Source organism: Apteryx mantelli, chromosome 8 (assembly GCF_036417845.1).
Source record: "Apteryx mantelli isolate bAptMan1 chromosome 8, bAptMan1.hap1, whole genome shotgun sequence".
Classification (NCBI taxonomy): Eukaryota; Metazoa; Chordata; class Aves; order Apterygiformes; family Apterygidae; genus Apteryx; species Apteryx mantelli.
In genome coordinates this window covers 4,501,434-4,643,570 of record NC_089985.1, presented here as the reverse complement: position 1 = coordinate 4,643,570, position 142,137 = coordinate 4,501,434, and positions in this window count along the sequence as shown.

The window sequence follows — 142,137 nt, the reverse complement described above, 5'->3', positions numbered from 1 at the left end:
ACAAAAAAGGAGACTGCCTAATCTGTTCGCTGCCTGGCGAACAAGCAGACCGCTTCGTCTCTTCGCTGCCAGGCGAACAAGCAAAAGGCTCTCTCTGTTCGCTGCCTCGCAGAATGAGGAACCACTGTGGATGTTCGCTGTCTCACAAACAAGGAGACTGCCTAATCTGTCCAGTGCCTGGCGAACAAGCAGACTGCTTCGTCTCTTCGCTCCCAGGCGAACAAGAAAACCACTGTGTCTCTTCGCTGCCTCGCAGAACGGGGAACCACTGTGGATGTTCGCTGTCTCAAAAACAAGGAGACTGCCTAATCTGTCCAGTGCCTGGAGAACAAGCAGACTGCTTCGTCTCTTCACTGCCTGGTGAACAAGCAAACCGCTGTGTCTCTTCGCTGCCTCGCAGAATGAGGAAGCACTGTGGATTTTCGCTGTCTCACAAACAAGGAGACTGCCTAATCTGCCAACTGTCTGGCGAACAAGCAAACCGCTTTGTCTCTTGGCTGCCTGGCGAACAAGCAAACCACTGCGTTTCTTCGCTGCCTGGCGAACAAGCAAAAGGCGGTTTCTCTTCGCTGCCTCGCACAATGAGTGAGCACTGTGGATGTTCGCTGTCTCACAAACAAGGAGACTGCCTAATCTGTTTGCTGCCTGGCGAACAAGCAGACCGCTTCGTCTCTTCGCTGCCAGGCGAACAAGCAAAAGGCTCTGTCTCTTCGCTGCCTCGCAGAAGGAGTGACCACCGTGGATGTTCGCTGTCTCACAAACAAGGAGACTGCCTAATCTCTTCGCTGCCAGGCGAACAAGCAAAAGGCTCTCTCTGTTCGCTGCCTCGCAGAATGAGGAACCACTGTGGATGTTCGCTGTCTCACAAACAAGGAGACTGCCTAATCTGTCCACCGCCTGGCAAACAAGCAGACCGCTTTGTCTCTTCGCTGCCTGGCAGAATGAGGAACCACTGTGGATGTTCGCTGTCTCACAAACAAGGAGACTGCCTAATCTGTTTGCTGCCTGGCGAACAAGCAGACTGCTTCGTCTCTTCGCTCCCAGGCGAACAAGAAAACCACTGTGTCTCTTCGCTGCCTCGCAGAATGGGGAACCACTGTGGATGTTGACTGTCTCACAAACAAGGAGACTGCCTAATATTTTCGCTGCCTGGAGAACAAGCAGACTGCTTCGTCTCTTCACTGCCTGGCGAACAAGCAAACCGCTGTGTCTCTTCGCTGCCAGGCGAAGAAGCAAAATGCTCTGTCTCTTCGCTGCCTGGCAGAATGAGGAACCACTGTGGATGTTCGCTGTCTCACAAACAAGGAGACTGCCTAATCTGTTTGCTGCCTGGCGAACAAGCAGACCGCTTCGTCTCTTCGCTGCCAGGTGAACAAGCAAAAGGCTCTCTCTGTTCGCTGCCTCGCAGAATGAGGAACCACTGTGGATATTCGCTGTCTCACAAACAAGGAGACTGCCTAATCTGTCCAGTGCCTGGCGAACAAGCCGACCGCTGCGTCTTTTGGCTGCCTGGCAGAATGAGAAACCACTGTGGATGTTCGCTGTCCCACAAACAAGGAGACTGCCTGATCTGTTCGCTGCCTGGCGAACAAGCAGACCGCTTCGTCTCTTCGCTGACTCGCAAAAAAAAGCACATCACTGCGTCTATTCGCCCACTCACCAAAAAGCCAACCATGGCGAAACATCCCTGCCCCGCAAACAAGCGAACCACTCTCTCTGTTCACTACCTCGCTGTCTGGCAAACCACTGCATCTGTCCGCTGCCTCACGAACAAGCAGACCACTGTGTCTCTTGGCTGCCTCGCAGAATGAGTGACCACTGTGGATGTTCGCTGTCTCACAAACAAGGAGACTGCCTAATCTTTTCGCTGCCTGGCGAACAAGCAGACCGCTTCGTCTCTTCGCTGCCAGGCGAACAAGCAAAAGGCTCTCTCTGTTTGCTGCCTCGCAGAATGAGGAACCACAGTGGATGTTCGCTGTCTCACAAACAAGGAGAATGCCTAATCTGTCCAGTGCCTGGCGAACAAGCAGACTGCTTCGTCTCTTCGCTCCCAGGCGAACAAGAAAAACACTGTGTCTCTTCGCTGCCTCGCAGAATGGGGAACCACAGTGGATGTTCACTGTCTCACAAACAAGGAGACTGCCTAATATTTTCGCTGCCTGGAGAACAAGCAGACTGCTTCGTCTCTTCACTGCCTGGTGAACAAGAAAACCGCTGTGTCTCTTCGCTGCCAGGCGAACAAGCAAAACGCTCTGTCTCTTCGCTGCCTCGCAGAATGAGGAAGCACTGTGGATTTTCGCTGTCTCACAAACAAGGAGACTGCCTAATCTGCCAACTGTCTGGCGAATAAGCAAACCGCTTTGTCTCTTGGCTGCCTGGCGAACAAGCAAACCGCTGTGTCTCTTCGCTGCCTCGCACAATGAGTGACCAGTGTGGATGTTCGCTGTCTCACAAACAAGGAGACTGCCTAATCTGTTTGCTGCCTGTCGAACAAGCAGACCGCTTTGTCTCTTCGCTGCCTGGCGAACAAGGAAACCACTGTGTCTCTTCGCTGCCAGGCGAACAAGCAAAAGGCTCTCTCTGTTCGCTGCCTCGCAGAATGAGGAACCACTGTGGATGTTCGCTGTCTCACAAACAAGGAGACTGCCTAATCTGCCCACTGTCTGGAGAACAAGCAAAAGGCTCTGTCTGTTCACTGTCTCGCAGAATGAGGAACCACTGTGGATGTTTTCTGTGGCACAAACAAGGAGACTGCCTAATCTGCCCACTGTCTGGCGAACAAGCAAACCGCTTTGTCTCTTCGCTGCCAGGCGAACAAGCGTTACGCTCTGTCCTTTCGCTGTCTAGCAGAATGAGGAGCCACTGTGGATGTTCGCTGTCTCACAAACAAGGAGACTGCCTAATCTGTTCGCTGCCTGGCGAACAAGCAAACCACTCTGTCTCTTCGCTGCCTCGCAGAATGAGGACCCCCTGTGGATGTTCGCTGTCTCACAAACAAGGAGACTGCCTAATCTGTTCGCTGCCTGGCGAACAAGCAAACCGCTGCGTTTCTTCGCTGCCTGGCGAACAAGCAGACCGCTGTGTCTCTTCGCTGTCTCGCACAATGAGTGACCACTGTGGATGTTCACTGTCTCACAAACAAGGAGACTGCCTAATCTGTTCGCTGCCTGTCGAAGAAGCAGACCGCTTCGTCTCTTCGCTGCCAGGCGAACAAGCAAAAGGCTCTCTCTGTTCGCTGCCTCGCAGAATGAGTGACCGCTGTGGATGTTCGCTGTCTCACGAACAAGGAGACTGCCTCATCTGTTCACTGCCTGGCGAACAAGCAGACTGCTGCGTCTCTTCGCTGCCTCGCAAAAAAGCACATCACTGCCTCTATTCGCCCAGTCACAAAAAAGCCAACCACGGCGAATGTTCCCTACCTCGCAAAGAAGCGAACCGCTCTCTCTGTTCACTGCCTCGCGATCAAGCAAACCACTGCATCTGTTCGCTGCCTCGCAGAATGAGTGACCACTGTGGATGTTGGCTGTCTCACAAACACGGAGACTGCCTAATCTGTCCACTGCCTGGCGAACAAGCAGACCGCTGCCTCTCCTCGCTGCGTTGCCAACAAGTGAACCGTTGCATGTGTTCAGGGCCTGGAGAACTAACTAAGCGCTGCGTCTCTTCGCTGCTTCGCAGAATAACTAACCACCGTGGATGTTCGCTGTCTCACAAAGCAGCAGACTGCTGCATCTGTTCGCTGCCTCGCCAGCTGGCAAAGTGCTGCATCGGGTCTCTTCCAGGCGAAAAAGCAATCCGTGATGCCACTACGCCATCTAGTGGACAAGCAAACGGCTGCATCTGTTCGCTGCCTCGCAGAATGAGTGACCGCTGTGGATGCTCGCTGTCTCACGAACAAGGAGACTGCCTCATCTGTCCACTGCCTGGCGAACAAGCAGACCGCTGCGTCTCTTCGCTGCCTGGCGAGCAAGCAGACCGCTGTGTCTCTTGGCTGCCTCGTAGAATGAGTGACCACTGTGGATGTTCGCTGTCTCACAAACAAGGAGACTACCTAATCTGTCCACTGCTTGGCGAAGAAGCAGAACGCTGTGCCAATTCGCTGCCTCGCAGAATGAGTGACCACTCTGGATGTTCGCTGTCTCACAAACAAGGAGAGTGCCTAATCTCTTCGCTGCATGGCGAACAAGCAGAACGCTAGGTCTCTTGGCTGCCTCGCAGAATGAGTGACCACTGTGGATGTTCGCTGTCTCACAAACAAGGAGACTGCCTAATCTGTTTGCTGCCTGGCGAACAAGCAGACCGCTTCGTCTCTTCGCTGCCAGGCGAACAAGCAAAAGGCTCTGTCTCTTCGCTGCCTCGCAGAAGGAGTGACGACCGTGGATGTTCGCTGTCTCACAAAAAAGGAGACTGCCTAATCTGTTCGCTGCCTGGCGAACAAGCAGACCGCTTCGTCTCTTCGCTGCCAGGCGAACAAGCAAAAGGCTTTCTCTGTTCGCTGCCTCGCAGAATGAGGAACCACTGTGGATGTTCGCTGTCTCACAAACAAGGAGACTGCCTAATCTGTCCAGTGCCTGGCGAACAAGCAGACTGCTTCGTCTCTTCGCTCCCAGGCGAACAAGAAAACCACTGTGTCTCTTCGCTGCCTCGCAGAACGGGGAACCACTGTGGATGTTCGCTGTCTCAAAAACAAGGAGACTGCCTAATCTGTCCAGTGCCTGGAGAACAAGCAGACTGCTTCGTCTCTTCACTGCCTGGTGAACAAGCAAACCGCTGTGTCTCTTCGCTGCCTCGCAGAATGAGGAAGCACTGTGGATTTTCGCTGTCTCACAAACAAGGAGACTGCCTAATCTGCCAACTGTCTGGCGAACAAGCAAACCGCTTTGTCTCTTGGCTGCCTGGCGAACAAGCAAACCACTGCGTTTCTTCGCTGCCTGGCGAACAAGCAAAAGGCGGTTTCTCTTCGCTGCCTCGCACAATGAGTGAGCACTGTGGATGTTCGCTGTCTCACAAACAAGGAGACTGCCTAATCTGTTTGCTGCCTGGCGAACAAGCAGACCGCTTCGTCTCTTCGCTGCCAGGCGAACAAGCAAAAGGCTCTGTCTCTTCGCTGCCTCGCAGAAGGAGTGACCACCGTGGATGTTCGCTGTCTCACAAACAAGGAGACTGCCTAATCTCTTCGCTGCCAGGCGAACAAGCAAAAGGCTCTCTCTGTTCGCTGCCTCGCAGAATGAGGAACCACTGTGGATGTTCGCTGTCTCACAAACAAGGAGACTGCCTAATCTGTCCACCGCCTGGCAAACAAGCAGACCGCTTTGTCTCTTCGCTGCCTGGCGAACAAGGAAACCACTGTGTCTCTTCGCTGCCAGGCGAACAAGCAAAAGGCTCTCTCTGTTCGCTGCCTCGCAGAATGAGGAACCACTGTGGATGTTTTCTGTGTCACAAACAAGGAGACTGCCTAATCTGTTCGCTGCCTGGCGAACAAGCAGACCGCTTCGTCTCTTCGCTGACTCGCAAAAAAAGCACATCACTGCGTCTATTCGCCCACTCACCAAAAAGCCAACCATGGCGAAACATCCCTGCCCCGCAAACAAGCGAACCACTCTCTCTGTTCACTACCTCGCTGTCTGGCAAACCACTGCATCTGTCCGCTGCCTCACGAACAAGCAGACCACTGTGTCTCTTGGCGGCCTCGCAGAATGTGTGAGCACAGTGGATGTTCGCTGTCTCACAAACAAGGAGACTGCCTAATCTGTTTGCTGCCTGGCGAACAAGCAGACTGCTTCGTCTCTTCGCTCCCAGGCGAACAAGAAAACCACTGTGTCTCTTCGCTGCCTCGCAGAATGGGGAACCACTGTGGATGTTGACTGTCTCACAAACAAGGAGACTGCCTAATCTTTTCGCTGCATGAAGAACAAGCAGACTGCTTCGTCTCTTCACTGCCTGGCGAACAAGCAAACCGCTGTGTCTCTTCGCTGCCAGGCGAAGAAGCAAAACGCTCTGTCTCTTCGCTGCCTGGCAGAATGAGGAACCACTGTGGATGTTCGCTGTCTCACAAACAAGGAGACTGCCTAATCTGTTTGCTGCCTGGCGAACAAGCAGACCGCTTCGTCTCTTCGCTGCCAGGTGAACAAGCAAAAGGCTCTCTCTGTTCGCTGCCTCGCAGAATGAGGAACCACTGTGGATATTCGCTGTCTCACAAACAAGGAGACTGCCTAATCTGTCCAGTGCCTGGCGAACAAGCCGACCGCTGCGTCTTTTGGCTGCCTGGCAGAATGAGAAACCACTGTGGATGTTCGCTGTCTCACAAACAAGGAGACTGCCTGATCTGTTCGCTGCCTGGCGAACAAGCAGACCGCTTCGTCTCTTCGCTGACTCGCAAAAAAAAGCACATCACTGCGTCTATTCGCCTACTCACCAAAAAGCCAACCATGGCGAAACATCCCTGCCCCGCAAACAAGCGAACCACTCTCTCTGTTCACTACCTCGCTGTCTGGCAAACCACTGCATCTGTCCGCTGCCTCACGAACAAGCAGACCACTGTGTCTCTTGGCTGCCTCGCAGAATGAGTGACCACCGTGGATGTTCGCTGTCTCACAAACAAGGAGACTGCCTAATCTTTTCGCTGCCTGGCGAACAAGCAGACCGCTTCGTCTCTTCGCTGCCAGGCGAACAAGCAAAAGGCTCTCTCTGTTTGCTGCCTCGCAGAATGAGGAACCACAGTGGATGTTCGCTGTCTCACAAACAAGGAGAATGCCTAATCTGTCCAGTGCCTGGCGAACAAGCAGACTGCTTCGTCTCTTCGCTCCCAGGCGAACAAGAAAAACACTGTGTCTCTTCGCTGCCTCGCAGAATGGGGAACCACAGTGGATGTTCACTGTCTCACAAACAAGGAGACTGCCTAATCTGCCAACTGTCTGGCGAACAAGCAAACCGCTTTGTCTCTTGGCTGCCTGGCGAACAAGCAAACCGCTGTGTCTCTTCGCTGCCTCGCACAATGAGTGACCAGTGTGGATGTTCGCTGTCTCACAAACAAGGAGACTGCCTAATCTGTTTGCTGCCTGTCGAACAAGCAGACCGCTTCGTCTCTTCGCTGCCAGGTGAACAAGCAAAAGGCTCTCTCTGTTCGCTGCCTCGCAGAAGGAGTGACCACTGTGGATGTTCGCTGTCTCACAAACAAGGAGACTGCCTAATCTGTCCAGTGCCTGGCGAACAAGCAGACCGCTTCGTCTCTTCGCTCCCAGGCGACCAAGAAAAACACTGTGTCTCTTGGCTGCCTCGCAGAATGGGGAACCACTGTGGATGTTCGCTGTCTCACAAACAAGGAGACTGCCTAATCTGTCCACCGCCTGGCAAACAAGCAGACCGCTTTGTCTCTTCGCTGCCTGGCGAACAAGGAAACCACTGTGTCTCTTCGCTGCCAGGCGAACAAGCAAAAGGCTCTCTCTGTTCGCTGCCTCGCAGAATGAGGAACCACTGTGGATGTTCGCTGTCTCACAAACAAGGAGACTGCCTAATCTGCCCACTGTCTGGAGAACAAGCAAAAGGCTCTGTCTGTTCACTGTCTCGCAGAATGAGGAACCACTGTGGATGTTTTCTGTGGCACAAACAAGGAGACTGCCTAATCTGCCCACTGTCTGGCGAACAAGCAAACCGCTTTGTCTCTTCGCTGCCAGGCGAACAAGCGTTACGCTCTGTCCTTTCGCTGTCTAGCAGAATGAGGAGCCACTGTGGATGTTCGCTGTCTCACAAACAAGGAGACTGCCTAATCTGTTCGCTGCCTGGCGAACAAGCAGACCACTCTGTCTCTTCACTGCCTCGCAGAAGGAGTGACCACTGTGGATGTTTTCTGTCTCACAAACAAGGAGACTGCCTAATCTGTTCGCTGCCTGGCGAACAAGCAAACCGCTGCGTTTCTTCGCTGCCTGGCGAACAAGCAAACCACTGTGTCTCTTCGCTGCCTCGCACAATGAGTGACCACTGTGGATGTTCGCTGTCTCACAAACAAGGAGACTGCCTAATCTTTTCGCTGCCTGGCGAACAAGCAGACCGCTTCGTCTCTTCGCTGCCAGGCGAACAAGCAAAAGGCTCTGTCTCTTCGCTGCCTCGCAGAAGGAGTGACGACCGTGGATGTTCGCTGTCTCACAAAAAAGGAGACTGCCTAATCTGTTCGCTGCCTGGCGAACAAGCAGACCGCTTCGTCTCTTCGCTGCCAGGCGAACAAGCAAAAGGCTTTCTCTGTTCGCTGCCTCGCAGAATGAGGAACCACTGTGGATGTTCGCTGTCTCACAAACAAGGAGACTGCCTAATCTGTCCAGTGCCTGGCGAACAAGCAGACTGCTTCGTCTCTTCGCTCCCAGGCGAACAAGAAAACCACTGTGTCTCTTCGCTGCCTCGCAGAACGGGGAACCACTGTGGATGTTCGCTGTCTCAAAAACAAGGAGACTGCCTAATCTGTCCAGTGCCTGGAGAACAAGCAGACTGCTTCGTCTCTTCACTGCCTGGTGAACAAGCAAACCGCTGTGTCTCTTCGCTGCCTCGCAGAATGAGGAAGCACTGTGGATTTTCGCTGTCTCACAAACAAGGAGACTGCCTAATCTGCCAACTGTCTGGCGAACAAGCAAACCGCTTTGTCTCTTGGCTGCCTGGCGAACAAGCAAACCACTGCGTTTCTTCGCTGCCTGGCGAACAAGCAAAAGGCTCTGTCTCTTCGCTGCCTCGCAGAATGAGGAACCACTGTGGATGTTCGCTGTCTCACAAACAAGGAGACTGCCTAATCTGTCCACCGCCTGGCAAACAAGCAGACCGCTTTGTCTCTTCGCTGCCAGGCGAACAAGCAAAAGGCTCTCTCTGTTCGCTGCCTCGCAGAATGAGGAACCACTGTGGATGTTTTCTGTGTCACAAACAAGGAGACTGCCTAATCTGTTCGCTGCCTGGCGAACAAGCAGACCGCTTCGTCTCTTCGCTGACTCGCAAAAAAAGCACATCACTGCGTCTATTCGCCCACTCACCAAAAAGCCAACCATGGCGAAACATCCCTGCCCCGCAAACAAGCGAACCACTCTCTCTGTTCACTACCTCGCTGTCTGGCAAACCACTGCATCTGTCCGCTGCCTCACGAACAAGCAGACCACTGTGTCTCTTGGCGGCCTCGCAGAATGTGTGAGCACAGTGGATGTTCGCTGTCTCACAAACAAGGAGACTGCCTAATCTGTTTGCTGCCTGGCGAACAAGCAGACTGCTTCGTCTCTTCGCTCCCAGGCGAACAAGAAAACCACTGTGTCTCTTCGCTGACTCGCAGAATGGGGAACCACTGTGGATGTTGACTGTCTCACAAACAAGGAGACTGCCTAATCTTTTCGCTGCATGAAGAACAAGCAGACTGCTTCGTCTCTTCACTGCCTGGCGAACAAGCAAACCGCTGTGTCTCTTCGCTGCCAGGCGAAGAAGCAAAACGCTCTGTCTCTTCGCTGCCTGGCAGAATGAGGAACCACTGTGGATGTTCGCTGTCTCACAAACAAGGAGACTGCCTAATCTGTTTGCTGCCTGGCGAACAAGCAGACCGCTTCGTCTCTTCGCTGCCAGGTGAACAAGCAAAAGGCTCTCTCTGTTCGCTGCCTCGCAGAATGAGGAACCACTGTGGATGTTCGCTGTCTCACAAACAAGGAGACTGCCTAATCTGTCCAGTGCCTGGCGAACAAGCCGACCGCTGCGTCTTTTGGCTGCCTGGCAGAATGAGGAGCCACTGTGGATGTTCGCTGTCTCACAAACAAGGAGACTGCCTAATCTGTTCGCTGCCTGGCGAACAAGCAGACCACTCTGTCTCTTCACTGCCTCGCAGAAGGAGTGACCACTGTGGATGTTTTCTGTCTCACAAACAAGGAGACTGCCTAATCTGTTCGCTGCCTGGCGAACAAGCAAACCACTGTGTCTCTTCGCTGCCTCGCACAATGAGTGACCACTGTGGATGTTCGCTGTCTCACAAACAAGGAGACTGCCTAATCTGTTTGCTGCCTGGCGAACAAGCAGACCGCTTCGTCTCTTCGCTGCCAGGCGAACAAGCAAAAGGCTCTGTCTCTTCGCTGCCTCGCAGAAGGAGTGACGACCGTGGATGTTCGCTGTCTCACAAAAAAGGAGACTGCCTAATCTGTTCGCTGCCTGGCGAACAAGCAGACCGCTTCGTCTCTTCGCTGCCAGGCGAACAAGCAAAAGGCTTTCTCTGTTCGCTGCCTCGCAGAATGAGGAAGCACTGTGGATGTTCGCTGTCTCACAAACAAGGAGACTGCCTAATCTGTCCAGTGCCTGGCGAACAAGCAGACTGCTTCGTCTCTTCGCTCCCAGGCGAACAAGAAAACCGCTGTGTCTCTTCGCTGCCTCGCAGAATGAGGAAGCACTGTGGATTTTCGCTGTCTCATAAACAAGGAGACTGCCTAATCTGCCAACTGTCTGGCGAACAAGCAGACTGCTTCGTCTCTTCACTGCCTGGCGAACAAGCAAACCACTGCGTTTCTTCGCTGCCTGGCGAACAAGCAAAAGGCTCTGTCTCTTCGCTGCCTCGCAGAAGGAGTGACCACCGTGGATGTTCGCTGTCTCACAAACAAGGAGACTGCCTAATCTCTTCGCTGCCAGGCGAACAAGCAAAAGGCTCTCTCTGTTCGCTGCCTCGCAGAATGAGGAACCACTGTGGATGTTCGCTGTCTCACAAACAAGGAGACTGCCTAATCTGTCCACCGCCTGGCAAACAAGCAGACCGCTTTGTCTCTTCGCTGCCTGGCGAACAAGGAAACCACTGTGTCTCTTCGCTGCCAGGCGAACAAGCAAAAGGCTCTCTCTGTTCGCTGCCTCGCAGAATGAGGAACCACTGTGGATGTTTTCTGTGTCACAAACAAGGAGACTGCCTAATCTGTTCGCTGCCTGGCGAACAAGCAGACCGCTTCGTCTCTTCGCTGACTCGCAAAAAAAAGCACATCACTGCGTCTATTCGCCCACTCACCAAAAAGCCAACCATGGCGAAACATCCCTGCCCCGCAAACAAGCGAACCACTCTCTCTGTTCACTACCTCGCTGTCTGGCAAACCACTGCATCTGTCCGCTGCCTCACGAACAAGCAGACCACTGTGTCTCTTGGCGGCCTCGCAGAATGTGTGAGCACAGTGGATGTTCGCTGTCTCACAAACAAGGAGACTGCCTAATCTGTTTGCTGCCTGGCGAACAAGCAGACTGCTTCGTCTCTTCGCTCCCAGGCGAACAAGAAAACCACTGTGTCTCTTCGCTGACTCGCAGAACGGGGAACCACTGTGGATGTTGACTGTCTCACAAACAAGGAGACTGCCTAATCTTTTCGCTGCATGAAGAACAAGCAGACTGCTTCGTCTCTTCACTGCCTGGCGAACAAGCAAACCGCTGTGTCTCTTCGCTGCCAGGCGAAGAAGCAAAACGCTCTGTCTCTTCGCTGCCTGGCAGAATGAGGAACCACTGTGGATGTTCGCTGTCTCACAAACAAGGAGACTGCCTAATCTGTCCACCGCCTGGCAAACAAGCAGACCGCTTTGTCTCTTCGCTGCCTGGCGAACAAGGAAACCACTGTGTCTCTTCGCTGCCAGGCGAACAAGCAAAAGGCTCTCTCTGTTCGCTGCCTCGCAGAAGGAGTGACCACTGTGGATGTTCGCTGTCTCACAAACAAGGAGACTGCCTAATCTGTCCAGTGCCTGGCGAACAAGCAGACCGCTTCGTCTCTTCGCTCCCAGGCGACCAAGAAAAACACTGTGTCTCTTGGCTGCCTCGCAGAATGGGGAACCACTGTGGATGTTCGCTGTCTCACAAACAAGGAGACTGCCTAATCTGTCCACCGCCTGGCAAACAAGCAGACCGCTTTGTCTCTTCGCTGCCTGGCGAACAAGGAAACCACTGTGTCTCTTCGCTGCCAGGCGAACAAGCAAAAGGCTCTCTCTCTGTTCGCTGCCTCGCAGAATGAGGAACCACTGTGGATGTTCGCTGTCTCACAAACAAGGAGACTGCCTAATCTGCCCACTGTCTGGAGAACAAGCAAAAGGCTCTGTCTGTTCACTGTCTCGCAGAATGAGGAACCACTGTGGATGTTTTCTGTGGCACAAACAAGGAGACTGCCTAATCTGCCCACTGTCTGGCGAACAAGCAAACCGCTTTGTCTCTTCGCTGCCAGGCGAACAAGCGTTACGCTCTGTCCTTTCGCTGTCTAGCAGAATGAGGAGCCACTGTGGATGTTCGCTGTCTCACAAACAAGGAGACTGCCTAATCTGTTCGCTGCCTGGCGAACAAGCAGACCACTCTGTCTCTTCACTGCCTCGCAGAATGAGTGACCACTGTGGATGTTGGCTGTCTCACAAACACGGAGACTGCCTAATCTGTCCACTGCCTGGCGAGCAAGCAAAACGCTTCGTCTCTTCGCTGCCTGGCGAAAAAGCAAACCGCTGTGTCTTTTCGCTACCTCGCACAATGAGTGACCACTGTGGATGTTGGCTGTCTCACAAACAAGGAGACTGGCTAATCTCTTCGCTGCCTGGCGAACAAGCAGACCGCTGTGTCTCTTCGCTGCCTCGCAGAATGCGTGACCACTGTGGATGTTCGCTGTCTCACAAACAAGGAGACTACCTAATCTGTCCACTGCTTGGCGAAGAAGCAGAACGCTGTGCCAATTCGCTGCCTCGCAGAATGAGTGACCACTCTGGATGTTCGCTGTCTCACAAACAAGGAGAGTGCCTAATCTCTTCGCTGCATGGCGAACAAGCAGAACGCTAGGTCTCTTGGCTGCCTCGCAGAATGAGTGACCACTGTGGATGTTCGCTGTCTCACAAACAAGGAGACTGCCTAATCTGTTCGCTGCCTGGCGAACAAGCCGACCGCTGCGTCTCTTGGCTGCCTGGCAGAATGAGGAACCACTGTGGATGTTCGCTGTCTCACAAACAAGGAGAGTGCCTAATCTGTTCGCTGCCTGGCGAACAAGCAGACCGCTTCGTCTCTTCGCTGACTCGCAAAAAAAAGCACATCACTGCGTCTATTCGCCCACTCACCAAAAAGCCAACCATGGCGAAACATCCCTGCCCCGCAAACAAGCGAACCACTCTCTGTTCACTACCTCGCTGTCTGGCAAACCACTGCATCTGTCCGCTGCCTCACGAACAAGCAGACCACTGTGTCTCTTGGCGGCCTCGCAGAATGTGTGAGCACAGTGGATGTTCGCTGTCTCACAAACAAGGAGACTGCCTAGTCTGTCCAGTGCCTGGCGAACAAGCAGACCGCTTCGTCTCTTCGCTCCCAGGCGACCAAGAAAAACACTGTGTCTCTTGGCTGCCTCGCAGAATGGGGAACCACTGTGGATGTTCGCTGTCTCACAAACAAGGAGACTGCCTAATCTGTCCACCGCCTGGCAAACAAGCAGACCGCTTTGTCTCTTCGCTGCCTGGCGAACAAGGAAACCACTGTGTCTCTTCGCTGCCAGGCGAACAAGCAAAAGGCTCTCTCTGTTCGCTGCCTCGCAGAATGAGGAACCACTGTGGATGTTCGCTGTCTCACAAACAAGGAGACTGCCTAATCTGTCCACCGCCTGGCAAACAAGCAGACCGCTTTGTCTCTTCGCTGCCTGGCGAACAAGGAAACCACTGTGTCTCTTCGCTGCCAGGCGAACAAGCAAAAGGCTCTCTCTGTTCGCTGCCTCGCAGAATGAGGAACCACTGTGGATGTTTTCTGTGTCACAAACAAGGAGACTGCCTAATCTGTTCGCTGCCTGGCGAACAAGCAGACCGCTTCGTCTCTTCGCTGACTCGCAAAAAAAGCACATCACTGCGTCTATTCGCCCACTCACCAAAAAGCCAACCATGGCGAAACATCCCTGCCCCGCAAACAAGCGAACCACTCTCTCTGTTCACTACCTCGCTGTCTGGCAAACCACTGCATCTGTCCGCTGCCTCACGAACAAGCAGACCACTGTGTCTCTTGGCGGCCTCGCAGAATGTGTGAGCACAGTGGATGTTCGCTGTCTCACAAACAAGGAGACTGCCTAATCTGTTTGCTGCCTGGCGAACAAGCAGACTGCTTCGTCTCTTCGCTCCCAGGCGAACAAGAAAACCACTGTGTCTCTTCGCTGCCTCGCAGAATGGGGAACCACTGTGGATGTTGACTGTCTCACAAACAAGGAGACTGCCTAATCTTTTCGCTGCATGAAGAACAAGCAGACTGCTTCGTCTCTTCACTGCCTGGCGAACAAGCAAACCGCTGTGTCTCTTCGCTGCCAGGCGAAGAAGCAAAACGCTCTGTCTCTTCGCTGCCTGGCAGAATGAGGAACCACTGTGGATGTTCGCTGTCTCACAAACAAGGAGACTGCCTAATCTGTTTGCTGCCTGGCGAACAAGCAGACCGCTTCGTCTCTTCGCTGCCAGGTGAACAAGCAAAAGGCTCTCTCTGTTCGCTGCCTCGCAGAATGAGGAACCACTGTGGATATTCGCTGTCTCACAAACAAGGAGACTGCCTAATCTGTCCAGTGCCTGGCGAACAAGCCGACCGCTGCGTCTTTTGGCTGCCTGGCAGAATGAGAAACCACTGTGGATGTTCGCTGTCTCACAAACAAGGAGACTGCCTGATCTGTTCGCTGCCTGGCGAACAAGCAGACCGCTTCGTCTCTTCGCTGACTCGCAAAAAAAAGCACATCACTGCGTCTATTCGCCTACTCACCAAAAAGCCAACCATGGCGAAACATCCCTGCCCCGCAAACAAGCGAACCACTCTCTCTGTTCACTACCTCGCTGTCTGGCAAACCACTGCATCTGTCCGCTGCCTCACGAACAAGCAGACCACTGTGTCTCTTGGCTGCCTCGCAGAATGAGTGACCACCGTGGATGTTCGCTGTCTCACAAACAAGGAGACTGCCTAATATTTTCGCTGCCTGGAGAACAAGCAGACTGCTTCGTCTCTTCACTGCCTGGTGAACAAGCAAACCGCTGTGTCTCTTCGCTGCCAGGCGAACAAGCAAAACGCTCTGTCTCTTCGCTGCCTCGCAGAATGAGGAAGCACTGTGGATTTTCGCTGTCTCACAAACAAGGAGACTGCCTAATCTGCCAACTGTCTGGCGAATAAGCAAACCGCTTTGTCTCTTGGCTGCCTGGCGAACAAGCAAACCGCTGTGTCTCTTCGCTGCCTCGCACAATGAGTGACCAGTGTGGATGTTCGCTGTCTCACAAACAAGGAGACTGCCTAATCTGTTTGCTGCCTGTCGAACAAGCAGACCGCTTCGTCTCTTCGCTGCCAGGTGAACAAGCAAAAGGCTCTCTCTGTTCGCTGCCTCGCAGAAGGAGTGACCACTGTGGATGTTCGCTGTCTCACAAACAAGGAGACTGCCTAATCTGTCCAGTGCCTGGCGAACAAGCAGACCGCTTCGTCTCTTCGCTCCCAGGCGACCAAGAAAAACACTGTGTCTCTTGGCTGCCTCGCAGAATGGGGAACCACTGTGGATGTTCGCTGTCTCACAAACAAGGAGACTGCCTAATCTGTCCACCGCCTGGCAAACAAGCAGACCGCTTTGTCTCTTCGCTGCCTGGCGAACAAGGAAACCACTGTGTCTCTTCGCTGCCAGGCGAACAAGCAAAAGGCTCTCTCTGTTCGCTGCCTCGCAGAATGAGGAACCACTGTGGATGTTCGCTGTCTCACAAACAAGGAGACTGCCTAATCTGCCCACTGTCTGGAGAACAAGCAAAAGGCTCTGTCTGTTCACTGTCTCGCAGAATGAGGAACCACTGTGGATGTTTTCTGTGGCACAAACAAGGAGACTGCCTAATCTGCCCACTGTCTGGCGAACAAGCAAACCGCTTTGTCTCTTCGCTGCCAGGCGAACAAGCGTTATGCTCTGTCCTTTCGCTGTCTAGCAGAATGAGGAGCCACTGTGGATGTTCGCTGTCTCACAAACAAGGAGACTGCCTAATCTGTTCGCTGCCTGGCGAACAAGCAGACCACTCTGTCTCTTCACTGCCTCGCAGAAGGAGTGACCACTGTGGATGTTTTCTGTCTCACAAACAAGGAGACTGCCTAATCTGTTCGCTGCCTGGCGAACAAGCAAACCGCTGCGTTTCTTCGCTGCCTGGCGAACAAGCAAACCACTGTGTCTCTTCGCTGCCTCGCACAATGAGTGACCACTGTGGATGTTCGCTGTCTCACAAACAAGGAGACTGCCTAATCTGTTTGCTGCCTGGCGAACAAGCAGACCGCTTCGTCTCTTCGCTGCCAGGCGAACAAGCAAAAGGCTCTGTCTCTTCGCTGCCTCGCAGAAGGAGTGACGACCGTGGATGTTCGCTGTCTCACAAAAAAGGAGACTGCCTAATCTGTTCGCTGCCTGGCGAACAAGCAGACCGCTTCGTCTCTTCGCTGCCAGGCGAACAAGCAAAAGGCTTTCTCTGTTCGCTGCCTCGCAGAATGAGGAACCACTGTGGATGTTCGCTGTCTCACAAACAAGGAGACTGCCTAATCTGTCCAGTGCCTGGCGAACAAGCAGACTGCTTCGTCTCTTCGCTCCCAGGCGAACAAGAAAACCACTGTGTCTCTTCGCTGCCTCGCAGAACGGGGAACCACTGTGGATGTTCGCTGTCTCAAAAACAAGGAGACTGCCTAATCTGTCCAGTGCCTGGAGAACAAGCAGACTGCTTCGTCTCTTCACTGCCTGGTGAACAAGCAAACCGCTGTGTCTCTTCGCTGCCTCGCAGAATGAGGAAGCACTGTGGATTTTCGCTGTCTCACAAACAAGGAGACTGCCTAATCTGCCAACTGTCTGGCGAACAAGCAAACCGCTTTGTCTCTTGGCTGCCTGGCGAACAAGCAAACCACTGCGTTTCTTCGCTGCCTGGCGAACAAGCAAAAGGCAGTTTCTCTTCGCTGCCTCGCACAATGAGTGAGCACTGTGGATGTTCGCTGTCTCACAAACAAGGAGACTGCCTAATCTGTTTGCTGCCTGGCGAACAAGCAGACCGCTTCGTCTCTTCGCTGCCAGGCGAACAAGCAAAAGGCTCTGTCTCTTCGCTGCCTCGCAGAAGGAGTGACCACCGTGGATGTTCGCTGTCTCACAAACAAGGAGACTGCCTAATCTGTCCACCGCCTGGCAAACAAGCAGACCGCTTTGTCTCTTCGCTGCCTGGCGAACAAGGAAACCACTGTGTCTCTTCGCTGCCAGGCGAACAAGCAAAAGGCTCTCTCTGTTCGCTGCCTCGCAGAATGAGGAACCACTGTGGATGTTTTCTGTGTCACAAACAAGGAGACAGCCTAATCTGTTCGCTGCCTGGCGAACAAGCAGACCGCTTCGTCTCTTCGCTGACTCGCAAAAAAAGCACATCACTGCGTCTATTCGCCCACTCACCAAAAAGCCAACCATGGCGAAACATCCCTGCCCCGCAAACAAGCGAACCACTCTCTCTGTTCACTACCTCGCTGTCTGGCAAACCACTGCATCTGTCCGCTGCCTCACGAACAAGCAGACCACTGTGTCTCTTGGCGGCCTCGCAGAATGTGTGAGCACAGTGGATGTTCGCTGTCTCACAAACAAGGAGACTGCCTAATCTGTTTGCTGCCTGGCGAACAAGCAGACTGCTTCGTCTCTTCGCTCCCAGGCGAACAAGAAAACCACTGTGTCTCTTCGCTGCCTCGCAGAATGGGGAACCACTGTGGATGTTGACTGTCTCACAAACAAGGAGACTGCCTAATCTTTTCGCTGCATGAAGAACAAGCAGACTGCTTCGTCTCTTCACTGCCTGGCGAACAAGCAAACCGCTGTGTCTCTTCGCTGCCAGGCGAAGAAGCAAAACGCTCTGTCTCTTCGCTGCCTGGCAGAATGAGGAACCACTGTGGATGTTCGCTGTCTCACAAACAAGGAGACTGCCTAATCTGTTTGCTGCCTGGCGAACAAGCAGACCGCTTCGTCTCTTCGCTGCCAGGTGAACAAGCAAAAGGCTCTCTCTGTTCGCTGCCTCGCAGAATGAGGAACCACTGTGGATATTCGCTGTCTCACAAACAAGGAGACTGCCTAATCTGTCCAGTGCCTGGCGAACAAGCCGACCGCTGCGTCTTTTGGCTGCCTGGCAGAATGAGAAACCACTGTGGATGTTCGCTGTCTCACAAACAAGGAGACTGCCTGATCTGTTCGCTGCCTGGCGAACAAGCAGACCGCTTCGTCTCTTCGCTGACTCGCAAAAAAAAGCACATCACTGCGTCTATTCGCCTACTCACCAAAAAGCCAACCATGGCGAAACATCCCTGCCCCGCAAACAAGCGAACCACTCTCTCTGTTCACTACCTCGCTGTCTGGCAAACCACTGCATCTGTCCGCTGCCTCACGAACAAGCAGACCACTGTGTCTCTTGGCTGCCTCGCAGAATGAGTGACCACCGTGGATGTTCGCTGTCTCACAAACAAGGAGACTGCCTAATATTTTCGCTGCCTGGAGAACAAGCAGACTGCTTCGTCTCTTCACTGCCTGGTGAACAAGCAAACCGCTGTGTCTCTTCGCTGCCAGGCGAACAAGCAAAACGCTCTGTCTCTTCGCTGCCTCGCAGAATGAGGAAGCACTGTGGATTTTCGCTGTCTCACAAACAAGGAGACTGCCTAATCTGCCAACTGTCTGGCGAATAAGCAAACCGATTTGTCTCTTGGCTGCCTGGCGAACAAGCAAACCGCTGTGTCTCTTCGCTGCCTCGCACAATGAGTGACCAGTGTGGATGTTCGCTGTCTCACAAACAAGGAGACTGCCTAATCTGTTTGCTGCCTGTCGAACAAGCAGACCGCTTCGTCTCTTCGCTGCCAGGTGAACAAGCAAAAGGCTCTCTCTGTTCGCTGCCTCGCAGAAGGAGTGACCACTGTGGATGTTCGCTGTCTCACAAACAAGGAGACTGCCTAATCTGTCCAGTGCCTGGCGAACAAGCAGACCGCTTCGTCTCTTCGCTCCCAGGCGACCAAGAAAAACACTGTGTCTCTTGGCTGCCTCGCAGAATGGGGAACCACTGTGGATGTTCGCTGTCTCACAAACAAGGAGACTGCCTAATCTGTCCACCGCCTGGCAAACAAGCAGACCGCTTTGTCTCTTCGCTGCCTGGCGAACAAGGAAACCACTGTGTCTCTTCGCTGCCAGGCGAACAAGCAAAAGGCTCTCTCTCTGTTCGCTGCCTCGCAGAATGAGGAACCACTGTGGATGTTCGCTGTCTCACAAACAAGGAGACTGCCTAATCTGCCCACTGTCTGGAGAACAAGCAAAAGGCTCTGTCTGTTCACTGTCTCGCAGAATGAGGAACCACTGTGGATGTTTTCTGTGGCACAAACAAGGAGACTGCCTAATCTGCCCACTGTCTGGCGAACAAGCAAACCGCTTTGTCTCTTCGCTGCCAGGCGAACAAGCGTTATGCTCTGTCCTTTCGCTGTCTAGCAGAATGAGGAGCCACTGTGGATGTTCGCTGTCTCACAAACAAGGAGACTGCCTAATCTGTTCGCTGCCTGGCGAACAAGCAGACCACTCTGTCTCTTCACTGCCTCGCAGAAGGAGTGACCACTGTGGATGTTTTCTGTCTCACAAACAAGGAGACTGCCTAATCTGTTCGCTGCCTGGCGAACAAGCAAACCGCTGCGTTTCTTCGCTGCCTGGCGAACAAGCAAACCACTGTGTCTCTTCGCTGCCTCGCACAATGAGTGACCACTGTGGATGTTCGCTGTCTCACAAACAAGGAGACTGCCTAATCTGTTTGCTGCCTGGCGAACAAGCAGACCGCTTCGTCTCTTCGCTGCCAGGCGAACAAGCAAAAGGCTCTGTCTCTTCGCTGCCTCGCAGAAGGAGTGACGACCGTGGATGTTCGCTGTCTCACAAAAAAGGAGACTGCCTAATCTGTTCGCTGCCTGGCGAACAAGCAGACCGCTTCGTCTCTTCGCTGCCAGGCGAACAAGCAAAAGGCTTTCTCTGTTCGCTGCCTCGCAGAATGAGGAACCACTGTGGATGTTCGCTGTCTCACAAACAAGGAGACTGCCTAATCTGTCCAGTGCCTGGCGAACAAGCAGACTGCTTCGTCTCTTCGCTCCCAGGCGAACAAGAAAACCACTGTGTCTCTTCGCTGCCTCGCAGAACGGGGAACCACTGTGGATGTTCGCTGTCTCAAAAACAAGGAGACTGCCTAATCTGTCCAGTGCCTGGAGAACAAGCAGACTGCTTCGTCTCTTCACTGCCTGGTGAACAAGCAAACCGCTGTGTCTCTTCGCTGCCTCGCAGAATGAGGAAGCACTGTGGATTTTCGCTGTCTCACAAACAAGGAGACTGCCTAATCTGCCAACTGTCTGGCGAACAAGCAAACCGCTTTGTCTCTTGGCTGCCTGGCGAACAAGCAAACCACTGCGTTTCTTCGCTGCCTGGCGAACAAGCAAAAGGCAGTTTCTCTTCGCTGCCTCGCACAATGAGTGAGCACTGTGGATGTTCGCTGTCTCACAAACAAGGAGACTGCCTAATCTGTTTGCTGCCTGGCGAACAAGCAGACCGCTTCGTCTCTTCGCTGCCAGGCGAACAAGCAAAAGGCTCTGTCTCTTCGCTGCCTCGCAGAAGGAGTGACCACCGTGGATGTTCGCTGTCTCACAAACAAGGAGACTGCCTAATCTCTTCGCTGCCAGGCGAACAAGCAAAAGGCTCTCTCTGTTCGCTGCCTCGCAGAATGAGGAACCACTGTGGATGTTCGCTGTCTCACAAACAAGGAGACTGCCTAATCTGTCCACCGCCTGGCAAACAAGCAGACCGCTTTGTCTCTTCGCTGCCTGGCGAACAAGGAAACCACTGTGTCTCTTCGCTGCCAGGCGAACAAGCAAAAGGCTCTCTCTGTTCGCTGCCTCGCAGAATGAGGAACCACTGTGGATGTTTTCTGTGTCACAAACAAGGAGACTGCCTAATCTGTTCGCTGCCTGGCGAACAAGCAGACCGCTTCGTCTCTTCGCTGACTCGCAAAAAAAGCACATCACTGCGTCTATTCGCCCACTCACCAAAAAGCCAACCATGGCGAAACATCCCTGCCCCGCAAACAAGCGAACCACTCTCTCTGTTCACTACCTCGCTGTCTGGCAAACCACTGCATCTGTCCGCTGCCTCACGAACAAGCAGACCACTGTGTCTCTTGGCGGCCTCGCAGAATGTGTGAGCACAGTGGATGTTCGCTGTCTCACAAACAAGGAGACTGCCTAATCTGTTTGCTGCCTGGCGAACAAGCAGACTGCTTCGTCTCTTCGCTCCCAGGCGAACAAGAAAACCACTGTGTCTCTTCGCTGCCTCGCAGAATGGGGAACCACTGTGGGTGTTGACTGTCTCACAAACAAGGAGACTGCCTAATCTTTTCGCTGCATGAAGAACAAGCAGACTGCTTCGTCTCTTCACTGCCTGGCGAACAAGCAAACCGCTGTGTCTCTTCGCTGCCAGGCGAAGAAGCAAAACGCTCTGTCTCTTCGCTGCCTGGCAGAATGAGGAACCACTGTGGATGTTCGCTGTCTCACAAACAAGGAGACTGCCTAATCTGTCCACCGCCTGGCAAACAAGCAGACCGCTTTGTCTCTTCGCTGCCTGGCGAACAAGGAAACCACTGTGTCTCTTCGCTGCCAGGCGAACAAGCAAAAGGCTCTCTCTGTTCGCTGCCTCGCAGAAGGAGTGACCACTGTGGATGTTCGCTGTCTCACAAACAAGGAGACTGCCTAATCTGTCCAGTGCCTGGCGAACAAGCAGACCGCTTCGTCTCTTCGCTCCCAGGCGACCAAGAAAAACACTGTGTCTCTTGGCTGCCTCGCAGAATGGGGAACCACTGTGGATGTTCGCTGTCTCACAAACAAGGAGACTGCCTAATCTGTCCACCGCCTGGCAAACAAGCAGACCGCTTTGTCTCTTCGCTGCCTGGCGAACAAGGAAACCACTGTGTCTCTTCGCTGCCAGGCGAACAAGCAAAAGGCTCTCTCTGTTCGCTGCCTCGCAGAATGAGGAACCACTGTGGATGTTCGCTGTCTCACAAACAAGGAGACTGCCTAATCTGCCCACTGTCTGGAGAACAAGCAAAAGGCTCTGTCTGTTCACTGTCTCGCAGAATGAGGAACCACTGTGGATGTTTTCTGTGGCACAAACAAGGAGACTGCCTAATCTGCCCACTGTCTGGCGAACAAGCAAACCGCTTTGTCTCTTCGCTGCCAGGCGAACAAGCGTTACGCTCTGTCCTTTCGCTGTCTAGCAGAATGAGGAGCCACTGTGGATGTTCGCTGTCTCACAAACAAGGAGACTGCCTAATCTGTTCGCTGCCTGGCGAACAAGCAGACCACTCTGTCTCTTCACTGCCTCGCAGAATGAGTGACCACTGTGGATGTTGGCTGTCTCACAAACACGGAGACTGCCTAATCTGTCCACTGCCTGGCGAGCAAGCAAAACGCTTCGTCTCTTCGCTGCCTGGCGAAAAAGCAAACCGCTGTGTCTTTTCGCTACCTCGCACAATGAGTGACCACTGTGGATGTTGGCTGTCTCACAAACAAGGAGACTGGCTAATCTCTTCGCTGCCTGGCGAACAAGCAGACCGCTGTGTCTCTTCGCTGCCTCGCAGAATGCGTGACCACTGTGGATGTTCGCTGTCTCACAAACAAGGAGACTACCTAATCTGTCCACTGCTTGGCGAAGAAGCAGAACGCTGTGCCAATTCGCTGCCTCGCAGAATGAGTGACCACTCTGGATGTTCGCTGTCTCACAAACAAGGAGAGTGCCTAATCTCTTCGCTGCATGGCGAACAAGCAGAACGCTAGGTCTCTTGGCTGCCTCGCAGAATGAGTGACCACTGTGGATGTTCGCTGTCTCACAAACAAGGAGAGTGCCTAATCTGTTCGCTGCCTGGCGAACAAGCCGACCGCTGCGTCTCTTGGCTGCCTGGCAGAATGAGGAACCACTGTGGATGTTCGCTGTCTCACAAACAAGGAGACTGCCTGATCTGTTCGCTGCCTGGCGAACAAGCAGACCGCTTCGTCTCTTCGCTGACTCGCAAAAAAAAGCACATCACTGCGTCTATTCGCCCACTCACCAAAAAGCCAACCATGGCGAAACATCCCTGCCCCGCAAACAAGCGAACCACTCTCTCTGTTCACTACCTCGCTGTCTGGCAAACCACTGCATCTGTCCGCTGCCTCACGAACAAGCAGACCACTGTGTCTCTTGGCGGCCTCGCAGAATGTGTGAGCACAGTGGATGTTCGCTGTCTCACAAACAAGGAGACTGCCTAGTCTGTCCAGTGCCTGGCGAACAAGCAGACTGCTTCGTCTCTTCGCTCCCAGGCGAACAAGAAAACCACTGTGTCTCTTCGCTGCCTCGCAGAATGGGGAACCACTGTGGGTGTTCACTGTCTCACAAACAAGGAGACTGCCTAATCTTTTCGCTGCCTGGAGAACAAGCAGACTGCTTCGTCTCTTCACTGCCTGGCGAGCAAGCAAAACGCTCTCTCTCTTCGCTCTCTCGCAGAATGAGGACCCACTGTGGATGTTCGCTGTCTCACAAACAAGGAGACTGCCTAATCTGTTCGCTGCCTGGCGAACAAGCCGACCGCTGCGTCTCTTCGCTGCCTGGCGAACAAGCAGACTGCCGTTTCTCTTCGCTGCCTCGCAAAAAAGCGAACCGCTCTCTCTGTTCTCTTCCTCGCCATCAAGCAAACCGCTGCATTTCTCCGCTGCCTGGCGAACAAGCAGACCGCTGTGTCTCCTCGCTGCGTTGCCAGCAAGTGAACCGTTGCATGTGTTCAGGGCCTGGAGAACTAACTAAGCGCTGCGTCTCTTCGCTGCTTCGCAGAATAACTAACCACCGTGGATGTTCGCTGTCTCACAAAGCAGCAGACTGCTGCATCTGTTCGCTGCCTCGCCAGCTGGCAAAGTGCTGCATCGGGTCTCTTCCAGGCGAAAAAGCAATCCGTGATGCCACTACGCCATCTAGTGGACAAGCAAACGGCTGCATCTGTTCGCTGCCTCGCAGAATGAGTGACCACTGTGGATGTTGGCTGTCTCACAAACAAGGAGACTGCCTAATCTGTCCACTGCCTGGCGAGCAAGCAAAACGCTGCGTCTCTTCGCTGCCTGGCGAGCAAGCAGACTGACGTTTCTCTTTGCTGCCTCGCAAAAAAGCGAACCGCTCTCTCTGTTCACTGCCTCGCCATCAAGCAAACCACTGCATCTGTTCGCTGCCTCGCAGAATGAGTGACCACTGTGGATGTTGGCTGTCTCACAAACACGGAGACTGCCTAATCTGTCCACTGCCTGGCGAACAAGCAGACCGCTGCGTCTCTTCGCTGCATGGCGAGCAAGCAGACCGCTGTGTCTCTTGGCTGCCTCGCACAATGAGTGACCACTGTGGATGTTGGCTGTCTCACAAACACGGAGACTGCCTAATCTGTCCACTGCCTGGCGAGCAAGCAAAACGCTTCGTCTCTTCGCTGCCTGGCGAAAAAGCAAAGCGCTGTGTCTTTTCGCTACCTCGCGCAATGAGTGACCACTGTGGATGTTGGCTGTCTCACAAACAAGGAGACTGGCTAATCTCTTCGCTGCCTGGCGAACAAGCAGACCGCTTCGTCTCTTCGCTGCCAGGCGAACAAGCAAAAGGCTCTCTCTGTTCGCTGCCTCGCAGAATGAGGAACCACTGTGGATGTTCGCTGTCTCACAAACAAGGAGAATGCCTAATCTGTCCAGTGCCTGGCGAACAAGCAGACTGCTTCGTCTCTTCGCTCCCAGGCGAACAAGAAAACCACTGTGTCTCTTCGCTGCCTCGCAGAATGGGGAACCACTGTGGGTGTTCACTGTCTCACAAACAAGGAGACTGCCTAATCTTTTCGCTGCCTGGAGAACAAGCAGACTGCTTCGTCTCTTCACTGCCTGGCGAACAAGCAGACCGCTGTGTCTCCTCGCTGCGTTGCCAGCAAGTGAACCGTTGCATGTGTTCAGGGCCTGGAGAACTAACTAAGCGCTGCGTCTCTTCGCTGCTTCGCAGAATAACTAACCACCGTGGATGTTCGCTGTCTCACAAAGCAGCAGACTGCTGCGTCTGTTCGCTGCCTCGCCAGCTGGCAAAGTGCTGCATCGGGTCTCTTCCAGGCGAAAAAGCAATCCGTGATGCCACTACGCCATCTAGTGGACAAGCAAACGGCTGCATCTGTTCGCTGCCTCGCACAATGAGTGACCGCTGTGGATGCTCGCTGTCTCACGAACAAGGAGACTGCCTCATCTGTTCACTGCCTGGCGAACAAGCAGACTGCTGCGTCTCTTCGCTGCCTCGCAAAAAAGCACATCACTGCCTCTATTCGCCCAGTCACAAAAAAGCCAACCACGGCGAATGTTCCCTACCTCGCAAAGAAGCGAACCGCTCTCTCTGTTCACTGCCTCACGATCCAGCAAACCACTGCATCTGTTCGCTGCCTCGCAGAATGAGTGACCACTGTGGATGTTGGCTGTCTCACAAACACGGAGACTGCCTAATCTGTCCACTGCCTGGCGAACAAGCAGACCGCTGCCTCTCCTCGCTGCGTTGCCAGCAAGTGAACCGTTGCATGTGTTCAGGGCCTGGAGAACTAACTAAGCGCTGCGTCTCTTCGCTGCCTCTCAGAATAACTAACCACCGTGGATGTTCGCTGTCTCACAAAGCAGCAGACTGCTGCATCTGTTCGCTGCCTCGCCAGCTGGCAAAGTGCTGCATCGGGTCTCTTCCAGGCGAAAAAGCAATCCGTGATGCCACTACGCCATCTAGTGGACAAGCAAACGGCTGCATCTGTTCGCTGCCTTGCAGAATGAGTGACCGCTGTGGATGCTCGCTGTCTCACGAACAAGGAGACTGCCTCATCTGTTCGCTGCCTGGCGAACAAGCCGACCGCTGCGTCTCTTGGCTGCCTGGCAGAATGAGGAACCACTGTGGATGTTCGCTGTCTCTCACACAAGGAGACTGCCTAATCTGTTCGCTGCCTGGAGAACAAGCAGACTGCTTCGTCTCTTCACTGCCTGGCGAGCAAGCAAAACGCTCTGTCTCTTCGCTCTCTCGCAGAATGAGGACCCACTGTGGGTGTTCGCTGTCTCACAAACAAGGAGACTGCCTAATCTGTTCGCTGCCTGGCGAACAAGCAGACTGCCGTTTCTCTTCGCTGCCTCGCAAAAAAGCGAACCGCTCTCTCTGTTCTCTTCCTCGCCATCAAGCAAACCGCTGCATTTCTCCGCTGCCTGGCGAACAAGCAGACCGCTGTGTCTCCTCGCTGCGTTGCCAGCAAGTGAACCGTTGCATGTGTTCAGGGCCTGGAGAACTAACTAAGCGCTGCGTCTCTTCGCTGCTTCGCAGAATAACTAACCACCGTGGATGTTCGCTGTCTCACAAAGCAGCAGACTGCTGCGTCTGTTCGCTGCCTCGCCAGCTGGCAAAGTGCTGCATCGGGTCTCTTCCAGGCGAAAAAGCAATCCGTGATGCCACTACGCCATCTAGTGGACAAGCAAACGGCTGCATCTGTTCGCTGCCTCGCACAATGAGTGACCGCTGTGGATGCTCGCTGTCTCACGAACAAGGAGACTGCCTCATCTGTCCACTGCCTGGCGAACAAGCAGACCGCTGCGTCTCTTCGCTGCCTGGCGAGCAAGCAGACCGCTGTGTCTCTTGGCTGCCTCGTAGAATGAGTGACCACTGTGGATGTTCGCTGTCTCACAAACAAGGAGACTACCTAATCTGTCCACTGCTTGGCGAAGAAGCAGAACGCTGTGCCAATTCGCTGCCTCGCAGAATGAGTGACCACTCTGGATGTTCGCTGTCTCACAAACAAGGAGAGTGCCTAATCTCTTCGCTGCATGGCGAACAAGCAGAACGCTAGGTCTCTTGGCTGCCTCGCAGAATGAGTGACCACTGTGGATGTTCGCTGTCTCACAAACAAGGAGACTGCCTGATCTGTTCGCTGCCTGGCGAACAAGCAGACCGCTTCGTCTCTTCGCTGACTCGCAAAAAAAAGCACATCACTGCGTCTATTCGCCCACTCACCAAAAAGCCAACCATGGCGAAACATCCCTGCCCCGCAAACAAGCGAACCACTCTCTCTGTTCACTACCTCGCTGTCTGGCAAACCACTGCATCTGTCCGCTGCCTCACGAACAAGCAGACCACTGTGTCTCTTGGCGGCCTCGCAGAATGTGTGAGCACAGTGGATGTTCGCTGTCTCACAAACAAGGAGACTGCCTAATCTGTTCGCTGCCTGGCGAACAAGCAGACCGCTTCGTCTCTTCGCTGCCAGGCGAACAAGCAAAAGGCTCTCTCTGTTCGCTGCCTCGCAGAATGAGGAACCACTGTGGATGTTCGCTGTCTCACAAACAAGGAGAATGCCTAATCTGTCCAGTGCCTGGCGAACAAGCAGACTGCTTCGTCTCTTCGCTCCCAGGCGAACAAGAAAACCACTGTGTCTCTTCGCTGCCTCGCAGAATGGGGAACCACTGTGGGTGTTCACTGTCTCACAAACAAGGAGACTGCCTAATCTTTTCGCTGCCTGGAGAACAAGCAGACTGCTTCGTCTCTTCACTGCCTGGCGAACGAGCAAAACGCTCTCTCTCTTCGCTGTCTCGCAGAATGAGGACCCACTGTGGATGTTCGCTGTCTCACAAACAAGGAGACTGCTGCATCTGTTCGCTGCCTCGCCAGCTGGCAAAGTGCTGCATCGGGTCTCTTCCAGGCGAAAAAGCAATCCGTGATGCCACTACGCCATCTAGTGGACAAGCAAACGGCTGCATCTGTTCGCTGCCTCGCACAATGAGTGACCGCTGTGGATGCTCGCTGTCTCACGAACAAGGAGACTGCCTCATCTGTCCATGCCTGGCGAGCAAGCAGACCGCTGTGTCTCTTGGCTGCCTCGGAGAATGAGTGACCACTGTGGATGTTCGCTCTCTCACAAACAAGGACACTACCTAATCTGTCCACTGCTTGGCGAAGAAGCAGAACGCTGTGCCAATTCGCTGCCTCGCAGAATGAGTGACCACTCTGGATGTTCGCTGTCTCACAAACAAGGAGAGTGCCTAATCTCTTCACTGCATGGCGAACAAGCAGAACGCTAGGTCTCTTGGCTGCCTGGCAGAATGAGGAACCACTGTGGATGTTCGCTGTCTCACAAACAAGGAGACTGCCTGATCTGTTCGCTGCCTGGCGAACAAGCAGACCGCTTCGTCTCTTCGCTGCCAGGCGAACAAGCAAAAGGCTCTCTCTGTTCGCTGCCTCGCAGAATGAGGAACCACTGTGGATGTTTTCTGTCTCACAAACAAGGAGACTGCCTAATCTGCCCACTGTCTGGCGAACAAGCAGACCGCTGCGTCTCTTCGCCGCCAGGCGAACAAGCAGACTGCCGTTTCTCTTCGCTGCCTCGCAAAAAAGCGAACCGCTCTCTCTGTTCTCTTCCTCGCCATCAAGCAAACCGCTGCATTTCTCCGCTGCCTGGCGAACAAGCAGACCGCTGTGTCTCCTCGCTGCGTTGCCAGCAAGTGAACCGTTGCATGTGTTCAGGGCCTGGAGAACTAACTAAGCGCTGCGTCTCTTCGCTGCCTCTCAGAATAACTAACCACCGTGGATGTTCGCTGTCTCACAAAGCAGCAGACTGCTGCGTCTGTTCGCTGCCTCGCCAGCTGGCAAAGTGCTGCATCGGGTCTCTTCCAGGCGAAAAAGCAATCCGTGATGCCACTACGCCATCTAGTGGACAAGCAAACGGCTGCATCTGTTCGCTGCCTCGCACAATGAGTGACCGCTGTGGATGCTCGCTGTCTCACGAACAAGGAGACTGCCTCATCTGTTCACTGCCTGGCGAACAAGCAGACTGCTGCGTCTCTTCGCTGCCTCGCAAAAAAGCACATCACTGCCTCTATTCGCCCAGTCACAAAAAAGCCAACCACGGCGAATGTTCCCTACCTCGCAAAGAAGCGAACCGCTCTCTCTGTTCACTGCCTCACGATCCAGCAAACCACTGCATCTGTTCGCTGCCTCGCAGAATGAGTGACCACTGTGGATGTTGGCTGTCTCACAAACACGGAGACTGCCTAATCTGTCCACTGCCTGGCGAACAAGCAGACCGCTGCCTCTCCTCGCTGCGTTGCCAGCAAGTGAACCGTTGCATGTGTTCAGGGCCTGGAGAACTAACTAAGCGCTGCGTCTCTTCGCTGCCTCTCAGAATAACTAACCACCGTGGATGTTCGCTGTCTCACAAAGCAGCAGACTGCTGCATCTGTTCGCTGCCTCGCCAGCTGGCAAAGTGCTGCATCGGGTCTCTTCCAGGCGAAAAAGCAATCCGTGATGCCACTACGCCATCTAGTGGACAAGCAAACGGCTGCATCTGTTCGCTGCCTCGCACAATGAGTGACCGCTGTGGATGCTCGCTGTCTCACGAACAAGGAGACTGCCTAATCTGTTCGCTGCCTGGCGAACAAGCCGACCGCTGCGTCTCTTGGCTGCCTGGCAGAATGAGGAACCACTGTGGATGTTCGCTGTCTCACAAACAAGGAGACTGCCTGATCTGTTCGCTGCCTGGCGAACAAGCAGACCGCTTCGTCTCTTCGCTGACTCGCAAAAAAAAGCACATCACTGCGTCTATTCGCCTACTCACCAAAAAGCCAACCATGGCGAAACATCCCTGCCCCGCAAACAAGCGAACCACTCTCTCTCTGTTCACTACCTCGCTGTCTGGCAAACCACTGCATCTGTCCGCTGCCTCACGAACAAGCAGACCACTGTGTCTCTTGGCGGCCTCGCAGAATGTGTGAGCACAGTGGATGTTCGCTGTCTCACAAACAAGGAGACTGCCTAATCTTTTCGCTGCCTGGAGAACAAGCAGACTGCTTCGTCTCTTCACTGCCTGGCGAGCAAGCAAAACGCTCTCTCTCTTCGCTCTCTCGCAGAATGAGGACCCACTGTGGATGTTCGCTGTCTCACAAACAAGGAGACTGCCTAATCTGTTCGCTGCCTGGCGAACAAGCAGACCGCTGCGTCTCTTCGCTGCCTGGCGAACAAGCAGACTGCCGTTTCTCTTCGCTGCCTCGCAAAAAAGCGAACCGCTCTCTCTGTTCTCTTCCTCGCCATCAAGCAAACCGCTGCATTTCTCCGCTGCCTGGCGAACAAGCAGACCGCTGTGTCTCCTCGCTGCGTTGCCAGCAAGTGAACCGTTGCATGTGTTCAGGGCCTGGAGAACTAACTAAGCGCTGCGTCTCTTCGCTGCCTCTCAGAATAACTAACCACCGTGGATGTTCGCTGTCTCACAAAGCAGCAGACTGCTGCGTCTGTTCGCTGCCTCGCCAGCTGGCAAAGTGCTGCATCGGGTCTCTTCCAGGCGAAAAAGCAATCCGTGATGCCACTACGCCATCTAGTGGACAAGCAAACGGCTGCATCTGTTCGCTGCCTCGCACAATGAGTGACCGCTGTGGATGCTCGCTGTCTCACGAACAAGGAGACTGCCTCATCTGTCCACTGCCTGGCGAACAAGCAGACCGCTGCGTCTCTTCGCTGCCTGGCGAGCAAGCAGACCGCTGTGTCTCTTGGCTGCCTCGTAGAATGAGTGACCACTGTGGATGTTCGCTGTCTCACAAACAAGGAGACTACCTAATCTGTCCACTGCTTGGCGAAGAAGCAGAACGCTGTGCCAATTCGCTGCCTCGCAGAATGAGTGACCACTCTGGATGTTCGCTGTCTCACAAACAAGGAGAGTGCCTAATCTCTTCGCTGCATGGCGAACAAGCAGAACGCTAGGTCTCTTGGCTGCCTCGCAGAATGAGTGACCACTGTGGATGTTCGCTGTCTCACAAACAAGGAGAGTGCCTAATCTGTTCGCTGCCTGGCGAACAAGCCGACCGCTGCGTCTCTTGGCTGCCTGGCAGAATGAGGAACCACTGTGGATGTTCGCTGTCTCACAAACAAGGAGACTGCCTGATCTGTTCGCTGCCTGGCGAACAAGCAGACCGCTTCGTCTCTTCGCTGACTCGCAAAAAAAAGCACATCACTGCGTCTATTCGCCTACTCACCAAAAAGCCAACCATGGCGAAACATCCCTGCCCCGCAAACAAGCGAACCACTCTCTCTGTTCACTACCTCGCTGTCTGGCAAACCACTGCATCTGTCCGCTGCCTCACGAACAAGCAGACCACTGTGTCTCTTGGCGGCCTCGCAGAATGTGTGAGCACAGTGGATGTTCGCTGTCTCACAAACAAGGAGACTGCCTAATCTGTTCGCTGCCTGGCGAACAAGCAGACCGCTTCGTCTCTTCGCTGCCAGGCGAACAAGCAAAAGGCTCTCTCTGTTCGCTGCCTCGCAGAATGAGGAACCACTGTGGATGTTCGCTGTCTCACAAACAAGGAGAATGCCTAATCTGTCCAGTGCCTGGCGAACAAGCAGACTGCTTCGTCTCTTCACTGCCTGGTGAACAAGCAAACCGCTGTGTCTCTTCGCTGCCTCGCAGAATGGGGAACCACTGTGGGTGTTCACTGTCTCACAAACAAGGAGACTGCCTAATCTTTTCGCTGCCTGGAGAACAAGCAGACTGCTTCGTCTCTTCACTGCCTGGCGAACGAGCAAAACGCTCTCTCTCTTCGCTGTCTCGCAGAATGAGGACCCACTGTGGATGTTCGCTGTCTCAAAAAACAAGGAGACTGCTGCATCTGTTCGCTGCCTCGCCAGCTGGCAAAGTGCTGCATCGGGTCTCTTCCAGGCGAAAAAGCAATCCGTGATGCCACTACGCCATCTAGTGGACAAGCAAACGGCTGCATCTGTTCGCTGCCTCGCACAATGAGTGACCGCTGTGGATGCTCGCTGTCTCACGAACAAGGAGACTGCCTCATCTGTCCATGCCTGGCGAGCAAGCAGACCGCTGTGTCTCTTGGCTGCCTCGGAGAATGAGTGACCACTGTGGATGTTCGCTCTCTCACAAACAAGGACACTACCTAATCTGTCCACTGCTTGGCGAAGAAGCAGAACGCTGTGCCAATTCGCTGCCTCGCAGAATGAGTGACCACTCTGGATGTTCGCTGTCTCACAAACAAGGAGAGTGCCTAATCTCTTCACTGCATGGCGAACAAGCAGAACGCTAGGTCTCTTGGCTGCCTGGCAGAATGAGGAACCACTGTGGATGTTCGCTGTCTCACAAACAAGGAGACTGCCTGATCTGTTCGCTGCCTGGCGAACAAGCAGACCGCTTCGTCTCTTCGCTGCCAGGCGAACAAGCAAAAGGCTCTCTCTGTTCGCTGCCTCGCAGAATGAGGAACCACTGTGGATGTTTTCTGTCTCACAAACAAGGAGACTGCCTAATCTGCCCACTGTCTGGCGAACAAGCAGACCGCTGCGTCTCTTCGCCGCCAGGCGAACAAGCAGACTGCCGTTTCTCTTCGCTGCCTCGCAAAAAAGCGAACCGCTCTCTCTGTTCTCTTCCTCGCCATCAAGCAAACCGCTGCATTTCTCCGCTGCCTGGCGAACAAGCAGACCGCTGCCTCTCCTCGCTGCGTTGCCAGCAAGTGAACCGTTGCATGTGTTCAGGGCCTGGAGAACTAACTAAGCGCTGCGTCTCTTCGCTGCCTCTCAGAATAACTAACCACCGTGGATGTTCGCTGTCTCACAAAGCAGCAGACTGCTGCGTCTGTTCGCTGCCTCGCCAGCTGGCAAAGTGCTGCATCGGGTCTCTTCCAGGCGAAAAAGCAATCCGTGATGCCACTACGCCATCTAGTGGACAAGCAAACGGCTGCATCTGTTCGCTGCCTCGCACAATGAGTGACCGCTGTGGATGCTCGCTGTCTCACAAACACGGAGACTGCCTAATCTGTCCACTGCCTGGCGAACAAGCAGACCGCTGCCTCTCCTCGCTGCGTTGCCAGCAAGTGAACCGTTGCATGTGTTCAGGGCCTGGAGAACTAACTAAGCGCTGCGTCTCTTCGCTGCCTCTCAGAATAACTAACCACCGTGGATGTTCGCTGTCTCACAAAGCAGCAGACTGCTGCATCTGTTCGCTGCCTCGCCAGCTGGCAAAGTGCTGCATCGGGTCTCTTCCAGGCGAAAAAGCAATCCGTGATGCCACTACGCCATCTAGTGGACAAGCAAACGGCTGCATCTGTTCGCTGCCTCGCAGAATGAGTGACCGCTGTGGATGCTCGCTGTCTCACGAACAAGGAGACTGCCTCATCTGTCCACTGCCTGGCGAACAAGCAGACCGCTGCGTCTCTTCGCTGCCTGGCGAGCAAGCAGACCGCTGTGTCTCTTGGCTGCCTCGTAGAATGAGTGACCACTGTGGATGTTCGCTGTCTCACAAACAAGGAGACTACCTAATCTGTCCACTGCTTGGCGAAGAAGCAGAACGCTGTGCCAATTCGCTGCCTCGCAGAATGAGTGACCACTCTGGATGTTCGCTGTCTCACAAACAAGGAGAGTGCCTAATCTGTTCGCTGCCTGGCGAACAAGCCGACCGCTGCGTCTCTTGGCTGCCTGGCAGAATGAGGAACCACTGTGGATGTTCGCTGTCTCACAAACAAGGAGACTGCCTGATCTGTTCGCTGCCTGGCGAACAAGCAGACCGCTTCGTCTCTTCGCTGACTCGCAAAAAAAAGCACATCACTGCGTCTATTCGCCCACTCACCAAAAAGCCAACCATGGCGAAACATCCCTGCCCCGCAAAAAAGCGAACCACTCTCTCTGTTCACTACCTCGCTGTCTGGCAAACCACTGCATCTGTCCGCTGCCTCACGAACAAGCAGACCACTGTGTCTCTTGGCGGCCTCGCAGAATGTGTGAGCACAGTGGATGTTCGCTGTCTCACAAACAAGGAGACTGCCTAATCTGTTCGCTGCCTGGCGAACAAGCAGACCGCTTCGTCTCTTCGCTGCCAGGCGAACAAGCAAAAGGCTCTCTCTGTTCGCTGCCTCGCAGAATGAGGAACCACTGTGGATGTTCAGTGTCTCACAAACAAGGAGAATGCCTAATCTGTCCAGTGCCTGGCGAACAAGCAGACTGCTTCGTCTCTTCGCTCCCAGGCGAACAAGAAAACCACTGTGTCTCTTCGCTGCCTCGCAGAATGGGGAACCACTGTGGGTGTTCACTGTCTCACAAACAAGGAGACTGCCTAATCTTTTCGCTGCCTGGAGAACAAGCAGACTGCTTCGTCTCTTCACTTCCTGGCGAGCAAGCAAAACGCTCTCTCTCTTCGCTCTCTCGCAGAATGAGGACCCACTGTGGATGTTCGCTGTCTCACAAACAAGGAGACTGCCTAATCTGTTCGCTGCCTGGCGAACAAGCAGACCGCTGCGTCTCTTCGCTGCCTGGCGAACAAGCAGACTGCCGTTTCTCTTCGCTGCCTCGCAAAAAAGCGAACCGCTCTCTCTGTTCTCTTCCTCGCCATCAAGCAAACCGCTGCATTTCTCCGCTGCCTGGCGAACAAGCAGACCGCTGTGTCTCCTCGCTGCGTTGCCAGCAAGTGAACCGTTGCATGTGTTCAGGGCCTGGAGAACTAACTAAGTGCTGCGTCTCTTCGCTGCCTCTCAGAATAACTAACCACCGTGGATGTTCGCTGTCTCACAAAGCAGCAGACTGCTGCGTCTGTTCGCTGCCTCGCCAGCTGGCAAAGTGCTGCATCGGGTCTCTTCCAGGCGAAAAAGCAATCCGTGATGCCACTACGCCATCTAGTGGACAAGCAAACGGCTGCATCTGTTCGCTGCCTTGCAGAATGAGTGACCGCTGTGGATGCTCGCTGTCTCACGAACAAGGAGACTGCCTAATCTGTTCGCTGCCTGGCGAACAAGCCGACCGCTGCGTCTCTTGGCTGCCTGGCAGAATGAGGAACCACTGTGGATGTTCGCTGTCTCACAAACAAGGAGACTGCCTGATCTGTTCGCTGCCTGGCGAACAAGCAGACCGCTTCGTCTCTTCGCTGACTCGCAAAAAAAAGCACATCACTGCGTCTATTCGCCCACTCACCAAAAAGCCAACCATGGCGAAACATCCCTGCCCCGCAAAAAAGCGAACCACTCTCTCTGTTCACTACCTCGCTGTCTGGCAAACCACTGCATCTGTCCGCTGCCTCACGAACAAGCAGACCACTGTGTCTCTTGGCGGCCTCGCAGAATGTGTGAGCACAGTGGATGTTCGCTGTCTCACAAACAAGGAGACTGCCTAATCTTTTCGCTGCCTGGCGAACAAGCAGACCGCTTCGTCTCTTCGCTGCCAGGCGAACAAGCAAAAGGCTCTCTCTGTTCGCTGCCTCGCAGAATGAGGAACCACTGTGGATGTTCGCTGTCTCACAAACAAGGAGAATGCCTAATCTGTCCAGTGCCTGGCGAACAAGCAGACTGCTTCGTCTCTTCGCTCCCAGGCGAACAAGAAAACCACTGTGTCTCTTCGCTCTCTCGCAGAATGAGGACCCACTGTGGATGTTCGCTGTCTCACAAACAAGGAGACTGCCTAATCTGTTCGCTGCCTGGCGAACAAGCAGACCGCTGCGTCTCTTCGCTGCCTGGCGAACAAGCAGACTGCCGTTTCTCTTCGCTGCCTCGCAAAAAAGCGAACCGCTCTCTCTGTTCTCTTCCTCGCCATCAAGCAAACCGCTGCATTTCTCCGCTGCCTGGCGAACAAGCAGACCGCTGTGTCTCCTCGCTGCGTTGCCAGCAAGTGAACCGTTGCATGTGTTCAGGGCCTGGAGAACTAACTAAGCGCTGCGTCTCTTCGCTGCCTCTCAGAATAACTAACCACCGTGGATGTTCGCTGTCTCACAAAGCAGCAGACTGCTGCGTCTGTTCGCTGCCTCGCCAGCTGGCAAAGTGCTGCATCGGGTCTCTTCCAGGCGAAAAAGCAATCCGTGATGCCACTACGCCATCTAGTGGACAAGCAAACGGCTGCATCTGTTCGCTGCCTCGCAGAATGAGTGACCGCTGTGGAGGCTCGCTGTCTCACGAACAAGGAGACTGCCTCATCTGTTCACTGCCTGGCGAACAAGCAGACTGCTGCGTCTCTTTGCTGCCTCGCAAAAAAGCACATCACTGCCTCTATTCGCCCAGTCACAAAAAAGCCAACCACGGCGAATGTTCCCTACCTCGCAAAGAAGCGAACCGCTCTCTCTGTTCACTGCCTCACGATCCAGCAAACCACTGCATCTGTTCGCTGCCTCGCAGAATGAGTGACCGCTGTGGATGTTGGCTGTCTCACAAACACGGAGACTGCCTAATCTGTCCACTGCCTGGCGAACAAGCAGACCGCTGCCTCTCCTCGCTGCGTTGCCAGCAAGTGAACCGTTGCATGTGTTCAGGGCCTGGAGAACTAACTAAGCGCTGCGTCTCTTCGCTGCCTCTCAGAATAACTAACCACCGTGGATGTTCGCTGTCTCACAAAGCAGCAGACTGCTGCGTCTGTTCGCTGCCTCGCCAGCTGGCAAAGTGCTGCATCGGGTCTCTTCCAGGCGAAAAAGCAATCCGTGATGCCACTACGCCATCTAGTGGACAAGCAAACGGCTGCATCTGTTCGCTGCCTCGCAGAATGAGTGACCGCTGTGGATGCTCGCTGTCTCACGAACAAGGAGACTGCCTCATCTGTCCACTGCCTGGCGAACAAGCAGACCGCTGCGTCTCTTCGCTGCCTGGCGAGCAAGCAGACCGCTGTGTCTCTTGGCTGCCTCGTAGAATGAGTGACCACTGTGGATGTTCGCTGTCTCACAAACAAGGAGACTACCTAATCTGTCCACTGCTTGGCGAAGAAGCAGAACGCTGTGCCAATTCGCTGCCTCGCAGAATGAGTGACCACTCTGGATGTTCGCTGTCTCACAAACAAGGAGAGTGCCTAATCTCTTCGCTGCATGGCGAACAAGCAGAACGCTAGGTCTCTTGGCTGCCTCGCAGAATGAGTGACCACTGTGGATGTTCGCTGTCTCACAAACAAGGAGACTGCCTGATCTGTTCGCTGCCTGGCGAACAAGCAGACCGCTTCGTCTCTTCGCTGACTCGCAAAAAAAAGCACATCACTGCGTCTATTCGCCCACTCACCAAAAAGCCAACCATGGCGAAACATCCCTGCCCCGCAAACAAGCGAACCACTCTCTCTGTTCACTACCTCGCTGTCTGGCAAACCACTGCATCTGTCCGCTGCCTCACGAACAAGCAGACCACTGTGTCTCTTGGCGGCCTCGCAGAATGTGTGAGCACAGTGGATGTTCGCTGTCTCACAAACAAGGAGAATGCCTAATCTGTCCAGTGCCTGGCGAACAAGCAGACTGCTTCGTCTCTTCGCTCCCAGGCGAACAAGAAAACCACTGTGTCTCTTCGCTGCCTCGCAGAATGGGGAACCACTGTGGATGTTGACTGTCTCACAAACAAGGAGACTGCCTAATCTTTTCGCTGCATGAAGAACAAGCAGACTGCTTCGTCTCTTCACTGCCTGGCGAACAAGCAAACCGCTGTGTCTCTTCGCTGCCAGGCGAAGAAGCAAAATGCTCTGTCTCTTCGCTGCCTGGCAGAATGAGGAACCACTGTGGATGTTCGCTGTCTCACAAACAAGGAGACTGCCTAATCTGTCCACTGCTTGGCGAACAAGCAGACCGCTGCCTCTCCTCGCTGCCTGGCGAACAAGCAGACTGCCGTTTCTCTTCGCTGCCTCGCAAAAAAGCGAACCGCTCTCTCTGTTCTCTTCCTCGCCATCAAGCAAACCGCTGCATTTCTCCGCTGCCTGGCGAACAAGCAGACCGCTGCCTCTCCTCGCTGCGTTGCCAGCAAGTGAACCGTTGCATGTGTTCAGGGCCTGGAGAACTAACTAAGCGCTGCGTCTCTTCGCTGCTTCGCAGAATAACTAACCACCGTGGATGTTCGCTGTCTCACAAAGCAGCAGACTGCTGCGTCTGTTCGCTGCCTCGCCAGCTGGCAAAGTGCTGCATCGGGTCTCTTCCAGGCGAAAAAGCAATCCGTGATGCCACTACGCCATCTAGTGGACAAGCAAACGGCTGCATCTGTTCGCTGCCTCGCAGAATGAGTGACCGCTGTGGATGCTCGCTGTCTCACGAACAAGGAGACTGCCTAATCTGTTCGCTGCCTGGCGAACAAGCCGACCGCTGCGTCTCTTGGCTGCCTGGCAGAATGAGGAACCACTGTGGATGTTCGCTGTCTCACAAACAAGGAGACTGCCTGATCTGTTCGCTGCCTGGCGAACAAGCAGACCGCTTCGTCTCTTCGCTGACTCGCAAAAAAAAGCACATCACTGCGTCTATTCGCCTACTCACCAAAAAGCCAACCATGGCGAAACATCCCTGCCCCGCAAACAAGCGAACCACTCTCTCTGTTCACTACCTCGCTGTCTGGCAAACCACTGCATCTGTCCGCTGCCTCACGAACAAGCAGACCACTGTGTCTCTTGGCGGCCTCGCAGAATGTGTGAGCACAGTGGATGTTCGCTGTCTCACAAACAAGGAGACTGCCTAATCTGTTCGCTGCCTGGCGAACAAGCAGACCGCTTCGTCTCTTCGCTGCCAGGCGAACAAGCAAAAGGCTCTCTCTGTTCGCTGCCTCGCAGAATGAGGAACCACTGTGGATGTTCGCTGTCTCACAAACAAGGAGAATGCCTAATCTGTCCAGTGCCTGGCGAACAAGCAGACTGCTTCGTCTCTTCGCTCCCAGGCGAACAAGAAAACCACTGTGTCTCTTCGCTGCCTCGCAGAATGGGGAACCACTGTGGATGTTCACTGTCTCACAAACAAGGAGACTGCCTAATCTTTTCGCTGCCTGGAGAACAAGCAGACTGCTTCGTCTCTTCACTGCCTGGCGAACGAGCAAAACGCTCTCTCTCTTCGCTCTCTCGCAGAATGAGGAAGCACTGTGGATTTTCGCTGTCTCACAAACAAGGAGACTGCCTAATCTGTTCGCTGCCTGGCGAACAAGCAGACCGCTGCGTCTCTTCGCTGCCTGGCGAACAAGCAGACTGCCGTTTCTCTTCGCTGCCTCGCAAAAAAGCGAACCGCTCTCTCTGTTCTCTTCCTCGCCATCAAGCAAACCGCTGCATTTCTCCGCTGCCTGGCGAACAAGCAGACCGCTGCGTCTCTTCGCTGCCTGGCGAGCAAGCAGACCGCTGTGTCTCTTGGCTGCCTCGTAGAATGAGTGACCACTGTGGATGTTCGCTGTCTCACAAACAAGGAGACTACCTAATCTGTCCACTGCTTGGCGAAGAAGCAGAACGCTGTGCCAATTCGCTGCCTCGCAGAATGAGTGACCACTCTGGATGTTCGCTGTCTCACAAACAAGGAGAGTGCCTAATCTCTTCGCTGCATGGCGAACAAGCAGAACGCTAGGTCTCTTGGCTGCCTCGCAGAATGAGTGACCACTGTGGATGTTCGCTGTCTCACAAACAAGGAGACTGCCTAATCTGTTCGCTGCCTGGCGAACAAGCCGACCGCTGCGTCTCTTCGCTGACTCGCAAAAAAAAGCACATCACTGCGTCTATTCGCCCACTCACCAAAAAGCCAACCATGGCGAAACATCCCTGCCCCGCAAACAAGCGAACCACTCTCTCTGTTCACTACCTCGCTGTCTGGCAAACCACTGCATCTGTCCGCTGCCTCACGAACAAGTAGACCACTGTGTCTCTTGGCGGCCTCGCAGAATGTGTGACCACCGTGGATGTTCGCTGTCTCACAAACAAGGAGACTGCCTAATCTGTTCGCTGCCTGGCGAACAAGCAGACCGCTTCGTCTCTTCGCTGCCAGGCGAACAAGCAAAAGGCTCTCTCTGTTCGCTGCCTCGCAGAATGAGGAACCACTGTGGATGTTCGCTGTCTCACAAACAAGGAGAATGCCTAATCTGTCCAGTGCCTGGCGAACAAGCAGACTGCTTCGTCTCTTCGCTCCCAGGCGAACAAGAAAACCACTGTGTCTCTTCGCTCTCTCGCAGAATGAGGACCCACTGTGGATGTTCGCTGTCTCACAAACAAGGAGACTGCCTAATCTGTTCGCTGCCTGGCGAACAAGCAGACCGCTGCGTCTCTTCGCTGCCTGGCGAACAAGCAGACTGCCGTTTCTCTTCGCTGCCTCGCAAAAAAGCGAACCGCTCTCTCTGTTCTCTTCCTCGCCATCAAGCAAACCGCTGCATTTCTCCGCTGCCTGGCGAACAAGCAGACCGCTGCCTCTCCTCGCTGCGTTGCCAGCAAGTGAACCGTTGCATGTGTTCAGGGCCTGGAGAACTAACTAAGCGCTGCGTCTCTTCGCTGCCTCTCAGAATAACTAACCACCGTGGATGTTCGCTGTCTCACAAAGCAGCAGACTGCTGCGTCTGTTCGCTGCCTCGCCAGCTGGCAAAGTGCTGCATCGGGTCTCTTCCAGGCGAAAAAGCAATCCGTGATGCCACTACGCCATCTAGTGGACAAGCAAACGGCTGCATCTGTTCGCTGCCTCGCAGAATGAGTGACCGCTGTGGATGCTCGCTGTCTCACGAACAAGGAGACTGCCTCATCTGTCCACTGCCTGGCGAACAAGCAGACCGCTGCGTCTCTTCGCTGCCTGGCGAGCAAGCAGACCGCTGTGTCTCTTGGCTGCCTCGTAGAATGAGTGACCACTGTGGATGTTCGCTGTCTCACAAACAAGGAGACTACCTAATCTGTCCACTGCTTGGCGAAGAAGCAGAACGCTGTGCCAATTCGCTGCCTCGCAGAATGAGTGACCACTCTGGATGTTCGCTGTCTCACAAACAAGGAGAGTGCCTAATCTCTTCGCTGCCTGGCGAACAAGCAGACTGCCGTTTCTCTTCGCTGCCTCGCAAAAAAGCGAACCGCTCTCTCTGTTCTCTTCCTCGCCATCAAGCAAACCGCTGCATTTCTCCGCTGCCTGGCGAACAAGCAGACCGCTGCCTCTCCTCGCTGCGTTGCCAGCAAGTGAACCGTTGCATGTGTTCAGGGCCTGGAGAACTAACTAAGCGCTGCGTCTCTTCGCTGCCTCTCAGAATAACTAACCACCGTGGATGTTCGCTGTCTCACAAAGCAGCAGACTGCTGCATCTGTTCGCTGCCTCGCCAGCTGGCAAAGTGCTGCATCGGGTCTCTTCCAGGCGAAAAAGCAATCCGTGATGCCACTACGCCATCTACTGGACAAGCAAACGGCTGCATCTGTTCGCTGCCTCGCACAATGAGTGACCGCTGTGGATGCTCGCTGTCTCACGAACAAGGAGACTGCCTCATCTGTTCACTGCCTGGCGAACAAGCAGACTGCTGCGTCTCTTCGCTGCCTCGCAAAAAAGCACATCACTGCCTCTATTCGCCCAGTCACAAAAAAGCCAACCACGGCGAATGTTCCCTACCTCGCAAAGAAGCGAACCGCTCTCTCTGTTCACTGCCTCACGATCCAGCAAACCACTGCATCTGTTCGCTGCCTCGCAGAATGAGTGACCACTGTGGATGTTGGCTGTCTCACAAACACGGAGACTGCCTAATCTGTCCACTGCCTGGCGAACAAGCAGACCGCTGCCTCTCCTCGCTGCGTTGCCAGCAAGTGAACCGTTGCATGTGTTCAGGGCCTGGAGAACTAACTAAGCGCTGCGTCTCTTCGCTGCCTCTCAGAATAACTAACCACCGTGGATGTTCGCTGTCTCACAAAGCAGCAGACTGCTGCATCTGTTCGCTGCCTCGCCAGCTGGCAAAGTGCTGCATCGGGTCTCTTCCAGGCGAAAAAGCAATCCGTGATGCCACTACGCCATCTAGTGGACAAGCAAACGGCTGCATCTGTTCGCTGCCTCGCACAATGAGTGACCGCTGTGGATGCTCGCTGTCTCACGAACAAGGAGACTGCCTCATCTGTCCACTGCCTGGCGAGCAAGCAGACCGCTGTGTCTCTTGGCTGCCTCGTAGAATGAGTGACCACTGTGGATGTTCGCTGTCTCACAAACAAGGAGACTACCTAATCTGTCCACTGCTTGGCGAAGAAGCAGAACGCTGTGCCAATTCGCTGCCTCGCAGAATGAGTGACCACTCTGGATGTTCGCTGTCTCACAAACAAGGAGAGTGCCTAATCTCTTCGCTGCATGGCGAACAAGCAGAACGCTAGGTCTCTTGGCTGCCTCGCAGAATGAGTGACCACTGTGGATGTTCGCTGTCTCACAAACAAGGAGACTGCCTAATCTGTTCGCTGCCTGGCGAACAAGCCGACCGCTGCGTCTCTTGGCTGCCTGGCAGAATGAGGAACCACTGTGGATGTTCGCTGTCTCACAAACAAGGAGACTGCCTGATCTGTTCGCTGCCTGGCGAACAAGCAGACCGCTTCGTCTCTTCGCTGACTCGCAAAAAAAAGCACATCACTGCGTCTATTCGCCCACTCACCAAAAAGCCAACCATGGCGAAACATCCCTGCCCCGCAAACAAGCGAACCACTCTCTCTGTTCACTACCTCGCTGTCTGGCAAACCACTGCATCTGTCCGCTGCCTCACGAACAAGCAGACCACTGTGTCTCTTGGCGGCCTCGCAGAATGTGTGAGCACAGTGGATGTTCGCTGTCTCACAAACAAGGAGACTGCCTAATCTGTTCGCTGCCTGGCGAACAAGCAGACCGCTTCGTCTCTTCGCTGCCAGGCGAACAAGCAAAAGGCTCTCTCTGTTCGCTGCCTCGCAGAATGAGGAACCACTGTGGATGTTCGCTGTCTCACAAACAAGGAGAATGCCTAATCTGTCCAGTGCCTGGCGAACAAGCAGACTGCTTCGTCTCTTCGCTCCCAGGCGAACAAGAAAACCACTGTGTCTCTTCGCTGCCTCGCAGAATGAGTGACCACTGTGGATGTTCGCTGTCTCACAAACAAGGAGACTGCCTAGTCTGTTCGCTACCTGGCGAACAAGCAAACCGCTGCGTTTCTTCGCTGCCTGGCGAACAAGCAAACCGCTGTGTCTCTTCGCTGTCTCGCACAATGAGTGACCACTGTGGATGTTCACTGTCTCACAAACAAGGAGACTGCCTAATCTGTTCGCTGCCTGTCGAAGAAGCAGACCGCTTCGTCTCTTCGCTGCCAGGCGAACAAGCAAAAGGCTCTCTCTGTTCGCTGCCTCGCAGAATGAGTGACCGCTGTGGATGTTCGCTGTCTCACGAACAAGGAGACTGCCTCATCTGTTCACTGCCTGGCGAACAAGCAGACTGCTGCGTCTCTTCGCTGCCTCGCAAAAAAGCACATCACTGCCTCTATTCGCCCAGTCACAAAAAAGCCAACCACGGCGAATGTTCCCTACCTCGCAAAGAAGCGAACCGCTCTCTCTGTTCACTGCCTCGCGATCCAGCAAACCACTGCATCTGTTCGCTGCCTCGCAGAATGAGTGACCACTGTGGATGTTGGCTGTCTCACAAACACGGAGACTGCCTAATCTGTCCACTGCCTGGCGAACAAGCAGACCGCTGCCTCTCCTCGCTGCGTTGCCAGCAAGTGAACCGTTGCATGTGTTCAGGGCCTGGAGAACTAACTAAGCGCTGCGTCTCTTCGCTGCCTCTCAGAATAACTAACCACCGTGGATGTTCGCTGTCTCACAAAGCAGCAGACTGCTGCATCTGTTCGCTGCCTCGCCAGCTGGCAAAGTGCTGCATCGGGTCTCTTCCAGGCGAAAAAGCAATCCGTGATGCCACTACGCCATCTAGTGGACAAGCAAACGGCTGCATCTGTTCGCTGCCTCGCAGAATGAGTGACCACTGTGGATGCTCGCTGTCTCACGAACAAGGAGACTGCCTCATCTGTCCACTGCCTGGCGAACAAGCAGACCGCTGCGTCTCTTCGCTGCCTGGCGAGCAAGCAGACCGCTGTGTCTCTTGGCTGCCTCGTAGAATGAGTGACCACTGTGGATGTTCGCTGTCTCACAAACAAGGAGACTACCTAATCTGTCCACTGCTTGGCGAAGAAGCAGAACGCTGTGCCAATTCGCTGCCTCGCAGAATGAGTGACCACTGTGGATGTTCGCTGTCTCACAAACAAGGAGACTGCCTAATCTGTTCGCTGCCTGGCGAACAAGCCGACCGCTGCGTCTCTTGGCTGCCTGGCAGAATGAGGAACCACTGTGGATGTTCGCTGTCTCACAAACAAGGAGACTGCCTGATCTGTTCGCTGCCTGGCGAACAAGCAGACCGCTTCGTCTCTTCGCTGACTCGCAAAAAAAAGCACATCACTGCGTCTATTCGCCCACTCACCAAAAAGCCAACCATGGCGAAACATCCCTGCCCCGCAAACAAGCGAACCACTCTCTCTGTTCACTACCTCGCTGTCTGGCAAACCACTGCATCTGTCCGCTGCCTCACGAACAAGCAGACCACTGTGTCTCTTGGCGGCCTCGCAGAATGTGTGAGCACAGTGGATGTTCGCTGTCTCACAAACAAGGAGACTACCTAATCTGTCCACTGCTTGGCGAAGAAGCAGAACGCTGTGCCAATTCGCTGCCTCGCAGAATGAGTGACCACTCTGGATGTTCGCTGTCTCACAAACAAGGAGAGTGCCTAATCTCTTCGCTGCATGGCGAACAAGCAGAACGCTAGGTCTCTTGGCTGCCTCGCAGAATGAGTGACCACTGTGGATGTTCGCTGTCTCACAAACAAGGAGAGTGCCTAATCTGTTCGCTGCCTGGCGAACAAGCCGACCGCTGCGTCTCTTGGCTGCCTGGCAGAATGAGGAACCACTGTGGATGTTCGCTGTCTCACAAACAAGGAGACTGCCTAATCTGTTCGCTGCCTGGCGAACAAGCAGACCGCTGCGTCTCTTCGCTGCCTGGCGAACAAGCAGACTGCCGTTTCTCTTCGCTGCCTCGCAAAAAAGCGAACCGCTCTCTCTGTTCTCTTCCTCGCCATCAAGCAAACCGCTGCATTTCTCCGCTGCCTGGCGAACAAGCAGACCGCTGCCTCTCCTCGCTGCGTTGCCAGCAAGTGAACCGTTGCATGTGTTCAGGGCCTGGAGAACTAACTAAGCGCTGCGTCTCTTCGCTGCCTCTCAGAATAACTAACCACCGTGGATGTTCGCTGTCTCACAAAGCAGCAGACTGCTGCGTCTGTTCGCTGCCTCGCCAGCTGGCAAAGTGCTGCATCGGGTCTCTTCCAGGCGAAAAAGCAATCCGTGATGCCACTACGCCATCTAGTGGACAAGCAAACGGCTGCATCTGTTCGCTGCCTCGCACAATGAGTGACCGCTGTGGATGCTCGCTGTCTCACGAACAAGGAGACTGCCTCATCTGTTCACTGCCTGGCGAACAAGCAGACTGCTGCGTCTCTTCGCTGCCTCGCAAAAAAGCACATCACTGCCTCTATTCGCCCAGTCACAAAAAAGCCAACCACGGCGAATGTTCCCTACCTCGCAAAGAAGCGAACCGCTCTCTCTGTTCACTGCCTCACGATCCAGCAAACCACTGCATCTGTTCGCTGCCTCGCAGAATGAGTGACCACTGTGGATGTTGGCTGTCTCACAAACACGGAGACTGCCTAATCTGTCCACTGCCTGGCGAACAAGCAGACCGCTGCCTCTCCTCGCTGCGTTGCCAGCAAGTGAACCGTTGCATGTGTTCAGGGCCTGGAGAACTAACTAAGCGCTGCGTCTCTTCGCTGCCTCTCAGAATAACTAACCACCGTGGATGTTCGCTGTCTCACAAAGCAGCAGACTGCTGCATCTGTTCGCTGCCTCGCCAGCTGGCAAAGTGCTGCATCGGGTCTCTTCCAGGCGAAAAAGCAATCCGTGATGCCACTACGCCATCTAGTGGACAAGCAAACGGCTGCATCTGTTCGCTGCCTCGCACAATGAGTGACCGCTGTGGATGCTCGCTGTCTCACGAACAAGGAGACTGCCTCATCTGTCCACTGCCTGGCGAACAAGCAGACCGCTGCGTCTCTTCGCTGCCTGGCGAGCAAGCAGACCGCTGTGTCTCTTGGCTGCCTCGTAGAATGAGTGACCACTGTGGATGTTCGCTGTCTCACAAACAAGGAGACTACCTAATCTGTCCACTGCTTGGCGAAGAAGCAGAACGCTGTGCCAATTCGCTGCCTCGCAGAATGAGTGACCACTCTGGATGTTCGCTGTCTCACAAACAAGGAGAGTGCCTAATCTCTTCGCTGCATGGCGAACAAGCAGAACGCTAGGTCTCTTGGCTGCCTCGCAGAATGAGTGACCACTGTGGATGTTCGCTGTCTCACAAACAAGGAGACTGCCTGATCTGTTCGCTGCCTGGCGAACAAGCAGACCGCTTCGTCTCTTCGCTGACTCGCAAAAAAAAGCACATCACTGCGTCTATTCGCCCACTCACCAAAAAGCCAACCATGGCGAAACATCCCTGCCCCGCAAACAAGCGAACCACTCTCTCTGTTCACTACCTCGCTGTCTGGCAAACCACTGCATCTGTCCGCTGCCTCACGAACAAGCAGACCACTGTGTCTCTTGGCGGCCTCGCAGAATGTGTGAGCACAGTGGATGTTCGCTGTCTCACAAACAAGGAGACTGCCTAATCTGTTCGCTGCCTGGCGAACAAGCAGACCGCTTCGTCTCTTCGCTGCCAGGCGAACAAGCAAAAGGCTCTCTCTGTTCGCTGCCTCGCAGAATGAGGAACCACTGTGGATGTTCGCTGTCTCACAAACAAGGAGAATGCCTAATCTGTCCAGTGCCTGGCGAACAAGCAGACTGCTTCGTCTCTTCGCTCCCAGGCGAACAAGAAAACCACTGTGTCTCTTCGCTGCCTCGCAGAATGGGGAACCACTGTGGGTGTTCACTGTCTCACAAACAAGGAGACTGCCTAATCTTTTCGCTGCCTGGAGAACAAGCAGACTGCTTCGTCTCTTCACTGCCTGGCGAGCAAGCAAAACGCTCTCTCTCTTCGCTCTCTCGCAGAATGAGGACCCACTGTGGATGTTCGCTGTCTCACAAACAAGGAGACTGCCTAATCTGTTCGCTGCCTGGCGAACAAGCAGACCGCTGCGTCTCTTCGCTGCCTGGCGAACAAGCAGACTGCCGTTTCTCTTCGCTGCCTCGCAAAAAAGCGAACCGCTCTCTCTGTTCTCTTCCTCGCCATCAAGCAAACCGCTGCATTTCTCCGCTGCCTGGCGAACAAGCAGACCGCTGCCTCTCCTCGCTGCGTTGCCAGCAAGTGAACCGTTGCATGTGTTCAGGGCCTGGAGAACTAACTAAGCGCTGCGTCTCTTCGCTGCCTCTCAGAATAACTAACCACCGTGGATGTTCGCTGTCTCACAAAGCAGCAGACTGCTGCGTCTGTTCGCTGCCTCGCCAGCTGGCAAAGTGCTGCATCGGGTCTCTTCCAGGCGAAAAAGCAATCCGTGATGCCACTACGCCATCTAGTGGACAAGCAAACGGCTGCATCTGTTCGCTGCCTCGCACAATGAGTGACCGCTGTGGATGCTCGCTGTCTCACGAACAAGGAGACTGCCTCATCTGTTCACTGCCTGGCGAACAAGCAGACTGCTGCGTCTCTTCGCTGCCTCGCAAAAAAGCACATCACTGCCTCTATTCGCCCAGTCACAAAAAAGCCAACCACGGCGAATGTTCCCTACCTCGCAAAGAAGCGAACCGCTCTCTCTGTTCACTGCCTCGCGATCCAGCAAACCACTGCATCTGTTCGCTGCCTCGCAGAATGAGTGACCACTGTGGATGTTGGCTGTCTCACAAACACGGAGACTGCCTAATCTGTCCACTGCCTGGCGAACAAGCAGACCGCTGCCTCTCCTCGCTGCGTTGCCAGCAAGTGAACCGTTGCATGTGTTTAGGGCCTGGAGAACTAACTAAGCGCTGCGTCTCTTCGCTGCCTCTCAGAATAACTAACCACCGTGGATGTTCGCTGTCTCACAAAGCAGCAGACTGCTGCATCTGTTCGCTGCCTCGCCAGCTGGCAAAGTGCTGCATCGGGTCTCTTCCAGGCGAAAAAGCAATCCGTGATGCCACTACGCCATCTAGTGGACAAGCAAACGGCTGCATCTGTTCGCTGCCTCGCAGAATGAGTGACCGCTGTGGATGCTCGCTGTCTCACGAACAAGGAGACTGCCTCATCTGTCCACTGCCTGGCGAACAAGCAGACCGCTGCGTCTCTTCGCTGCCTGGCGAGCAAGCAGACCGCTGTGTCTCTTGGCTGCCTCGTAGAATGAGTGACCACTGTGGATGTTCGCTGTCTCACAAACAAGGAGACTACCTAATCTGTCCACTGCTTGGCGAAGAAGCAGAACGCTGTGCCAATTCGCTGCCTCGCAGAATGAGTGACCACTCTGGATGTTCGCTGTCTCACAAACAAGGAGAGTGCCTAATCTCTTCGCTGCATGGCGAACAAGCAGAACGCTAGGTCTCTTGGCTGCCTCGCAGAATGAGTGACCACTGTGGATGTTCGCTGTCTCACAAACAAGGAGACTGCCTAATCTGTTCGCTGCCTGGCGAACAAGCCGACCGCTGCGTCTCTTGGCTGCCTGGCAGAATGAGGAACCACTGTGGATGTTCGCTGTCTCACAAACAAGGAGACTGCCTGATCTGTTCGCTGCCTGGCGAACAAGCAGACCGCTTCGTCTCTTCGCTGACTCGCAAAAAAAAGCACATCACTGCGTCTATTCGCCCACTCACCAAAAAGCCAACCATGGCGAAACATCCCTGCCCCGCAAACAAGCGAACCACTCTCTCTGTTCACTACCTCGCTGTCTGGCAAACCACTGCATCTGTCCGCTGCCTCACGAACAAGCAGACCACTGTGTCTCTTGGCGGCCTCGCAGAATGTGTGAGCACAGTGGATGTTCGCTGTCTCACAAACAAGGAGACTGCCTCATCTGTTCGCTGCCTGGCGAACAAGCAGACCGCTTCGTCTCTTCGCTGCCAGGCGAACAAGCAAAAGGCTCTCTCTGTTCGCTGCCTCGCAGAATGAGGAACCACTGTGGATGTTCGCTGTCTCACAAACAAGGAGAATGCCTAATCTGTCCAGTGCCTGGCGAACAAGCAGACTGCTTCGTCTCTTCGCTCCCAGGCGAACAAGAAAACCACTGTGTCTCTTCGCTGCCTCGCAGAATGAGGACCCCCTGTGGATGTTCGCTGTCTCACAAACAAGGAGACTGCCTAGTCTGTTCGCTGCCTGGCGAACAAGCAAACCGCTGCGTTTCTTCGCTGCCTGGCGAACAAGCAAACCGCTGTGTCTCTTCGCTGTCTCGCACAATGAGTGACCACTGTGGATGTTCACTGTCTCACAAACAAGGAGACTGCCTAATCTGTTCACTGCCTGGCGAACAAGCAGACTGCTGCGTCTCTTCGCTGCCTCGCAAAAAAGCACATCACTGCCTCTATTCGCCCAGTCACAAAAAAGCCAACCACGGCGAATGTTCCCTACCTCGCAAAGAAGCGAACCGCTCTCTCTGTTCACTGCCTCGCGATCCAGCAAACCACTGCATCTGTTCGCTGCCTCGCAGAATGAGTGACCACTGTGGATGTTGGCTGTCTCACAAACACGGAGACTGCCTAATCTGTCCACTGCCTGGCGAACAAGCAGACCGCTGCCTCTCCTCGCTGCGTTGCCAACAAGTGAACCGTTGCATGTGTTCAGGGCCTGGAGAACTAACTAAGCGCTGCGTCTCTTCGCTGCTTCGCAGAATAACTAACCACCGTGGATGTTCGCTGTCTCACAAAGCAGCAGACTGCTGCATCTGTTCGCTGCCTCGCCAGCTGGCAAAGTGCTGCATCGGGTCTCTTCCAGGCGAAAAAGCAATCCGTGATGCCACTACGCCATCTAGTGGACAAGCAAACGGCTGCATCTGTTCGCTGCCTCGCAGAATGAGTGACCGCTGTGGATGCTCGCTGTCTCACGAACAAGGAGACTGCCTCATCTGTCCACTGCCTGGCGAACAAGCAGACCGCTGCGTCTCTTCGCTGCCTGGCGAGCAAGCAGACCGCTGTGTCTCTTGGCTGCCTCGTAGAATGAGTGACCACTGTGGATGTTCGCTGTCTCACAAACAAGGAGACTACCTAATCTGTCCACTGCTTGGCGAAGAAGCAGAACGCTGTGCCAATTCGCTGCCTCGCAGAATGAGTGACCACTCTGGATGTTCGCTGTCTCACAAACAAGGAGAGTGCCTAATCTCTTCGCTGCATGGCGAACAAGCAGAACGCTAGGTCTCTTGGCTGCCTCGCAGAATGAGTGACCACTGTGGATGTTCGCTGTCTCACAAACAAGGAGACTGCCTAATCTGTTCGCTGCCTGGCGAACAAGCCGACCGCTGCGTCTCTTGGCTGCCTGGCAGAATGAGGAACCACTGTGGATGTTCGCTGTCTCACAAACAAGGAGACTGCCTGATCTGTTCGCTGCCTGGCGAACAAGCAGACCGCTTCGTCTCTTCGCTGACTCGCAAAAAAAAGCACATCACTGCGTCTATTCGCCCACTCACCAAAAAGCCAACCATGGCGAAACATCCCTGCCCCGCAAACAAGCGAACCACTCTCTCTGTTCACTACCTCGCTGTCTGGCAAACCACTGCATCTGTCCGCTGCCTCACGAACAAGCAGACCACTGTGTCTCTTGGCGGCCTCGCAGAATGTGTGAGCACAGTGGATGTTCGCTGTCTCACAAACAAGGAGACTGCCTAATCTGTTCGCTGCCTGGCGAACAAGCAGACCGCTTCGTCTCTTCGCTGCCAGGCGAACAAGCAAAAGGCTCTCTCTGTTCGCTGCCTCGCAGAATGAGGAACCACTGTGGATGTTCGCTGTCTCACAAACAAGGAGACTGCCTCATCTGTTCACTGCCTGGCGAACAAGCAGACTGCTGCGTCTCTTCGCTGCCTCGCAAAAAAGCACATCACTGCCTCTATTCGCCCAGTCACAAAAAAGCCAACCACGGCGAATGTTCCCTACCTCGCAAAGAAGCGAACCGCTCTCTCTGTTCACTGCCTCGCGATCCAGCAAACCACTGCATCTGTTCGCTGCCTCGCAGAATGAGTGACCACTGTGGATGTTGGCTGTCTCACAAACACGGAGACTGCCTAATCTGTCCACTGCCTGGCGAACAAGCAGACCGCTGCCTCTCCTCGCTGCGTTGCCAGCAAGTGAACCGTTGCATGTGTTCAGGGCCTGGAGAACTAACTAAGCGCTGCGTCTCTTCGCTGCTTCGCAGAATAACTAACCACCGTGGATGTTCGCTGTCTCACAAAGCAGCAGACTGCTGCATCTGTTCGCTGCCTCGCCAGCTGGCAAAGTGCTGCATCGGGTCTCTTCCAGGCGAAAAAGCAATCCGTGATGCCACTACGCCATCTAGTGGACAAGCAAACGGCTGCATCTGTTCGCTGCCTCGCAGAATGAGTGACCACTGTGGATGTTGGCTGTCTCACAAAAAAGGAGAATGCGGAATCTGTTCGCTGCCTGGCGAACAAGCAGACCGCTGCGTCTCTTCGCTGCATGGCGAGCAAGCAGACCGCTGTGTCTCTTGGCTGCCTCGTAGAATGAGTGACCACTGTGGATGTTCGCTGTCTCACAAACAAGGAGACTGCCTAATCTGTCCACTGCTTGGCGAAGAAGCAGAACGCTGTGCCAATTCGCTGCCTCGCAGAATGAGTGACCACTCTGGATGTTCGCTGTCTCACAAACAAGGAGAGTGCCTAATCTCTTCGCTGCATGGCGAACAAGCAGAACGCTAGGTCTCTTGGCTGCCTCGCAGAATGAGTGACCACTGTGGATGTTCGCTGTCTCACAAACAAGGAGACTGCCTAATCTGTTCGCTGCCTGGCGAACAAGCCGACCGCTGCGTCTCTTGGCTGCCTGGCAGAATGAGGAACCACTGTGGATGTTCGCTGTCTCACAAACAAGGAGACTGCCTGATCTGTTCGCTGCCTGGCGAACAAGCAGACCGCTTCGTCTCTTCGCTGACTCGCAAAAAAAAGCACATCACTGCGTCTATTCGCCCACTCACCAAAAAGCCAACCATGGCGAAACATCCCTGCCCCGCAAACAAGCGAACCACTCTCTCTGTTCACTACCTCGCTGTCTGGCAAACCACTGCATCTGTCCGCTGCCTCACGAACAAGCAGACCACTGTGTCTCTTGGCGGCCTCGCAGAATGTGTGAGCACAGTGGATGTTCGCTGTCTCACAAACAAGGAGACTGCCTAATCTGTTCGCTGCCTGGCGAACAAGCAGACCGCTTCGTCTCTTCGCTGCCAGGCGAACAAGCAAAAGGCTCTCTCTGTTCGCTGCCTCGCAGAATGAGGAACCACTGTGGATGTTCGCTGTCTCACAAACAAGGAGAATGCCTAATCTGTCCAGTGCCTGGCGAACAAGCAGACTGCTTCGTCTCTTCGCTCCCAGGCGAACAAGAAAACCACTGTGTCTCTTCGCTGCCTCGCAGAATGGGGAACCACTGTGGGTGTTCACTGTCTCACAAACAAGGAGACTGCCTAATCTTTTCTCTGCCTGGAGAACAAGCAGACTGCTTCGTCTCTTCACTGCCTGGCGAGCAAGCAAAACGCTCTCTCTCTTCGCTCTCTCGCAGAATGAGGACCCACTGTGGATGTTCGCTGTCTCACAAACAAGGAGACTGCCTAATCTGTTCGCTGCCTGGCGAACAAGCAGACCGCTGCGTCTCTTCGCTGCCTGGCGAACAAGCAGACTGCCGTTTCTCTTCGCTGCCTCGCAAAAAAGCGAACCGCTCTCTCTGTTCTCTTCCTCGCCATCAAGCAAACCGCTGCATTTCTCCGCTGCCTGGCGAACAAGCAGACCGCTGCCTCTCCTCGCTGCGTTGCCAGCAAGTGAACCGTTGCATGTGTTCAGGGCCTGGAGAACTAACTAAGCGCTGCGTCTCTTCGCTGCCTCTCAGAATAACTAACCACCGTGGATGTTCGCTGTCTCACAAAGCAGCAGACTGCTGCGTCTGTTCGCTGCCTCGCCAGCTGGCAAAGTGCTGCATCGGGTCTCTTCCAGGCGAAAAAGCAATCCGTGATGCCACTACGCCATCTAGTGGACAAGCAAACGGCTGCATCTGTTCGCTGCCTCGCAGAATGAGTGACCGCTGTGGATGCTCGCTGTCTCACGAACAAGGAGACTGCCTCATCTGTCCACTGCCTGGCGAACAAGCAGACCGCTGCGTCTCTTCGCTGCCTGGCGAGCAAGCAGACCGCTGTGTCTCTTGGCTGCCTCGTAGAATGAGTGACCACTGTGGATGTTCGCTGTCTCACAAACAAGGAGACTACCTAATCTGTCCACTGCTTGGCGAAGAAGCAGAACGCTGTGCCAATTCGCTGCCTCGCAGAATGAGTGACCACTCTGGATGTTCGCTGTCTCACAAACAAGGAGAGTGCCTAATCTCTTCGCTGCATGGCGAACAAGCAGAACGCTAGGTCTCTTGGCTGCCTCGCAGAATGAGTGACCACTGTGGATGTTCGCTGTCTCACAAACAAGGAGACTGCCTAATCTGTTCGCTGCCTGGCGAACAAGCCGACCGCTGCGTCTCTTGGCTGCCTGGCAGAATGAGGAACCACTGTGGATGTTCGCTGTCTCACAAACAAGGAGACTGCCTGATCTGTTCGCTGCCTGGCGAACAAGCAGACCGCTTCGTCTCTTCGCTGACTCGCAAAAAAAAGCACATCACTGCGTCTATTCGCCCACTCACCAAAAAGCCAACCATGGCGAAACATCCCTGCCCCGCAAACAAGCGAACCACTCTCTCTGTTCACTACCTCGCTGTCTGGCAAACCACTGCATCTGTCCGCTGCCTCACGAACAAGCAGACCACTGTGTCTCTTGGCGGCCTCGCAGAATGTGTGAGCACAGTGGATGTTCGCTGTCTCACAAACAAGGAGACTGCCTAATCTGTTCGCTGCCTGGCGAACAAGCAGACCGCTTCGTCTCTTCGCTGCCAGGCGAACAAGCAAAAGGCTCTCTCTGTTCGCTGCCTCGCAGAATGAGGAACCACTGTGGATGTTCGCTGTCTCACAAACAAGGAGAATGCCTAATCTGTCCAGTGCCTGGCGAACAAGCAGACTGCTTCGTCTCTTCGCTCCCAGGCGAACAAGAAAACCACTGTGTCTCTTCGCTGCCTCGCAGAATGAGGACCCCCTGTGGATGTTCGCTGTCTCACAAACAAGGAGACTGCCTAATCTGTTCGCTGCCTGGCGAACAAGCAAACCGCTGCGTTTCTTCGCTGCCTGGCGAACAAGCAGACCGCTGTGTCTCTTCGCTGTCTCGCACAATGAGTGACCACTGTGGATGTTCACTGTCTCACAAACAAGGAGACTGCCTAATCTGTTCGCTGCCTGGCGAACAAGCAGACCGCTTCGTCTCTTCGCTGCCAGGCGAACAAGCAAAAGGCTCTCTCTGTTCGCTGCCTCGCAGAATGAGTGACCGCTGTGGATGTTCGCTGTCTCACGAACAAGGAGACTGCCTCATCTGTTCACTGCCTGGCGAACAAGCAGACTGCTGCGTCTCTTCGCTGCCTCGCAAAAAAGCACATCACTGCCTCTATTCGCCCAGTCACAAAAAAGCCAACCACGGCGAATGTTCCCTACCTCGCAAAGAAGCGAACCGCTCTCTCTGTTCACTGCCTCGCGATCCAGCAAACCACTGCATCTGTTCGCTGCCTCGCAGAATGAGTGACCACTGTGGATGTTGGCTGTCTCACAAACACGGAGACTGCCTAATCTGTCCACTGCCTGGCGAACAAGCAGACCGCTGCCTCTCCTCGCTGCGTTGCCAGCAAGTGAACCGTTGCATGTGTTCAGGGCCTGGAGAACTAACTAAGCGCTGCGTCTCTTCGCTGCTTCGCAGAATAACTAACCACCGTGGATGTTCGCTGTCTCACAAAGCAGCAGACTGCTGCATCTGTTCGCTGCCTCGCCAGCTGGCAAAGTGCTGCATCGGGTCTCTTCCAGGCGAAAAAGCAATCCGTGATGCCACTACGCCATCTAGTGGACAAGCAAACGGCTGCATCTGTTCGCTGCCTCGCAGAATGAGTGACCACTGTGGATGTTGGCTGTCTCACGAACAAGGAGACTGCCTCATCTGTCCACTGCCTGGCGAGCAAGCAAAACGCTTCGTCTCTTCGCTGCCTCGCAGAATGCGTGACCACTGTGGATGTTCGCTGTCTCACAAAAAAGGAGAATGCGGAATCTGTTCGCTGCCTGGCGAACAAGCAGACCGCTGCGTCTCTTCGCTGCATGGCGAGCAAGCAGACCGCTGTGTCTCTTGGCTGCCTCGTAGAATGAGTGACCACTGTGGATGTTCGCTGTCTCACAAACAAGGAGACTACCTAATCTGTCCACTGCTTGGCGAAGAAGCAGAACGCTGTGCCAATTCGCTGCCTCGCAGAATGAGTGACCACTCTGGATGTTCGCTGTCTCACAAACAAGGAGAGTGCCTAATCTCTTCGCTGCATGGCGAACAAGCAGAACGCTAGGTCTCTTGGCTGCCTCGCAGAATGAGTGACCACTGTGGATGTTCGCTGTCTCACAAACAAGGAGACTGCCTAATCTGTTCGCTGCCTGGTGAACAAGCCGACCGCTGCGTCTCTTGGCTGCCTGGCAGAATGAGGAACCACTGTGGATGTTCGCTGTCTCACAAACAAGGAGACTGCCTGATCTGTTCGCTGCCTGGCGAACAAGCAGACCGCTTCGTCTCTTCGCTGACTCGCAAAAAAAAGCACATCACTGCGTCTATTCGCCCACTCACCAAAAAGCCAACCATGGCGAAACATCCCTGCCCCGCAAACAAGCGAACCACTCTCTCTGTTCACTACCTCGCTGTCTGGCAAACCACTGCATCTGTCCGCTGCCTCACGAACAAGCAGACCACTGTGTCTCTTGGCGGCCTCGCAGAATGTGTGAGCACAGTGGATGTTCGCTGTCTCACAAACAAGGAGACTGCCTAATCTGTTCGCTGCCTGGCGAACAAGCAGACCGCTTCGTCTCTTCGCTGCCAGGCGAACAAGCAAAAGGCTCTCTCTGTTCGCTGCCTCGCAGAATGAGGAACCACTGTGGATGTTCGCTGTCTCACAAACAAGGAGAATGCCTAATCTGTCCAGTGCCTGGCGAACAAGCAGACTGCTTCGTCTCTTCGCTCCCAGGCGAACAAGAAAACCACTGTGTCTCTTCGCTGCCTCGCAGAATGAGGACCCCCTGTGGATGTTCGCTGTCTCACAAACAAGGAGACTGCCTAGTCTGTTCGCTGCCTGGCGAACAAGCAAACCGCTGCGTTTCTTCGCTGCCTGGCGAACAAGCAAACCGCTGTGTCTCTTCGCTGTCTCGCACAATGAGTGACCACTGTGGATGTTCACTGTCTCACAAACAAGGAGACTGCCTAATCTGTTCGCTGCCTGGCGAACAAGCAGACCGCTGCGTCTCTTCGCTGCCTGGCGAACAAGCAGACTGCCGTTTCTCTTCGCTGCCTCGCAAAAAAGCGAACCGCTCTCTCTGTTCTCTTCCTCGCCATCAAGCAAACCGCTGCATTTCTCCGCTGCCTGGCGAACAAGCAGACCGCTGCCTCTCCTCGCTGCGTTGCCAGCAAGTGAACCGTTGCATGTGTTCAGGGCCTGGAGAACTAACTAAGCGCTGCGTCTCTTCGCTGCTTCGCAGAATAACTAACCACCGTGGATGTTCGCTGTCTCACAAAGCAGCAGACTGCTGCGTCTGTTCGCTGCCTCGCCAGCTGGCAAAGTGCTGCATCGGGTCTCTTCCAGGCGAAAAAGCAATCCGTGATGCCACTACGCCATCTAGTGGACAAGCAAACGGCTGCATCTGTTCGCTGCCTCGCAGAATGAGTGACCGCTGTGGATGCTCGCTGTCTCACGAACAAGGAGACTGCCTCATCTGTCCACTGCCTGGCGAACAAGCAGACCGCTGCGTCTCTTCGCTGCCTGGCGAGCAAGCAGACCGCTGTGTCTCTTGGCTGCCTCGTAGAATGAGTGACCACTGTGGATGTTCGCTGTCTCACAAACAAGGAGATTACCTAATCTGTCCACTGCTTGGCGAAGAAGCAGAACGCTGTGCCAATTCGCTGCCTCGCAGAATGAGTGACCACTCTGGATGTTCGCTGTCTCACAAACAAGGAGAGTGCCTAATCTCTTCGCTGCATGGCGAACAAGCAGAACGCTAGGTCTCTTGGCTGCCTCGCAGAATGAGTGACCACTGTGGATGTTCGCTGTCTCACAAACAAGGAGACTGCCTAATCTGTTCGCTGCCTGGCGAACAAGCAGACTGCTGCGTCTCTTCGCTGCCTCGCAAAAAAGCACATCACTGCCTCTATTCGCCCAGTCACAAAAAAGCCAACCACGGCGAATGTTCCCTACCTCGCAAAGAAGCGAACCGCTCTCTCTGTTCACTGCCTCGCGATCAAGCAAACCACTGCATCTGTTCGCTGCCTCGCAGAATGAGTGACCACTGTGGATGTTGGCTGTCTCACAAACACGGAGACTGCCTAATCTGTCCACTGCCTGGCGAACAAGCAGACCGCTGCCTCTCCTCGCTGCGTTGCCAACAAGTGAACCGTTGCATGTGTTCAGGGCCTGGAGAACTAACTAAGCGCTGCGTCTCTTCGCTGCTTCGCAGAATAACTAACCACCGTGGATGTTCGCTGTCTCACAAAGCAGCAGACTGCTGCATCTGTTCGCTGCCTCGCCAGCTGGCAAAGTGCTGCATCGGGTCTCTTCCAGGCGAAAAAGCAATCCGTGATGCCACTACGCCATCTAGTGGACAAGCAAACGGCTGCATCTGTTCGCTGCCTCGCAGAATGAGTGACCACTGTGGATGTTGGCTGTCTCACAAAAAAGGAGAATGCGGAATCTGTTCGCTGCCTGGCGAACAAGCAGACCGCTGCGTCTCTTCGCTGCATGGCGAGCAAGCAGACCGCTGTGTCTCTTGGCTGCCTCGTAGAATGAGTGACCACTGTGGATGTTCGCTGTCTCACAAACAAGGAGACTACCTAATCTGTCCACTGCTTGGCGAAGAAGCAGAACGCTGTGCCAATTCGCTGCCTCGCAGAATGAGTGACCACTCTGGATGTTCGCTGTCTCACAAACAAGGAGAGTGCCTAATCTCTTCGCTGCATGGCGAACAAGCAGAACGCTAGGTCTCTTGGCTGCCTCGCAGAATGAGTGACCACTGTGGATGTTCGCTGTCTCACAAACAAGGAGACTGCCTAATCTGTTCGCTGCCTGGCGAACAAGCCGACCGCTGCGTCTCTTGGCTGCCTGGCAGAATGAGGAACCACTGTGGATGTTCGCTGTCTCACAAACAAGGAGACTGCCTGATCTGTTCGCTGCCTGGCGAACAAGCAGACCGCTTCGTCTCTTCGCTGACTCGCAAAAAAAAGCACATCACTGCGTCTATTCGCCCACTCACCAAAAAGCCAACCATGGCGAAACATCCCTGCCCCGCAAACAAGCGAACCACTCTCTCTGTTCACTACCTCGCTGTCTGGCAAACCACTGCATCTGTCCGCTGCCTCACGAACAAGCAGACCACTGTGTCTCTTGGCTGCCTCGCAGAATGAGTGACCACCGTGGATGTTCGCTGTCTCACAAACAAGGAGACTGCCTAATCTTTTCGCTGCCTGGCGAACAAGCAGACCGCTTCGTCTCTTCGCTGCCAGGCGAACAAGCAAAAGGCTCTCTCTGTTTGCTGCCTCGCAGAATGAGGAACCACAGTGGATGTTCGCTGTCTCACAAACAAGGAGACTGCCTAATCTGTTCGCTGCCTGGCGAACAAGCAGACCGCTGCGTCTCTTCGCTGCCTGGCGAACAAGCAGACTGCCGTTTCTCTTCGCTGCCTCGCAAAAAAGCGAACCGCTCTCTCTGTTCTCTTCCTCGCCATCAAGCAAACCGCTGCATTTCTCCGCTGCCTGGCGAACAAGCAGACCGCTGCGTCTCCTCGCTGCGTTGCCAGCAAGTGAACCGTTGCATGTGTTCAGGGCCTGGAGAACTAACTAAGCGCTGCGTCTCTTCGCTGCTTCGCAGAATAACTAACCACCGTGGATGTTCGCTGTCTCACAAAGCAGCAGACTGCTGCGTCTGTTCGCTGCCTCGCCAGCTGGCAAAGTGCTGCATCGGGTCTCTTCCAGGCGAAAAAGCAATCCGTGATGCCACTACGCCATCTAGTGGACAAGCAAACGGCTGCATCTGTTCGCTGCCTCGCAGAATGAGTGACCACTGTGGATGTTGGCTGTCTCACGAACAAGGAGACTGCCTCATCTGTCCACTGCCTGGCGAGCAAGCAAAACGCTTCGTCTCTTCGCTGCCTCGCAGAATGCGTGACCACTGTGGATGTTCGCTGTCTCACAAAAAAGGAGAATGCGGAATCTGTTCGCTGCCTGGCGAACAAGCAGACCGCTGCGTCTCTTCGCTGCATGGCGAGCAAGCAGACCGCTGTGTCTCTTGGCTGCCTCGTAGAATGAGTGACCACTGTGGATGTTCGCTGTCTCACAAACAAGGAGACTACCTAATCTGTCCACTGCTTGGCGAAGAAGCAGAACGCTGTGCCAATTCGCTGCCTCGCAGAATGAGTGACCACTCTGGATGTTCGCTGTCTCACAAACAAGGAGAGTGCCTAATCTCTTCGCTGCATGGCGAACAAGCAGAACGCTAGGTCTCTTGGCTGCCTCGCAGAATGAGTGACCACTGTGGATGTTCGCTGTCTCACAAACAAGGAGACTGCCTAATCTGTTCGCTGCCTGGTGAACAAGCCGACCGCTGCGTCTCTTGGCTGCCTGGCAGAATGAGGAACCACTGTGGATGTTCGCTGTCTCACAAACAAGGAGACTGCCTGATCTGTTCGCTGCCTGGCGAACAAGCAGACCGCTTCGTCTCTTCGCTGACTCGCAAAAAAAAGCACATCACTGCGTCTATTCGCCCACTCACCAAAAAGCCAACCATGGCGAAACATCCCTGCCCCGCAAACAAGCGAACCACTCTCTCTGTTCACTACCTCGCTGTCTGGCAAACCACTGCATCTGTCCGCTGCCTCACGAACAAGCAGACCACTGTGTCTCTTGGCGGCCTCGCAGAATGTGTGAGCACAGTGGATGTTCGCTGTCTCACAAACAAGGAGACTGCCTAATCTGTTCGCTGCCTGGCGAACAAGCAGACCGCTTCGTCTCTTCGCTGCCAGGCGAACAAGCAAAAGGCTCTCTCTGTTCGCTGCCTCGCAGAATGAGGAACCACTGTGGATGTTCGCTGTCTCACAAACAAGGAGAATGCCTAATCTGTCCAGTGCCTGGCGAACAAGCAGACTGCTTCGTCTCTTCGCTCCCAGGCGAACAAGAAAACCACTGTGTCTCTTCGCTGCCTCGCAGAATGAGGACCCCCTGTGGATGTTCGCTGTCTCACAAACAAGGAGACTGCCTAGTCTGTTCGCTGCCTGGCGAACAAGCAAACCGCTGCGTTTCTTCGCTGCCTGGCGAACAAGCAAACCGCTGTGTCTCTTCGCTGTCTCGCACAATGAGTGACCACTGTGGATGTTCACTGTCTCACAAACAAGGAGACTGCCTAATCTGTTCGCTGCCTGGCGAACAAGCAGACCGCTGCGTCTCTTCGCTGCCTGGCGAACAAGCAGACTGCCGTTTCTCTTCGCTGCCTCGCAAAAAAGCGAACCGCTCTCTCTGTTCTCTTCCTCGCCATCAAGCAAACCGCTGCATTTCTCCGCTGCCTGGCGAACAAGCAGACCGCTGCCTCTCCTCGCTGCGTTGCCAGCAAGTGAACCGTTGCATGTGTTCAGGGCCTGGAGAACTAACTAAGCGCTGCGTCTCTTCGCTGCTTCGCAGAATAACTAACCACCGTGGATGTTCGCTGTCTCACAAAGCAGCAGACTGCTGCGTCTGTTCGCTGCCTCGCCAGCTGGCAAAGTGCTGCATCGGGTCTCTTCCAGGCGAAAAAGCAATCCGTGATGCCACTACGCCATCTAGTGGACAAGCAAACGGCTGCATCTGTTCGCTGCCTCGCAGAATGAGTGACCGCTGTGGATGCTCGCTGTCTCACGAACAAGGAGACTGCCTCATCTGTCCACTGCCTGGCGAACAAGCAGACCGCTGCGTCTCTTCGCTGCCTGGCGAGCAAGCAGACCGCTGTGTCTCTTGGCTGCCTCGTAGAATGAGTGACCACTGTGGATGTTCGCTGTCTCACAAACAAGGAGATTACCTAATCTGTCCACTGCTTGGCGAAGAAGCAGAACGCTGTGCCAATTCGCTGCCTCGCAGAATGAGTGACCACTCTGGATGTTCGCTGTCTCACAAACAAGGAGAGTGCCTAATCTCTTCGCTGCATGGCGAACAAGCAGAACGCTAGGTCTCTTGGCTGCCTCGCAGAATGAGTGACCACTGTGGATGTTCGCTGTCTCACAAACAAGGAGACTGCCTAATCTGTTCGCTGCCTGGCGAACAAGCAGACTGCTGCGTCTCTTCGCTGCCTCGCAAAAAAGCACATCACTGCCTCTATTCGCCCAGTCACAAAAAAGCCAACCACGGCGAATGTTCCCTACCTCGCAAAGAAGCGAACCGCTCTCTCTGTTCACTGCCTCGCGATCCAGCAAACCACTGCATCTGTTCGCTGCCTCGCAGAATGAGTGACCACTGTGGATGTTGGCTGTCTCACAAACACGGAGACTGCCTAATCTGTCCACTGCCTGGCGAACAAGCAGACCGCTGCCTCTCCTCGCTGCGTTGCCAACAAGTGAACCGTTGCATGTGTTCAGGGCCTGGAGAACTAACTAAGCGCTGCGTCTCTTCGCTGCTTCGCAGAATAACTAACCACCGTGGATGTTCGCTGTCTCACAAAGCAGCAGACTGCTGCATCTGTTCGCTGCCTCGCCAGCTGGCAAAGTGCTGCATCGGGTCTCTTCCAGGCGAAAAAGCAATCCGTGATGCCACTACGCCATCTAGTGGACAAGCAAACGGCTGCATCTGTTCGCTGCCTCGCAGAATGAGTGACCACTGTGGATGTTGGCTGTCTCACAAAAAAGGAGAATGCGGAATCTGTTCGCTGCCTGGCGAACAAGCAGACCGCTGCGTCTCTTCGCTGCATGGCGAGCAAGCAGACCGCTGTGTCTCTTGGCTGCCTCGTAGAATGAGTGACCACTGTGGATGTTCGCTGTCTCACAAACAAGGAGACTACCTAATCTGTCCACTGCTTGGCGAAGAAGCAGAACGCTGTGCCAATTCGCTGCCTCGCAGAATGAGTGACCACTCTGGATGTTCGCTGTCTCACAAACAAGGAGAGTGCCTAATCTCTTCGCTGCATGGCGAACAAGCAGAACGCTAGGTCTCTTGGCTGCCTCGCAGAATGAGTGACCACTGTGGATGTTCGCTGTCTCACAAACAAGGAGACTGCCTAATCTGTTCGCTGCCTGGCGAACAAGCCGACCGCTGCGTCTCTTGGCTGCCTGGCAGAATGAGGAACCACTGTGGATGTTCGCTGTCTCACAAACAAGGAGACTGCCTGATCTGTTCGCTGCCTGGCGAACAAGCAGACCGCTTCGTCTCTTCGCTGACTCGCAAAAAAAAGCACATCACTGCGTCTATTCGCCCACTCACCAAAAAGCCAACCATGGCGAAACATCCCTGCCCCGCAAACAAGCGAACCACTCTCTCTGTTCACTACCTCGCTGTCTGGCAAACCACTGCATCTGTCCGCTGCCTCACGAACAAGCAGACCACTGTGTCTCTTGGCTGCCTCGCAGAATGAGTGACCACCGTGGATGTTCGCTGTCTCACAAACAAGGAGACTGCCTAATCTTTTCGCTGCCTGGCGAACAAGCAGACCGCTTCGTCTCTTCGCTGCCAGGCGAACAAGCAAAAGGCTCTCTCTGTTTGCTGCCTCGCAGAATGAGGAACCACAGTGGATGTTCGCTGTCTCACAAACAAGGAGACTGCCTAATCTGTTCGCTGCCTGGCGAACAAGCAGACCGCTGCGTCTCTTCGCTGCCTGGCGAACAAGCAGACTGCCGTTTCTCTTCGCTGCCTCGCAAAAAAGCGAACCGCTCTCTCTGTTCTCTTCCTCGCCATCAAGCAAACCGCTGCATTTCTCCGCTGCCTGGCGAACAAGCAGACCGCTGCGTCTCCTCGCTGCGTTGCCAGCAAGTGAACCGTTGCATGTGTTCAGGGCCTGGAGAACTAACTAAGCGCTGCGTCTCTTCGCTGCTTCGCAGAATAACTAACCACCGTGGATGTTCGCTGTCTCACAAAGCAGCAGACTGCTGCGTCTGTTCGCTGCCTCGCCAGCTGGCAAAGTGCTGCATCGGGTCTCTTCCAGGCGAAAAAGCAATCCGTGATGCCACTACGCCATCTAGTGGACAAGCAAACGGCTGCATCTGTTCGCTGCCTCGCAGAATGAGTGACCGCTGTGGATGCTCGCTGTCTCACGAACAAGGAGACTGCCTCATCTGTCCACTGCCTGGCGAACAAGCAGACCGCTGCGTCTCTTCGCTGCCTGGCGAGCAAGCAGACCGCTGTGTCTCTTGGCTGCCTCGTAGAATGAGTGACCACTGTGGATGTTCGCTGTCTCACAAACAAGGAGACTACCTAATCTGTCCACTGCTTGGCGAAGAAGCAGAACGCTGTGCCAATTCGCTGCCTCGCAGAATGAGTGACCACTCTGGATGTTCGCTGTCTCACAAACAAGGAGAGTGCCTAATCTCTTCGCTGCATGGCGAACAAGCAGAACGCTAGGTCTCTTGGCTGCCTCGCAGAATGAGTGACCACTGTGGATGTTCGCTGTCTCACAAACAAGGAGACTGCCTAATCTGTTCGCTGCCTGGCGAACAAGCCGACCGCTGCGTCTCTTGGCTGCCTGGCAGAATGAGGAACCACTGTGGATGTTCGCTGTCTCACAAACAAGGAGACTGCCTGATCTGTTCGCTGCCTGGCGAACAAGCAGACCGCTTCGTCTCTTCGCTGACTCGCAAAAAAAAGCACATCACTGCGTCTATTCGCCCACTCACCAAAAAGCCAACCATGGCGAAACATCCCTGCCCCGCAAACAAGCGAACCACTCTCTCTGTTCACTACCTCGCTGTCTGGCAAACCACTGCATCTGTCCGCTGCCTCACGAACAAGCAGACCACTGTGTCTCTTGGCGGCCTCGCAGAATGTGTGAGCACAGTGGATGTTCGCTGTCTCACAAACAAGGAGACTGCCTAATCTGTTCGCTGCCTGGCGAACAAGCAGACCGCTTCGTCTCTTCGCTGCCAGGCGAACAAGCAAAAGGCTCTCTCTGTTCGCTGCCTCGCAGAATGAGGAACCACTGTGGATGTTCGCTGTCTCACAAACAAGGAGAATGCCTAATCTGTCCAGTGCCTGGCGAACAAGCAGACTGCTTCGTCTCTTCGCTCCCAGGCGAACAAGAAAACCACTGTGTCTCTTCGCTGCCTCGCAGAATGAGGACCCCCTGTGGATGTTCGCTGTCTCACAAACAAGGAGACTGCCTAATCTGTTCGCTGCCTGGCGAACAAGCAGACCGCTGCGTCTCTTCGCTGTCTCGCACAATGAGTGACCACTGTGGATGTTCACTGTCTCACAAACAAGGAGACTGCCTAATCTGTTCGCTGCCTGTCGAAGAAGCAGACCGCTTCGTCTCTTCGCTGCCAGGCGAACAAGCAAAAGGCTCTCTCTGTTCGCTGCCTCGCAGAATGAGTGACCGCTGTGGATGTTCGCTGTCTCACGAACAAGGAGACTGCCTCATCTGTTCACTGCCTGGCGAACAAGCAGACTGCTGCGTCTCTTCGCTGCCTCGCAAAAAAGCACATCACTGCCTCTATTCGCCCAGTCACAAAAAAGCCAACCACGGCGAATGTTCCCTACCTCGCAAAGAAGCGAACCGCTCTCTCTGTTCACTGCCTCGCGATCAAGCAAACCACTGCATCTGTTCGCTGCCTCGCAGAATGAGTGACCACTGTGGATGTTGGCTGTCTCACAAACACGGAGACTGCCTAATCTGTCCACTGCCTGGCGAACAAGCAGACCGCTGCCTCTCCTCGCTGCGTTGCCAACAAGTGAACCGTTGCATGTGTTCAGGGCCTGGAGAACTAACTAAGCGCTGCGTCTCTTCGCTGCTTCGCAGAATAACTAACCACCGTGGATGTTCGCTGTCTCACAAAGCAGCAGACTGCTGCGTCTGTTCGCTGCCTCGCCAGCTGGCAAAGTGCTGCATCGGGTCTCTTCCAGGCGAAAAAGCAATCCGTGATGCCACTACGCCATCTAGTGGACAAGCAAACGGCTGCATCTGTTCGCTGCCTCGCAGAATGAGTGACCACTGTGGATGTTGGCTGTCTCACGAACAAGGAGACTGCCTCATCTGTCCACTGCCTGGCGAGCAAGCAAAACGCTTCGTCTCTTCGCTGCCTCGCAGAATGCGTGACCACTGTGGATGTTCGCTGTCTCACAAAAAAGGAGAATGCGGAATCTGTTCGCTGCCTGGCGAACAAGCAGACCGCTGCGTCTCTTCGCTGCATGGCGAGCAAGCAGACCGCTGTGTCTCTTGGCTGCCTCGTAGAATGAGTGACCACTGTGGATGTTCGCTGTCTCACAAACAAGGAGACTACCTAATCTGTCCACTGCTTGGCGAAGAAGCAGAACGCTGTGCCAATTCGCTGCCTCGCAGAATGAGTGACCACTGTGGATGTTCGCTGTCTCACAAACAAGGAGACTGCCTAATCTGTTCGCTGCCTGGCGAACAAGCCGACCGCTGCGTCTCTTGGCTGCCTGGCAGAATGAGGAACCACTGTGGATGTTCGCTGTCTCACAAACAAGGAGACTGCCTGATCTGTTCGCTGCCTGGCGAACAAGTAGACCGCTTCGTCTCTTCGCTGACTCGCAAAAAAAAGCACATCACTGCGTCTATTCGCCCACTCACCAAAAAGCCAACCATGGCGAAACATCCCTGCCCCGCAAACAAGCGAACCACTCTCTCTGTTCACTACCTCGCTGTCTGGCAAACCACTGCATCTGTCCGCTGCCTCACGAACAAGCAGACCACTGTGTCTCTTGGCGGCCTCGCAGAATGTGTGAGCACAGTGGATGTTCGCTGTCTCACAAACAAGGAGACTGCCTCATCTGTTCGCTGCCTGGCGAACAAGCAGACCGCTTCGTCTCTTCGCTGCCAGGCGAACAAGCAAAAGGCTCTCTCTGTTCGCTGCCTCGCAGAATGAGGAACCACTGTGGATGTTCGCTGTCTCACAAACAAGGAGAATGCCTAATCTGTCCAGTGCCTGGCGAACAAGCAGACTGCTTCGTCTCTTCGCTCCCAGGCGAACAAGAAAACCACTGTGTCTCTTCGCTGCCTCGCAGAATGAGGACCCCCTGTGGATGTTCGCTGTCTCACAAACGAGGAGACTGCCTAATCTGTTCGCTGCCTGGCGAACAAGCAAACCGCTGCGTTTCTTCGCTGCCTGGCGAACAAGCAGACCGCTGTGTCTCTTCGCTGTCTCGCACAATGAGTGACCACTGTGGATGTTCGCTGTCTCACAAACAAGGAGACTGCCTAATCTGTTCGCTGCCTGGCGAACAAGCAGACCGCTTCGTCTCTTCGCTGCCAGGCGAACAAGCAAAAGGCTCTCTCTGTTCGCTGCCTCGCAGAATGAGTGACCGCTGTGGATGTTCGCTGTCTCACGAACAAGGAGACTGCCTCATCTGTTCACTGCCTGGCGAACAAGCAGACTGCTGCGTCTCTTCGCTGCCTCGCAAAAAAGCACATCACTGCCTCTATTCGCCCAGTCACAAAAAAGCCAACCACGGCGAATGTTCCCTACCTCGCAAAGAAGCGAACCGCTCTCTCTGTTCACTGCCTCGCGATCAAGCAAACCACTGCATCTGTTCGCTGCCTCGCAGAATGAGTGACCACTGTGGATGTTGGCTGTCTCACAAACACGGAGACTGCCTAATCTGTCCACTGCCTGGCGAACAAGCAGACCGCTGCGTCTCCTCGCTGCGTTGCCAGCAAGTGAACCGTTGCATGTGTTCAGGGCCTGGAGAACTAACTAAGCGCTGCGTCTCTTCGCTGCTTCGCAGAATAACTAACCACCGTGGATGTTCGCTGTCTCACAAAGCAGCAGACTGCTGCGTCTGTTCGCTGCCTCGCCAGCTGGCAAAGTGCTGCATCGGGTCTCTTCCAGGCGAAAAAGCAATCCGTGATGCCACTACGCCATCTAGTGGACAAGCAAACGGCTGCATCTGTTCGCTGCCTCGCAGAATGAGTGACCACTGTGGATGTTGGCTGTCTCACGAACAAGGAGACTGCCTCATCTGTCCACTGCCTGGCGAGCAAGCAAAACGCTTCGTCTCTTCGCTGCCTCGCAGAATGCGTGACCACTGTGGATGTTCGCTGTCTCACAAAAAAGGAGAATGCGGAATCTGTTCGCTGCCTGGCGAACAAGCAGACCGCTGCGTCTCTTCGCTGCATGGCGAGCAAGCAGACCGCTGTGTCTCTTGGCTGCCTCGTAGAATGAGTGACCACTGTGGATGTTCGCTGTCTCACAAACAAGGAGACTACCTAATCTGTCCACTGCTTGGCGAAGAAGCAGAACGCTGTGCCAATTCGCTGCCTCGCAGAATGAGTGACCACTGTGGATGTTCGCTGTCTCACAAACAAGGAGACTGCCTAATCTGTTCGCTGCCTGGCGAACAAGCCGACCGCTGCGTCTCTTGGCTGCCTGGCAGAATGAGGAACCACTGTGGATGTTCGCTGTCTCACAAACAAGGAGACTGCCTGATCTGTTCGCTGCCTGGCGAACAAGTAGACCGCTTCGTCTCTTCGCTGACTCGCAAAAAAAAGCACATCACTGCGTCTATTCGCCCACTCACCAAAAAGCCAACCATGGCGAAACATCCCTGCCCCGCAAACAAGCGAACCACTCTCTCTGTTCACTACCTCGCTGTCTGGCAAACCACTGCATCTGTCCGCTGCCTCACGAACAAGCAGACCGCTGTGTCTCTTGGCGGCCTCGCAGAATGTGTGAGCACAGTGGATGTTCGCTGTCTCACAAACAAGGAGACTGCCTAATCTGTTCGCTGCCTGGCGAACAAGCAGACCGCTTCGTCTCTTCGCTGCCAGGCGAACAAGCAAAAGGCTCTCTCTGTTCGCTGCCTCGCAGAATGAGGAACCACTGTGGATGTTCGCTGTCTCACAAACAAGGAGAATGCCTAATCTGTCCAGTGCCTGGCGAACAAGCAGACTGCTTCGTCTCTTCGCTCCCAGGCGAACAAGAAAACCACTGTGTCTCTTCGCTGCCTCGCAGAATGAGGACCCCCTGTGGATGTTCGCTGTCTCACAAACGAGGAGACTGCCTAATCTGTTCGCTGCCTGGCGAACAAGCAAACGGCTGCGTTTCTTCGCTGCCTGGCGAACAAGCAGACCGCTGTGTCTCTTCGCTGTCTCGCACAATGAGTGACCACTGTGGATGTTCACTGTCTCACAAACAAGGAGACTGCCTAATCTGTTCGCTGCCTGTCGAAGAAGCAGACCGCTTCGTCTCTTCGCTGCCAGGCGAACAAGCAAAAGGCTCTCTCTGTTCGCTGCCTCGCAGAATGAGTGACCGCTGTGGATGTTCGCTGTCTCACGAACAAGGAGACTGCCTCATCTGTTCACTGCCTGGCGAACAAGCAGACTGCTGCGTCTCTTCGCTGCCTCGCAAAAAAGCACATCACTGCCTCTATTCGCCCAGTCACAAAAAAGCCAACCACGGCGAATGTTCCCTACCTCGCAAAGAAGCGAACCGCTCTCTCTGTTCACTGCCTCGCGATCAAGCAAACCACTGCATCTGTTCGCTGCCTCGCAGAATGAGTGACCACTGTGGATGTTGGCTGTCTCACAAAAAAGGAGAATGCGGAATCTGTTCGCTGCCTGGCGAACAAGCAGACCGCTGCGTCTCTTCGCTGCATGGCGAGCAAGCAGACCGCTGTGTCTCTTGGCTGCCTCGTAGAATGAGTGACCACTGTGGATGTTCGCTGTCTCACAAACAAGGAGACTACCTAATCTGTCCACTGCTTGGCGAAGAAGCAGAACGCTGTGCCAATTCGCTGCCTCGCAGAATGAGTGACCACTCTGGATGTTCGCTGTCTCACAAACAAGGAGAGTGCCTAATCTCTTCGCTGCATGGCGAACAAGCAGAACGCTAGGTCTCTTGGCTGCCTCGCAGAATGAGTGACCACTGTGGATGTTCGCTGTCTCACAAACAAGGAGACTGCCTAATCTGTTCGCTGCCTGGCGAACAAGCCGACCGCTGCGTCTCTTGGCTGCCTGGCAGAATGAGGAACCACTGTGGATGTTCGCTGTCTCACAAACAAGGAGACTGCCTGATCTGTTCGCTGCCTGGCGAACAAGTAGACCGCTTCGTCTCTTCGCTGACTCGCAAAAAAAAGCACATCACTGCGTCTATTCGCCCATTCACCAAAAAGCCAACCATGGCGAAACATCCCTGCCCCGCAAACAAGCGAACCACTCTCTCTGTTCACTACCTCGCTGTCTGGCAAACCACTGCATCTGTCCGCTGCCTCACGAACAAGCAGACCACTGTGTCTCTTGGCGGCCTCGCAGAATGTGTGAGCACAGTGGATGTTCGCTGTCTCACAAACAAGGAGACTGCCTAATCTGTTCGCTGCCTGGCGAACAAGCAGACCGCTTCGTCTCTTCGCTGCCAGGCGAACAAGCAAAAGGCTCTCTCTGTTCGCTGCCTCGCAGAATGAGGAACCACTGTGGATGTTCGCTGTCTCACAAACAAGGAGAATGCCTAATCTGTCCAGTGCCTGGCGAACAAGCAGACTGCTTCGTCTCTTCGCTCCCAGGCGAACAAGAAAACCACTGTGTCTCTTCGCTGCCTCGCAGAATGGGGAACCACTGTGGATGTTCGCTGTCTCACAAACAAGGAGACTGCCTAATCTTTTCGCTGCCTGGAGAACAAGCAGACTGCTTCGTCTCTTCACTGCCTGGCGAACGAGCAAAACGCTCTCTCTCTTCGCTGTCTCGCAGAATGAGGAACCACTGTGGATGTTCGCTGTCTCACAAACAAGGAGACTGCCTAATCTGTTCGCTGCCTGGCGAACAAGCAGACCGCTGCGTCTCTTCGCTGCCTGGCGAACAAGCAGACTGCCGTTTCTCTTCGCTGCCTCGCAAAAAAGCGAACCGCTCTCTCTGTTCTCTTCCTCGCCATCAAGCAAACCGCTGCATTTCTCCGCTGCCTGGCGAACAAGCAGACCGCTGCCTCTCCTCGCTGCGTTGCCAGCAAGTGAACCGTTGCATGTGTTCAGGGCCTGGAGAACTAACTAAGCGCTGCGTCTCTTCGCTGCTTCGCAGAATAACTAACCACCGTGGATGTTCGCTGTCTCACAAAGCAGCAGACTGCTGCGTCTGTTCGCTGCCTCGCCAGCTGGCAAAGTGCTGCATCGGGTCTCTTCCAGGCGAAAAAGCAATCCGTGATGCCACTACGCCATCTAGTGGACAAGCAAACGGCTGCATCTGTTCGCTGCCTCGCAGAATGAGTGACCGCTGTGGATGCTCGCTGTCTCACGAACAAGGAGACTGCCTCATCTGTCCACTGCCTGGCGAACAAGCAGACCGCTGCGTCTCTTCGCTGCCTGGCGAGCAAGCAGACCGCTGTGTCTCTCGGCTGCCTCGTAGAATGAGTGACCACTGTGGATGTTCGCTGTCTCACAAACAAGGAGACTACCTAATCTGTCCACTGCTTGGCGAAGAAGCAGAACGCTGTGCCAATTCGCTGCCTCGCAGAATGAGTGACCACTCTGGATGTTCGCTGTCTCACAAACAAGGAGAGTGCCTAATCTCTTCGCTGCATGGCGAACAAGCAGAACGCTAGGTCTCTTGGCTGCCTCGCAGAATGAGTGACCACTGTGGATGTTCGCTGTCTCACAAACAAGGAGACTGCCTAATCTGTTCGCTGCCTGGCGAACAAGCAGACTGCTGCGTCTCTTCGCTGCCTCGCAAAAAAGCACATCACTGCCTCTATTCGCCCAGTCACAAAAAAGCCAACCACGGCGAATGTTCCCTACCTCGCAAAGAAGCGAACCGCTCTCTCTGTTCACTGCCTCGCGATCCAGCAAACCACTGCATCTGTTCGCTGCCTCGCAGAATGAGTGACCACTGTGGATGTTGGCTGTCTCACAAACACGGAGACTGCCTAATCTGTCCACTGCCTGGCGAACAAGCAGACCGCTGCCTCTCCTCGCTGCGTTGCCAACAAGTGAACCGTTGCATGTGTTCAGGGCCTGGAGAACTAACTAAGCGCTGCGTCTCTTCGCTGCTTCGCAGAATAACTAACCACCGTGGATGTTCGCTGTCTCACAAAGCAGCAGACTGCTGCATCTGTTCGCTGCCTCGCCAGCTGGCAAAGTGCTGCATCGGGTCTCTTCCAGGCGAAAAAGCAATCCGTGATGCCACTACGCCATCTAGTGGACAAGCAAACGGCTGCATCTGTTCGCTGCCTCGCAGAATGAGTGACCACTGTGGATGTTGGCTGTCTCACAAAAAAGGAGAATGCGGAATCTGTTCGCTGCCTGGCGAACAAGCAGACCGCTGCGTCTCTTCGCTGCATGGCGAGCAAGCAGACCGCTGTGTCTCTTGGCTGCCTCGTAGAATGAGTCACCACTGTGGATGTTCGCTGTCTCACAAACAAGGAGACTACCTAATCTGTCCACTGCTTGGCGAAGAAGCAGAACGCTGTGCCAATTCGCTGCCTCGCAGAATGAGTGACCACTCTGGATGTTCGCTGTCTCACAAACAAGGAGAGTGCCTAATCTCTTCGCTGCATGGCGAACAAGCAGAACGCTAGGTCTCTTGGCTGCCTCGCAGAATGAGTGACCACTGTGGATGTTCGCTGTCTCACAAACAAGGAGACTGCCTAATCTGTTCGCTGCCTGGCGAACAAGCCGACCGCTGCGTCTCTTGGCTGCCTGGCAGAATGAGGAACCACTGTGGATGTTCGCTGTCTCACAAACAAGGAGACTGCCTGATCTGTTCGCTGCCTGGCGAACAAGCAGACCGCTTCGTCTCTTCGCTGACTCGCAAAAAAAAGCACATCACTGCGTCTATTCGCCCACTCACCAAAAAGCCAACCATGGCGAAACATCCCTGCCCCGCAAACAAGCGAACCACTCTCTCTGTTCACTACCTCGCTGTCTGGCAAACCACTGCATCTGTCCGCTGCCTCACGAACAAGCAGACCACTGTGTCTCTTGGCTGCCTCGCAGAATGAGTGACCACCGTGGATGTTCGCTGTCTCACAAACAAGGAGACTGCCTAATCTTTTCGCTGCCTGGCGAACAAGCAGACCGCTTCGTCTCTTCGCTGCCAGGCGAACAAGCAAAAGGCTCTCTCTGTTTGCTGCCTCGCAGAATGAGGAACCACAGTGGATGTTCGCTGTCTCACAAACAAGGAGACTGCCTAATCTGTTCGCTGCCTGGCGAACAAGCAGACCGCTGCGTCTCTTCGCTGCCTGGCGAACAAGCAGACTGCCGTTTCTCTTCGCTGCCTCGCAAAAAAGCGAACCGCTCTCTCTGTTCTCTTCCTCGCCATCAAGCAAACCGCTGCATTTCTCCGCTGCCTGGCGAACAAGCAGACCGCTGCGTCTCCTCGCTGCGTTGCCAGCAAGTGAACCGTTGCATGTGTTCAGGGCCTGGAGAACTAACTAAGCGCTGCGTCTCTTCGCTGCTTCGCAGAATAACTAACCACCGTGGATGTTCGCTGTCTCACAAAGCAGCAGACTGCTGCGTCTGTTCGCTGCCTCGCCAGCTGGCAAAGTGCTGCATCGGGTCTCTTCCAGGCGAAAAAGCAATCCGTGATGCCACTACGCCATCTAGTGGACAAGCAAACGGCTGCATCTGTTCGCTGCCTCGCAGAATGAGTGACCGCTGTGGATGCTCGCTGTCTCACGAACAAGGAGACTGCCTCATCTGTCCACTGCCTGGCGAACAAGCAGACCGCTGCGTCTCTTCGCTGCCTGGCGAGCAAGCAGACCGCTGTGTCTCTTGGCTGCCTCGTAGAATGAGTGACCACTGTGGATGTTCGCTGTCTCACAAACAAGGAGACTACCTAATCTGTCCACTGCTTGGCGAAGAAGCAGAACGCTGTGCCAATTCGCTGCCTCGCAGAATGAGTGACCACTCTGGATGTTCGCTGTCTCACAAACAAGGAGAGTGCCTAATCTCTTCGCTGCATGGCGAACAAGCAGAACGCTAGGTCTCTTGGCTGCCTCGCAGAATGAGTGACCACTGTGGATGTTCGCTGTCTCACAAACAAGGAGACTGCCTAATCTGTTCGCTGCCTGGCGAACAAGCCGACCGCTGCGTCTCTTGGCTGCCTGGCAGAATGAGGAACCACTGTGGATGTTCGCTGTCTCACAAACAAGGAGACTGCCTGATCTGTTCGCTGCCTGGCGAACAAGCAGACCGCTTCGTCTCTTCGCTGACTCGCAAAAAAAAGCACATCACTGCGTCTATTCGCCCACTCACCAAAAAGCCAACCATGGCGAAACATCCCTGCCCCGCAAACAAGCGAACCACTCTCTCTGTTCACTACCTCGCTGTCTGGCAAACCACTGCATCTGTCCGCTGCCTCACGAACAAGCAGACCACTGTGTCTCTTGGCGGCCTCGCAGAATGTGTGAGCACAGTGGATGTTCGCTGTCTCACAAACAAGGAGACTGCCTAATCTGTTCGCTGCCTGGCGAACAAGCAGACCGCTTCGTCTCTTCGCTGCCAGGCGAACAAGCAAAAGGCTCTCTCTGTTCGCTGCCTCGCAGAATGAGGAACCACTGTGGATGTTCGCTGTCTCACAAACAAGGAGAATGCCTAATCTGTCCAGTGCCTGGCGAACAAGCAGACTGCTTCGTCTCTTCGCTCCCAGGCGAACAAGAAAACCACTGTGTCTCTTCGCTGCCTCGCAGAATGAGGACCCCCTGTGGATGTTCGCTGTCTCACAAACAAGGAGACTGCCTAATCTGTTCGCTGCCTGGCGAACAAGCAGACCGCTGCGTCTCTTCGCTGTCTCGCACAATGAGTGACCACTGTGGATGTTCACTGTCTCACAAACAAGGAGACTGCCTAATCTGTTCGCTGCCTGTCGAAGAAGCAGACCGCTTCGTCTCTTCGCTGCCAGGCGAACAAGCAAAAGGCTCTCTCTGTTCGCTGCCTCGCAGAATGAGTGACCGCTGTGGATGTTCGCTGTCTCACGAACAAGGAGACTGCCTCATCTGTTCACTGCCTGGCGAACAAGCAGACTGCTGCGTCTCTTCGCTGCCTCGCAAAAAAGCACATCACTGCCTCTATTCGCCCAGTCACAAAAAAGCCAACCACGGCGAATGTTCCCTACCTCGCAAAGAAGCGAACCGCTCTCTCTGTTCACTGCCTCGCGATCAAGCAAACCACTGCATCTGTTCGCTGCCTCGCAGAATGAGTGACCACTGTGGATGTTGGCTGTCTCACAAACACGGAGACTGCCTAATCTGTCCACTGCCTGGCGAACAAGCAGACCGCTGCCTCTCCTCGCTGCGTTGCCAACAAGTGAACCGTTGCATGTGTTCAGGGCCTGGAGAACTAACTAAGCGCTGCGTCTCTTCGCTGCTTCGCAGAATAACTAACCACCGTGGATGTTCGCTGTCTCACAAAGCAGCAGACTGCTGCGTCTGTTTGCTGCCTCGCCAGCTGGCAAAGTGCTGCATCGGGTCTCTTCCAGGCGAAAAAGCAATCCGTGATGCCACTACGCCATCTAGTGGACAAGCAAACGGCTGCATCTGTTCGCTGCCTCGCAGAATGAGTGACCACTGTGGATGTTGGCTGTCTCACGAACAAGGAGACTGCCTCATCTGTCCACTGCCTGGCGAGCAAGCAAAACGCTTCGTCTCTTCGCTGCCTCGCAGAATGCGTGACCACTGTGGATGTTCGCTGTCTCACAAAAAAGGAGAATGCGGAATCTGTTCGCTGCCTGGCGAACAAGCAGACCGCTGCGTCTCTTCGCTGCATGGCGAGCAAGCAGACCGCTGTGTCTCTTGGCTGCCTCGTAGAATGAGTGACCACTGTGGATGTTCGCTGTCTCACAAACAAGGAGACTACCTAATCTGTCCACTGCTTGGCGAAGAAGCAGAACGCTGTGCCAATTCGCTGCCTCGCAGAATGAGTGACCACTGTGGATGTTCGCTGTCTCACAAACAAGGAGACTGCCTAATCTGTTCGCTGCCTGGCGAACAAGCCGACCGCTGCGTCTCTTGGCTGCCTGGCAGAATGAGGAACCACTGTGGATGTTCGCTGTCTCACAAACAAGGAGACTGCCTGATCTGTTCGCTGCCTGGCGAACAAGTAGACCGCTTCGTCTCTTCGCTGACTCGCAAAAAAAAGCACATCACTGCGTCTATTCGCCCACTCACCAAAAAGCCAACCATGGCGAAACATCCCTGCCCCGCAAACAAGCGAACCACTCTCTCTGTTCACTACCTCGCTGTCTGGCAAACCACTGCATCTGTCCGCTGCCTCACGAACAAGCAGACCACTGTGTCTCTTGGCGGCCTCGCAGAATGTGTGAGCACAGTGGATGTTCGCTGTCTCACAAACAAGGAGACTGCCTCATCTGTTCGCTGCCTGGCGAACAAGCAGACCGCTTCGTCTCTTCGCTGCCAGGCGAACAAGCAAAAGGCTCTCTCTGTTCGCTGCCTCGCAGAATGAGGAACCACTGTGGATGTTCGCTGTCTCACAAACAAGGAGAATGCCTAATCTGTCCAGTGCCTGGCGAACAAGCAGACTGCTTCGTCTCTTCGCTCCCAGGCGAACAAGAAAACCACTGTGTCTCTTCGCTGCCTCGCAGAATGAGGACCCCCTGTGGATGTTCGCTGTCTCACAAACGAGGAGACTGCCTAATCTGTTCGCTGCCTGGCGAACAAGCAAACCGCTGCGTTTCTTCGCTGCCTGGCGAACAAGCAGACCGCTGTGTCTCTTCGCTGTCTCGCACAATGAGTGACCACTGTGGATGTTCGCTGTCTCACAAACAAGGAGACTGCCTAATCTGTTCGCTGCCTGGCGAACAAGCAGACCGCTTCGTCTCTTCGCTGCCAGGCGAACAAGCAAAAGGCTCTCTCTGTTCGCTGCCTCGCAGAATGAGTGACCGCTGTGGATGTTCGCTGTCTCACGAACAAGGAGACTGCCTCATCTGTTCACTGCCTGGCGAACAAGCAGACTGCTGCGTCTCTTCGCTGCCTCGCAAAAAAGCACATCACTGCCTCTATTCGCCCAGTCACAAAAAAGCCAACCACGGCGAATGTTCCCTACCTCGCAAAGAAGCGAACCGCTCTCTCTGTTCACTGCCTCGCGATCAAGCAAACCACTGCATCTGTTCGCTGCCTCGCAGAATGAGTGACCACTGTGGATGTTGGCTGTCTCACAAACACGGAGACTGCCTAATCTGTCCACTGCCTGGCGAACAAGCAGACCGCTGCGTCTCCTCGCTGCGTTGCCAGCAAGTGAACCGTTGCATGTGTTCAGGGCCTGGAGAACTAACTAAGCGCTGCGTCTCTTCGCTGCTTCGCAGAATAACTAACCACCGTGGATGTTCGCTGTCTCACAAAGCAGCAGACTGCTGCGTCTGTTCGCTGCCTCGCCAGCTGGCAAAGTGCTGCATCGGGTCTCTTCCAGGCGAAAAAGCAATCCGTGATGCCACTACGCCATCTAGTGGACAAGCAAACGGCTGCATCTGTTCGCTGCCTCGCAGAATGAGTGACCACTGTGGATGTTGGCTGTCTCACGAACAAGGAGACTGCCTCATCTGTCCACTGCCTGGCGAGCAAGCAAAACGCTTCGTCTCTTCGCTGCCTCGCAGAATGCGTGACCACTGTGGATGTTCGCTGTCTCACAAAAAAGGAGAATGCGGAATCTGTTCGCTGCCTGGCGAACAAGCAGACCGCTGCGTCTCTTCGCTGCATGGCGAGCAAGCAGACCGCTGTGTCTCTTGGCTGCCTCGTAGAATGAGTGACCACTGTGGATGTTCGCTGTCTCACAAACAAGGAGACTACCTAATCTGTCCACTGCTTGGCGAAGAAGCAGAACGCTGTGCCAATTCGCTGCCTCGCAGAATGAGTGACCACTGTGGATGTTCGCTGTCTCACAAACAAGGAGACTGCCTAATCTGTTCGCTGCCTGGCGAACAAGCCGACCGCTGCGTCTCTTGGCTGCCTGGCAGAATGAGGAACCACTGTGGATGTTCGCTGTCTCACAAACAAGGAGACTGCCTGATCTGTTCGCTGCCTGGCGAACAAGTAGACCGCTTCGTCTCTTCGCTGACTCGCAAAAAAAAGCACATCACTGCGTCTATTCGCCCACTCACCAAAAAGCCAACCATGGCGAAACATCCCTGCCCCGCAAACAAGCGAACCACTCTCTCTGTTCACTACCTCGCTGTCTGGCAAACCACTGCATCTGTCCGCTGCCTCACGAACAAGCAGACCGCTGTGTCTCTTGGCGGCCTCGCAGAATGTGTGAGCACAGTGGATGTTCGCTGTCTCACAAACAAGGAGACTGCCTAATCTGTTCGCTGCCTGGCGAACAAGCAGACCGCTTCGTCTCTTCGCTGCCAGGCGAACAAGCAAAAGGCTCTCTCTGTTCGCTGCCTCGCAGAATGAGGAACCACTGTGGATGTTCGCTGTCTCACAAACAAGGAGAATGCCTAATCTGTCCAGTGCCTGGCGAACAAGCAGACTGCTTCGTCTCTTCGCTCCCAGGCGAACAAGAAAACCACTGTGTCTCTTCGCTGCCTCGCAGAATGAGGACCCCCTGTGGATGTTCGCTGTCTCACAAACGAGGAGACTGCCTAATCTGTTCGCTGCCTGGCGAACAAGCAAACGGCTGCGTTTCTTCGCTGCCTGGCGAACAAGCAGACCGCTGTGTCTCTTCGCTGTCTCGCACAATGAGTGACCACTGTGGATGTTCACTGTCTCACAAACAAGGAGACTGCCTAATCTGTTCGCTGCCTGTCGAAGAAGCAGACCGCTTCGTCTCTTCGCTGCCAGGCGAACAAGCAAAAGGCTCTCTCTGTTCGCTGCCTCGCAGAATGAGTGACCGCTGTGGATGTTCGCTGTCTCACGAACAAGGAGACTGCCTCATCTGTTCACTGCCTGGCGAACAAGCAGACTGCTGCGTCTCTTCGCTGCCTCGCAAAAAAGCACATCACTGCCTCTATTCGCCCAGTCACAAAAAAGCCAACCACGGCGAATGTTCCCTACCTCGCAAAGAAGCGAACCGCTCTCTCTGTTCACTGCCTCGCGATCAAGCAAACCACTGCATCTGTTCGCTGCCTCGCAGAATGAGTGACCACTGTGGATGTTGGCTGTCTCACAAAAAAGGAGAATGCGGAATCTGTTCGCTGCCTGGCGAACAAGCAGACCGCTGCGTCTCTTCGCTGCATGGCGAGCAAGCAGACCGCTGTGTCTCTTGGCTGCCTCGTAGAATGAGTGACCACTGTGGATGTTCGCTGTCTCACAAACAAGGAGACTACCTAATCTGTCCACTGCTTGGCGAAGAAGCAGAACGCTGTGCCAATTCGCTGCCTCGCAGAATGAGTGACCACTCTGGATGTTCGCTGTCTCACAAACAAGGAGAGTGCCTAATCTCTTCGCTGCATGGCGAACAAGCAGAACGCTAGGTCTCTTGGCTGCCTCGCAGAATGAGTGACCACTGTGGATGTTCGCTGTCTCACAAACAAGGAGACTGCCTAATCTGTTCGCTGCCTGGCGAACAAGCCGACCGCTGCGTCTCTTGGCTGCCTGGCAGAATGAGGAACCACTGTGGATGTTCGCTGTCTCACAAACAAGGAGACTGCCTGATCTGTTCGCTGCCTGGCGAACAAGTAGACCGCTTCGTCTCTTCGCTGACTCGCAAAAAAAAGCACATCACTGCGTCTATTCGCCCATTCACCAAAAAGCCAACCATGGCGAAACATCCCTGCCCCGCAAACAAGCGAACCACTCTCTCTGTTCACTACCTCGCTGTCTGGCAAACCACTGCATCTGTCCGCTGCCTCACGAACAAGCAGACCACTGTGTCTCTTGGCGGCCTCGCAGAATGTGTGAGCACAGTGGATGTTCGCTGTCTCACAAACAAGGAGACTGCCTAATCTGTTCGCTGCCTGGCGAACAAGCAGACCGCTTCGTCTCTTCGCTGCCAGGCGAACAAGCAAAAGGCTCTCTCTGTTCGCTGCCTCGCAGAATGAGGAACCACTGTGGATGTTCGCTGTCTCACAAACAAGGAGAATGCCTAATCTGTCCAGTGCCTGGCGAACAAGCAGACTGCTTCGTCTCTTCGCTCCCAGGCGAACAAGAAAACCACTGTGTCTCTTCGCTGCCTCGCAGAATGGGGAACCACTGTGGATGTTCGCTGTCTCACAAACAAGGAGACTGCCTAATCTTTTCGCTGCCTGGAGAACAAGCAGACTGCTTCGTCTCTTCACTGCCTGGCGAACGAGCAAAACGCTCTCTCTCTTCGCTGTCTCGCAGAATGAGGAACCACTGTGGATGTTCGCTGTCTCACAAACAAGGAGACTGCCTAATCTGTTCGCTGCCTGGCGAACAAGCAGACCGCTGCGTCTCTTCGCTGCCTGGCGAACAAGCAGACTGCCGTTTCTCTTCGCTGCCTCGCAAAAAAGCGAACCGCTCTCTCTGTTCTCTTCCTCGCCATCAAGCAAACCGCTGCATTTCTCCGCTGCCTGGCGAACAAGCAGACCGCTGCCTCTCCTCGCTGCGTTGCCAGCAAGTGAACCGTTGCATGTGTTCAGGGCCTGGAGAACTAACTAAGCGCTGCGTCTCTTCGCTGCTTCGCAGAATAACTAACCACCGTGGATGTTCGCTGTCTCACAAAGCAGCAGACTGCTGCGTCTGTTCGCTGCCTCGCCAGCTGGCAAAGTGCTGCATCGGGTCTCTTCCAGGCGAAAAAGCAATCCGTGATGCCACTACGCCATCTAGTGGACAAGCAAACGGCTGCATCTGTTCGCTGCCTCGCAGAATGAGTGACCGCTGTGGATGCTCGCTGTCTCACGAACAAGGAGACTGCCTCATCTGTCCACTGCCTGGCGAACAAGCAGACCGCTGCGTCTCTTCGCTGCCTGGCGAGCAAGCAGACCGCTGTGTCTCTCGGCTGCCTCGTAGAATGAGTGACCACTGTGGATGTTCGCTGTCTCACAAACAAGGAGACTACCTAATCTGTCCACTGCTTGGCGAAGAAGCAGAACGCTGTGCCAATTCGCTGCCTCGCAGAATGAGTGACCACTCTGGATGTTCGCTGTCTCACAAACAAGGAGAGTGCCTAATCTCTTCGCTGCATGGCGAACAAGCAGAACGCTAGGTCTCTTGGCTGCCTCGCAGAATGAGTGACCACTGTGGATGTTCGCTGTCTCACAAACAAGGAGACTGCCTAATCTGTTCGCTGCCTGGCGAACAAGCAGACTGCTGCGTCTCTTCGCTGCCTCGCAAAAAAGCACATCACTGCCTCTATTCGCCCAGTCACAAAAAAGCCAACCACGGCGAATGTTCCCTACCTCGCAAAGAAGCGAACCGCTCTCTCTGTTCACTGCCTCGCGATCCAGCAAACCACTGCATCTGTTCGCTGCCTCGCAGAATGAGTGACCACTGTGGATGTTGGCTGTCTCACAAACACGGAGACTGCCTAATCTGTCCACTGCCTGGCGAACAAGCAGACCGCTGCCTCTCCTCGCTGCGTTGCCAACAAGTGAACCGTTGCATGTGTTCAGGGCCTGGAGAACTAACTAAGCGCTGCGTCTCTTCGCTGCTTCGCAGAATAACTAACCACCGTGGATGTTCGCTGTCTCACAAAGCAGCAGACTGCTGCATCTGTTCGCTGCCTCGCCAGCTGGCAAAGTGCTGCATCGGGTCTCTTCCAGGCGAAAAAGCAATCCGTGATGCCACTACGCCATCTAGTGGACAAGCAAACGGCTGCATCTGTTCGCTGCCTCGCAGAATGAGTGACCACTGTGGATGTTGGCTGTCTCACAAAAAAGGAGAATGCGGAATCTGTTCGCTGCCTGGCGAACAAGCAGACCGCTGCGTCTCTTCGCTGCATGGCGAGCAAGCAGACCGCTGTGTCTCTTGGCTGCCTCGTAGAATGAGTCACCACTGTGGATGTTCGCTGTCTCACAAACAAGGAGACTACCTAATCTGTCCACTGCTTGGCGAAGAAGCAGAACGCTGTGCCAATTCGCTGCCTCGCAGAATGAGTGACCACTCTGGATGTTCGCTGTCTCACAAACAAGGAGAGTGCCTAATCTCTTCGCTGCATGGCGAACAAGCAGAACGCTAGGTCTCTTGGCTGCCTCGCAGAATGAGTGACCACTGTGGATGTTCGCTGTCTCACAAACAAGGAGACTGCCTAATCTGTTCGCTGCCTGGCGAACAAGCCGACCGCTGCGTCTCTTGGCTGCCTGGCAGAATGAGGAACCACTGTGGATGTTCGCTGTCTCACAAACAAGGAGACTGCCTGATCTGTTCGCTGCCTGGCGAACAAGCAGACCGCTTCGTCTCTTCGCTGACTCGCAAAAAAAAGCACATCACTGCGTCTATTCGCCCACTCACCAAAAAGCCAACCATGGCGAAACATCCCTGCCCCGCAAACAAGCGAACCACTCTCTCTGTTCACTACCTCGCTGTCTGGCAAACCACTGCATCTGTCCGCTGCCTCACGAACAAGCAGACCACTGTGTCTCTTGGCTGCCTCGCAGAATGAGTGACCACCGTGGATGTTCGCTGTCTCACAAACAAGGAGACTGCCTAATCTTTTCGCTGCCTGGCGAACAAGCAGACCGCTTCGTCTCTTCGCTGCCAGGCGAACAAGCAAAAGGCTCTCTCTGTTTGCTGCCTCGCAGAATGAGGAACCACAGTGGATGTTCGCTGTCTCACAAACAAGGAGACTGCCTAATCTGTTCGCTGCCTGGCGAACAAGCAGACCGCTGCGTCTCTTCGCTGCCTGGCGAACAAGCAGACTGCCGTTTCTCTTCGCTGCCTCGCAAAAAAGCGAACCGCTCTCTCTGTTCTCTTCCTCGCCATCAAGCAAACCGCTGCATTTCTCCGCTGCCTGGCGAACAAGCAGACCGCTGCGTCTCCTCGCTGCGTTGCCAGCAAGTGAACCGTTGCATGTGTTCAGGGCCTGGAGAACTAACTAAGCGCTGCGTCTCTTCGCTGCTTCGCAGAATAACTAACCACCGTGGATGTTCGCTGTCTCACAAAGCAGCAGACTGCTGCGTCTGTTCGCTGCCTCGCCAGCTGGCAAAGTGCTGCATCGGGTCTCTTCCAGGCGAAAAAGCAATCCGTGATGCCACTACGCCATCTAGTGGACAAGCAAACGGCTGCATCTGTTCGCTGCCTCGCAGAATGAGTGACCGCTGTGGATGCTCGCTGTCTCACGAACAAGGAGACTGCCTCATCTGTCCACTGCCTGGCGAACAAGCAGACCGCTGCGTCTCTTCGCTGCCTGGCGAGCAAGCAGACCGCTGTGTCTCTTGGCTGCCTCGTAGAATGAGTGACCACTGTGGATGTTCGCTGTCTCACAAACAAGGAGACTACCTAATCTGTCCACTGCTTGGCGAAGAAGCAGAACGCTGTGCCAATTCGCTGCCTCGCAGAATGAGTGACCACTCTGGATGTTCGCTGTCTCACAAACAAGGAGAGTGCCTAATCTCTTCGCTGCATGGCGAACAAGCAGAACGCTAGGTCTCTTGGCTGCCTCGCAGAATGAGTGACCACTGTGGATGTTCGCTGTCTCACAAACAAGGAGACTGCCTAATCTGTTCGCTGCCTGGCGAACAAGCCGACCGCTGCGTCTCTTGGCTGCCTGGCAGAATGAGGAACCACTGTGGATGTTCGCTGTCTCACAAACAAGGAGACTGCCTGATCTGTTCGCTGCCTGGCGAACAAGCAGACCGCTTCGTCTCTTCGCTGACTCGCAAAAAAAAGCACATCACTGCGTCTATTCGCCCACTCACCAAAAAGCCAACCATGGCGAAACATCCCTGCCCCGCAAACAAGCGAACCACTCTCTCTGTTCACTACCTCGCTGTCTGGCAAACCACTGCATCTGTCCGCTGCCTCACGAACAAGCAGACCACTGTGTCTCTTGGCGGCCTCGCAGAATGTGTGAGCACAGTGGATGTTCGCTGTCTCACAAACAAGGAGACTGCCTAATCTGTTCGCTGCCTGGCGAACAAGCAGACCGCTTCGTCTCTTCGCTGCCAGGCGAACAAGCAAAAGGCTCTCTCTGTTCGCTGCCTCGCAGAATGAGGAACCACTGTGGATGTTCGCTGTCTCACAAACAAGGAGAATGCCTAATCTGTCCAGTGCCTGGCGAACAAGCAGACTGCTTCGTCTCTTCGCTCCCAGGCGAACAAGAAAACCACTGTGTCTCTTCGCTGCCTCGCAGAATGAGGACCCCCTGTGGATGTTCGCTGTCTCACAAACAAGGAGACTGCCTAATCTGTTCGCTGCCTGGCGAACAAGCAGACCGCTGCGTCTCTTCGCTGTCTCGCACAATGAGTGACCACTGTGGATGTTCACTGTCTCACAAACAAGGAGACTGCCTAATCTGTTCGCTGCCTGTCGAAGAAGCAGACCGCTTCGTCTCTTCGCTGCCAGGCGAACAAGCAAAAGGCTCTCTCTGTTCGCTGCCTCGCAGAATGAGTGACCGCTGTGGATGTTCGCTGTCTCACGAACAAGGAGACTGCCTCATCTGTTCACTGCCTGGCGAACAAGCAGACTGCTGCGTCTCTTCGCTGCCTCGCAAAAAAGCACATCACTGCCTCTATTCGCCCAGTCACAAAAAAGCCAACCACGGCGAATGTTCCCTACCTCGCAAAGAAGCGAACCGCTCTCTCTGTTCACTGCCTCGCGATCCAGCAAACCACTGCATCTGTTCGCTGCCTCGCAGAATGAGTGACCACTGTGGATGTTGGCTGTCTCACAAACACGGAGACTGCCTAATCTGTCCACTGCCTGGCGAACAAGCAGACCGCTGCGTCTCCTCGCTGCGTTGCCAGCAAGTGAACCGTTGCATGTGTTCAGGGCCTGGAGAACTAACTAAGCGCTGCGTCTCTTCGCTGCTTCGCAGAATAACTAACCACCGTGGATGTTCGCTGTCTCACAAAGCAGCAGACTGCTGCGTCTGTTCGCTGCCTCGCCAGCTGGCAAAGTGCTGCATCGGGTCTCTTCCAGGCGAAAAAGCAATCCGTGATGCCACTACGCCATCTAGTGGACAAGCAAACGGCTGCATCTGTTCGCTGCCTCGCAGAATGAGTGACCACTGTGGATGTTGGCTGTCTCACGAACAAGGAGACTGCCTCATCTGTCCACTGCCTGGCGAGCAAGCAAAACGCTTCGTCTCTTCGCTGCCTCGCAGAATGCGTGACCACTGTGGATGTTCGCTGTCTCACAAAAAAGGAGAATGCGGAATCTGTTCGCTGCCTGGCGAACAAGCAGACCGCTGCGTCTCTTCGCTGCATGGCGAGCAAGCAGACCGCTGTGTCTCTTGGCTGCCTCGTAGAATGAGTGACCACTGTGGATGTTCGCTGTCTCACAAACAAGGAGACTACCTAATCTGTCCACTGCTTGGCGAAGAAGCAGAACGCTGTGCCAATTCGCTGCCTCGCAGAATGAGTGACCACTGTGGATGTTCGCTGTCTCACAAACAAGGAGACTGCCTAATCTGTTCGCTGCCTGGCGAACAAGCCGACCGCTGCGTCTCTTGGCTGCCTGGCAGAATGAGGAACCACTGTGGATGTTCGCTGTCTCACAAACAAGGAGACTGCCTGATCTGTTCGCTGCCTGGCGAACAAGTAGACCGCTTCGTCTCTTCGCTGACTCGCAAAAAAAAGCACATCACTGCGTCTATTCGCCCACTCACCAAAAAGCCAACCATGGCGAAACATCCCTGCCCCGCAAACAAGCGAACCACTCTCTCTGTTCACTACCTCGCTGTCTGGCAAACCACTGCATCTGTCCGCTGCCTCACGAACAAGCAGACCGCTGTGTCTCTTGGCGGCCTCGCAGAATGTGTGAGCACAGTGGATGTTCGCTGTCTCACAAACAAGGAGACTGCCTAATCTGTTCGCTGCCTGGCGAACAAGCAGACCGCTTCGTCTCTTCGCTGCCAGGCGAACAAGCAAAAGGCTCTCTCTGTTCGCTGCCTCGCAGAATGAGGAACCACTGTGGATGTTCGCTGTCTCACAAACAAGGAGAATGCCTAATCTGTCCAGTGCCTGGCGAACAAGCAGACTGCTTCGTCTCTTCGCTCCCAGGCGAACAAGAAAACCACTGTGTCTCTTCGCTGCCTCGCAGAATGAGGACCCCCTGTGGATGTTCGCTGTCTCACAAACGAGGAGACTGCCTAATCTGTTCGCTGCCTGGCGAACAAGCAAACGGCTGCGTTTCTTCGCTGCCTGGCGAACAAGCAGACCGCTGTGTCTCTTCGCTGTCTCGCACAATGAGTGACCACTGTGGATGTTCACTGTCTCACAAACAAGGAGACTGCCTAATCTGTTCGCTGCCTGTCGAAGAAGCAGACCGCTTCGTCTCTTCGCTGCCAGGCGAACAAGCAAAAGGCTCTCTCTGTTCGCTGCCTCGCAGAATGAGTGACCGCTGTGGATGTTCGCTGTCTCACGAACAAGGAGACTGCCTCATCTGTTCACTGCCTGGCGAACAAGCAGACTGCTGCGTCTCTTCGCTGCCTCGCAAAAAAGCACATCACTGCCTCTATTCGCCCAGTCACAAAAAAGCCAACCACGGCGAATGTTCCCTACCTCGCAAAGAAGCGAACCGCTCTCTCTGTTCACTGCCTCGCGATCAAGCAAACCACTGCATCTGTTCGCTGCCTCGCAGAATGAGTGACCACTGTGGATGTTCGCTGTCTCACAAAAAAGGAGAATGCGGAATCTGTTCGCTGCCTGGCGAACAAGCAGACCGCTGCGTCTCTTCGCTGCATGGCGAGCAAGCAGACCGCTGTGTCTCTTGGCTGCCTCGTAGAATGAGTGACCACTGTGGATGTTCGCTGTCTCACAAACAAGGAGACTACCTAATCTGTCCACTGCTTGGCGAAGAAGCAGAACGCTGTGCCAATTCGCTGCCTCGCAGAATGAGTGACCACTCTGGATGTTCGCTGTCTCACAAACAAGGAGAGTGCCTAATCTCTTCGCTGCATGGCGAACAAGCAGAACGCTAGGTCTCTTGGCTGCCTCGCAGAATGAGTGACCACTGTGGATGTTCGCTGTCTCACAAACAAGGAGACTGCCTAATCTGTTCGCTGCCTGGCGAACAAGCCGACCGCTGCGTCTCTTGGCTGCCTGGCAGAATGAGGAACCACTGTGGATGTTCGCTGTCTCACAAACAAGGAGACTGCCTGATCTGTTCGCTGCCTGGCGAACAAGTAGACCGCTTCGTCTCTTCGCTGACTCGCAAAAAAAAGCACATCACTGCGTCTATTCGCCCATTCACCAAAAAGCCAACCATGGCGAAACATCCCTGCCCCGCAAACAAGCGAACCACTCTCTCTGTTCACTACCTCGCTGTCTGGCAAACCACTGCATCTGTCCGCTGCCTCACGAACAAGCAGACCACTGTGTCTCTTGGCGGCCTCGCAGAATGTGTGAGCACAGTGGATGTTCGCTGTCTCACAAACAAGGAGACTGCCTAATCTGTTCGCTGCCTGGCGAACAAGCAGACCGCTTCGTCTCTTCGCTGCCAGGCGAACAAGCAAAAGGCTCTCTCTGTTCGCTGCCTCGCAGAATGAGGAACCACTGTGGATGTTCGCTGTCTCACAAACAAGGAGAATGCCTAATCTGTCCAGTGCCTGGCGAACAAGCAGACTGCTTCGTCTCTTCGCTCCCAGGCGAACAAGAAAACCACTGTGTCTCTTCGCTGCCTCGCAGAATGGGGAACCACTGTGGATGTTCGCTGTCTCACAAACAAGGAGACTGCCTAATCTTTTCGCTGCCTGGAGAACAAGCAGACTGCTTCGTCTCTTCACTGCCTGGCGAACGAGCAAAACGCTCTCTCTCTTCGCTGTCTCGCAGAATGAGGAACCACTGTGGATGTTCGCTGTCTCACAAACAAGGAGACTGCCTAATCTGTTCGCTGCCTGGCGAACAAGCAGACCGCTGCGTCTCTTCGCTGCCTGGCGAACAAGCAGACTGCCGTTTCTCTTCGCTGCCTCGCAAAAAAGCGAACCGCTCTCTCTGTTCTCTTCCTCGCCATCAAGCAAACCGCTGCATTTCTCCGCTGCCTGGCGAACAAGCAGACCGCTGCCTCTCCTCGCTGCGTTGCCAGCAAGTGAACCGTTGCATGTGTTCAGGGCCTGGAGAACTAACTAAGCGCTGCGTCTCTTCGCTGCTTCGCAGAATAACTAACCACCGTGGATGTTCGCTGTCTCACAAAGCAGCAGACTGCTGCGTCTGTTCGCTGCCTCGCCAGCTGGCAAAGTGCTGCATCGGGTCTCTTCCAGGCGAAAAAGCAATCCGTGATGCCACTACGCCATCTAGTGGACAAGCAAACGGCTGCATCTGTTCGCTGCCTCGCAGAATGAGTGACCGCTGTGGATGCTCGCTGTCTCACGAACAAGGAGACTGCCTCATCTGTCCACTGCCTGGCGAACAAGCAGACCGCTGCGTCTCTTCGCTGCCTGGCGAGCAAGCAGACCGCTGTGTCTCTTGGCTGCCTCGTAGAATGAGTGACCACTGTGGATGTTCGCTGTCTCACAAACAAGGAGACTACCTAATCTGTCCACTGCTTGGCGAAGAAGCAGAACGCTGTGCCAATTCGCTGCCTCGCAGAATGAGTGACCACTCTGGATGTTCGCTGTCTCACAAACAAGGAGAGTGCCTAATCTCTTCGCTGCATGGCGAACAAGCAGAACGCTAGGTCTCTTGGCTGCCTCGCAGAATGAGTGACCACTGTGGATGTTCGCTGTCTCACAAACAAGGAGACTGCCTAATCTGTTCGCTGCCTGGCGAACAAGCCGACCGCTGCGTCTCTTGGCTGCCTGGCAGAATGAGGAACCACTGTGGATGTTCGCTGTCTCACAAACAAGGAGACTGCCTGATCTGTTCGCTGCCTGGCGAACAAGCAGACCGCTTCGTCTCTTCGCTGACTCGCAAAAAAAAGCACATCACTGCGTCTATTCGCCCACTCACCAAAAAGCCAACCATGGCGAAACATCCCTGCCCCGCAAACAAGCGAACCACTCTCTCTGTTCACTACCTCGCTGTCTGGCAAACCACTGCATCTGTCCGCTGCCTCACGAACAAGCAGACCACTGTGTCTCTTGGCGGCCTCGCAGAATGTGTGAGCACAGTGGATGTTCGCTGTCTCACAAACAAGGAGACTGCCTAATCTGTTCGCTGCCTGGCGAACAAGCAGACCGCTTCGTCTCTTCGCTGCCAGGCGAACAAGCAAAAGGCTCTCTCTGTTCGCTGCCTCGCAGAATGAGGAACCACTGTGGATGTTCGCTGTCTCACAAACAAGGAGAATGCCTAATCTGTCCAGTGCCTGGCGAACAAGCAGACTGCTTCGTCTCTTCGCTCCCAGGCGAACAAGAAAACCACTGTGTCTCTTCGCTGCCTCGCAGAATGGGGAACCACTGTGGGTGTTCGCTGTCTCACAAACAAGGAGACTGCCTAATCTTTTCGCTGCCTGGAGAACAAGCAGACTGCTTCGTCTCTTCACTGCCTGGCGAACGAGCAAAACGCTCTCTCTCTTCGCTGTCTCGCAGAATGAGGAACCACTGTGGATGTTCGCTGTCTCACAAACAAGGAGACTGCCTAATCTGTTCGCTGCCTGGCGAACAAGCAGACCGCTGCGTCTCTTCGCTGCCTGGCGAACAAGCAGACTGCCGTTTCTCTTCGCTGCCTCGCAAAAAAGCGAACCGCTCTCTCTGTTCTCTTCCTCGCCATCAAGCAAACCGCTGCATTTCTCCGCTGCCTGGCGAACAAGCAGACCGCTGCCTCTCCTCGCTGCGTTGCCAGCAAGTGAACCGTTGCATGTGTTCAGGGCCTGGAGAACTAACTAAGCGCTGCGTCTCTTCGCTGCTTCGCAGAATAACTAACCACCGTGGATGTTCGCTGTCTCACAAAGCAGCAGACTGCTGCGTCTGTTCGCTGCCTCGCCAGCTGGCAAAGTGCTGCATCGGGTCTCTTCCAGGCGAAAAAGCAATCCGTGATGCCACTACGCCATCTAGTGGACAAGCAAACGGCTGCATCTGTTCGCTGCCTCGCAGAATGAGTGACCGCTGTGGATGCTCGCTGTCTCACGAACAAGGAGACTGCCTCATCTGTCCACTGCCTGGCGAACAAGCAGACCGCTGCGTCTCTTCGCTGCCTGGCGAGCAAGCAGACCGCTGTGTCTCTTGGCTGCCTCGTAGAATGAGTGACCACTGTGGATGTTCGCTGTCTCACAAACAAGGAGACTACCTAATCTGTCCACTGCTTGGCGAAGAAGCAGAACGCTGTGCCAATTCGCTGCCTCGCAGAATGAGTGACCACTCTGGATGTTCGCTGTCTCACAAACAAGGAGAGTGCCTAATCTCTTCGCTGCATGGCGAACAAGCAGAACGCTAGGTCTCTTGGCTGCCTCGCAGAATGAGTGACCACTGTGGATGTTCGCTGTCTCACAAACAAGGAGACTGCCTAATCTGTTCGCTGCCTGGCGAACAAGCCGACCGCTGCGTCTCTTGGCTGCCTGGCAGAATGAGGAACCACTGTGGATGTTCGCTGTCTCACAAACAAGGAGACTGCCTGATCTGTTCGCTGCCTGGCGAACAAGCAGACCGCTTCGTCTCTTCGCTGACTCGCAAAAAAAAGCACATCACTGCGTCTATTCGCCCACTCACCAAAAAGCCAACCATGGCGAAACATCCCTGCCCCGCAAACAAGCGAACCACTCTCTCTGTTCACTACCTCGCTGTCTGGCAAACCACTGCATCTGTCCGCTGCCTCACGAACAAGCAGACCACTGTGTCTCTTGGCGGCCTCGCAGAATGTGTGAGCACAGTGGATGTTCGCTGTCTCACAAACAAGGAGACTGCCTAATCTGTTCGCTGCCTGGCGAACAAGCAGACCGCTTCGTCTCTTCGCTGCCAGGCGAACAAGCAAAAGGCTCTCTCTGTTCGCTGCCTCGCAGAATGAGGAACCACTGTGGATGTTCGCTGTCTCACAAACAAGGAGAATGCCTAATCTGTCCAGTGCCTGGCGAACAAGCAGACTGCTTCGTCTCTTCGCTCCCAGGCGAACAAGAAAACCACTGTGTCTCTTCGCTGCCTCGCAGAATGGGGAACCACTGTGGGTGTTCGCTGTCTCACAAACAAGGAGACTGCCTAATCTTTTCGCTGCCTGGAGAACAAGCAGACTGCTTCGTCTCTTCACTGCCTGGCGAACGAGCAAAACGCTCTCTCTCTTCGCTGTCTCGCAGAATGAGGAACCACTGTGGATGTTCGCTGTCTCACAAACAAGGAGACTGCCTAATCTGTTCGCTGCCTGGCGAACAAGCAGACCGCTGCGTCTCTTCGCTGCCTGGCGAACAAGCAGACTGCCGTTTCTCTTCGCTGCCTCGCAAAAAAGCGAACCGCTCTCTCTGTTCTCTTCCTCGCCATCAAGCAAACCGCTGCATTTCTCCGCTGCCTGGCGAACAAGCAGACCGCTGTGTCTCCTCGCTGCGTTGCCAGCAAGTGAACCGTTGCATGTGTTCAGGGCCTGGAGAACTAACTAAGCGCTGCGTCTCTTCGCTGCTTCGCAGAATAACTAACCACCGTGGATGTTCGCTGTCTCACAAAGCAGCAGACTGCTGCGTCTGTTCGCTGCCTCGCCAGCTGGCAAAGTGCTGCATCGGGTCTCTTCCAGGCGAAAAAGCAATCCGTGATGCCACTACGCCATCTAGTGGACAAGCAAACGGCTGCATCTGTTCGCTGCCTCGCAGAATGAGTGACCGCTGTGGATGCTCGCTGTCTCACGAACAAGGAGACTGCCTCATCTGTCCACTGCCTGGCGAACAAGCAGACCGCTGCGTCTCTTCGCTGCCTGGCGAGCAAGCAGACCGCTGTGTCTCTTGGCTGCCTCGTAGAATGAGTGACCACTGTGGATGTTCGCTGTCTCACAAACAAGGAGACTACCTAATCTGTCCACTGCTTGGCGAAGAAGCAGAACGCTGTGCCAATTCGCTGCCTCGCAGAATGAGTGACCACTCTGGATGTTCGCTGTCTCACAAACAAGGAGAGTGCCTAATCTCTTCGCTGCATGGCGAACAAGCAGAACGCTAGGTCTCTTGGCTGCCTCGCAGAATGAGTGACCACTGTGGATGTTCGCTGTCTCACAAACAAGGAGACTGCCTAATCTGTTCGCTGCCTGGCGAACAAGCCGACCGCTGCGTCTCTTGGCTGCCTGGCAGAATGAGGAACCACTGTGGATGTTCGCTGTCTCACAAACAAGGAGACTGCCTGATCTGTTCGCTGCCTGGCGAACAAGCAGACCGCTTCGTCTCTTCGCTGACTCGCAAAAAAAAGCACATCACTGCGTCTATTCGCCCACTCACCAAAAAGCCAACCATGGCGAAACATCCCTGCCCCGCAAACAAGCGAACCACTCTCTCTGTTCACTACCTCGCTGTCTGGCAAACCACTGCATCTGTCCGCTGCCTCACGAACAAGCAGACCACTGTGTCTCTTGGCGGCCTCGCAGAATGTGTGAGCACAGTGGATGTTCGCTGTCTCACAAACAAGGAGACTGCCTAATCTGTTCGCTGCCTGGCGAACAAGCAGACCGCTTCGTCTCTTCGCTGCCAGGCGAACAAGCAAAAGGCTCTCTCTGTTCGCTGCCTCGCAGAATGAGGAACCACTGTGGATGTTCGCTGTCTCACAAACAAGGAGAATGCCTAATCTGTCCAGTGCCTGGCGAACAAGCAGACTGCTTCGTCTCTTCGCTCCCAGGCGAACAAGAAAACCACTGTGTCTCTTCGCTGCCTCGCAGAATGAGGACCCCCTGTGGGTGTTCGCTGTCTCACAAACGAGGAGACTGCCTAATCTGTTCGCTGCCTGGCGAACAAGCAAACCGCTGTGTCTCTTCGCTGTCTCGCACAATGAGTGACCACTGTGGATGTTCACTGTCTCACAAACAAGGAGACTGCCTAATCTGTTCGCTGCCTGTCGAAGAAGCAGACCGCTTCGTCTCTTCGCTGCCAGGCGAACAAGCAAAAGGCTCTCTCTGTTCGCTGCCTCGCAGAATGAGTGACCGCTGTGGATGTTCGCTGTCTCACGAACAAGGAGACTGCCTCATCTGTTCACTGCCTGGCGAACAAGCAGACTGCTGCGTCTCTTCGCTGCCTCGCAAAAAAGCACATCACTGCCTCTATTCGCCCAGTCACAAAAAAGCCAACCACGGCGAATGTTCCCTACCTCGCAAAGAAGCGAACCGCTCTCTCTGTTCACTGCCTCGCGATCAAGCAAACCACTGCATCTGTTCGCTGCCTCGCAGAATGAGTGACCACTGTGGATGTTGGCTGTCTCACAAACACGGAGACTGCCTAATCTGTCCACTGCCTGGCGAACAAGCAGACCGCTGCCTCTCCTCGCTGCGTTGCCAACAAGTGAACCGTTGCATGTGTTCAGGGCCTGGAGAACTAACTAAGCGCTGCGTCTCTTCGCTGCTTCGCAGAATAACTAACCACCGTGGATGTTCGCTGTCTCACAAAGCAGCAGACTGCTGCGTCTGTTCGCTGCCTCGCCAGCTGGCAAAGTGCTGCATCGGGTCTCTTCCAGGCGAAAAAGCAATCCGTGATGCCACTACGCCATCTAGTGGACAAGCAAACGGCTGCATCTGTTCGCTGCCTCGCAGAATGAGTGACCACTGTGGATGTTGGCTGTCTCACGAACAAGGAGACTGCCTCATCTGTCCACTGCCTGGCGAGCAAGCAAAACGCTTCGTCTCTTCGCTGCCTCGCAGAATGCGTGACCACTGTGGATGTTCGCTGTCTCACAAAAAAGGAGAATGCGGAATCTGTTCGCTGCCTGGCGAACAAGCAGACCGCTGCGTCTCTTCGCTGCATGGCGAGCAAGCAGACCGCTGTGTCTCTTGGCTGCCTCGTAGAATGAGTGACCACTGTGGATGTTCGCTGTCTCACAAACAAGGAGACTGCCTAATCTGTCCACTGCTTGGCGAAGAAGCAGAACGCTGTGCCAATTCGCTGCCTCGCAGAATGAGTGACCACTCTGGATGTTCGCTGTCTCACAAACAAGGAGAGTGCCTAATCTCTTCGCTGCATGGCGAACAAGCAGAACGCTAGGTCTCTTGGCTGCCTCGCAGAATGAGTGACCACTGTGGATGTTCGCTGTCTCACAAACAAGGAGACTGCCTAATCTGTTCGCTGCCTGGCGAACAAGCCGACCGCTGCGTCTCTTGGCTGCCTGGCAGAATGAGGAACCACTGTGGATGTTCGCTGTCTCACAAACAAGGAGACTGCCTGATCTGTTCGCTGCCTGGCGAACAAGCAGACCGCTTCGTCTCTTCGCTGACTCGCAAAAAAAAGCACATCACTGCGTCTATTCGCCCACTCACCAAAAAGCCAACCATGGCGAAACATCCCTGCCCCGCAAACAAGCGAACCACTCTCTCTGTTCACTACCTCGCTGTCTGGCAAACCACTGCATCTGTCCGCTGCCTCACGAACAAGCAGACCACTGTGTCTCTTGGCGGCCTCGCAGAATGTGTGAGCACAGTGGATGTTCGCTGTCTCACAAACAAGGAGACTGCCTAATCTGTTCGCTGCCTGGCGAACAAGCAGACCGCTTCGTCTCTTCGCTGCCAGGCGAACAAGCAAAAGGCTCTCTCTGTTCGCTGCCTCGCAGAATGAGGAACCACTGTGGATGTTCGCTGTCTCACAAACAAGGAGAATGCCTAATCTGTCCAGTGCCTGGCGAACAAGCAGACTGCTTCGTCTCTTCGCTCCCAGGCGAACAAGAAAACCACTGTGTCTCTTCGCTGCCTCGCAGAATGAGGACCCCCTGTGGGTGTTCGCTGTCTCACAAACGAGGAGACTGCCTAATCTGTTCGCTGCCTGGCGAACAAGCAAACCGCTGTGTCTCTTCGCTGTCTCGCACAATGAGTGACCACTGTGGATGTTCACTGTCTCACAAACAAGGAGACTGCCTAATCTGTTCGCTGCCTGTCGAAGAAGCAGACCGCTTCGTCTCTTCGCTGCCAGGCGAACAAGCAAAAGGCTCTCTCTGTTCGCTGCCTCGCAGAATGAGTGACCGCTGTGGATGTTCGCTGTCTCACGAACAAGGAGACTGCCTCATCTGTTCACTGCCTGGCGAACAAGCAGACTGCTGCGTCTCTTCGCTGCCTCGCAAAAAAGCACATCACTGCCTCTATTCGCCCAGTCACAAAAAAGCCAACCACGGCGAATGTTCCCTACCTCGCAAAGAAGCGAACCGCTCTCTCTGTTCACTGCCTCGCGATCAAGCAAACCACTGCATCTGTTCGCTGCCTCGCAGAATGAGTGACCACTGTGGATGTTGGCTGTCTCACAAACACGGAGACTGCCTAATCTGTCCACTGCCTGGCGAACAAGCAGACCGCTGCCTCTCCTCGCTGCGTTGCCAACAAGTGAACCGTTGCATGTGTTCAGGGCCTGGAGAACTAACTAAGCGCTGCGTCTCTTCGCTGCTTCGCAGAATAACTAACCACCGTGGATGTTCGCTGTCTCACAAAGCAGCAGACTGCTGCGTCTGTTCGCTGCCTCGCCAGCTGGCAAAGTGCTGCATCGGGTCTCTTCCAGGCGAAAAAGCAATCCGTGATGCCACTACGCCATCTAGTGGACAAGCAAACGGCTGCATCTGTTCGCTGCCTCGCAGAATGAGTGACCACTGTGGATGTTGGCTGTCTCACGAACAAGGAGACTGCCTCATCTGTCCACTGCCTGGCGAGCAAGCAAAACGCTTCGTCTCTTCGCTGCCTCGCAGAATGCGTGACCACTGTGGATGTTCGCTGTCTCACAAAAAAGGAGAATGCGGAATCTGTTCGCTGCCTGGCGAACAAGCAGACCGCTGCGTCTCTTCGCTGCATGGCGAGCAAGCAGACCGCTGTGTCTCTTGGCTGCCTCGTAGAATGAGTGACCACTGTGGATGTTCGCTGTCTCACAAACAAGGAGACTGCCTAATCTGTCCACTGCTTGGCGAAGAAGCAGAACGCTGTGCCAATTCGCTGCCTCGCAGAATGAGTGACCACTCTGGATGTTCGCTGTCTCACAAACAAGGAGAGTGCCTAATCTCTTCGCTGCATGGCGAACAAGCAGAACGCTAGGTCTCTTGGCTGCCTCGCAGAATGAGTGACCACTGTGGATGTTCGCTGTCTCACAAACAAGGAGACTGCCTAATCTGTTCGCTGCCTGGCGAACAAGCCGACCGCTGCGTCTCTTGGCTGCCTGGCAGAATGAGGAACCACTGTGGATGTTCGCTGTCTCACAAACAAGGAGACTGCCTGATCTGTTCGCTGCCTGGCGAACAAGCAGACCGCTTCGTCTCTTCGCTGACTCGCAAAAAAAAGCACATCACTGCGTCTATTCGCCCACTCACCAAAAAGCCAACCATGGCGAAACATCCCTGCCCCGCAAACAAGCGAACCACTCTCTCTGTTCACTACCTCGCTGTCTGGCAAACCACTGCATCTGTCCGCTGCCTCACGAACAAGCAGACCACTGTGTCTCTTGGCGGCCTCGCAGAATGTGTGAGCACAGTGGATGTTCGCTGTCTCACAAACAAGGAGACTGCCTAATCTGTTCGCTGCCTGGCGAACAAGCAGACCGCTTCGTCTCTTCGCTGCCAGGCGAACAAGCAAAAGGCTCTCTCTGTTCGCTGCCTCGCAGAATGAGGAACCACTGTGGATGTTCGCTGTCTCACAAACAAGGAGAATGCCTAATCTGTCCAGTGCCTGGCGAACAAGCAGACTGCTTCGTCTCTTCGCTCCCAGGCGAACAAGAAAACCACTGTGTCTCTTCGCTGCCTCGCAGAATGAGGACCCCCTGTGGGTGTTCGCTGTCTCACAAACGAGGAGACTGCCTAATCTGTTCGCTGCCTGGCGAACAAGCAAACCGCTGTGTCTCTTCGCTGTCTCGCACAATGAGTGACCACTGTGGATGTTCACTGTCTCACAAACAAGGAGACTGCCTAATCTGTTCGCTGCCTGTCGAAGAAGCAGACCGCTTCGTCTCTTCGCTGCCAGGCGAACAAGCAAAAGGCTCTCTCTGTTCGCTGCCTCGCAGAATGAGTGACCGCTGTGGATGTTCGCTGTCTCACGAACAAGGAGACTGCCTCATCTGTTCACTGCCTGGCGAACAAGCAGACTGCTGCGTCTCTTCGCTGCCTCGCAAAAAAGCACATCACTGCCTCTATTCGCCCAGTCACAAAAAAGCCAACCACGGCGAATGTTCCCTACCTCGCAAAGAAGCGAACCGCTCTCTCTGTTCACTGCCTCGCGATCAAGCAAACCACTGCATCTGTTCGCTGCCTCGCAGAATGAGTGACCACTGTGGATGTTGGCTGTCTCACAAACACGGAGACTGCCTAATCTGTCCACTGCCTGGCGAACAAGCAGACCGCTGCCTCTCCTCGCTGCGTTGCCAACAAGTGAACCGTTGCATGTGTTCAGGGCCTGGAGAACTAACTAAGCGCTGCGTCTCTTCGCTGCTTCGCAGAATAACTAACCACCGTGGATGTTCGCTGTCTCACAAAGCAGCAGACTGCTGCGTCTGTTCGCTGCCTCGCCAGCTGGCAAAGTGCTGCATCGGGTCTCTTCCAGGCGAAAAAGCAATCCGTGATGCCACTACGCCATCTAGTGGACAAGCAAACGGCTGCATCTGTTCGCTGCCTCGCAGAATGAGTGACCACTGTGGATGTTGGCTGTCTCACGAACAAGGAGACTGCCTCATCTGTCCACTGCCTGGCGAGCAAGCAAAACGCTTCGTCTCTTCGCTGCCTCGCAGAATGCGTGACCACTGTGGATGTTCGCTGTCTCACAAAAAAGGAGAATGCGGAATCTGTTCGCTGCCTGGCGAACAAGCAGACCGCTGCGTCTCTTCGCTGCATGGCGAGCAAGCAGACCGCTGTGTCTCTTGGCTGCCTCGTAGAATGAGTGACCACTGTGGATGTTCGCTGTCTCACAAACAAGGAGACTGCCTAATCTGTTCGCTGCCTGGCGAACAAGCAGACCGCTTCGTCTCTTCGCTGCCAGGCGAACAAGCAAAAGGCTCTCTCTGTTCGCTGCCTCGCAGAATGAGGAACCACTGTGGATGTTCGCTGTCTCACAAACAAGGAGAATGCCTAATCTGTCCAGTGCCTGGCGAACAAGCAGACTGCTTCGTCTCTTCGCTCCCAGGCGAACAAGAAAACCACTGTGTCTCTTCGCTGCCTCGCAGAATGAGGACCCCCTGTGGGTGTTCGCTGTCTCACAAACGAGGAGACTGCCTAATCTGTTCGCTGCCTGGCGAACAAGCAAACCGCTGTGTCTCTTCGCTGTCTCGCACAATGAGTGACCACTGTGGATGTTCACTGTCTCACAAACAAGGAGACTGCCTAATCTGTTCGCTGCCTGTCGAAGAAGCAGACCGCTTCGTCTCTTCGCTGCCAGGCGAACAAGCAAAAGGCTCTCTCTGTTCGCTGCCTCGCAGAATGAGTGACCGCTGTGGATGTTCGCTGTCTCACGAACAAGGAGACTGCCTCATCTGTTCACTGCCTGGCGAACAAGCAGACTGCTGCGTCTCTTCGCTGCCTCGCAAAAAAGCACATCACTGCCTCTATTCGCCCAGTCACAAAAAAGCCAACCACGGCGAATGTTCCCTACCTCGCAAAGAAGCGAACCGCTCTCTCTGTTCACTGCCTCGCGATCAAGCAAACCACTGCATCTGTTCGCTGCCTCGCAGAATGAGTGACCACTGTGGATGTTGGCTGTCTCACAAACACGGAGACTGCCTAATCTGTCCACTGCCTGGCGAACAAGCAGACCGCTGCCTCTCCTCGCTGCGTTGCCAACAAGTGAACCGTTGCATGTGTTCAGGGCCTGGAGAACTAACTAAGCGCTGCGTCTCTTCGCTGCTTCGCAGAATAACTAACCACCGTGGATGTTCGCTGTCTCACAAAGCAGCAGACTGCTGCGTCTGTTCGCTGCCTCGCCAGCTGGCAAAGTGCTGCATCGGGTCTCTTCCAGGCGAAAAAGCAATCCGTGATGCCACTACGCCATCTAGTGGACAAGCAAACGGCTGCATCTGTTCGCTGCCTCGCAGAATGAGTGACCACTGTGGATGTTGGCTGTCTCACGAACAAGGAGACTGCCTCATCTGTCCACTGCCTGGCGAGCAAGCAAAACGCTTCGTCTCTTCGCTGCCTCGCAGAATGCGTGACCACTGTGGATGTTTGCTGTCTCACAAAAAAGGAGAATGCGGAATCTGTTCGCTGCCTGGCGAACAAGCAGACCGCTGCGTCTCTTCGCTGCATGGCGAGCAAGCAGACCGCTGTGTCTCTTGGCTGCCTCGTAGAATGAGTGACCACTGTGGATGTTCGCTGTCTCACAAACAAGGAGACTGCCTAATCTGTCCACTGCTTGGCGAAGAAGCAGAACGCTGTGCCAATTCGCTGCCTCGCAGAATGAGTGACCACTCTGGATGTTCGCTGTCTCACAAACAAGGAGAGTGCCTAATCTCTTCGCTGCATGGCGAACAAGCAGAACGCTAGGTCTCTTGGCTGCCTCGCAGAATGAGTGACCACTGTGGATGTTCGCTGTCTCACAAACAAGGAGACTGCCTAATCTGTTCGCTGCCTGGCGAACAAGCCGACCGCTGCGTCTCTTGGCTGCCTGGCAGAATGAGGAACCACTGTGGATGTTCGCTGTCTCACAAACAAGGAGACTGCCTGATCTGTTCGCTGCCTGGCGAACAAGCAGACCGCTTCGTCTCTTCGCTGACTCGCAAAAAAAAGCACATCACTGCGTCTATTCGCCCACTCACCAAAAAGCCAACCATGGCGAAACATCCCTGCCCCGCAAACAAGCGAACCACTCTCTCTGTTCACTACCTCGCTGTCTGGCAAACCACTGCATCTGTCCGCTGCCTCACGAACAAGCAGACCACTGTGTCTCTTGGCGGCCTCGCAGAATGTGTGAGCACAGTGGATGTTCGCTGTCTCACAAACAAGGAGACTGCCTAATCTGTTCGCTGCCTGGCGAACAAGCAGACCGCTTCGTCTCTTCGCTGCCAGGCGAACAAGCAAAAGGCTCTCTCTGTTCGCTGCCTCGCAGAATGAGGAACCACTGTGGATGTTCGCTGTCTCACAAACAAGGAGAATGCCTAATCTGTCCAGTGCCTGGCGAACAAGCAGACTGCTTCGTCTCTTCGCTCCCAGGCGAACAAGAAAACCACTGTGTCTCTTCGCTGCCTCGCAGAATGAGGACCCCCTGTGGGTGTTCGCTGTCTCACAAACGAGGAGACTGCCTAATCTGTTCGCTGCCTGGCGAACAAGCAAACCGCTGTGTCTCTTCGCTGTCTCGCACAATGAGTGACCACTGTGGATGTTCACTGTCTCACAAACAAGGAGACTGCCTAATCTGTTCGCTGCCTGTCGAAGAAGCAGACCGCTTCGTCTCTTCGCTGCCAGGCGAACAAGCAAAAGGCTCTCTCTGTTCGCTGCCTCGCAGAATGAGTGACCGCTGTGGATGTTCGCTGTCTCACGAACAAGGAGACTGCCTCATCTGTTCACTGCCTGGCGAACAAGCAGACTGCTGCGTCTCTTCGCTGCCTCGCAAAAAAGCACATCACTGCCTCTATTCGCCCAGTCACAAAAAAGCCAACCACGGCGAATGTTCCCTACCTCGCAAAGAAGCGAACCGCTCTCTCTGTTCACTGCCTCGCGATCAAGCAAACCACTGCATCTGTTCGCTGCCTCGCAGAATGAGTGACCACTGTGGATGTTGGCTGTCTCACAAACACGGAGACTGCCTAATCTGTCCACTGCCTGGCGAACAAGCAGACCGCTGCCTCTCCTCGCTGCGTTGCCAACAAGTGAACCGTTGCATGTGTTCAGGGCCTGGAGAACTAACTAAGCGCTGCGTCTCTTCGCTGCTTCGCAGAATAACTAACCACCGTGGATGTTCGCTGTCTCACAAAGCAGCAGACTGCTGCGTCTGTTCGCTGCCTCGCCAGCTGGCAAAGTGCTGCATCGGGTCTCTTCCAGGCGAAAAAGCAATCCGTGATGCCACTACGCCATCTAGTGGACAAGCAAACGGCTGCATCTGTTCGCTGCCTCGCAGAATGAGTGACCACTGTGGATGTTGGCTGTCTCACGAACAAGGAGACTGCCTCATCTGTCCACTGCCTGGCGAGCAAGCAAAACGCTTCGTCTCTTCGCTGCCTCGCAGAATGCGTGACCACTGTGGATGTTCGCTGTCTCACAAAAAAGGAGAATGCGGAATCTGTTCGCTGCCTGGCGAACAAGCAGACCGCTGCGTCTCTTCGCTGCATGGCGAGCAAGCAGACCGCTGTGTCTCTTGGCTGCCTCGTAGAATGAGTGACCACTGTGGATGTTCGCTGTCTCACAAACAAGGAGACTGCCTAATCTGTTCGCTGCCTGGCGAACAAGCCGACCGCTGCGTCTCTTGGCTGCCTGGCAGAATGAGGAACCACTGTGGATGTTCGCTGTCTCACAAACAAGGAGACTGCCTGATCTGTTCGCTGCCTGGCGAATAAGTAGACCGCTTCGTCTCTTCGCTGACTCGCAAAAAAAAGCACATCACTGCGTCTATTCGCCCACTCACCAAAAAGCCAACCATGGCGAAACATCCCTGCCCCGCAAACAAGCGAACCACTCTCTCTGTTCACTACCTCGCTGTCTGGCAAACCACTGCATCTGTCCGCTGCCTCACGAACAAGCAGACCACTGTGTCTCTTGGCGGCCTCGCAGAATGTGTGAGCACAGTGGATGTTCGCTGTCTCACAAACAAGGAGACTGCCTAATCTGTTCGCTGCCTGGCGAACAAGCAGACCGCTTCGTCTCTTCGCTGCCAGGCGAACAAGCAAAAGGCTCTCTCTGTTCGCTGCCTCGCAGAATGAGGAACCACTGTGGATGTTCGCTGTCTCACAAACAAGGAGAATGCCTAATCTGTCCAGTGCCTGGCGAACAAGCAGACTGCTTCGTCTCTTCGCTCCCAGGCGAACAAGAAAACCACTGTGTCTCTTCGCTGCCTCGCAGAATGGGGAACCACTGTGGGTGTTCGCTGTCTCACAAACAAGGAGACTGCCTAATCTTTTCGCTGCCTGGAGAACAAGCAGACTGCTTCGTCTCTTCACTGCCTGGCGAACGAGCAAAACGCTCTCTCTCTTCGCTGTCTCGCAGAATGAGGAACCACTGTGGGTGTTCGCTGTCTCACAAACAAGGAGACTGCCTAATCTGTTCGCTGCCTGGCGAACAAGCAGACCGCTGCGTCTCTTCGCTGCCTGGCGAACAAGCAGACTGCCGTTTCTCTTCGCTGCCTCGCAAAAAAGCGAACCGCTCTCTCTGTTCTCTTCCTCGCCATCAAGCAAACCGCTGCATTTCTCCGCTGCCTGGCGAACAAGCAGACCGCTGCCTCTCCTCGCTGCGTTGCCAGCAAGTGAACCGTTGCATGTGTTCAGGGCCTGGAGAACTAACTAAGCGCTGCGTCTCTTCGCTGCTTCGCAGAATAACTAACCACCGTGGATGTTCGCTGTCTCACAAAGCAGCAGACTGCTGCGTCTGTTCGCTGCCTCGCCAGCTGGCAAAGTGCTGCATCGGGTCTCTTCCAGGCGAAAAAGCAATCCGTGATGCCACTACGCCATCTAGTGGACAAGCAAACGGCTGCATCTGTTCGCTGCCTCGCAGAATGAGTGACCGCTGTGGATGCTCGCTGTCTCACGAACAAGGAGACTGCCTCATCTGTCCACTGCCTGGCGAACAAGCAGACCGCTGCGTCTCTTCGCTGCCTGGCGAGCAAGCAGACCGCTGTGTCTCTTGGCTGCCTCGTAGAATGAGTGACCACTGTGGATGTTCGCTGTCTCACAAACAAGGAGACTACCTAATCTGTCCACTGCTTGGCGAAGAAGCAGAACGCTGTGCCAATTCGCTGCCTCGCAGAATGAGTGACCACTCTGGATGTTCGCTGTCTCACAAACAAGGAGAGTGCCTAATCTCTTCGCTGCATGGCGAACAAGCAGAACGCTAGGTCTCTTGGCTGCCTCGCAGAATGAGTGACCACTGTGGATGTTCGCTGTCTCACAAACAAGGAGACTGCCTAATCTGTTCGCTGCCTGGCGAACAAGCCGACCGCTGCGTCTCTTGGCTGCCTGGCAGAATGAGGAACCACTGTGGATGTTCGCTGTCTCACAAACAAGGAGACTGCCTGATCTGTTCGCTGCCTGGCGAACAAGCAGACCGCTTCGTCTCTTCGCTGACTCGCAAAAAAAAGCACATCACTGCGTCTATTCGCCCACTCACCAAAAAGCCAACCATGGCGAAACATCCCTGCCCCGCAAACAAGCGAACCACTCTCTCTGTTCACTACCTCGCTGTCTGGCAAACCACTGCATCTGTCCGCTGCCTCACGAACAAGCAGACCACTGTGTCTCTTGGCGGCCTCGCAGAATGTGTGAGCACAGTGGATGTTCGCTGTCTCACAAACAAGGAGACTGCCTAATCTGTTCGCTGCCTGGCGAACAAGCAGACCGCTTCGTCTCTTCGCTGCCAGGCGAACAAGCAAAAGGCTCTCTCTGTTCGCTGCCTCGCAGAATGAGGAACCACTGTGGATGTTCGCTGTCTCACAAACAAGGAGAATGCCTAATCTGTCCAGTGCCTGGCGAACAAGCAGACTGCTTCGTCTCTTCGCTCCCAGGCGAACAAGAAAACCACTGTGTCTCTTCGCTGCCTCGCAGAATGGGGAACCACTGTGGGTGTTCGCTGTCTCACAAACAAGGAGACTGCCTAATCTTTTCGCTGCCTGGAGAACAAGCAGACTGCTTCGTCTCTTCACTGCCTGGCGAACGAGCAAAACGCTCTCTCTCTTCGCTGTCTCGCAGAATGAGGAACCACTGTGGGTGTTCGCTGTCTCACAAACAAGGAGACTGCCTAATCTGTTCGCTGCCTGGCGAACAAGCAGACCGCTGCGTCTCTTCGCTGCCTGGCGAACAAGCAGACTGCCGTTTCTCTTCGCTGCCTCGCAAAAAAGCGAACCGCTCTCTCTGTTCTCTTCCTCGCCATCAAGCAAACCGCTGCATTTCTCCGCTGCCTGGCGAACAAGCAGACCGCTGTGTCTCCTCGCTGCGTTGCCAGCAAGTGAACCGTTGCATGTGTTCAGGGCCTGGAGAACTAACTAAGCGCTGCGTCTCTTCGCTGCTTCGCAGAATAACTAACCACCGTGGATGTTCGCTGTCTCACAAAGCAGCAGACTGCTGCGTCTGTTCGCTGCCTCGCCAGCTGGCAAAGTGCTGCATCGGGTCTCTTCCAGGCGAAAAAGCAATCCGTGATGCCACTACGCCATCTAGTGGACAAGCAAACGGCTGCATCTGTTCGCTGCCTCGCAGAATGAGTGACCGCTGTGGATGCTCGCTGTCTCACGAACAAGGAGACTGCCTCATCTGTCCACTGCCTGGCGAACAAGCAGACCGCTGCGTCTCTTCGCTGCCTGGCGAGCAAGCAGACCGCTGTGTCTCTTGGCTGCCTCGTAGAATGAGTGACCACTGTGGATGTTCGCTGTCTCACAAACAAGGAGACTACCTAATCTGTCCACTGCTTGGCGAAGAAGCAGAACGCTGTGCCAATTCGCTGCCTCGCAGAATGAGTGACCACTCTGGATGTTCGCTGTCTCACAAACAAGGAGAGTGCCTAATCTCTTCGCTGCATGGCGAACAAGCAGAACGCTAGGTCTCTTGGCTGCCTCGCAGAATGAGTGACCACTGTGGATGTTCGCTGTCTCACAAACAAGGAGACTGCCTAATCTGTTCGCTGCCTGGCGAACAAGCCGACCGCTGCGTCTCTTGGCTGCCTGGCAGAATGAGGAACCACTGTGGATGTTCGCTGTCTCACAAACAAGGAGACTGCCTGATCTGTTCGCTGCCTGGCGAACAAGCAGACCGCTTCGTCTCTTCGCTGACTCGCAAAAAAAAGCACATCACTGCGTCTATTCGCCCACTCACCAAAAAGCCAACCATGGCGAAACATCCCTGCCCCGCAAACAAGCGAACCACTCTCTCTGTTCACTACCTCGCTGTCTGGCAAACCACTGCATCTGTCCGCTGCCTCACGAACAAGCAGACCACTGTGTCTCTTGGCGGCCTCGCAGAATGTGTGAGCACAGTGGATGTTCGCTGTCTCACAAACAAGGAGACTGCCTAATCTGTTCGCTGCCTGGCGAACAAGCAGACCGCTTCGTCTCTTCGCTGCCAGGCGAACAAGCAAAAGGCTCTCTCTGTTCGCTGCCTCGCAGAATGAGGAACCACTGTGGATGTTCGCTGTCTCACAAACAAGGAGAATGCCTAATCTGTCCAGTGCCTGGCGAACAAGCAGACTGCTTCGTCTCTTCGCTCCCAGGCGAACAAGAAAACCACTGTGTCTCTTCGCTGCCTCGCAGAATGGGGAACCACTGTGGGTGTTCGCTGTCTCACAAACAAGGAGACTGCCTAATCTTTTCGCTGCCTGGAGAACAAGCAGACTGCTTCGTCTCTTCACTGCCTGGCGAACGAGCAAAACGCTCTCTCTCTTCGCTGTCTCGCAGAATGAGGAACCACTGTGGATGTTCGCTGTCTCACAAACAAGGAGACTGCCTAATCTGTTCGCTGCCTGGCGAACAAGCAGACCGCTGCGTCTCTTCGCTGCCTGGCGAACAAGCAGACTGCCGTTTCTCTTCGCTGCCTCGCAAAAAAGCGAACCGCTCTCTCTGTTCTCTTCCTCGCCATCAAGCAAACCGCTGCATTTCTCCGCTGCCTGGCGAACAAGCAGACCGCTGTGTCTCCTCGCTGCGTTGCCAGCAAGTGAACCGTTGCATGTGTTCAGGGCCTGGAGAACTAACTAAGCGCTGCGTCTCTTCGCTGCTTCGCAGAATAACTAACCACCGTGGATGTTCGCTGTCTCACAAAGCAGCAGACTGCTGCGTCTGTTCGCTGCCTCGCCAGCTGGCAAAGTGCTGCATCGGGTCTCTTCCAGGCGAAAAAGCAATCCGTGATGCCACTACGCCATCTAGTGGACAAGCAAACGGCTGCATCTGTTCGCTGCCTCGCAGAATGAGTGACCGCTGTGGATGCTCGCTGTCTCACGAACAAGGAGACTGCCTCATCTGTCCACTGCCTGGCGAACAAGCAGACCGCTGCGTCTCTTCGCTGCCTGGCGAGCAAGCAGACCGCTGTGTCTCTTGGCTGCCTCGTAGAATGAGTGACCACTGTGGATGTTCGCTGTCTCACAAACAAGGAGACTACCTAATCTGTCCACTGCTTGGCGAAGAAGCAGAACGCTGTGCCAATTCGCTGCCTCGCAGAATGAGTGACCACTCTGGATGTTCGCTGTCTCACAAACAAGGAGAGTGCCTAATCTCTTCGCTGCATGGCGAACAAGCAGAACGCTAGGTCTCTTGGCTGCCTCGCAGAATGAGTGACCACTGTGGATGTTCGCTGTCTCACAAACAAGGAGACTGCCTAATCTGTTCGCTGCCTGGCGAACAAGCCGACCGCTGCGTCTCTTGGCTGCCTGGCAGAATGAGGAACCACTGTGAATGTTCGCTGTCTCACAAACAAGGAGACTGCCTGATCTGTTCGCTGCCTGGCGAACAAGCAGACCGCTTCGTCTCTTCGCTGACTCGCAAAAAAAAGCACATCACTGCGTCTATTCGCCCACTCACCAAAAAGCCAACCATGGCGAAACATCCCTGCCCCGCAAACAAGCGAACCACTCTCTCTGTTCACTACCTCGCTGTCTGGCAAACCACTGCATCTGTCCGCTGCCTCACGAACAAGCAGACCACTGTGTCTCTTGGCGGCCTCGCAGAATGTGTGAGCACAGTGGATGTTCGCTGTCTCACAAACAAGGAGACTGCCTAATCTGTTCGCTGCCTGGCGAACAAGCAGACCGCTTCGTCTCTTCGCTGCCAGGCGAACAAGCAAAAGGCTCTCTCTGTTCGCTGCCTCGCAGAATGAGGAACCACTGTGGATGTTCGCTGTCTCACAAACAAGGAGAATGCCTAATCTGTCCAGTGCCTGGCGAACAAGCAGACTGCTTCGTCTCTTCGCTCCCAGGCGAACAAGAAAACCACTGTGTCTCTTCGCTGCCTCGCAGAATGAGGACCCCCTGTGGGTGTTCGCTGTCTCACAAACGAGGAGACTGCCTAATCTGTTCGCTGCCTGGCGAACAAGCAAACCGCTGTGTCTCTTCGCTGTCTCGCACAATGAGTGACCACTGTGGATGTTCACTGTCTCACAAACAAGGAGACTGCCTAATCTGTTCGCTGCCTGTCGAAGAAGCAGACCGCTTCGTCTCTTCGCTGCCAGGCGAACAAGCAAAAGGCTCTCTCTGTTCGCTGCCTCGCAGAATGAGTGACCGCTGTGGATGTTCGCTGTCTCACGAACAAGGAGACTGCCTCATCTGTTCACTGCCTGGCGAACAAGCAGACTGCTGCGTCTCTTCGCTGCCTCGCAAAAAAGCACATCACTGCCTCTATTCGCCCAGTCACAAAAAAGCCAACCACGGCGAATGTTCCCTACCTCGCAAAGAAGCGAACCGCTCTCTCTGTTCACTGCCTCGCGATCAAGCAAACCACTGCATCTGTTCGCTGCCTCGCAGAATGAGTGACCACTGTGGATGTTGGCTGTCTCACAAACACGGAGACTGCCTAATCTGTCCACTGCCTGGCGAACAAGCAGACCGCTGCCTCTCCTCGCTGCGTTGCCAACAAGTGAACCGTTGCATGTGTTCAGGGCCTGGAGAACTAACTAAGCGCTGCGTCTCTTCGCTGCTTCGCAGAATAACTAACCACCGTGGATGTTCGCTGTCTCACAAAGCAGCAGACTGCTGCGTCTGTTCGCTGCCTCGCCAGCTGGCAAAGTGCTGCATCGGGTCTCTTCCAGGCGAAAAAGCAATCCGTGATGCCACTACGCCATCTAGTGGACAAGCAAACGGCTGCATCTGTTCGCTGCCTCGCAGAATGAGTGACCACTGTGGATGTTGGCTGTCTCACGAACAAGGAGACTGCCTCATCTGTCCACTGCCTGGCGAGCAAGCAAAACGCTTCGTCTCTTCGCTGCCTCGCAGAATGCGTGACCACTGTGGATGTTCGCTGTCTCACAAAAAAGGAGAATGCGGAATCTGTTCGCTGCCTGGCGAACAAGCAGACCGCTGCGTCTCTTCGCTGCATGGCGAGCAAGCAGACCGCTGTGTCTCTTGGCTGCCTCGTAGAATGAGTGACCACTGTGGATGTTCGCTGTCTCACAAACAAGGAGACTGCCTAATCTGTTCGCTGCCTGGCGAACAAGCCGACCGCTGCGTCTCTTGGCTGCCTCGCAGAATGAGTGACCACTCTGGATGTTCGCTGTCTCACAAACAAGGAGACTGCCTGATCTGTTCGCTGCCTGGCGAACAAGTAGACCGCTTCGTCTCTTCGCTGACTCGCAAAAAAAAGCACATCACTGCGTCTATTCGCCCACTCACCAAAAAGCCAACCATGGCGAAACATCCCTGCCCCGCAAACAAGCGAACCACTCTCTCTGTTCACTACCTCGCTGTCTGGCAAACCACTGCATCTGTCCGCTGCCTCACGAACAAGCAGACCACTGTGTCTCTTGGCGGCCTCGCAGAATGTGTGAGCACAGTGGATGTTCGCTGTCTCACAAACAAGGAGACTGCCTAATCTGTTCGCTGCCTGGCGAACAAGCAGACCGCTTCGTCTCTTCGCTGCCAGGCGAACAAGCAAAAGGCTCTCTCTGTTCGCTGCCTCGCAGAATGAGGAACCACTGTGGATGTTCGCTGTCTCACAAACAAGGAGAATGCCTAATCTGTCCAGTGCCTGGCGAACAAGCAGACTGCTTCGTCTCTTCGCTCCCAGGCGAACAAGAAAACCACTGTGTCTCTTCGCTGCCTCGCAGAATGGGGAACCACTGTGGGTGTTCGCTGTCTCACAAACAAGGAGACTGCCTAATCTTTTCGCTGCCTGGAGAACAAGCAGACTGCTTCGTCTCTTCACTGCCTGGCGAACGAGCAAAACGCTCTCTCTCTTCGCTGTCTCGCAGAATGAGGAACCACTGTGGGTGTTCGCTGTCTCACAAACAAGGAGACTGCCTAATCTGTTCGCTGCCTGGCGAACAAGCAGACCGCTGCGTCTCTTCGCTGCCTGGCGAACAAGCAGACTGCCGTTTCTCTTCGCTGCCTCGCAAAAAAGCGAACCGCTCTCTCTGTTCTCTTCCTCGCCATCAAGCAAACCGCTGCATTTCTCCGCTGCCTGGCGAACAAGCAGACCGCTGTGTCTCCTCGCTGCGTTGCCAGCAAGTGAACCGTTGCATGTGTTCAGGGCCTGGAGAACTAACTAAGCGCTGCGTCTCTTCGCTGCTTCGCAGAATAACTAACCACCGTGGATGTTCGCTGTCTCACAAAGCAGCAGACTGCTGCGTCTGTTCGCTGCCTCGCCAGCTGGCAAAGTGCTGCATCGGGTCTCTTCCAGGCGAAAAAGCAATCCGTGATGCCACTACGCCATCTAGTGGACAAGCAAACGGCTGCATCTGTTCGCTGCCTCGCAGAATGAGTGACCGCTGTGGATGCTCGCTGTCTCACGAACAAGGAGACTGCCTCATCTGTCCACTGCCTGGCGAACAAGCAGACCGCTGCGTCTCTTCGCTGCCTGGCGAGCAAGCAGACCGCTGTGTCTCTTGGCTGCCTCGTAGAATGAGTGACCACTGTGGATGTTCGCTGTCTCACAAACAAGGAGACTACCTAATCTGTCCACTGCTTGGCGAAGAAGCAGAACGCTGTGCCAATTCGCTGCCTCGCAGAATGAGTGACCACTCTGGATGTTCGCTGTCTCACAAACAAGGAGAGTGCCTAATCTCTTCGCTGCATGGCGAACAAGCAGAACGCTAGGTCTCTTGGCTGCCTCGCAGAATGAGTGACCACTGTGGATGTTCGCTGTCTCACAAACAAGGAGACTGCCTAATCTGTTCGCTGCCTGGCGAACAAGCCGACCGCTGCGTCTCTTGGCTGCCTGGCAGAATGAGGAACCACTGTGAATGTTCGCTGTCTCACAAACAAGGAGACTGCCTGATCTGTTCGCTGCCTGGCGAACAAGCAGACCGCTTCGTCTCTTCGCTGACTCGCAAAAAAAAGCACATCACTGCGTCTATTCGCCCACTCACCAAAAAGCCAACCATGGCGAAACATCCCTGCCCCGCAAACAAGCGAACCACTCTCTCTGTTCACTACCTCGCTGTCTGGCAAACCACTGCATCTGTCCGCTGCCTCACGAACAAGCAGACCACTGTGTCTCTTGGCGGCCTCGCAGAATGTGTGAGCACAGTGGATGTTCGCTGTCTCACAAACAAGGAGACTGCCTAATCTGTTCGCTGCCTGGCGAACAAGCAGACCGCTTCGTCTCTTCGCTGCCAGGCGAACAAGCAAAAGGCTCTCTCTGTTCGCTGCCTCGCAGAATGAGGAACCACTGTGGATGTTCGCTGTCTCACAAACAAGGAGAATGCCTAATCTGTCCAGTGCCTGGCGAACAAGCAGACTGCTTCGTCTCTTCGCTCCCAGGCGAACAAGAAAACCACTGTGTCTCTTCGCTGCCTCGCAGAATGAGGACCCCCTGTGGATGTTCGCTGTCTCACAAACGAGGAGACTGCCTAATCTGTTCGCTGCCTGGCGAACAAGCAAACCGCTGCGTTTCTTCGCTGCCTGGCGAACAAGCAGACCGCTGTGTCTCTTCGCTGTCTCGCACAATGAGTGACCACTGTGGATGTTCACTGTCTCACAAACAAGGAGACTGTCGAATCTGTTCGCTGCCTGTCGAAGAAGCAGACCGCTTCGTCTCTTCGCTGCCAGGCGAACAAGCAAAAGGCTCTCTCTGTTCGCTGCCTCGCAGAATGAGTGACCGCTGTGGATGTTCGCTGTCTCACGAACAAGGAGACTGCCTCATCTGTTCACTGCCTGGCGAACAAGCAGACTGCTGCGTCTCTTCGCTGCCTCGCAAAAAAGCACATCACTGCCTCTATTCGCCCAGTCACAAAAAAGCCAACCACGGCGAATGTTCCCTACCTCGCAAAGAAGCGAACCGCTCTCTCTGTTCACTGCCTCGCGATCAAGCAAACCACTGCATCTGTTCGCTGCCTCGCAGAATGAGTGACCACTGTGGATGTTGGCTGTCTCACAAACACGGAGACTGCCTAATCTGTCCACTGCCTGGCGAACAAGCAGACCGCTGCCTCTCCTCGCTGCGTTGCCAACAAGTGAACCGTTGCATGTGTTCAGGGCCTGGAGAACTAACTAAGCGCTGCGTCTCTTCGCTGCTTCGCAGAATAACTAACCACCGTGGATGTTCGCTGTCTCACAAAGCAGCAGACTGCTGCATCTGTTCGCTGCCTCGCCAGCTGGCAAAGTGCTGCATCGGGTCTCTTCCAGGCGAAAAAGCAATCCGTGATGCCACTACGCCATCTAGTGGACAAGCAAACGGCTGCATCTGTTCGCTGCCTCGCAGAATGAGTGACCACTGTGGATGTTGGCTGTCTCACGAACAAGGAGACTGCCTCATCTGTCCACTGCCTGGCGAGCAAGCAAAACGCTTCGTCTCTTCGCTGCCTCGCAGAATGCGTGACCACTGTGGATGTTCGCTGTCTCACAAAAAAGGAGAATGCGGAATCTGTTCGCTGCCTGGCGAACAAGCAGACCGCTGCGTCTCTTCGCTGCATGGCGAGCAAGCAGACCGCTGTGTCTCTTGGCTGCCTCGTAGAATGAGTGACCACTGTGGATGTTCGCTGTCTCACAAACAAGGAGACTGCCTAATCTGTCCACTGCTTGGCGAAGAAGCAGAACGCTGTGCCAATTCGCTGCCTCGCAGAATGAGTGACCACTCTGGATGTTCGCTGTCTCACAAACAAGGAGAGTGCCTAATCTCTTCGCTGCATGGCGAACAAGCAGAACGCTAGGTCTCTTGGCTGCCTCGCAGAATGAGTGACCACTGTGGATGTTCGCTGTCTCACAAACAAGGAGACTGCCTAATCTGTTCGCTGCCTGGCGAACAAGCCGACCGCTGCGTCTCTTGGCTGCCTGGCAGAATGAGGAACCACTGTGGATGTTCGCTGTCTCACAAACAAGGAGACTGCCTGATCTGTTCGCTGCCTGGCGAACAAGCAGACCGCTTCGTCTCTTCGCTGACTCGCAAAAAAAAGCACATCACTGCGTCTATTCGCCCACTCACCAAAAAGCCAACCATGGCGAAACATCCCTGCCCCGCAAACAAGCGAACCACTCTCTCTGTTCACTACCTCGCTGTCTGGCAAACCACTGCATCTGTCCGCTGCCTCACGAACAAGCAGACCACTGTGTCTCTTGGCGGCCTCGCAGAATGTGTGAGCACAGTGGATGTTCGCTGTCTCACAAACAAGGAGACTGCCTAATCTGTTCGCTGCCTGGCGAACAAGCAGACCGCTTCGTCTCTTCGCTGCCAGGCGAACAAGCAAAAGGCTCTCTCTGTTCGCTGCCTCGCAGAATGAGGAACCACTGTGGATGTTCGCTGTCTCACAAACAAGGAGAATGCCTAATCTGTCCAGTGCCTGGCGAACAAGCAGACTGCTTCGTCTCTTCGCTCCCAGGCGAACAAGAAAACCACTGTGTCTCTTCGCTGCCTCGCAGAATGGGGAACCACTGTGGGTGTTCGCTGTCTCACAAACAAGGAGACTGCCTAATCTTTTCGCTGCCTGGAGAACAAGCAGACTGCTTCGTCTCTTCACTGCCTGGCGAACGAGCAAAACGCTCTCTCTCTTCGCTGTCTCGCAGAATGAGGAACCACTGTGGATGTTCGCTGTCTCACAAACAAGGAGACTGCCTAATCTGTTCGCTGCCTGGCGAACAAGCAGACCGCTGCGTCTCTTCGCTGCCTGGCGAACAAGCAGACTGCCGTTTCTCTTCGCTGCCTCGCAAAAAAGCGAACCGCTCTCTCTGTTCTCTTCCTCGCCATCAAGCAAACCGCTGCATTTCTCCGCTGCCTGGCGAACAAGCAGACCGCTGCCTCTCCTCGCTGCGTTGCCAGCAAGTGAACCGTTGCATGTGTTCAGGGCCTGGAGAACTAACTAAGCGCTGCGTCTCTTCGCTGCTTCGCAGAATAACTAACCACCGTGGATGTTCGCTGTCTCACAAAGCAGCAGACTGCTGCGTCTGTTCGCTGCCTCGCCAGCTGGCAAAGTGCTGCATCGGGTCTCTTCCAGGCGAAAAAGCAATCCGTGATGCCACTACGCCATCTAGTGGACAAGCAAACGGCTGCATCTGTTCGCTGCCTCGCAGAATGAGTGACCGCTGTGGATGCTCGCTGTCTCACGAACAAGGAGACTGCCTCATCTGTCCACTGCCTGGCGAACAAGCAGACCGCTGCGTCTCTTCGCTGCCTGGCGAGCAAGCAGACCGCTGTGTCTCTTGGCTGCCTCGTAGAATGAGTGACCACTGTGGATGTTCGCTGTCTCACAAACAAGGAGACTACCTAATCTGTCCACTGCTTGGCGAAGAAGCAGAACGCTGTGCCAATTCGCTGCCTCGCAGAATGAGTGACCACTCTGGATGTTCGCTGTCTCACGAACAAGGAGAGTGCCTAATCTCTTCGCTGCATGGCGAACAAGCAGAACGCTAGGTCTCTTGGCTGCCTCGCAGAATGAGTGACCACTGTGGATGTTCGCTGTCTCACAAACAAGGAGACTGCCTAATCTGTTCGCTGCCTGGCGAACAAGCCGACCGCTGCGTCTCTTGGCTGCCTGGCAGAATGAGGAACCACTGTGGATGTTCGCTGTCTCACAAACAAGGAGACTGCCTGATCTGTTCGCTGCCTGGCGAACAAGCAGACCGCTTCGTCTCTTCGCTGACTCGCAAAAAAAAGCACATCACTGCGTCTATTCGCCCACTCACCAAAAAGCCAACCATGGCGAAACATCCCTGCCCCGCAAACAAGCGAACCACTCTCTCTGTTCACTACCTCGCTGTCTGGCAAACCACTGCATCTGTCCGCTGCCTCACGAACAAGCAGACCACTGTGTCTCTTGGCGGCCTCGCAGAATGTGTGAGCACAGTGGATGTTCGCTGTCTCACAAACAAGGAGACTGCCTAATCTGTTCGCTGCCTGGCGAACAAGCAGACCGCTTCGTCTCTTCGCTGCCAGGCGAACAAGCAAAAGGCTCTCTCTGTTCGCTGCCTCGCAGAATGAGGAACCACTGTGGATGTTCGCTGTCTCACAAACAAGGAGAATGCCTAATCTGTCCAGTGCCTGGCGAACAAGCAGACTGCTTCGTCTCTTCGCTCCCAGGCGAACAAGAAAACCACTGTGTCTCTTCGCTGCCTCGCAGAATGAGGACCCCCTGTGGGTGTTCGCTGTCTCACAAACGAGGAGACTGCCTAATCTGTTCGCTGCCTGGCGAACAAGCAAACCGCTGTGTCTCTTCGCTGTCTCGCACAATGAGTGACCACTGTGGATGTTCACTGTCTCACAAACAAGGAGACTGCCTAATCTGTTCGCTGCCTGTCGAAGAAGCAGACCGCTTCGTCTCTTCGCTGCCAGGCGAACAAGCAAAAGGCTCTCTCTGTTCGCTGCCTCGCAGAATGAGTGACCGCTGTGGATGTTCGCTGTCTCACGAACAAGGAGACTGCCTCATCTGTTCACTGCCTGGCGAACAAGCAGACTGCTGCGTCTCTTCGCTGCCTCGCAAAAAAGCACATCACTGCCTCTATTCGCCCAGTCACAAAAAAGCCAACCACGGCGAATGTTCCCTACCTCGCAAAGAAGCGAACCGCTCTCTCTGTTCACTGCCTCGCGATCAAGCAAACCACTGCATCTGTTCGCTGCCTCGCAGAATGAGTGACCACTGTGGATGTTGGCTGTCTCACAAACACGGAGACTGCCTAATCTGTCCACTGCCTGGCGAACAAGCAGACCGCTGCCTCTCCTCGCTGCGTTGCCAACAAGTGAACCGTTGCATGTGTTCAGGGCCTGGAGAACTAACTAAGCGCTGCGTCTCTTCGCTGCTTCGCAGAATAACTAACCACCGTGGATGTTCGCTGTCTCACAAAGCAGCAGACTGCTGCGTCTGTTCGCTGCCTCGCCAGCTGGCAAAGTGCTGCATCGGGTCTCTTCCAGGCGAAAAAGCAATCCGTGATGCCACTACGCCATCTAGTGGACAAGCAAACGGCTGCATCTGTTCGCTGCCTCGCAGAATGAGTGACCGCTGTGGATGTTCGCTGTCTCACGAACAAGGAGACTGCCTCATCTGTTCACTGCCTGGCGAACAAGCAGACTGCTGCGTCTCTTCGCTGCCTCGCAAAAAAGCACATCACTGCCTCTATTCGCCCAGTCACAAAAAAGCCAACCACGGCGAATGTTCCCTACCTCGCAAAGAAGCGAACCGCTCTCTCTGTTCACTGCCTCGCGATCAAGCAAACCACTGCATCTGTTCGCTGCCTCGCAGAATGAGTGACCACTGTGGATGTTGGCTGTCTCACAAACACGGAGACTGCCTAATCTGTCCACTGCCTGGCGAACAAGCAGACCGCTGCCTCTCCTCGCTGCGTTGCCAACAAGTGAACCGTTGCATGTGTTCAGGGCCTGGAGAACTAACTAAGCGCTGCGTCTCTTCGCTGCTTCGCAGAATAACTAACCACCGTGGATGTTCGCTGTCTCACAAAGCAGCAGACTGCTGCGTCTGTTCGCTGCCTCGCCAGCTGGCAAAGTGCTGCATCGGGTCTCTTCCAGGCGAAAAAGCAATCCGTGATGCCACTACGCCATCTAGTGGACAAGCAAACGGCTGCATCTGTTCGCTGCCTCGCAGAATGAGTGACCACTGTGGATGTTGGCTGTCTCACGAACAAGGAGACTGCCTCATCTGTCCACTGCCTGGCGAGCAAGCAAAACGCTTCGTCTCTTCGCTGCCTCGCAGAATGCGTGACCACTGTGGATGTTCGCTGTCTCACAAAAAAGGAGAATGCGGAATCTGTTCGCTGCCTGGCGAACAAGCAGACCGCTGCGTCTCTTCGCTGCATGGCGAGCAAGCAGACCGCTGTGTCTCTTGGCTGCCTCGTAGAATGAGTGACCACTGTGGATGTTCGCTGTCTCACAAACAAGGAGACTGCCTAATCTGTTCGCTGCCTGGCGAACAAGCCGACCGCTGCGTCTCTTGGCTGCCTGGCAGAATGAGGAACCACTGTGGATGTTCGCTGTCTCACAAACAAGGAGACTGCCTGATCTGTTCGCTGCCTGGCGAACAAGCAGACCGCTGTGTCTCTTCGCTGCCAGGCGAACAAGCAAAAGGCTCTCTCTGTTCGCTGCCTCGCAGAATGAGGAACCACTGTGGATGTTCGCTGTCTCACAAACAAGGAGAATGCCTAATCTGTCCAGTGCCTGGCGAACAAGCAGACTGCTTCGTCTCTTCGCTCCCAGGCGAACAAGAAAACCACTGTGTCTCTTCGCTGCCTCGCAGAATGAGGACCCCCTGTGGATGTTCGCTGTCTCACAAACGAGGAGACTGCCTAATCTGTTCACTGCCTGGCGAACAAGCAAACCGCTGTGTCTCTTCGCTGTCTCGCACAATGAGTGACCACTGTGGATGTTCACTGTCTCACAAACAAGGAGACTGCCTAATCTGTTCGCTGCCTGTCGAAGAAGCAGACCGCTTCGTCTCTTCACTGCCAGGCGAACAAGCAAAAGGCTCTCTCTGTTCGCTGCCTCGCAGAATGAGTGACCGCTGTGGATGTTCGCTGTCTCACGAACAAGGAGACTGCCTCATCTGTTCACTGCCTGGCGAACAAGCAGACTGCTGCGTCTCTTCGCTGCCTCGCAAAAAAGCACATCACTGCCTCTATTCGCCCAGTCACAAAAAAGCCAACCACGGCGAATGTTCCCTACCTCGCAAAGAAGCGAACCGCTCTCTCTGTTCACTGCCTCGCGATCAAGCAAACCACTGCATCTGTTCGCTGCCTCGCAGAATGAGTGACCACTGTGGATGTTGGCTGTCTCACAAACACGGAGACTGCCTAATCTGTCCACTGCCTGGCGAACAAGCAGACCGCTGCCTCTCCTCGCTGCGTTGCCAACAAGTGAACCGTTGCATGTGTTCAGGGCCTGGAGAACTAACTAAGCGCTGCGTCTCTTCGCTGCTTCGCAGAATAACTAACCACCGTGGATGTTCGCTGTCTCACAAAGCAGCAGACTGCTGCGTCTGTTCGCTGCCTCGCCAGCTGGCAAAGTGCTGCATCGGGTCTCTTCCAGGCGAAAAAGCAATCCGTGATGCCACTACGCCATCTAGTGGACAAGCAAACGGCTGCATCTGTTCGCTGCCTCGCAGAATGAGTGACCACTGTGGATGTTGGCTGTCTCACGAACAAGGAGACTGCCTCATCTGTCCACTGCCTGGCGAGCAAGCAAAACGCTTCGTCTCTTCGCTGCCTCGCAGAATGCGTGACCACTGTGGATGTTCGCTGTCTCACAAAAAAGGAGAATGCGGAATCTGTTCGCTGCCTGGCGAACAAGCAGACCGCTGTGTCTCTTGGCTGCCTCGTAGAATGAGTGACCACTGTGGATGTTCGCTGTCTCACAAACAAGGAGACTGCCTAATCTGTTCGCTGCCTGGCGAACAAGCCGACCGCTGCGTCTCTTGGCTGCCTGGCAGAATGAGGAACCACTGTGGATGTTCGCTGTCTCACAAACAAGGAGACTGCCTGATCTGTTCGCTGCCTGGCGAACAAGTAGACCGCTTCGTCTCTTCGCTGACTCGCAAAAAAAAGCACATCACTGCGTCTATTCGCCCACTCACCAAAAAGCCAACCATGGCGAAACATCCCTGCCCCGCAAACAAGCGAACCACTCTCTCTGTTCACTACCTCGCTGTCTGGCAAACCACTGCATCTGTCCGCTGCCTCACGAACAAGCAGACCACTGTGTCTCTTGGCGGCCTCGCAGAATGTGTGAGCACAGTGGATGTTCGCTGTCTCACAAACAAGGAGACTGCCTAATCTGTTCGCTGCCTGGCGAACAAGCAGACCGCTTCGTCTCTTCGCTGCCAGGCGAACAAGCAAAAGGCTCTCTCTGTTCGCTGCCTCGCAGAATGAGGAACCACTGTGGATGTTCGCTGTCTCACAAACAAGGAGAATGCCTAATCTGTCCAGTGCCTGGCGAACAAGCAGACTGCTTCGTCTCTTCGCTCCCAGGCGAACAAGAAAACCACTGTGTCTCTTCGCTGCCTCGCAGAATGAGGACCCCCTGTGGATGTTCGCTGTCTCACAAACGAGGAGACTGCCTAATCTGTTCGCTGCCTGGCGAACAAGCAAACCGCTGTGTCTCTTCGCTGTCTCGCACAATGAGTGACCACTGTGGATGTTCACTGTCTCACAAACAAGGAGACTGCCTAATCTGTTCGCTGCCTGGCGAACAAGCAGACCGCTTCGTCTCTTCGCTGCCAGGCGAACAAGCAAAAGGCTCTCTCTGTTCGCTGCCTCGCAGAATGAGGAACCACTGTGGATGTTCGCTGTCTCACAAACAAGGAGAATGCCTAATCTGTCCAGTGCCTGGCGAACAAGCAGACTGCTTCGTCTCTTCGCTCCCAGGCGAACAAGAAAACCACTGTGTCTCTTCGCTGCCTCGCAGAATGAGGACCCCCTGTGGATGTTCGCTGTCTCACAAACGAGGAGACTGCCTAATCTGTTCGCTGCCTGGCGAACAAGCAAACCGCTGCGTTTCTTCGCTGCCTGGCGAACAAGCAGACCGCTGTGTCTCTTCGCTGTCTCGCACAATGAGTGACCACTGTGGATGTTCACTGTCTCACAAACAAGGAGACTGCCTAATCTGTTCGCTGCCTGTCGAAGAAGCAGACCGCTTCGTCTCTTCGCTGCCAGGCGAACAAGCAAAAGGCTCTCTCTGTTCGCTGCCTCGCAGAATGAGTGACCGCTGTGGATGTTCGCTGTCTCACGAACAAGGAGACTGCCTCATCTGTTCACTGCCTGGCGAACAAGCAGACTGCTGCGTCTCTTCGCTGCCTCGCAAAAAAGCACATCACTGCCTCTATTCGCCCAGTCACAAAAAAGCCAACCACGGCGAATGTTCCCTACCTCGCAAAGAAGCGAACCGCTCTCTCTGTTCACTGCCTCGCGATCAAGCAAACCACTGCATCTGTTCGCTGCCTCGCAGAATGAGTGACCACTGTGGATGTTGGCTGTCTCACAAACACGGAGACTGCCTAATCTGTCCACTGCCTGGCGAACAAGCAGACCGCTGCCTCTCCTCGCTGCGTTGCCAACAAGTGAACCGTTGCATGTGTTCAGGGCCTGGAGAACTAACTAAGCGCTGCGTCTCTTCGCTGCTTCGCAGAATAACTAACCACCGTGGATGTTCGCTGTCTCACAAAGCAGCAGACTGCTGCGTCTGTTCGCTGCCTCGCCAGCTGGCAAAGTGCTGCATCGGGTCTCTTCCAGGCGAAAAAGCAATCCGTGATGCCACTACGCCATCTAGTGGACAAGCAAACGGCTGCATCTGTTCGCTGCCTCGCAGAATGAGTGACCACTGTGGATGTTGGCTGTCTCACGAACAAGGAGACTGCCTCATCTGTCCACTGCCTGGCGAGCAAGCAAAACGCTTCGTCTCTTCGCTGCCTCGCAGAATGCGTGACCACTGTGGATGTTCGCTGTCTCACAAAAAAGGAGAATGCGGAATCTGTTCGCTGCCTGGCGAACAAGCAGACCGCTGCGTCTCTTCGCTGCATGGCGAGCAAGCAGACCGCTGTGTCTCTTGGCTGCCTCGTAGAATGAGTGACCACTGTGGATGTTCGCTGTCTCACAAACAAGGAGACTGCCTAATCTGTTCGCTGCCTGGCGAACAAGCCGACCGCTGCGTCTCTTGGCTGCCTGGCAGAATGAGGAACCACTGTGGATGTTCGCTGTCTCACAAACAAGGAGACTGCCTGATCTGTTCGCTGCCTGGCGAACAAGCAGACCGCTGTGTCTCTTCGCTGCCAGGCGAACAAGCAAAAGGCTCTCTCTGTTCGCTGCCTCGCAGAATGAGGAACCACTGTGGATGTTCGCTGTCTCACAAACAAGGAGAATGCCTAATCTGTCCAGTGCCTGGCGAACAAGCAGACTGCTTCGTCTCTTCGCTCCCAGGCGAACAAGAAAACCACTGTGTCTCTTCGCTGCCTCGCAGAATGAGGACCCCCTGTGGATGTTCGCTGTCTCACAAACGAGGAGACTGCCTAATCTGTTCACTGCCTGGCGAACAAGCAAACCGCTGTGTCTCTTCGCTGTCTCGCACAATGAGTGACCACTGTGGATGTTCACTGTCTCACAAACAAGGAGACTGCCTAATCTGTTCGCTGCCTGTCGAAGAAGCAGACCGCTTCGTCTCTTCACTGCCAGGCGAACAAGCAAAAGGCTCTCTCTGTTCGCTGCCTCGCAGAATGAGTGACCGCTGTGGATGTTCGCTGTCTCACGAACAAGGAGACTGCCTCATCTGTTCACTGCCTGGCGAACAAGCAGACTGCTGCGTCTCTTCGCTGCCTCGCAAAAAAGCACATCACTGCCTCTATTCGCCCAGTCACAAAAAAGCCAACCACGGCGAATGTTCCCTACCTCGCAAAGAAGCGAACCGCTCTCTCTGTTCACTGCCTCGCGATCAAGCAAACCACTGCATCTGTTCGCTGCCTCGCAGAATGAGTGACCACTGTGGATGTTGGCTGTCTCACAAACACGGAGACTGCCTAATCTGTCCACTGCCTGGCGAACAAGCAGACCGCTGCCTCTCCTCGCTGCGTTGCCAACAAGTGAACCGTTGCATGTGTTCAGGGCCTGGAGAACTAACTAAGCGCTGCGTCTCTTCGCTGCTTCGCAGAATAACTAACCACCGTGGATGTTCGCTGTCTCACAAAGCAGCAGACTGCTGCGTCTGTTCGCTGCCTCGCCAGCTGGCAAAGTGCTGCATCGGGTCTCTTCCAGGCGAAAAAGCAATCCGTGATGCCACTACGCCATCTAGTGGACAAGCAAACGGCTGCATCTGTTCGCTGCCTCGCAGAATGAGTGACCACTGTGGATGTTGGCTGTCTCACGAACAAGGAGACTGCCTCATCTGTCCACTGCCTGGCGAGCAAGCAAAACGCTTCGTCTCTTCGCTGCCTCGCAGAATGCGTGACCACTGTGGATGTTCGCTGTCTCACAAAAAAGGAGAATGCGGAATCTGTTCGCTGCCTGGCGAACAAGCAGACCGCTGTGTCTCTTGGCTGCCTCGTAGAATGAGTGACCACTGTGGATGTTCGCTGTCTCACAAACAAGGAGACTGCCTAATCTGTTCGCTGCCTGGCGAACAAGCCGACCGCTGCGTCTCTTGGCTGCCTGGCAGAATGAGGAACCACTGTGGATGTTCGCTGTCTCACAAACAAGGAGACTGCCTGATCTGTTCGCTGCCTGGCGAACAAGTAGACCGCTTCGTCTCTTCGCTGACTCGCAAAAAAAAGCACATCACTGCGTCTATTCGCCCACTCACCAAAAAGCCAACCATGGCGAAACATCCCTGCCCCGCAAACAAGCGAACCACTCTCTCTGTTCACTACCTCGCTGTCTGGCAAACCACTGCATCTGTCCGCTGCCTCACGAACAAGCAGACCACTGTGTCTCTTGGCGGCCTCGCAGAATGTGTGAGCACAGTGGATGTTCGCTGTCTCACAAACAAGGAGACTGCCTAATCTGTTCGCTGCCTGGCGAACAAGCAGACCGCTTCGTCTCTTCGCTGCCAGGCGAACAAGCAAAAGGCTCTCTCTGTTCGCTGCCTCGCAGAATGAGGAACCACTGTGGATGTTCGCTGTCTCACAAACAAGGAGAATGCCTAATCTGTCCACTGCCTGGCGAACAAGCAGACCGCTGCCTCTCCTCGCTGCGTTGCCAACAAGTGAACCGTTGCATGTGTTCAGGGCCTGGAGAACTAACTAAGCGCTGCGTCTCTTCGCTGCTTCGCAGAATAACTAACCACCGTGGATGTTCGCTGTCTCACAAAGCAGCAGACTGCTGCGTCTGTTCGCTGCCTCGCCAGCTGGCAAAGTGCTGCATCGGGTCTCTTCCAGGCGAAAAAGCAATCCGTGATGCCACTACGCCATCTAGTGGACAAGCAAACGGCTGCATCTGTTCGCTGCCTCGCAGAATGAGTGACCACTGTGGATGTTGGCTGTCTCACGAACAAGGAGACTGCCTCATCTGTCCACTGCCTGGCGAGCAAGCAAAACGCTTCGTCTCTTCGCTGCCTCGCAGAATGCGTGACCACTGTGGATGTTCGCTGTCTCACAAAAAAGGAGAATGCGGAATCTGTTCGCTGCCTGGCGAACAAGCAGACCGCTGCGTCTCTTCGCTGCATGGCGAGCAAGCAGACCGCTGTGTCTCTTGGCTGCCTCGTAGAATGAGTGACCACTGTGGATGTTCGCTGTCTCACAAACAAGGAGACTGCCTAATCTGTTCGCTGCCTGGCGAACAAGCCGACCGCTGCGTCTCTTGGCTGCCTGGCAGAATGAGGAACCACTGTGGATGTTCGCTGTCTCACAAACAAGGAGACTGCCTGATCTGTTCGCTGCCTGGCGAACAAGCAGACCGCTGTGTCTCTTCGCTGCCAGGCGAACAAGCAAAAGGCTCTCTCTGTTCGCTGCCTCGCAGAATGAGGAACCACTGTGGATGTTCGCTGTCTCACAAACAAGGAGAATGCCTAATCTGTCCAGTGCCTGGCGAACAAGCAGACTGCTTCGTCTCTTCGCTCCCAGGCGAACAAGAAAACCACTGTGTCTCTTCGCTGCCTCGCAGAATGAGGACCCCCTGTGGATGTTCGCTGTCTCACAAACGAGGAGACTGCCTAATCTGTTCACTGCCTGGCGAACAAGCAAACCGCTGTGTCTCTTCGCTGTCTCGCACAATGAGTGACCACTGTGGATGTTCACTGTCTCACAAACAAGGAGACTGCCTAATCTGTTCGCTGCCTGTCGAAGAAGCAGACCGCTTCGTCTCTTCACTGCCAGGCGAACAAGCAAAAGGCTCTCTCTGTTCGCTGCCTCGCAGAATGAGTGACCGCTGTGGATGTTCGCTGTCTCACGAACAAGGAGACTGCCTCATCTGTTCACTGCCTGGCGAACAAGCAGACTGCTGCGTCTCTTCGCTGCCTCGCAAAAAAGCACATCACTGCCTCTATTCGCCCAGTCACAAAAAAGCCAACCACGGCGAATGTTCCCTACCTCGCAAAGAAGCGAACCGCTCTCTCTGTTCACTGCCTCGCGATCAAGCAAACCACTGCATCTGTTCGCTGCCTCGCAGAATGAGTGACCACTGTGGATGTTGGCTGTCTCACAAACACGGAGACTGCCTAATCTGTCCACTGCCTGGCGAACAAGCAGACCGCTGCCTCTCCTCGCTGCGTTGCCAACAAGTGAACCGTTGCATGTGTTCAGGGCCTGGAGAACTAACTAAGCGCTGCGTCTCTTCGCTGCTTCGCAGAATAACTAACCACCGTGGATGTTCGCTGTCTCACAAAGCAGCAGACTGCTGCGTCTGTTCGCTGCCTCGCCAGCTGGCAAAGTGCTGCATCGGGTCTCTTCCAGGCGAAAAAGCAATCCGTGATGCCACTACGCCATCTAGTGGACAAGCAAACGGCTGCATCTGTTCGCTGCCTCGCAGAATGAGTGACCACTGTGGATGTTGGCTGTCTCACGAACAAGGAGACTGCCTCATCTGTCCACTGCCTGGCGAGCAAGCAAAACGCTTCGTCTCTTCGCTGCCTCGCAGAATGCGTGACCACTGTGGATGTTCGCTGTCTCACAAAAAAGGAGAATGCGGAATCTGTTCGCTGCCTGGCGAACAAGCAGACCGCTGTGTCTCTTGGCTGCCTCGTAGAATGAGTGACCACTGTGGATGTTCGCTGTCTCACAAACAAGGAGACTGCCTAATCTGTTCGCTGCCTGGCGAACAAGCCGACCGCTGCGTCTCTTGGCTGCCTGGCAGAATGAGGAACCACTGTGGATGTTCGCTGTCTCACAAACAAGGAGACTGCCTGATCTGTTCGCTGCCTGGCGAACAAGTAGACCGCTTCGTCTCTTCGCTGACTCGCAAAAAAAAGCACATCACTGCGTCTATTCGCCCACTCACCAAAAAGCCAACCATGGCGAAACATCCCTGCCCCGCAAACAAGCGAACCACTCTCTCTGTTCACTACCTCGCTGTCTGGCAAACCACTGCATCTGTCCGCTGCCTCACGAACAAGCAGACCACTGTGTCTCTTGGCGGCCTCGCAGAATGTGTGAGCACAGTGGATGTTCGCTGTCTCACAAACAAGGAGACTGCCTAATCTGTTCGCTGCCTGGCGAACAAGCAGACCGCTTCGTCTCTTCGCTGCCAGGCGAACAAGCAAAAGGCTCTCTCTGTTCGCTGCCTCGCAGAATGAGGAACCACTGTGGATGTTCGCTGTCTCACAAACAAGGAGAATGCCTAATCTGTCCAGTGCCTGGCGAACAAGCAGACTGCTTCGTCTCTTCGCTCCCAGGCGAACAAGAAAACCACTGTGTCTCTTCGCTGCCTCGCAGAATGAGGACCCCCTGTGGATGTTCGCTGTCTCACAAACGAGGAGACTGCCTAATCTGTTCGCTGCCTGGCGAACAAGCAAACCGCTGTGTCTCTTCGCTGTCTCGCACAATGAGTGACCACTGTGGATGTTCACTGTCTCACAAACAAGGAGACTGCCTAATCTGTTCGCTGCCTGGCGAACAAGCAGACCGCTTCGTCTCTTCGCTGCCAGGCGAACAAGCAAAAGGCTCTCTCTGTTCGCTGCCTCGCAGAATGAGGAACCACTGTGGATGTTCGCTGTCTCACAAACAAGGAGAATGCCTAATCTGTCCAGTGCCTGGCGAACAAGCAGACTGCTTCGTCTCTTCGCTCCCAGGCGAACAAGAAAACCACTGTGTCTCTTCGCTGCCTCGCAGAATGAGGACCCCCTGTGGATGTTCGCTGTCTCACAAACGAGGAGACTGCCTAATCTGTTCGCTGCCTGGCGAACAAGCAAACCGCTGCGTTTCTTCGCTGCCTGGCGAACAAGCAGACCGCTGTGTCTCTTCGCTGTCTCGCACAATGAGTGACCACTGTGGATGTTCACTGTCTCACAAACAAGGAGACTGCCTAATCTGTTCGCTGCCTGTCGAAGAAGCAGACCGCTTCGTCTCTTCGCTGCCAGGCGAACAAGCAAAAGGCTCTCTCTGTTCGCTGCCTCGCAGAATGAGTGACCGCTGTGGATGTTCGCTGTCTCACGAACAAGGAGACTGCCTCATCTGTTCACTGCCTGGCGAACAAGCAGACTGCTGCGTCTCTTCGCTGCCTCGCAAAAAAGCACATCACTGCCTCTATTCGCCCAGTCACAAAAAAGCCAACCACGGCGAATGTTCCCTACCTCGCAAAGAAGCGAACCGCTCTCTCTGTTCACTGCCTCGCGATCAAGCAAACCACTGCATCTGTTCGCTGCCTCGCAGAATGAGTGACCACTGTGGATGTTGGCTGTCTCACAAACACGGAGACTGCCTAATCTGTCCACTGCCTGGCGAACAAGCAGACCGCTGCCTCTCCTCGCTGCGTTGCCAACAAGTGAACCGTTGCATGTGTTCAGGGCCTGGAGAACTAACTAAGCGCTGCGTCTCTTCGCTGCTTCGCAGAATAACTAACCACCGTGGATGTTCGCTGTCTCACAAAGCAGCAGACTGCTGCGTCTGTTCGCTGCCTCGCCAGCTGGCAAAGTGCTGCATCGGGTCTCTTCCAGGCGAAAAAGCAATCCGTGATGCCACTACGCCATCTAGTGGACAAGCAAACGGCTGCATCTGTTCGCTGCCTCGCAGAATGAGTGACCACTGTGGATGTTGGCTGTCTCACGAACAAGGAGACTGCCTCATCTGTCCACTGCCTGGCGAGCAAGCAAAACGCTTCGTCTCTTCGCTGCCTCGCAGAATGCGTGACCACTGTGGATGTTCGCTGTCTCACAAAAAAGGAGAATGCGGAATCTGTTCGCTGCCTGGCGAACAAGCAGACCGCTGCGTCTCTTCGCTGCATGGCGAGCAAGCAGACCGCTGTGTCTCTTGGCTGCCTCGTAGAATGAGTGACCACTGTGGATGTTCGCTGTCTCACAAACAAGGAGACTGCCTAATCTGTTCGCTGCCTGGCGAACAAGCCGACCGCTGCGTCTCTTGGCTGCCTGGCAGAATGAGGAACCACTGTGGATGTTCGCTGTCTCACAAACAAGGAGACTGCCTGATCTGTTCGCTGCCTGGCGAACAAGCAGACCGCTGTGTCTCTTCGCTGCCAGGCGAACAAGCAAAAGGCTCTCTCTGTTCGCTGCCTCGCAGAATGAGGAACCACTGTGGATGTTCGCTGTCTCACAAACAAGGAGAATGCCTAATCTGTCCAGTGCCTGGCGAACAAGCAGACTGCTTCGTCTCTTCGCTCCCAGGCGAACAAGAAAACCACTGTGTCTCTTCGCTGCCTCGCAGAATGAGGACCCCCTGTGGATGTTCGCTGTCTCACAAACGAGGAGACTGCCTAATCTGTTCACTGCCTGGCGAACAAGCAAACCGCTGTGTCTCTTCGCTGTCTCGCACAATGAGTGACCACTGTGGATGTTCACTGTCTCACAAACAAGGAGACTGCCTAATCTGTTCGCTGCCTGTCGAAGAAGCAGACCGCTTCGTCTCTTCACTGCCAGGCGAACAAGCAAAAGGCTCTCTCTGTTCGCTGCCTCGCAGAATGAGTGACCGCTGTGGATGTTCGCTGTCTCACGAACAAGGAGACTGCCTCATCTGTTCACTGCCTGGCGAACAAGCAGACTGCTGCGTCTCTTCGCTGCCTCGCAAAAAAGCACATCACTGCCTCTATTCGCCCAGTCACAAAAAAGCCAACCACGGCGAATGTTCCCTACCTCGCAAAGAAGCGAACCGCTCTCTCTGTTCACTGCCTCGCGATCAAGCAAACCACTGCATCTGTTCGCTGCCTCGCAGAATGAGTGACCACTGTGGATGTTGGCTGTCTCACAAACACGGAGACTGCCTAATCTGTCCACTGCCTGGCGAACAAGCAGACCGCTGCCTCTCCTCGCTGCGTTGCCAACAAGTGAACCGTTGCATGTGTTCAGGGCCTGGAGAACTAACTAAGCGCTGCGTCTCTTCGCTGCTTCGCAGAATAACTAACCACCGTGGATGTTCGCTGTCTCACAAAGCAGCAGACTGCTGCGTCTGTTCGCTGCCTCGCCAGCTGGCAAAGTGCTGCATCGGGTCTCTTCCAGGCGAAAAAGCAATCCGTGATGCCACTACGCCATCTAGTGGACAAGCAAACGGCTGCATCTGTTCGCTGCCTCGCAGAATGAGTGACCACTGTGGATGTTGGCTGTCTCACGAACAAGGAGACTGCCTCATCTGTCCACTGCCTGGCGAGCAAGCAAAACGCTTCGTCTCTTCGCTGCCTCGCAGAATGCGTGACCACTGTGGATGTTCGCTGTCTCACAAAAAAGGAGAATGCGGAATCTGTTCGCTGCCTGGCGAACAAGCAGACCGCTGTGTCTCTTGGCTGCCTCGTAGAATGAGTGACCACTGTGGATGTTCGCTGTCTCACAAACAAGGAGACTGCCTAATCTGTTCGCTGCCTGGCGAACAAGCCGACCGCTGCGTCTCTTGGCTGCCTGGCAGAATGAGGAACCACTGTGGATGTTCGCTGTCTCACAAACAAGGAGACTGCCTGATCTGTTCGCTGCCTGGCGAACAAGTAGACCGCTTCGTCTCTTCGCTGACTCGCAAAAAAAAGCACATCACTGCGTCTATTCGCCCACTCACCAAAAAGCCAACCATGGCGAAACATCCCTGCCCCGCAAACAAGCGAACCACTCTCTCTGTTCACTACCTCGCTGTCTGGCAAACCACTGCATCTGTCCGCTGCCTCACGAACAAGCAGACCACTGTGTCTCTTGGCGGCCTCGCAGAATGTGTGAGCACAGTGGATGTTCGCTGTCTCACAAACAAGGAGACTGCCTAATCTGTTCGCTGCCTGGCGAACAAGCAGACCGCTTCGTCTCTTCGCTGCCAGGCGAACAAGCAAAAGGCTCTCTCTGTTCGCTGCCTCGCAGAATGAGGAACCACTGTGGATGTTCGCTGTCTCACAAACAAGGAGAATGCCTAATCTGTCCACTGCCTGGCGAACAAGCAGACCGCTGCCTCTCCTCGCTGCGTTGCCAACAAGTGAACCGTTGCATGTGTTCAGGGCCTGGAGAACTAACTAAGCGCTGCGTCTCTTCGCTGCTTCGCAGAATAACTAACCACCGTGGATGTTCGCTGTCTCACAAAGCAGCAGACTGCTGCGTCTGTTCGCTGCCTCGCCAGCTGGCAAAGTGCTGCATCGGGTCTCTTCCAGGCGAAAAAGCAATCCGTGATGCCACTACGCCATCTAGTGGACAAGCAAACGGCTGCATCTGTTCGCTGCCTCGCAGAATGAGTGACCACTGTGGATGTTGGCTGTCTCACGAACAAGGAGACTGCCTCATCTGTCCACTGCCTGGCGAGCAAGCAAAACGCTTCGTCTCTTCGCTGCCTCGCAGAATGCGTGACCACTGTGGATGTTCGCTGTCTCACAAAAAAGGAGAATGCGGAATCTGTTCGCTGCCTGGCGAACAAGCAGACCGCTGCGTCTCTTCGCTGCATGGCGAGCAAGCAGACCGCTGTGTCTCTTGGCTGCCTCGTAGAATGAGTGACCACTGTGGATGTTCGCTGTCTCACAAACAAGGAGACTGCCTAATCTGTTCGCTGCCTGGCGAACAAGCCGACCGCTGCGTCTCTTGGCTGCCTGGCAGAATGAGGAACCACTGTGGATGTTCGCTGTCTCACAAACAAGGAGACTGCCTGATCTGTTCGCTGCCTGGCGAACAAGCAGACCGCTGTGTCTCTTCGCTGCCAGGCGAACAAGCAAAAGGCTCTCTCTGTTCGCTGCCTCGCAGAATGAGGAACCACTGTGGATGTTCGCTGTCTCACAAACAAGGAGAATGCCTAATCTGTCCAGTGCCTGGCGAACAAGCAGACTGCTTCGTCTCTTCGCTCCCAGGCGAACAAGAAAACCACTGTGTCTCTTCGCTGCCTCGCAGAATGAGGACCCCCTGTGGATGTTCGCTGTCTCACAAACGAGGAGACTGCCTAATCTGTTCACTGCCTGGCGAACAAGCAAACCGCTGTGTCTCTTCGCTGTCTCGCACAATGAGTGACCACTGTGGATGTTCACTGTCTCACAAACAAGGAGACTGCCTAATCTGTTCGCTGCCTGTCGAAGAAGCAGACCGCTTCGTCTCTTCACTGCCAGGCGAACAAGCAAAAGGCTCTCTCTGTTCGCTGCCTCGCAGAATGAGTGACCGCTGTGGATGTTCGCTGTCTCACGAACAAGGAGACTGCCTCATCTGTTCACTGCCTGGCGAACAAGCAGACTGCTGCGTCTCTTCGCTGCCTCGCAAAAAAGCACATCACTGCCTCTATTCGCCCAGTCACAAAAAAGCCAACCACGGCGAATGTTCCCTACCTCGCAAAGAAGCGAACCGCTCTCTCTGTTCACTGCCTCGCGATCAAGCAAACCACTGCATCTGTTCGCTGCCTCGCAGAATGAGTGACCACTGTGGATGTTGGCTGTCTCACAAACACGGAGACTGCCTAATCTGTCCACTGCCTGGCGAACAAGCAGACCGCTGCCTCTCCTCGCTGCGTTGCCAACAAGTGAACCGTTGCATGTGTTCAGGGCCTGGAGAACTAACTAAGCGCTGCGTCTCTTCGCTGCTTCGCAGAATAACTAACCACCGTGGATGTTCGCTGTCTCACAAAGCAGCAGACTGCTGCGTCTGTTCGCTGCCTCGCCAGCTGGCAAAGTGCTGCATCGGGTCTCTTCCAGGCGAAAAAGCAATCCGTGATGCCACTACGCCATCTAGTGGACAAGCAAACGGCTGCATCTGTTCGCTGCCTCGCAGAATGAGTGACCACTGTGGATGTTGGCTGTCTCACGAACAAGGAGACTGCCTCATCTGTCCACTGCCTGGCGAGCAAGCAAAACGCTTCGTCTCTTCGCTGCCTCGCAGAATGCGTGACCACTGTGGATGTTCGCTGTCTCACAAAAAAGGAGAATGCGGAATCTGTTCGCTGCCTGGCGAACAAGCAGACCGCTGTGTCTCTTGGCTGCCTCGTAGAATGAGTGACCACTGTGGATGTTCGCTGTCTCACAAACAAGGAGACTGCCTAATCTGTTCGCTGCCTGGCGAACAAGCCGACCGCTGCGTCTCTTGGCTGCCTGGCAGAATGAGGAACCACTGTGGATGTTCGCTGTCTCACAAACAAGGAGACTGCCTGATCTGTTCGCTGCCTGGCGAACAAGTAGACCGCTTCGTCTCTTCGCTGACTCGCAAAAAAAAGCACATCACTGCGTCTATTCGCCCACTCACCAAAAAGCCAACCATGGCGAAACATCCCTGCCCCGCAAACAAGCGAACCACTCTCTCTGTTCACTACCTCGCTGTCTGGCAAACCACTGCATCTGTCCGCTGCCTCACGAACAAGCAGACCACTGTGTCTCTTGGCGGCCTCGCAGAATGTGTGAGCACAGTGGATGTTCGCTGTCTCACAAACAAGGAGACTGCCTAATCTGTTCGCTGCCTGGCGAACAAGCAGACCGCTTCGTCTCTTCGCTGCCAGGCGAACAAGCAAAAGGCTCTCTCTGTTCGCTGCCTCGCAGAATGAGGAACCACTGTGGATGTTCGCTGTCTCACAAACAAGGAGAATGCCTAATCTGTCCAGTGCCTGGCGAACAAGCAGACTGCTTCGTCTCTTCGCTCCCAGGCGAACAAGAAAACCACTGTGTCTCTTCGCTGCCTCGCAGAATGAGGACCCCCTGTGGATGTTCGCTGTCTCACAAACGAGGAGACTGCCTAATCTGTTCGCTGCCTGGCGAACAAGCAAACCGCTGTGTCTCTTCGCTGTCTCGCACAATGAGTGACCACTGTGGATGTTCACTGTCTCACAAACAAGGAGACTGCCTAATCTGTTCGCTGCCTGGCGAACAAGCAGACCGCTTCGTCTCTTCGCTGCCAGGCGAACAAGCAAAAGGCTCTCTCTGTTCGCTGCCTCGCAGAATGAGGAACCACTGTGGATGTTCGCTGTCTCACAAACAAGGAGAATGCCTAATCTGTCCAGTGCCTGGCGAACAAGCAGACTGCTTCGTCTCTTCGCTCCCAGGCGAACAAGAAAACCACTGTGTCTCTTCGCTGCCTCGCAGAATGAGGACCCCCTGTGGATGTTCGCTGTCTCACAAACGAGGAGACTGCCTAATCTGTTCGCTGCCTGGCGAACAAGCAAACCGCTGCGTTTCTTCGCTGCCTGGCGAACAAGCAGACCGCTGTGTCTCTTCGCTGTCTCGCACAATGAGTGACCACTGTGGATGTTCACTGTCTCACAAACAAGGAGACTGCCTAATCTGTTCGCTGCCTGTCGAAGAAGCAGACCGCTTCGTCTCTTCGCTGCCAGGCGAACAAGCAAAAGGCTCTCTCTGTTCGCTGCCTCGCAGAATGAGTGACCGCTGTGGATGTTCGCTGTCTCACGAACAAGGAGACTGCCTCATCTGTTCACTGCCTGGCGAACAAGCAGACTGCTGCGTCTCTTCGCTGCCTCGCAAAAAAGCACATCACTGCCTCTATTCGCCCAGTCACAAAAAAGCCAACCACGGCGAATGTTCCCTACCTCGCAAAGAAGCGAACCGCTCTCTCTGTTCACTGCCTCGCGATCAAGCAAACCACTGCATCTGTTCGCTGCCTCGCAGAATGAGTGACCACTGTGGATGTTGGCTGTCTCACAAACACGGAGACTGCCTAATCTGTCCACTGCCTGGCGAACAAGCAGACCGCTGCCTCTCCTCGCTGCGTTGCCAACAAGTGAACCGTTGCATGTGTTCAGGGCCTGGAGAACTAACTAAGCGCTGCGTCTCTTCGCTGCTTCGCAGAATAACTAACCACCGTGGATGTTCGCTGTCTCACAAAGCAGCAGACTGCTGCATCTGTTCGCTGCCTCGCCAGCTGGCAAAGTGCTGCATCGGGTCTCTTCCAGGCGAAAAAGCAATCCGTGATGCCACTACGCCATCTAGTGGACAAGCAAACGGCTGCATCTGTTCGCTGCCTCGCAGAATGAGTGACCACTGTGGATGTTGGCTGTCTCACGAACAAGGAGACTGCCTCATCTGTCCACTGCCTGGCGAGCAAGCAAAACGCTTCGTCTCTTCGCTGCCTCGCAGAATGCGTGACCACTGTGGATGTTCGCTGTCTCACAAAAAAGGAGAATGCGGAATCTGTTCGCTGCCTGGCGAACAAGCAGACCGCTGCGTCTCTTCGCTGCATGGCGAGCAAGCAGACCGCTGTGTCTCTTGGCTGCCTCGTAGAATGAGTGACCACTGTGGATGTTCGCTGTCTCACAAACAAGGAGACTGCCTAATCTGTCCACTGCTTGGCGAAGAAGCAGAACGCTGTGCCAATTCGCTGCCTCGCAGAATGAGTGACCACTCTGGATGTTCGCTGTCTCACAAACAAGGAGAGTGCCTAATCTCTTCGCTGCATGGCGAACAAGCAGAACGCTAGGTCTCTTGGCTGCCTCGCAGAATGAGTGACCACTGTGGATGTTCGCTGTCTCACAAACAAGGAGACTGCCTAATCTGTTCGCTGCCTGGCGAACAAGCCGACCGCTGCGTCTCTTGGCTGCCTGGCAGAATGAGGAACCACTGTGGATGTTCGCTGTCTCACAAACAAGGAGACTGCCTGATCTGTTCGCTGCCTGGCGAACAAGCAGACCGCTTCGTCTCTTCGCTGACTCGCAAAAAAAAGCACATCACTGCGTCTATTCGCCCACTCACCAAAAAGCCAACCATGGCGAAACATCCCTGCCCCGCAAACAAGCGAACCACTCTCTCTGTTCACTACCTCGCTGTCTGGCAAACCACTGCATCTGTCCGCTGCCTCACGAACAAGCAGACCACTGTGTCTCTTGGCGGCCTCGCAGAATGTGTGAGCACAGTGGATGTTCGCTGTCTCACAAACAAGGAGACTGCCTAATCTGTTCGCTGCCTGGCGAACAAGCAGACCGCTTCGTCTCTTCGCTGCCAGGCGAACAAGCAAAAGGCTCTCTCTGTTCGCTGCCTCGCAGAATGAGGAACCACTGTGGATGTTCGCTGTCTCACAAACAAGGAGAATGCCTAATCTGTCCAGTGCCTGGCGAACAAGCAGACTGCTTCGTCTCTTCGCTCCCAGGCGAACAAGAAAACCACTGTGTCTCTTCGCTGCCTCGCAGAATGAGGACCCCCTGTGGGTGTTCGCTGTCTCACAAACGAGGAGACTGCCTAATCTGTTCGCTGCCTGGCGAACAAGCAAACCGCTGTGTCTCTTCGCTGTCTCGCACAATGAGTGACCACTGTGGATGTTCACTGTCTCACAAACAAGGAGACTGCCTAATCTGTTCGCTGCCTGTCGAAGAAGCAGACCGCTTCGTCTCTTCGCTGCCAGGCGAACAAGCAAAAGGCTCTCTCTGTTCGCTGCCTCGCAGAATGAGTGACCGCTGTGGATGTTCGCTGTCTCACGAACAAGGAGACTGCCTCATCTGTTCACTGCCTGGCGAACAAGCAGACTGCTGCGTCTCTTCGCTGCCTCGCAAAAAAGCACATCACTGCCTCTATTCGCCCAGTCACAAAAAAGCCAACCACGGCGAATGTTCCCTACCTCGCAAAGAAGCGAACCGCTCTCTCTGTTCACTGCCTCGCGATCAAGCAAACCACTGCATCTGTTCGCTGCCTCGCAGAATGAGTGACCACTGTGGATGTTGGCTGTCTCACAAACACGGAGACTGCCTAATCTGTCCACTGCCTGGCGAACAAGCAGACCGCTGCCTCTCCTCGCTGCGTTGCCAACAAGTGAACCGTTGCATGTGTTCAGGGCCTGGAGAACTAACTAAGCGCTGCGTCTCTTCGCTGCTTCGCAGAATAACTAACCACCGTGGATGTTCGCTGTCTCACAAAGCAGCAGACTGCTGCGTCTGTTCGCTGCCTCGCCAGCTGGCAAAGTGCTGCATCGGGTCTCTTCCAGGCGAAAAAGCAATCCGTGATGCCACTACGCCATCTAGTGGACAAGCAAACGGCTGCATCTGTTCGCTGCCTCGCAGAATGAGTGACCACTGTGGATGTTGGCTGTCTCACGAACAAGGAGACTGCCTCATCTGTCCACTGCCTGGCGAGCAAGCAAAACGCTTCGTCTCTTCGCTGCCTCGCAGAATGCGTGACCACTGTGGATGTTCGCTGTCTCACAAAAAAGGAGAATGCGGAATCTGTTCGCTGCCTGGCGAACAAGCAGACCGCTGCGTCTCTTTGCTGCATGGCGAGCAAGCAGACCGCTGTGTCTCTTGGCTGCCTCGTAGAATGAGTGACCACTGTGGATGTTCGCTGTCTCACAAACAAGGAGACTGCCTAATCTGTCCACTGCTTGGCGAAGAAGCAGAACGCTGTGCCAATTCGCTGCCTCGCAGAATGAGTGACCACTCTGGATGTTCGCTGTCTCACAAACAAGGAGAGTGCCTAATCTCTTCGCTGCATGGCGAACAAGCAGAACGCTAGGTCTCTTGGCTGCCTCGCAGAATGAGTGACCACTGTGGATGTTCGCTGTCTCACAAACAAGGAGACTGCCTAATCTGTTCGCTGCCTGGCGAACAAGCCGACCGCTGCGTCTCTTGGCTGCCTGGCAGAATGAGGAACCACTGTGGATGTTCGCTGTCTCACAAACAAGGAGACTGCCTGATCTGTTCGCTGCCTGGCGAACAAGCAGACCGCTTCGTCTCTTCGCTGACTCGCAAAAAAAAGCACATCACTGCGTCTATTCGCCCACTCACCAAAAAGCCAACCATGGCGAAACATCCCTGCCCCGCAAACAAGCGAACCACTCTCTCTGTTCACTACCTCGCTGTCTGGCAAACCACTGCATCTGTCCGCTGCCTCACGAACAAGCAGACCACTGTGTCTCTTGGCGGCCTCGCAGAATGTGTGAGCACAGTGGATGTTCGCTGTCTCACAAACAAGGAGACTGCCTAATCTGTTCGCTGCCTGGCGAACAAGCAGACCGCTTCGTCTCTTCGCTGCCAGGCGAACAAGCAAAAGGCTTTCTCTGTTCGCTGCCTCGCAGAATGAGGAACCACTGTGGATGTTCGCTGTCTCACAAACAAGGAGAATGCCTAATCTGTCCAGTGCCTGGCGAACAAGCAGACTGCTTCGTCTCTTCGCTCCCAGGCGAACAAGAAAACCACTGTGTCTCTTCGCTGCCTCGCAGAATGAGGACCCCCTGTGGGTGTTCGCTGTCTCACAAACGAGGAGACTGCCTAATCTGTTCGCTGCCTGGCGAACAAGCAAACCGCTGTGTCTCTTCGCTGTCTCGCACAATGAGTGACCACTGTGGATGTTCACTGTCTCACAAACAAGGAGACTGCCTAATCTGTTCGCTGCCTGTCGAAGAAGCAGACCGCTTCGTCTCTTCGCTGCCAGGCGAACAAGCAAAAGGCTCTCTCTGTTCGCTGCCTCGCAGAATGAGTGACCGCTGTGGATGTTCGCTGTCTCACGAACAAGGAGACTGCCTCATCTGTTCACTGCCTGGCGAACAAGCAGACTGCTGCGTCTCTTCGCTGCCTCGCAAAAAAGCACATCACTGCCTCTATTCGCCCAGTCACAAAAAAGCCAACCACGGCGAATGTTCCCTACCTCGCAAAGAAGCGAACCGCTCTCTCTGTTCACTGCCTCGCGATCAAGCAAACCACTGCATCTGTTCGCTGCCTCGCAGAATGAGTGACCACTGTGGATGTTGGCTGTCTCACAAACACGGAGACTGCCTAATCTGTCCACTGCCTGGCGAACAAGCAGACCGCTGCCTCTCCTCGCTGCGTTGCCAACAAGTGAACCGTTGCATGTGTTCAGGGCCTGGAGAACTAACTAAGCGCTGCGTCTCTTCGCTGCTTCGCAGAATAACTAACCACCGTGGATGTTCGCTGTCTCACAAAGCAGCAGACTGCTGCGTCTGTTCGCTGCCTCGCCAGCTGGCAAAGTGCTGCATCGGGTCTCTTCCAGGCGAAAAAGCAATCCGTGATGCCACTACGCCATCTAGTGGACAAGCAAACGGCTGCATCTGTTCGCTGCCTCGCAGAATGAGTGACCACTGTGGATGTTGGCTGTCTCACGAACAAGGAGACTGCCTCATCTGTCCACTGCCTGGCGAGCAAGCAAAACGCTTCGTCTCTTCGCTGCCTCGCAGAATGCGTGACCACTGTGGATGTTCGCTGTCTCACAAAAAAGGAGAATGCGGAATCTGTTCGCTGCCTGGCGAACAAGCAGACCGCTGCGTCTCTTCGCTGCATGGCGAGCAAGCAGACCGCTGTGTCTCTTGGCTGCCTCGTAGAATGAGTGACCACTGTGGATGTTCGCTGTCTCACAAACAAGGAGACTGCCTAATCTGTTCGCTGCCTGGCGAACAAGCCGACCGCTGCGTCTCTTGGCTGCCTGGCAGAATGAGGAACCACTGTGGATGTTCGCTGTCTCACAAACAAGGAGACTGCCTGATCTGTTCGCTGCCTGGCGAACAAGCAGACCGCTGTGTCTCTTCGCTGTCTCGCACAATGAGTGACCACTGTGGATGTTCACTGTCTCACAAACAAGGAGACTGCCTAATCTGTTCGCTGCCTGGCGAACAAGCAGACCGCTTCGTCTCTTCGCTGCCAGGCGAACAAGCAAAAGGCTCTCTCTGTTCGCTGCCTCGCAGAATGAGGAACCACTGTGGATGTTCGCTGTCTCACAAACAAGGAGAATGCCTAATCTGTCCAGTGCCTGGCGAACAAGCAGACTGCTTCGTCTCTTCGCTCCCAGGCGAACAAGAAAACCACTGTGTCTCTTCGCTGCCTCGCAGAATGAGGACCCCCTGTGGATGTTCGCTGTCTCACAAACGAGGAGACTGCCTAATCTGTTCGCTGCCTGGCGAACAAGCAAACCGCTGTGTCTCTTCGCTGTCTCGCACAATGAGTGACCACTGTGGATGTTCACTGTCTCACAAACAAGGAGACTGCCTAATCTGTTCGCTGCCTGTCGAAGAAGCAGACCGCTTCGTCTCTTCGCTGCCAGGCGAACAAGCAAAAGGCTCTCTCTGTTCGCTGCCTCGCAGAATGAGTGACCGCTGTGGATGTTCGCTGTCTCACGAACAAGGAGACTGCCTCATCTGTTCACTGCCTGGCGAACAAGCAGACTGCTGCGTCTCTTCGCTGCCTCGCAAAAAAGCACATCACTGCCTCTATTCGCCCAGTCACAAAAAAGCCAACCACGGCGAATGTTCCCTACCTCGCAAAGAAGCGAACCGCTCTCTCTGTTCACTGCCTCGCGATCAAGCAAACCACTGCATCTGTTCGCTGCCTCGCAGAATGAGTGACCACTGTGGATGTTGGCTGTCTCACAAACACGGAGACTGCCTAATCTGTCCACTGCCTGGCGAACAAGCAGACCGCTGCCTCTCCTCGCTGCGTTGCCAACAAGTGAACCGTTGCATGTGTTCAGGGCCTGGAGAACTAACTAAGCGCTGCGTCTCTTCGCTGCTTCGCAGAATAACTAACCACCGTGGATGTTCGCTGTCTCACAAAGCAGCAGACTGCTGCATCTGTTCGCTGCCTCGCCAGCTGGCAAAGTGCTGCATCGGGTCTCTTCCAGGCGAAAAAGCAATCCGTGATGCCACTACGCCATCTAGTGGACAAGCAAACGGCTGCATCTGTTCGCTGCCTCGCAGAATGAGTGACCACTGTGGATGTTGGCTGTCTCACGAACAAGGAGACTGCCTCATCTGTCCACTGCCTGGCGAGCAAGCAAAACGCTTCGTCTCTTCGCTGCCTCGCAGAATGCGTGACCACTGTGGATGTTCGCTGTCTCACAAAAAAGGAGAATGCGGAATCTGTTCGCTGCCTGGCGAACAAGCAGACCGCTGCGTCTCTTCGCTGCATGGCGAGCAAGCAGACCGCTGTGTCTCTTGGCTGCCTCGTAGAATGAGTGACCACTGTGGATGTTCGCTGTCTCACAAACAAGGAGACTGCCTAATCTGTCCACTGCTTGGCGAAGAAGCAGAACGCTGTGCCAATTCGCTGCCTCGCAGAATGAGTGACCACTCTGGATGTTCGCTGTCTCACAAACAAGGAGAGTGCCTAATCTCTTCGCTGCATGGCGAACAAGCAGAACGCTAGGTCTCTTGGCTGCCTCGCAGAATGAGTGACCACTGTGGATGTTCGCTGTCTCACAAACAAGGAGACTGCCTAATCTGTTCGCTGCCTGGCGAACAAGCCGACCGCTGCGTCTCTTGGCTGCCTGGCAGAATGAGGAACCACTGTGGATGTTCGCTGTCTCACAAACAAGGAGACTGCCTGATCTGTTCGCTGCCTGGCGAACAAGCAGACCGCTTCGTCTCTTCGCTGACTCGCAAAAAAAAGCACATCACTGCGTCTATTCGCCCACTCACCAAAAAGCCAACCATGGCGAAACATCCCTGCCCCGCAAACAAGCGAACCACTCTCTCTGTTCACTACCTCGCTGTCTGGCAAACCACTGCATCTGTCCGCTGCCTCACGAACAAGCAGACCACTGTGTCTCTTGGCGGCCTCGCAGAATGTGTGAGCACAGTGGATGTTCGCTGTCTCACAAACAAGGAGACTGCCTAATCTGTTCGCTGCCTGGCGAACAAGCAGACCGCTTCGTCTCTTCGCTGCCAGGCGAACAAGCAAAAGGCTCTCTCTGTTCGCTGCCTCGCAGAATGAGGAACCACTGTGGATGTTCGCTGTCTCACAAACAAGGAGAATGCCTAATCTGTCCAGTGCCTGGCGAACAAGCAGACTGCTTCGTCTCTTCGCTCCCAGGCGAACAAGAAAACCACTGTGTCTCTTCGCTGCCTCGCAGAATGAGGACCCCCTGTGGGTGTTCGCTGTCTCACAAACGAGGAGACTGCCTAATCTGTTCGCTGCCTGGCGAACAAGCAAACCGCTGTGTCTCTTCGCTGTCTCGCACAATGAGTGACCACTGTGGATGTTCACTGTCTCACAAACAAGGAGACTGCCTAATCTGTTCGCTGCCTGTCGAAGAAGCAGACCGCTTCGTCTCTTCGCTGCCAGGCGAACAAGCAAAAGGCTCTCTCTGTTCGCTGCCTCGCAGAATGAGTGACCGCTGTGGATGTTCGCTGTCTCACGAACAAGGAGACTGCCTCATCTGTTCACTGCCTGGCGAACAAGCAGACTGCTGCGTCTCTTCGCTGCCTCGCAAAAAAGCACATCACTGCCTCTATTCGCCCAGTCACAAAAAAGCCAACCACGGCGAATGTTCCCTACCTCGCAAAGAAGCGAACCGCTCTCTCTGTTCACTGCCTCGCGATCAAGCAAACCACTGCATCTGTTCGCTGCCTCGCAGAATGAGTGACCACTGTGGATGTTGGCTGTCTCACAAACACGGAGACTGCCTAATCTGTCCACTGCCTGGCGAACAAGCAGACCGCTGCCTCTCCTCGCTGCGTTGCCAACAAGTGAACCGTTGCATGTGTTCAGGGCCTGGAGAACTAACTAAGCGCTGCGTCTCTTCGCTGCTTCGCAGAATAACTAACCACCGTGGATGTTCGCTGTCTCACAAAGCAGCAGACTGCTGCGTCTGTTCGCTGCCTCGCCAGCTGGCAAAGTGCTGCATCGGGTCTCTTCCAGGCGAAAAAGCAATCCGTGATGACACTACGCCATCTAGTGGACAAGCAAACGGCTGCATCTGTTCGCTGCCTCGCAGAATGAGTGACCACTGTGGATGTTGGCTGTCTCACGAACAAGGAGACTGCCTCATCTGTCCACTGCCTGGCGAGCAAGCAAAACGCTTCGTCTCTTCGCTGCCTCGCAGAATGCGTGACCACTGTGGATGTTCGCTGTCTCACAAAAAAGGAGAATGCGGAATCTGTTCGCTGCCTGGCGAACAAGCAGACCGCTGCGTCTCTTTGCTGCATGGCGAGCAAGCAGACCGCTGTGTCTCTTGGCTGCCTCGTAGAATGAGTGACCACTGTGGATGTTCGCTGTCTCACAAACAAGGAGACTGCCTAATCTGTCCACTGCTTGGCGAAGAAGCAGAACGCTGTGCCAATTCGCTGCCTCGCAGAATGAGTGACCACTCTGGATGTTCGCTGTCTCACAAACAAGGAGAGTGCCTAATCTCTTCGCTGCATGGCGAACAAGCAGAACGCTAGGTCTCTTGGCTGCCTCGCAGAATGAGTGACCACTGTGGATGTTCGCTGTCTCACAAACAAGGAGACTGCCTAATCTGTTCGCTGCCTGGCGAACAAGCCGACCGCTGCGTCTCTTGGCTGCCTGGCAGAATGAGGAACCACTGTGGATGTTCGCTGTCTCACAAACAAGGAGACTGCCTGATCTGTTCGCTGCCTGGCGAACAAGCAGACCGCTTCGTCTCTTCGCTGACTCGCAAAAAAAAGCACATCACTGCGTCTATTCGCCCACTCACCAAAAAGCCAACCATGGCGAAACATCCCTGCCCCGCAAACAAGCGAACCACTCTCTCTGTTCACTACCTCGCTGTCTGGCAAACCACTGCATCTGTCCGCTGCCTCACGAACAAGCAGACCACTGTGTCTCTTGGCGGCCTCGCAGAATGTGTGAGCACAGTGGATGTTCGCTGTCTCACAAACAAGGAGACTGCCTAATCTGTTCGCTGCCTGGCGAACAAGCAGACCGCTTCGTCTCTTCGCTGCCAGGCGAACAAGCAAAAGGCTTTCTCTGTTCGCTGCCTCGCAGAATGAGGAACCACTGTGGATGTTCGCTGTCTCACAAACAAGGAGAATGCCTAATCTGTCCAGTGCCTGGCGAACAAGCAGACTGCTTCGTCTCTTCGCTCCCAGGCGAACAAGAAAACCACTGTGTCTCTTCGCTGCCTCGCAGAATGAGGACCCCCTGTGGGTGTTCGCTGTCTCACAAACGAGGAGACTGCCTAATCTGTTCGCTGCCTGGCGAACAAGCAAACCGCTGTGTCTCTTCGCTGTCTCGCACAATGAGTGACCACTGTGGATGTTCACTGTCTCACAAACAAGGAGACTGCCTAATCTGTTCGCTGCCTGTCGAAGAAGCAGACCGCTTCGTCTCTTCGCTGCCAGGCGAACAAGCAAAAGGCTCTCTCTGTTCGCTGCCTCGCAGAATGAGTGACCGCTGTGGATGTTCGCTGTCTCACGAACAAGGAGACTGCCTCATCTGTTCACTGCCTGGCGAACAAGCAGACTGCTGCGTCTCTTCGCTGCCTCGCAAAAAAGCACATCACTGCCTCTATTCGCCCAGTCACAAAAAAGCCAACCACGGCGAATGTTCCCTACCTCGCAAAGAAGCGAACCGCTCTCTCTGTTCACTGCCTCGCGATCAAGCAAACCACTGCATCTGTTCGCTGCCTCGCAGAATGAGTGACCACTGTGGATGTTGGCTGTCTCACAAACACGGAGACTGCCTAATCTGTCCACTGCCTGGCGAACAAGCAGACCGCTGCCTCTCCTCGCTGCGTTGCCAACAAGTGAACCGTTGCATGTGTTCAGGGCCTGGAGAACTAACTAAGCGCTGCGTCTCTTCGCTGCTTCGCAGAATAACTAACCACCGTGGATGTTCGCTGTCTCACAAAGCAGCAGACTGCTGCGTCTGTTCGCTGCCTCGCCAGCTGGCAAAGTGCTGCATCGGGTCTCTTCCAGGCGAAAAAGCAATCCGTGATGCCACTACGCCATCTAGTGGACAAGCAAACGGCTGCATCTGTTCGCTGCCTCGCAGAATGAGTGACCACTGTGGATGTTGGCTGTCTCACGAACAAGGAGACTGCCTCATCTGTCCACTGCCTGGCGAGCAAGCAAAACGCTTCGTCTCTTCGCTGCCTCGCAGAATGCGTGACCACTGTGGATGTTCGCTGTCTCACAAAAAAGGAGAATGCGGAATCTGTTCGCTGCCTGGCGAACAAGCAGACCGCTGTGTCTCTTGGCTGCCTCGTAGAATGAGTGACCACTGTGGATGTTCGCTGTCTCACAAACAAGGAGACTGCCTAATCTGTTCGCTGCCTGGCGAACAAGCCGACCGCTGCGTCTCTTGGCTGCCTGGCAGAATGAGGAACCACTGTGGATGTTCGCTGTCTCACAAACAAGGAGACTGCCTGATCTGTTCGCTGCCTGGCGAACAAGTAGACCGCTTCGTCTCTTCGCTGACTCGCAAAAAAAAGCACATCACTGCGTCTATTCGCCCACTCACCAAAAAGCCAACCATGGCGAAACATCCCTGCCCCGCAAACAAGCGAACCACTCTCTCTGTTCACTACCTCGCTGTCTGGCAAACCACTGCATCTGTCCGCTGCCTCACGAACAAGCAGACCACTGTGTCTCTTGGCGGCCTCGCAGAATGTGTGAGCACAGTGGATGTTCGCTGTCTCACAAACAAGGAGACTGCCTAATCTGTTCGCTGCCTGGCGAACAAGCAGACCGCTTCGTCTCTTCGCTGCCAGGCGAACAAGCAAAAGGCTCTCTCTGTTCGCTGCCTCGCAGAATGAGGAACCACTGTGGATGTTCGCTGTCTCACAAACAAGGAGAATGCCTAATCTGTCCAGTGCCTGGCGAACAAGCAGACTGCTTCGTCTCTTCGCTCCCAGGCGAACAAGAAAACCACTGTGTCTCTTCGCTGCCTCGCAGAATGAGGACCCCCTGTGGATGTTCGCTGTCTCACAAACGAGGAGACTGCCTAATCTGTTCGCTGCCTGGCGAACAAGCAAACCGCTGTGTCTCTTCGCTGTCTCGCACAATGAGTGACCACTGTGGATGTTCACTGTCTCACAAACAAGGAGACTGCCTAATCTGTTCGCTGCCTGGCGAACAAGCAGACCGCTT